This window comes from Neopsephotus bourkii, unplaced genomic scaffold (genome assembly GCF_033783945.1).
Source record: "Neopsephotus bourkii isolate Nb327-2 ecotype Australia unplaced genomic scaffold, CSIRO-AGI_Nbou_v1 NB_1508, whole genome shotgun sequence".
In the NCBI taxonomy this organism is placed as follows: Eukaryota; Metazoa; Chordata; class Aves; order Psittaciformes; family Psittacidae; genus Neopsephotus; species Neopsephotus bourkii.
Window position 1 is genome coordinate 6,065,979 of NW_026901984.1, and position 123,058 is coordinate 6,189,036.

Genomic DNA, 123,058 nt, shown 5'->3' on the forward strand with positions numbered 1-123,058 from the left:
GATAGCTAGCCTTGATTTATGGCTATATTAGCAAGGCAACAGGGTGAGAAAACGACAGATGCTGTGGAAAATAAAAAGGGATGTGGGTCCCTTATAGGATCTCTGACTAAACACGAGTTGCCAAGTCATTACCAAGGCAATGAAATTGATAATAATACACTAAAAACACACAACCCCCCAAGAAATTCAAGTCAAACCAAAGCAAGTCATCAGGTCAACAGAACTGGAGTCAGTGCAGTAAACAGGGATGTTTATAGTTTGTATGTTGTGTAATTGGGAAGATGTAGGGGTGATAAAAGGAAAGAACTTGAGAGAGGACCAACGAATGCATTGCAAAGCAAACAGTATAATGAGGACTGACTGAAATACCCATTTGTCAGCCCTATGTCCAATCACGCAAGTTAGGACCAGGACAGTAAACTCACTGTTTCCATAGTGTTAACGCCTGGGTTCCTTCCACAACCAGGAGGTACTGGTTATTTTTTTCCTTAATGTAGGTGAATACTAGAATTGCCCCAGTTAATATTGTGAAGAGAATACCAGGGTGCCACATAACAAGAACATTCCTTCCTAGCTCCTTAACGTAAGTGACAGCTTAACAAGTGTTTGTTTCACACATGGAAAATTCTGCCTGCTACAGCAGTATACCTGAGACACGTGCTTTGTAGTTAATAAAAAACAAACATCTGTATGCAAGACCAGGGTATTTCCATGTTGGCACCTATAACCACCAACTATCACACCAAAATAAATTCTGAAACTACTTGGGTAAAGTCACAATGAAGTCATGCTCACTAACAAAGACAAAGGGATAAAAAAGTATCATTACAATTGATGTCATAATGCGGAATAATGAGGCAAATGCAAAGCAAGGTAAGTTCAAGCAACTTTTTAATTCCTAATTGTCCTTTAGTCCAACTTTGATTTCACAGTCTTCTATAAAACTTGTAAAAAAATAATTAAGAATTATAAATTAAAATGTTCCTATTTTTGTTTATAACAATTTTCAAACCCAAATAGTTTTCCCTTGACTGTTTTCTTCTCTCAAATTAAGTCACTGATCTTGATGCCTAGTGTTACTTCGTGCTTTTGTCAAACAAACATTTTGATCCAGTCAATCATATCCTTTCTAGCTTCTTCAATATAAGGTTTATCGGCAGGTTTCATATCTTCTGGCTTCAACTGTGCAAAACCATGAACTTGTCCAGGATAAACTTTAATTTTATATTCAACTTTACAGTACTGTTTCAGCTTCTCCTCCAATAAAGTGATCTGTAAAAGAAAGCATTTTTCCATTATGTTGTGTTTTTAAGTTTGCCAAACTTGCATTTCTCACATCTGTACATCTTTGCCTTTTTTCCATTGTCACATTTGAGGCAGGTTCTGTTGCTTAGCAAATGGGAAAACCCCTCTTTGGAATATAAGACTGAAACATTTTTTTGAAAGCAAGGATAGGTCTAAGAATCTCAACATTGCTGCAAAGATGGTTTGGTAAATCTCATTGCTGTAAAGGAATGGGTGCATTTCTATTTGGAGACTTGGGCTTATAACCTAATCTTAAACTCTGATCTTGAAAGAACATATTCCCTAAACCTCAGTGACTCTCAGTGCATGATCTTTTGAGGATAAGTACACTCATGCTTACGGAGTACTAATCATAGGATTATGTACCTATATACATGTGTAGACACATTTTTGTACTTGTTTCCATTAAAAACTCCCTGCAAGCTCAATTAATATTTATTTTTTTTTTTACACAGGAATTTTTCTTACACAATCCACACAGACAGCTCAGAGAGAACACTTCAGGAGAAAAAGTTATGTTTTCAATGTGTAACACATGATGAAAAAAACAAAAGCATTTATGATAATTTTGCCCCTGGGAAAAATACACTTTCACCATAAAAAGGAGACAAGAAGTGAAGGATTTGTTTTCCTGTGCAGAGGAGACACGTTTGAGGTACAGATCAGCATGTGCTGAATAACACAGAAGTAAATATTGATTGGCTTCTGCATTCCCAGAGTACATCACCCATTCCTTACTCTTGCACAACAAACTATGCTAGAGGTGGTATGTTATCCTTGTCACTGATGAAAAAGAGTTTATGCACAGAAGAAGGCACCAGTTTCTTACCCATATATCTATCCAGCATGTATCTCACATATGCTTATGATAGAGTTCATATCAGAATATAGATGACAGGCAAAGGTCAAAACAGGACCTACAAGTTGTCATAATCTTAGTCAAAATTCATGCCCACTCTTCTGACACAGTGTGTTTTGTCTTCATACCACAAGCAATTAGTCATTGGTTGGCTCACATCGTCAGAAAGTTCAGTTACTGACCTGAAATTACTTATTTTCCAGTTCCAAGTTCAGTGCTTTAGCTACCTGGTCTCTCATCTATAGCAGTAGTATCCAAGTTTTTGAGGTGTTTGGCTCATACCAGTTGGATCTCCCTGCCCAGTTTTACACGCTGCTTGTCCAGCCACTCAGAGACCAGTGACTGGTCTTCACTGCATTTCTCACCTCAAAAAGGCAGCTTTGAATAATCTGAGCAAGATATGGGGAAAGTTCAGATATAAGCAAAACAACCCAGTCTGTCCATTTTGTATATGAAAATGGTTTCTAACAAGCTACAGTTTCTGTGTGGGATAAAAGAACTATGGGAAAAGAAAAAGCATTTCCAGTACAACAGCTTACCTGATCATAAGAAATAGTGTGGTCTTTCTCACCAAAAATGAAAAATGTGGGATTTAGTAAATTATATCTTTCTTCAGAGTCCCTAATTATTCCTAGAACGTTTTAGAGAAAAAACCTGTTAGTGAGGTTGTTCTTGCAAGATAAATGGCAAATTAAACCACAAGATTTCTATTCAGGTTTACTCATTATACACATTTTTTAGATCAGGACAGCTTCTATTTGGATAGAGAAAAAAGCATTTGGAAAATATATTTCCCCACTCTCCAAGCACTAAAAAAAAATAATTAGAAAATTACCATGCAAAAGGAAGCAATTTTTTCTAGTTTACAGAATTATTAAATTTTTATAGCAATATAGCATATTGTTGAAATAACCATAATTAAAATCTGCATCTCATCTTTGAGCTGAGTATTTACAGAATTTGTTGCAAAGCAATAACTAGAATTACACACTATGCATAGTCACGTGAGCCCAGATAAGTTTTCATGTGTTCTACACTACCATAGAGGGAAACCCCAGCGGTTAATTGAGGATTTTTCAGCATCAAGTGATGTACTGCCATTCCACCCCAGGAAAACCCAACGATACCAATCTTCTTTGCATCGCATTGTTCCTTTAGATACTTCAAGACAACATCAGCTTCCCTAAGACATATAAACAAAAGCAAACTAAGGAATCTATTGCAGAATCAATACTTTACAATTTAAGAAAAAAATGAAAAGAGATACATGGATTTTTCTGTGTCTGCACCCCCAGTCTTTTAAAACAGGGAATACCTATACAAAACACATTTCAGCCCAGAGCAGTGACTTATGTTCTTAAACAGGAGTTAACACCTCTGGTTCTAGTTTAGGGAAGTACAGGTTTAGGTAATTAAATACTTACCTGAATTGTGACCTGCTCCTTTGTTGCAAAATAAGCAAATATTTAATTGAATCACTTTGTCTAGGACAGGACAACTAAAGACAAGACATATCTGCAAGTAGAACAACATCTTGCATTATGGATTGTAGGAATAGATAAGCTTCACTTTGCTATCTCTACAGAGTCCACCTATGTAGATAAAGATTTATCCTGAGCATGTCATTCCTGTTGCATGAGTTAATACTAAAATATCCTACCAAGCCCACATGCAATAATACTATACTAAAGTAGCAATTACTCAAAACTAAATTGCTGGTATAACTATGTTTAAAAAAAAAAAAAAAACACAAAACAGGCATTGCATGAGGTATAATGCAAAAAATATGAAAATGGAGTTTAATGTAGGCCAGAGTAGGTAGGTTTTTTTTAATTGTTAACTTCTTAGGTCTCAATAGTTTTATCTTTTCCATCATCTACAGAGTTTTAAATTAATTTTAAATGCAGACTGCACATACTAATAACTGTATTTTCAAATATTAGGTATATTAGTATGGTCATCACAATTTTGGTTAGGCTGACAAAAAAAACGGTATGAAAGTGAGATGAGAAGGAGGTTGTGTCCTAGGCTCTTTCAAATTCAGTTTGTTTGGAAGGGTAACTAAGTCAGTCATAGGTATGTTGGATTCCTTGTGCTCTGAAAGAGCAATGGAACTGCCCTTGAGGGCACCTACAAATGAACCCTCAAAAGACGCATGTCCTCAAGGTCTTACTTGTTTAAGACAGTGCCCATAATCTGCTCACTCTTTGGAGTTGGATTTTTTTATAGATGTTAGTGATTCGGTCACAGCTTCTGCAACTATATGGTCAAAAGCATTGCTGAGACATGTTGAAGTTAGGCTGGGACTGCTGAGACCACTCGAAAGGGACAGAATAATATTTGTAGCTAACAAGATGATAGCTGAGTAATAGAGTGGCACTGCCTTACTATCATCTTCCGAAGTTTTACTCCAGATTGGTAGATGCTGAAGAAACAGTAATGCCTCCCATAATTCAGGGAAGCCTTGTTACAGTCACTGCTAGGCTATGTGGGTAGTGGGCCCTCTGTTTCCCATTGAGGAAAACACTATAGTCCATCACGTATCTTAGGTTTTGGGCAGTCTTGCAAATTCTTGCTCAGGAGAATATCGTCTGCACCTATTATTGTCTACAAGGCAGAAAGAAAGATGGGCAAGTGACAACTGGCAGTTGTGGAAAAGTTTTCCTCCTTGTCATGAGGGACTGGAGGTAGAATCAGTACTTGTGGGTGAGAGTGCTGGGTATTTCATAGCCTGAAACACTGGCTGTGAGCCTGTACAGCCAGTATAATAGCTGGAAGGGGGCCCAGGAAAACAAGATGGGAACAAGAAGCTGAGTGATGGACAGAGCAGATGATCCTTTCATCCCAGCCAAGGCAGTGCCCACAGCCACAGAAGAACTGCCCAAAATAAGCAGTTCTGTGCATGCAGCTAGCTTGCCCTGCTGTGAGGTGACACATTTTTTCATACAAACTTCCCCTTATTTGCTGGGTGCTCTTTAAAGCTGAAGTACAAGTGTGTATCTTACTTGTCTACTTTTGTAGGATCATGGTGTTTCATCCAGTCAGCAAAGTCAGCCCAGTGATCAGTAGTTTTCCAGGGGTCTGTCCCTTTGAAGAAGTCTGGGCAGATAGTTCTGTATGAGATATGGAATCAAGTCAACTTTCATACCCAGGCTGGGAGAATTTGTGGATGTCTAAATGTCTCCTGAAGTCTTTTACTCCAGAGTACACATCTACATGGTTACTATCTGAATATTAGTTTACTCACTCTGTTCTGGCAATCAGCAGAGCTAAGAGTATATGTCTTTCTATGGAAAAATCAACCAAACAAACAAACAAAACCCACCACCTCTCACCCTTGGACATATATAAGACTAAAGTAAAGGGATTAAGCAACCCTCCTGATTATAGATACATATATATACGTCTCTCTGCTAGTAAAAACTAAAGCAGCTGTTTAAAAAGTTTGGTTCTGAAGACCTTGTACAAATTAAAGATAGATTTCAGCATTTATAGTCTAATCAGCTATACTGCCATGCAAGCATAAACACTGACACTTCGTGACTCTCCTTGTGTCATTGTGCTCAGGTAGCCATTTTTGATGGGTCAGTTTTATTAGCTTTGGAAACCTCATGGGAACATTTTGTCCCTTCGTGTTTTTATTCACTCAGATTGAAATGGTATGGTTGCCACACACATGCATATAGGAAACATCAAATGCCATGCCTAGCTTTGGTCCTGATGATCTGTCTGTGCATTGAAGAGCAAGATAGGAAAACCAGTTACTTACATGTATCCATGACCTGCAATCAAATCAACTATGTATCTAATGTCTGGGAACATCCATCCAAATATGTCATGAATCACAATCACAGCTTTGTCTGTGAAAAAAGATGGTCTACAGACATATGCCTTAATGTGCTCAATTTGTACTTCATGTCCAAGGCACCCATATCCAGATCTGTCTCCAGTATGATACAGAAAAGGATCAGCCATTTGAAAACCTAACAAAAGATAAAAACAAAAAAGAGAGAGCAATAAGGTAAAAATAATTTATTAACACACTTATTAAGGGCAAATAAAAGGAAATATGATCTTCAGAAAATAGTTCAGTAACTTCTGAAAATAACATTGACATCCTTGTCTTAAAGGAGAAAAGCAGAAAAATAGCAAAAGAAGTGTTCTTGTGCAGAATGGCTCCCAGTCCACTATGTGATATTGAGTTGAGAATGAAGACAAATACCAAAGCAAGGTTATAAAATTAGAAACAACCTGCACATGTAGGTCCTGACTTTCGTGTCACATCTATTTTGCTCCCATACCACTCTGTCAGCACTAGTGTGAGGCATGTCAGTGTCACTCTTTCCCCATGCATGGAGCCATCATGTGTGTCTTCATAGGGAATCCCATGCTGATTTCTCTGAATTATGTGATGGGGTAAGGACCACAGCACTAAACTGCTACTGAAAAGTACAGTGTTTGGTGTTTTTTTCAGTGCTGGTGCCAGCTAGCTAATCTGTGTTTTTGGTAATAGCATCACAGCTGTTCTGGGAGCCAATATATGGGTGCAGTTGGTGAAGGACTGCAGTACAGATTTGTAAATTAGATTCTAATGCCTTAGGCCCATATCCCTTTGAAAGGGATTGCAAGAAAACAAGCAGATATGCAAATCTCATTCAAAATATGTCAGAGTATTCAGTTTTGTCCCTTCTCCCAAAATAGCAATTACAGGCAATGAGTCAGTAGCTGTTCTGAAGATACTAAAGCCAAAGTTGCTCTGTCTGTGTCAGGAGCTTGGAATGGACTCTACAAAAGGTAGAATGTGATCCTGTAATTAAGAGTAGTGCTATAATGCATCTATGCAAGTCTGCAGGGGCAGTGTTAGTAATACCATTTCCTAGCCATGTACTGACTTTGAACCTGTCCTTGGAGATGTAGTACACACACTTGCATATACATGATGACTGTCTCCACTTCATCATTTCTGCATCAGGCTATTATTTCTGTTTGTGCTGTAACATGGACAATCTGGAAGTGTGTCAAATTGTGGTAAAAACATATACCTTCCTCAGCTTTCCATTGACCACAGCAGCAGAGAGCAAGGTTTCACTGAGTAACTGGGAATTTTGCCTAGGCAATACAGACAGGTTTGGTGTCAGACGCATGGTGCAGGCAAGCTGAAGTCAACAGAGTCAATGGCGCGGAGACCACTTATCCCTTACACAACACTTTCCAGCTTGCATCATTAACAGACTCAACGGCATGCAAATCTTATAGGCATTTAGAGTGCCTTATACACAAGGTAATCAGCTTTCTTCCCAATGTATAGTGCAGAGACACTGTTCCTCCTCCTCTCCCAACCCTGGGGCTGCTGTCACCAGATCTGGCAAGGCAGTACTGAGTTTAAGCAAATATGCTTGATTACAACCATAACCCTTGGCTGATAGAGTGTGGTGTAGAAATGCAGGAATGGGGCCAATGTGGCTTTACTGCTAGAATCAAGCTGCTTCAGAAATAGCCATGAAGTGGGTGACCTCACATCATAAGGTCTGTGCTGTAACTGAGAGATGATTACATTTGTTAATTGTTCTCTCACCTGTCTCAACATCTGAATGTCAGGATTGGTGCTAAGAATCATGAAATAGCTTGATTTCAGGACTAGAACCTCTGTTGTTTTGGCATTATATGACAGTGGAAGTTGTAACATGCATGGGAGAGTATTTCCTAGTTTAAGCCCCACATAATAAGCCTGAAAATGACTGAGAGAGATCTGTTCATGCAAAAGTGCTTCCTACCTCTTTTTCTTAAACTAAGATGAATGAGCTTCTCCAAGTGCAAGAGGCTGCCTGGAGAATTCACAGGTGCTCCCAAAGACAGCTAACACCACTGGCTTCTGATATGGCAGCCACAGCTTCACTCTGCTAAGGTCATTTGTTCAGAAGGGCACAACCAATGGTGTCCCCTTCAAGGAAGTAGTGTTGAGGAGGAATTAAACTTTGCAATGGTTGTGAAACAGCCTGCTCCATATCTGTTGGTTCCTTCCCATAAATCATTTCTCTGGCCTATCTTCACTGAGGCCCAGCCAGATGGCTGTCCTCCAGGCACCAGGCTGCGGAGAACGTTAGTAAATAGTCAGCCACACCTGAACTGCTTAGAAGTCTTTGATGGGATCCTGTTCAGTCAGAAGCTTTATTTGTTGCCACCCGCTCTGTCCCACGCAACATGGTGTGGCGAAGCAACAAGCCAGGATATTTCCTGCCTATCCTGCCTCACCTCATTCCCTCTTCCCACCGATTTCAGCCATTACACTTTTCCTTTTCCTGCTTTCCCCATGGCACTGTTCCAAGCAGGCAGCATCCCGCTCCTCATCTCTGAGCTTCAGCATCACTGAGGAGATACAGGGCCTGGGGGGAAGTGAGGAATGGGAACAGAACTGCCTGCTGCTAACAAGAAAAAAAGACTGATATCCGTGAGTCTGCTGTCATCCTCCTGCTTATTAAGGGAAGGCCTCTGGTAGCTTTTCCTTCACACCAGTGGTCCTGCTCTTCCTTGGTTGTCTTGATACCATTCAGGTTTTGTGCAAGTAACATAAAAACTGAGGAGAGTAATTTACTATTATCACAAGGCAATGGTGGGCTCTCCCTTGGGTGGTAGGATAGACCCAGATTACTACATTTTTAGGGAATAGGAAATCACATGGTTAAATCATACCAAGTCTTAATTATTCAATAGCAAAAACCAAATCTCTACTAAGAAGGCAAGGCTAAAAATCTTTAAAAACAATCAGGTAAAACGGGCAAACAGTCCTAAGGATATTCCCTGCATCTCAGAAAGTGAGTATGAGCATGTGATCTCAATGCACTGTGACGTTTGGCAGGATGTTGGGCTAGTGATGCCAAGATGTGACATCTCTGCCCTTTTCCTGGATCCAGTGATAACATTTTAAACTCCTGCAGTAATTTATTTTAATGACAAGTGCTCCAATGGACCTAACAAGAGAAAGAATGGAATTTCATCACCATAAAGGCAAAAGAAATTATTATGGCCCTTTAATGTGATCTTGCTACTGATGAACATAAAATGTTTATCAGTGTCCTCACCACTATTGGTGTACTACAGCTTGCATCAAGGGCTCAAAATGAAGTCCAGCCTTTCCTAAATTTGACACCCTTCATCTTCACCTTATCTGCTCCCTAACACTTGTCTTTGTGCATTACTGAAATGAAAGCCTCTTTTTAAAGGATTTGGTTTTGCTGAATGTTCTGTGCCTTTTCAAAGAGCTATATCTAATTGCCTAGCAGTTTCAGATTTCTCCCTTTTTCACACAGTTAAAAGTAGTTAGCCTTTCTCCGCTGCCAACTCAGTCTTTGTGGACCAGTTCGCCATCACATACCTGGAATACAGGATCCTGCTTTAGCCCAGCTCGCTTCTTCTGCTCAGTGAGATACCAGCTAGATTTCTCTAAACACAAAAAGAAGAAAACCAGTTCTGCTGGCAGTTTTGCTCCTGCTGCTGCCCATCCAGTTTCCAGGTGCTCTTCACCTCTTCTGCAGACTTTGGGATTGGGAGGTGAGGAGGAGAGGCTTAGCACAGGAGTCATCCCAGTCGGAAGGGGTGGGGACGAATCATGCAGAGAGGCAGGGTTCACCTCCACATCAGTTGCTTTATTTATTTATTATTCCAGGAGTTCAGAAAGCAGGATGCACACAAAAACTATCAGGCACTTCTTTTTTTCTTTTTTCTTTTTTGATCTCTCTAAATATGTGTGATTCCTAACAAAACAGTATAGAGAGGCTGAAACAAGACTGCTGAGTCTTATTGCCAGTACATTTCAGTTTTCTGGGAAAATTTCCCTTCCAGGCCTGTACACTACAAAGCAAATGATTTGTGTGTGATGCAGCTATTGAAAATACTGCAGAATCTTTACTCAGTGTTTATATAGCTGAGACATTTATCATCAGTGATGCGTTTGCTGACACATTGTTAAATTCAGAGATACTTTTTTCTTGTAGTATATTCATGCACTTTTATAGTCCATCATAAATGTCTTTAATGGGTTTTGTGCTGAATTAAAATGAATCTGTCCAGGCAAACTTGCAGCATGAAAAAGTGATGGAAGTCTCCCTAGCCCAGAGATTAAACATATTGCAGCCACACCCATAAGTATTCCCAACAAGTCCAAAAGTGTTCCAGGTTATTTTTGATTAGACTTGTTTTCAACAAGTTAGAAAGATTTGAGTATGAGCTGGTTGCTGCTGATGGTGGCTCATTGAAATTTTCCATTTCTATTTCCATAATGGCTTTGTATGCAAGGAACATCAGCTTAGCCCTAAGGCTGATGTCTACTATAGCTTTAACTTTCTCTGTGTGTGCAAGTGGTTTGTGTGTGCACATTGGAGGAGGAGGAATGAGACAGACAGAAGAGCTCAAAGAAAATGACAATTCCATTTCAAGTCAAAGATCAATAAAGAAATTTTGATCCTAAATGTATATGACAGACAAGTCCCACAGTCACTCTGTACATTCTCAGTGGTACTCTGTGTGGTAGTGACCGCTGTGCAGTCTGAAGACTGTGTAAAACAGGTGACGGTTGGATTCAGTTCACCAAACTTCAGACATTTACAATTAGGATGCCTACATGTCAGCAAAGTGTCTACACTTCCACAGTTGTTATCAAGATTTAGGGTTTGATTCATACTCTATAGGTGTCTTCTTTAGAATGAATTGGATCGTCCCCTAGACGCCACCAACTGTGCTGATCTCAGAGTTTAATAGCAGCCTACCCACCCCATGCAGGTGCAGATTGCTGTGCTGAGGGCATCATCACTCAGCCAAGAGGAGTACCACCTCTGTGTGCTACACGCAACTTAAAATTAAGGTTTGTCATGACCACAAAGAGAGGGTGTTTGTCCTGTCATACCAGTCAGTAACTGTGCATCTATAAGAAACCATTAAAAAGATTGCTTGTGTTGCAAGGGAGTGAGTGGGGACACTTCACCGAAAAGATCTAGTTTATACTTTGATATTAATGGCGTCTTCCTTGAGCTTGTCTAACCTCATCTAACTGGGCAGGCTGTATGCAGATCCACAAGACTGAAGTCCAGTTTTCCCAGAACTTACAGAACAGATTAGGCCAGCAGGAGCAGGCATCTGATCCCACATGCATCTCATATGACTGTAAATCCTGTCTTCATGCCCAGCTTCTCTAATTTGGGTGGTTAAGGTGGAAGGAGAGCAAAGGACTTGCTCTGCTGTAATACAAGCCTTTGCCTGCACACTGATTATGTTTGATCTGCAAATCCTAAATCATTTCTATCTCACATACATGAAGAGACTCTCATTCCCCTTCAGATATAATCACCTCTGTAATGGATTTAGGTTTATGGAGTCCATTGCATCCATGCATTTCCTACAGTCTCAAAAAACTTTATAACTCTATTTTTTAAGCCTGCTGTGAATATCTCTACTTTTACAGTTTAAAAAAAGGGGGAAGAAGACAGATGCAGGTTGGAATGAGGACAACAGATTCACTTGATCAAACACACAGTTGTCAGATTTTTCCTTTACCTGAAACACGCAGCTGTTTTTTGTTTGGTTTTATGTCTTTCTCCCTGAAAGTTTCATCAGTACTCCTCCAATTGCTCCTGATTTTATAGAAATTGAATTTTATAGAATAGAAATTTTATAGAAAAAAAAATAGAAATTTTATAGAATGTGGAATAAAACCCCAAATAAATTCTCTATTTGGTTTGTGCGCCAAGGTTTTGGCAGTGGTGGGGCTACAGGGGTGGCTTCTGTGAGAAGCCGCCAGAAGCTTCCCCCATGTCCGATGGAGCCAATGCCAGCTGGCTCCAAGACAGACCCACTGCTGGCCAAGGCAGAGCCCGTCAGTGATGGGGGCAGCACCTCTGGGGTAACATAGTTAATAAGGGGAAAAAGTCACTGCACGGAAAAAACTGCAGCCAGAGATAGGAGTGAGAATATGTGAGAGAAGCAGCTCTGCAGACACCAAGGTCAGCGCAGAAGGAGGGGAGGAGCTCCAGGCACTGGAGCAGAGATTCCGCTGCAGCCCATGGTGCAGATCATGGTGGGTTAGTTGTGCTCCTGCAGCCCATGGAGGACCCCACAGTGGAGCAGAGGAAGAGTGTGAGGAGTTCTCATCCTGAGGAGGAAGGAGCAGCAGAGATGACAGTCCCTATTCCCTGTTTTCCTGTGCCACTAGGAGGGAGGATGTAGAGAAATCAGGAGTAAAGTTGAGCCTGGAAAGAAGGGAGGGGTGAGGGAAGGTATTTTTCAGATGGGTTTTATTTCTCATTATCCTGCTGTGATTTGATTAGTGATAAATTAAACTGATTTCCCCAGATCTAATCTGTTTCACCCATAATAGTAATTACTAAATAATCTCTCACTGACCTTATCCCAACCCACAAGCCTTTTGTTATATTTTCTCTCCCCTGTCCAGCTGAGGAAGACAGTGATAGACCGGCTTTGGTGGGCACCTGGCATCCAGCCAGGGTCAGCTCACCACAATCCTTATGGCTGTCAGCTGTAATTTTAGCTGGATGTTACCATAAAACACAACATCCTAGGACATGCTAGTCTGCTCTCCGGAGGCAAAATATAAGGGTATTCTCTCCCAGACAACTACTGATAGATAAAACCCCCGAAAGGCAAGTACGTTGCTAGCATCTAGTGCAGAAGGGAAAGAGTCCAACAGAGAGACCAATGGACAGGCTCAAACATGTCACATTTACCATCACCTAGTGCAGTATTTGAAGTGCTGCTGGTAGCAACAGACTTCTCAGAGAGCTGAAATCATTACAGATGTTATAATGTTGTGAAAAACCTGTTCAAAGCAACTATGATGAGTGATGCTCTGCTTGCAGCCTAGAAGCTGTAGACAAATGAATCAAGAGGGATGGCAAGGCTCCTCTCCCTTCTTGCACGGATTCTGCTGGCAATAGCAGCCTTGGTAAGGAGTTACCATCAGTAAGGGTACGTGAGAGGAACTGATGGAGAGGCTCTCATGAAGGGTTAGCAGAGAGGCATGGTGAGATGGGGCCAGAACAGCGCAGCTCTGCAGGACCAGCTGTAGCCCAGTGAGGGCTCTGTAGCTAGCTCCCATCCTGAGAACAAGAGGCATCCTTCAGGACTTTGGGTGGCTACAGGAGCACAGCAGCTAGTCCCTCTCACACATTCAGTGAAAAGAAGGCCTTATCAGTAGGCTTGTAACTTGGAGCTGGGTTTGGGGCTCTTGTTTCAGTATAACATATGTTATTCTGATTCCTTTCCCTCCATCCAGTAAAAGGCTGCATATCTAACTTATCTACTAAGGCATTGCTTGGGAGGGAAGAAATATAGTTTAACAAGTCTGATTTCAGGTTTCTGGCCTAGTCAGTGTTTGAATAAAGAGCCTTCGAAATTGAACCAACTCTTGTTACTGCAAATCAAGGCTTGGCAGGAGGTTAACATGTGCTTTCACTGCCACTGGTGAAAACTAGTCTCACAGTTTTGTTCTTTACTGTTTACCTAGTGTGGTACTCGGGAGCTTGTTGCTGCCTTTGCCTGCAGCATTAAAAAAAGTCTCCAGGAATTCTCTGATTTGGCTAGTAGTGAGCCATGTCCCCACTCTTTCCCATGCTTTCTCATGTGCCTAAGAAGAAAGGCTCTGAAGTCTTTCCTCTGTGGGAGTGACCTTATCTGAGTCATCTGTTGCCGCACTGGCAGGCACCGCCATGTTCCCTGAGCAGCGCACCCGTCTTTCCTCACAGGACACCAAGACCCAGGCCAGAGCAATCGCTGCTTCTTTGCTATTAATCTTTGCATCTCTTGCCATGCATTTTTATTTGCTGCTAAAAAATAAAAGACTCAGTCTGTCATCATCTCTCCCCTTTGGCCATCTCCCCATTGCATCCCTGGCTTTCCACTCTACTCCATTTCTGTGAGTTATCTGAAGCCACTGGTGTCAACTTGTTTCCGGTTGTCCCACTTTTATTTTGGGTAAGCTAGGGTCAGCTCTCAGAACACACAACTCCTTTTCTCCCTAAAATCAAAAGTATGGTTCTGATCACAGGGACAGAATATCATCTGCAAAAAATCATATTCAGTAGGCATGTTCCTAACTTGCTTGTTGGCATGTAGAACTGGTTGAGCCAAGAGCTTCTGGGTTTCTCATGCCTGGTTTGGATTAATTTTTACCTAAAATAAATCATGAGTGTTTAGTCTCAAATTTCCTGTTTTTGCTGACAGAGCTTGTGGGATTGCAGGGGGTGTGTTTTGTGTGAACTTTATAGAAAAAGGGTGGAGTGTAACTTCAATTATGCCAAAGCAATAACAGGAACTGTTTTATTCCAGGTGACAGGCAAAGAGGCGTATTAAAATTACCTAACGCTGCTCAGGTGTTTCTAGGTTATTCAGTAGCTCATCACTTTATTAAGAAACACTTTTAATGGAATTTCAGTGCAAGACACACAATTCCAAACAATAATGAATGTTAATAGCAATATATAAGGACAATAGTACATTCTGGAGCAATGGCTCTGAAATAGGTACTCCAGATCAGAGGCAGCATCACTGTTGCACTGAACAGAATAAATAGAAACATGAGCAAGACAACATTAAGATTACATGGATAATTGCATGGTTTAAGGGCTGATTTCCTTATCCAAAATCATGAACATCTGTTATTTGCATTGTTTAAGAATGTCTTATTTTTTCTTAGCAAATATTTTGTCTTCTTCTCTAAAACTACAAAAAGTTGGACTCCAGAAATGACAAAAGTACTTTTCCTTTCAGTTATCCACCAGTCAGACTATGATATTCAAAGCTTAATTCATTCCTCATATCTAGTCATTGAAAGCTGAATTTTGTATGCAGAGTTTTCCCCATAAAATGCACTGTCTCATACAAAAGTCATCTAAAGTTCATCTTATGTTTCTGGAACTTTCTGGGAATAATCAGCAAGAAGGTGGTCATTTTGTTTGCTTGTAATTGAGGCTGTGCTTGTTCTGAGATACAGACACAATCTTTGTTTTCAGTACAAACAAGTTGCCCTGAACAAAAAGCTGTACCTTGCACCAGTAGAATTAGCCACACTTTCCAGAATAGGCAACTTTAATGAGTAGAAACCTGGCTTTTCCTCTGTAAACTTCCAGTGCGCACTTGAACTCTTTGACCAAACCTTCTTCCCATGTTTGCTCGACTTTAAAAGTCATGTTTTGCAAACTTGTCTATGTGTTAGTAATCTTGGACTGGAACCAGTCAGCTTTGGACTGCATCCTACAAAGCCATACAGACGCCCAAGTGCAACATCAAAGCAGCAAGTTTAAGGAAAAGTATATATAGGAGCTTCTAATTATATTACAAGGTAATTACTATACATAAATCAATTCAGAGCAACCAAAGTACTTTATTAAATACATTTGCAGACAGTACCTGTTCCTACCCTTTTTCTAAAGTGAAATAATGAACTTTGGCCTAGCAGAAAGAAATTACATGTGAGTGTAATCCTGCAAATGGTGGAGTCTTGTGCTGGGAGTGAGTCTGTGCCAGTTTGACAAAATCAGTTTCTAAGAGTCCCTCAGCATAAGCTGGAGTAAACACCTAACTGAGGATCTCAGATGAGATAAAGCGAAGGGGCCAGCCCGTCGTGTGTCTCCTGCGTAGTGCTGCCCAGGGCAGGCACAGGCAGGCACATGGGCAACGTGCATTACGTGTGGAAGGGAGCATTTGGACCACAGAGGCTAACCAAACTGCATTCACTGTCCATCTGCATCAGAGAGGAGGTCTGACGTGTGGCATCCAACACCATGATGCGGAAGAGGTTGTCTTCCCCTGCTCACCCAGACATCTGGTCAGTTAAAACTTTGGCAAGGGCTATTTGTGCCAAAGCAGTTGTACTAACAAGGACTGAGCTCTCAGGCTTGCTCTTCCACAGCTTGTTTGCAAACTAGAGAGTTTCAAACTGAAGGTTTCAGCACAAGCTTAAGCAGGAAACTTCAAGGCCTCATCAGATTTTCTCTTCAGGGCTGATTTTAGAGCCTCCAGCCCTGACAATTCACAGCATTCCGACTCCTTCTGGTCTGAAAGAAATGGACCTCAGTTGCCTGGTAGACCCACAATGAGATCTCAGAGAGCTCACAAGCTGTGGGCCATGAGGCACAAAGCTTAGGACTACCATATTCAGACCTTCACAAGTTTCCCTTCTAGGGTGCTTTGATTTTCCCTTTCTTTTTCCCAGGAAGCTATGGAGATGACGGCCTGTCTGTACTTGACACAGCAGCTACCATAAGGCAGGCCCCTTCCAGAGCCTTGCCTTGAGCTGCAGCTCAGACCTCAGGCCAAGCTCGTCTGTTCATTACAGCCTGTTCTCCTGGTTCAGGAGGAAAAGAACAACCCAAACCAGAAACCCTTCCCCATCAAGCTGGAATCAAATCCCCAGTCACCTACCTCTCTTCAAAGAGATCAACAGTCTGAATCACAACTTATCAGCTTCCCCAGATGTCCCAGCTTGCATGTAGGATTGCTCAGGGAGTTGAGATCACCACTTGCTTCTACCAAGTCAGACCCCAGTGGGTTTCCTTTCCTCCTTGTAAAAACATTCTTGTAAGCTCAGATACAAGCAACAAAGTTCTCGAGCATGTGGATGATCTTCCAGCTTGTTCTCTGGATAATGAAGCAGACAGAAGGAAAATTAGCCAACTTCTCCCCAGAAAGAATTCATAGTGTGTCTCTACCATCACAAACTCTAATGAGAGAGTGATAGATTGATACTACTGGAGTAGCATTTGTCTGAAAGTCAATGCAAAAATAAAAATTTGATATAAAGAAGATAGGAATAACACTGTGGGAGGAAGTCTTGGGTAGGCTGGTCCTGAAAGAAGAACCAAGGACTTGCTATCCAGGACATATGACCTTTGTGTGGCCTTGAAGTTTTAACATAAATATGCTGGGTCAGAGATCCACATTCAAGCTACTGCTCCACCATCCTCATTTGTGCAGAGGCTGCCATACCCACATGGCTACTTCTTACCCTCTGTCTTCTCTGTGAGATCCTGCCAGTGTACAGACACTTAAGCTTTCATGTAAGCAGGAACCAGAAGTCTCTGGCTTCCTGCTCTCATTCCAGTCAGATATCAGTATACTATTATTCCAACACTCCCTCTCTGATTTTAAGCAGAAATTACTGCTTGATCTCTTCCCCTGAAATTTCTTCAAAATCAGCATGAAAACTACATTTTTAGACAGATAGATAGATATTTTATATATATTTATCCTAAAAAAAAAAAAATCACAGCAAGCTCATTTCACTTCCTCAGAGTTAAAATCCATGATTTAGCTGAGCACAACCATTTCCGTTGCAATTATGCAACAATTGTGGTAAGTTCTTTTGTGTGAGAAAATACATAAATGCCAATATTTTTAAATGTAAAACTCTGACAGCTAAACAAATTCTTATAGAAAACCTCATGTTATGAGAGCTGAAAGCCAACAGTAAGCATAGCATGACTCAGAAGAACATCAATGAAACTGCACATTCCTCAGTCAACTTGTGAATTATGCAAATAGAAAGCCAGAAATTAAATAACAGGCTTCTGCCTTACTATTTGCAATTAAGGCTCTTCATTACCACATGAGATGCTTTTATAACATAGGTTTATTAAAAGGCCTGGTTTATGTTTTCTGCTTTGATGGGATAAAAAGGTTTTGTGGAGTTTGGGAAACAGCTGGTTTTCCTAAATGTAAACTAGATTCTGCACATTTCACCTGGGTATAGTTCAGAGCAGTTTCTGATGTGTTTATGTTTGTCTATCAGGCAGCTGAACATCTTGCAGGCAGCAGTCATCTTGCTTACTCCTGAAAATCTCCCGGAGGATCTTCAGGCTTCAAAGGCTGTTAGGAATTCTTCGTGCTGTTTGGATAATGTATCTTTTTGAGGAACACTTCTTGCTGTGATCTCCCAACAGCAGCTGAAAGCCAGCTCCTTGTCACACTTGTAACTTTATTTTCTGTTGTAGAAAATGTCTCAATTTATCTTACATGCAAATTCTACAAACAAGAATACACTGGGGTTTTCTTTTTTGTTTGTTTGGTTTTTTGTTTTGTTGGGTTGGTTGGGGTTGGTTTTTGGTTTTGTTTGGGTTTTTTTTTTTTTGCTTTGTTTTTAAATCAAAACAAGAAATAGATGATTTTTTTCCAGTTTGTTGTCTCTGGATTGAAACAAAATGAGCATGACTGAGATGCTGAAGAAGTCAAGCTCAAGCCAGCCTCAAAAGAGCCAAACCAATACAGGTCCCAGTCCTACAATTCACACCACTTTCCCAAGACCCTGTTCACTTGATTCCCTAGGCTCCACGAGGGACTTTGATTCGTCCATGGAGCACAATACTAAATATATATGGCATTTTCATCAGAACAGGTATTCAGGATGGACATCCAGGTGTGTAAAAATTTGTATCTTTCAGCTTCCAACTTTCATTAAAATGTCATATTAAATAACTGAAAATTAATAAGCAAATAATCTTATTAAGAGTCTGTAATTATATATGATACTAAAGTGGGACATTAGTAAATACCTTTAAGAAATTGACAGAGATCAATATAGCAACTGGAATATAGCAGACAGGGAAAGTGTGATGGAAAAATAGATGGAAAACTATTGAACTGTAACTACATTTTAGTAAATCTTTTTTTGGTCTGCATATTATGAATGTGGGTTTTCAAAACCAGTAAGAGCTCTTTAGGGTCTTTCTTCTCATGTGTCTTTCAGTGACAATCTAAATTCAACCCTTTTTTGGTCATGATAGCTGATCTGAAATTGATCCTACATCCAAAACATACCAGCCAATCTGAAGTATAGTGTAGGTCCAAGAACACTTCAGATATAATCATAAAAGATGTATTAACATAAATGCATCAACATATTTAACATAAGCATACATTCTCAAAGCAGTTTTCACCTACAGCTGATAAAATCTAAAGGAGAAAACCAGGCACAAAACTCTCTTTGATGTACAGATTCCAATTCACTTACATTCACAGATCCCCATTGCCCAGACAAACTAGATAGCTTAGGGACCCCTCTCTCTTGACCTACTTAGACTGCAAGATAAAGGCTGCTGGTGAGAACACATCAGTTCACACACGCATGCTGCTCAGCAGGACTGTGCTGACATGCTGCCAGATTAGATCAAATCCTTTATGGCCAGGTTCACACAACAGGCTCCTAACATGAGACCATTCATTGCATCAGTGCTAGAGCTCTCCCACATCCCATCTCTGTCCTCTGCCCCCTTCCCGGTGGGGAGCCAAAGCCTTTCTCCTTCCTCTTGACTTTGGACTGCTTGATGCTACCAACAGGACATTTCAGCAGGTAGCATTTTGCACAGAATTTCCTTTGATTTGAACCAAACCTTCAGTGAATGTCATAATGGTGGCAGTGACCCCTATCTATGCCCTCATCAATAAGGCAAGCTTAGAAACTTATGGCACGTTGTTCCCATATCACCCGAACAGAGGGAAAAGGGGCAGGAGTTGGAACTTTCTGCAGCTGACTGGAGGCAGAGACCTAGATGCTCCAACCACCTCCAGCCCCAGCTGAGCACAGGCAATGACTGACCCAGCTCAAGGGGTTCTGGCAGTCATGGGATGTGATCTAGGGGTTATTCTAGTGACGATACAGCAAGTGAGGCCGTCCTGAGGCAGGACAGCAGGTCCACAGCTCCTGGAGAGTCACTCATTTGGCTGCACCAGTGCTGGCAAGGTGAAGGGCAGCTGTGCAGGGTGCTGTTTCACATGTTGAAGGCTCCAGACAACTAGAAATGCCCTGGGGCTCTTCAGGTAATAGGCTTACTCAGGTGGCAGCATTCGAAGCAGCTGGTTTCCCAACATCGGCAGCTGGGAATTTCATGGCACATCAAATTGCCAGATGGCCACAGCCGGGTGCATACCACCATGGTCCTGGACCGGCTGGCCCAGTGTATGCCCCGGAGGTGCTCCATCCCCTTTGTCACCCTCTTCTCAGCCTCTGCCCACTTCCTGGGGCTGGAGCGGAGGTGCCCTCTTGTGGCACCCACCGGGCTGTGTCCCCTCTTGGATCTGCCCACACTCCTGTCCTTCCTATTCTCCAGGTCTCTGTTGCTTGGAGGCTCTTTCACTACACTTTTCATGCTCTTTCTGTGCAGTGAAATTAGGCTGACTGACCTGTAGTTCCCTGGGTTTTCCTTCTTTGCTTCGAAGATGGCTGTGACACTTGCCTTCTTCCCGTTTTCAAGGACCTCCTCATATTACCACTTCTTGACTTCTAGTCTCTCTCCTAGCCCCTCTCCTCTCAGTCACCCATACACACCCCCTTCCTGACTCTCCACACTCACCTTGGCCATGCTATTCATCATAATTCTTTCCAGCCCACTTGGCATCTGTGCAGCTCCTGGCTGTTCTTCCTGCACTCCTGCATGGTAAGACCCCAGCACAGAGGAGAAACTTTGCCCAGCTTCAGCTTGCCCCCATCAGGTGTGAGGTTGAGTGAGGAAAAGAGTGGTCCATGACCCTTTCTTTTCCTTGAACCTACTGCGAGGTTCAGGCCTCTGAAGAACTCCCTGCCCTTCCATAGGAGCAAGATCAGGAACTGGCTCCCCCTCAAGGAGCGGTAATTTGAAGACCCCTGCTTTTTTTCCTGGTAGAAGATCAGTGAGAGAAGAGGAGAGGAGGAAGGGAACCAAACTTAAGGATTCAGGTTAAAATGTGAAGGTTTGTGACCACAGTTTGTGTTCTCAGGGCCCAGCTGATAATGACTCAGAAAACCAGGCTCTCAGAAGATTCTTCCTTCCAAAGCAAGGATAAACTAGACACTCACTTCTGAAGTAGAGACTTTACCGGATGTTCTCCTTTGAAAAGGACAGATTCCAAACAGGCTTGTTCTCAGGAGCTGAATGGGGACACTGAGCTGTTCAGATACTCTCCAGCCCATGTGAGGACAAGGCCATGAGAAATACCATGTACTGCCATTTCTGTGTGTTATCATTATCCTTGTGAGATGTCTCTTTCTTTATCACCTTTAAGCAGGCAGAGGCCCTGGCAGAGGCTCATGTGCCATCACAACTGCATTAAAAAAAATAGTGCAACAGAATGTTTAATTGATCCACACAGGAGAGTCAAGAAAATGTAGATTTTGAATAGTATATATGTACCATTTTTCATGTCGGTCACCCAACTGAAAATCTACTGCACTGAGCCAAGCATTTTGCTCTTCTCTATAGACATCAAAAACGCTACTAAGTGGTTTCTTCAATGTATTTGCAGACCCTGCACTGAAGGCAGTGCACGCACAGCGAATACATTATTGCTACAGGGAACAAGCAAAAGGTGGGGTTTATGCCCAAATTCTCAGTGTCCAAGCTACAGTGAAGTGAAAGTTACTACAGAAATCAGACAGCAGAGGTCATTTACCCTGATCAACCTGTAGTAACTCTGACCTTTAGACCATAGCTCACTTTTCTCCAGCTGTTTTTTCCTGTTGCTGTAAATGTTTGACAGAAAGTGATAAGCCATTAGAAATCACAGTCCTTCTGTATTTCTTTCCTAGTCAGTGCAGCAGAAGCAGATGCAGTAACATAGGTGTCATTACAAAAAGTATCTGTACTAACTATGTGGATCATTCTGCACAATAGACACGTTCTCTTTCTGGCAACGTTCATGGTTTTAAATTAAGTAGAAATGAACCTTGCCCTGAGGAGTTCAACTTAATTTGGTTGGCAGTCATAACCTCCAATAACACGTGGAAGGTCAACAAAAAGGTTGCTGGCAAAACAAGATTGCTCCTGATAATGCTGAGGATAATCCCTGACTGCTGACATCTGTAAGGATATTTTCACAGATTATTAAATACATGAGAACAAACATGTCCTCGGAAAGACTTAGAAGCAGTCTCTTAACATGTTTCACACCATATTCTCTATTACCAAGAACTATAAATATATATATATACACACACACATAAAATCATTCTAATCTAATGACACAAATATCTAAGTATCCAGGAAGTTCACTTGAAGTTGATGGAAGCATTTCAGGTAAAGAACTGTATGCCTCAAATGATACTACAGTTATTAGGAATGGAATATCCTGGAAGACAAATACAGCCCTTTTTTACTGATTTAAACCCAGAAGTTCTTCACTGAGCAACAGTTGCCACAGCATTTTGAATCCCCAGTAGATTAACAACAGCCGTTGGCTCCACTCACAGCATGACAGTGGGGTCCCAACCAAGTTGATGGGGCCTATGTTTTAAACAGAAAATCCACTGTATCTAATACGTGTGAAAAGGTCCCTGCTTCATTTAAGCAGTATAATTTGATGATGCACAACCTGCAGACCTTGAGAAGAGTTGTGAAGTTCTGAAAATACTTTCTTTCTGTGTGGAAACAGATATGTACCAATCATTCAAGTATTACCTAGCTTGAAATCTAGACATATATAAAAAGACTTGATTTCCTTATTAGTCAAAATTATTAAATGGTGATTTCTCCTGTAATATAATTCCAGACCAGGTTTTTTAAACTCTAGAAAAAACTCATCTCTCACTGAAAATGCCAGTGAGCATAGATTTTTTCTTGGTTGAAGTGTCAATAATTCATAGGCCAAACCCCAGTGAATAGCCAAGCACCTCCTCAGAAATAGTATTTAAAATAAGCAGATCTGGAGTCTATATCATGGCTGTGTATGATGGTGCAGAGTCATTATGTCTGTCCCTAAATTTATGTTTGATGCAGTACTACTACATATTTTACAGCACATAGTAGGTGTGCAAAACAGGAATCACAAGTCACATTTTTATTGAGAAAGTCTGATTCCTCAGGTAGCTGCTGATCATAGCCTAGCTCAGTAAGAAGCAAACACCAGTGGGAAGAAAACACATTGGTCAATACTGAGGCTTCAGCGTCAGCATTTAGCATCAGTGCAACCACCTGGGCCATGCTCCTGGTGCAGCAGTAAACATCATTGTGTATGCAGTACACTCAAGATGACTGCTCCCTGTCTTTGTGCTGGGAATCTACCTGCACAACAGCTACCTGCTGGTTAGGGGCAGCTCTGCCAGATGTAGTGGCAAAATGCCCAGTCACCAGGAAGCATGTCCTTAAAAGGCCCTGCAGTGCATGGGGAAGATCTGGGGTGCCAGTGGCTTTCACTGTATGTTTCTCTAGTCCACAAACCTTTGTGCTTTCTGATTATGCCAGGCTAATTTTCTGGAGGCCATACTTTGTGCTATATACCAGAGTGCCTGCTCTAGCAGTTTTTCTCCTGCCATGAAAGTGCTAGACCTCCCTAGCAGTGGTGAATCAGTTGTTCAAGAATCAGATACATGTTCACCCCAAATACTGCCTTTTTCTTTTCATATAAACTGACATCCATTTGGGTTTTCTTAAGATAGTCTACTGGCTTCCGTATCTCTGTTACTTGCTGTTCATAACCAGATGAACCATTTTTGTGGTGAGTCAGGCAACCAACTGAGGAAAAGAACTAGGACAGCACTGAAAAAAGCCAAACAACTGGGTAAGAAAATAAATGTATTTTGAACTGTTAAGCTAAAAAAGCCCAAGCAACCCTGAAAAGCATTAGCTTTTGCTTTTTCAATGCTCCAAACATTCAAAATAACTCTAAAAATATAAGTGAAACATTTTAATGAAGTCATTTTAAAATGGAAGAAAAGATGGATATGTCATAATACAAAAGCTGGATAGTTTTAATTTTGCAATATATATTTTGTGTTCTTTTAAGAGAGTTTTTGAAAAAAAAAAACTAAGCATTTAAATATTACAAACCCAAAATATTTTACCAAAATAAAACCATGTTTGAAATAATCTTTTACTCCTCCCCCCCACTCTAAATATGCCCTTCCTTTTGCCACAACCTTCTGTGATTCGGGTTACGTCTATTACTGTCTTCAGTTTTCACCTGTAGAACTTCTGTATTTCCTCTGGTATCCAGGTAACTTGTTTGGAGCAGAGATTTTTTGTTCCAGTATCTTTATTCAGTGGCTGTTGGCACTTGACCTTGATGACAGTCAGGAGCTAATTAACAATCTCCTAACATCTTCTGTACCAAAAATTAAGAACTACTTAAGCCATGTGTATTTCTCAGATGAAGAACACCTAACATATCACCAAATATATGAGGATCAATAATACATTCACCAAAAACACCAAGAAGGCTGAGAGAGATTTTATTTCATTTAACTTATAATTTTCCTTTTCTTTTTAAATTATAATGGCCTGCCATCAGCTCATGGCTTACTGGTGAGCTGTTGTGTAGCCCATACTTAAGCACTAAGAACAAAATTTTGGGATTAATTCTCTCTACATGCTGAGAAGAGGGTGTACGTGTAAGACCTGTTATGTAATTTAAATGACTGAATAGATAGATACAGGCAGGAATTGAATTATTCACTGGCAACTTACGGCGACTCATTTCAAAAGGTTTCATCTACTTTAAAAAAGCCTGACTGAATGACTGAAATTGGAGTATTATATACATTAATCCTGCCATGGCTTCTTAAAAGTGAATTTTATGACATTTGATTTACCGCAGCAGAGTACCAACAATGGTTACATGTTTGGGAAATAAAGAGTAGGAATTAGAAATCCACCTGGAAATTGAAGTGCTCCATTTCTTGGGTTATTTAATCATTTTTTTCCTCATTCAGACAAACTGAATATGCTGGAACTTCTCATATCCTCAGCACTGCACTTGCACTTCTTACATGCCAAGATAATTTGTCAAGATGAAAACGAGCTTGATTTTAAATTAAAGTTGATTTTTAAAGTTTTAAGTAGGAGTTTTCTCGCCTTGCCTTTCTGAGAGGGAGAACACGGAAGAGCTGAATGTAATATCATAGCCCACGTTTCATTGCAGCACTTTGCTGTAATTATACAGCTACCCCAAGCCTTCACAATTTCCTGATCTGTTTTTGCTTGCATAGACCAGTATCATTTATCCCAACAGCTTGAAAATGACACTACTGAAGGCAGTGGTATGCTTAAAGTTGAGGGAAAAAGAGTTATAAAAGTGTAACTTGGGCACGTGCCACCTCTGCACTCTGAGTCCAGACTTGAACTACCATTCACTCTGCTGCTGACACAATGGCCAAAGGCTTAATGCAAAGGATTTAATAACTGTTTGGACATTGAGAGATGAAAGTTGCTACAACTCGTTGATCAACTAGATGGGTAAAAATAGGTGCCACAATGGAAAACGAAGTAATACATACATGCACGCACTTCATCAGCATTGAATTTTGCTTTACCCTTAATGAACGAACTTCCATTTTCTTCCTTAATAAGCTTCTTGCCAACTCGCCAGAGACCATCTGATAACTTTCTGTGCCCCTGGCAGAGTACAAAGTTTTAATGCATGCTGCCTCAGATACTGAGGCTGGCAAGACCTGAAAACATAAATTATTAAGCTAAAAGAGGTTGTTGTGTTTTACTGAAGAGTCCTATTTTCCAGTTGGAAATCTCAGGCTGAGGAAGGAGAGGTGGGGTTTGAAGAAGACCACTCACAAGTAACACATTCCGCCTGAAGGGTGGAAGGCTGTTCGCAGGGCCACAAGTTCCGGCGCCCTGCAGCACCCGCCATCCCCAAAGCTTGTCCGACTTCAAGTTGCACGCCGTGTTTGCCCTTGGTTTGAGGTGCAATGTATAACCTGTGTTAGCAGTAGTGTGCCTGACTCCCGCGCTCCGCCCGGTGCAACCGTTGCCCAGGGCACGAACGCGTCCCCCTGCCGCGGCGGGCGCCTCCACGGATACCAACCGCCCCGTTCCCCACGCCCTTGGCAGAGGGCCCCGCCCGCGGCGGCAGGGCCAGGCGCTGCCGGAGGGGGGCAGCCACGCAGCACCGACCATCGGGCTGTCCTGAAGCCCTGCGTGGCCCGGCCCAGCGCCTCACACCGGCCCCTTTCTCCCGGGTCTCCCGGCACCACCAACTCCACCAGGCGGCGCTCGCAGCGAGAGCGGCGCTCTATCCCATCAGCTCAATGGTGCTGTCTCTACGGTGCCCGCACCGCGTACTCGCGCGGCTCCGCCCCCCGCGGTCACACCACCCGCTCGGCCGGCGCTGCGTCAGCCCGGCAAGATGGAGACCGTCGAGGAAGGTAGCGCGCTCGCCTCGCGACCGCCGCCAACCCCCGGGTCCCGGCCGAAGAGGGGCTCTGCACGGGAAGCCTCGAGGGGTGGAGGATGGACATGGGGCGGTGAGGGGGGAACATCACGCGGCCTAGTATTCGCTGTGCTGGCCTGCTGCTGTTTACGCCCGAAGGGGGATACTTAGTGTACCGGGGCGGCAGGTGCCCGGGCCGGCCTCCCCACTACCCCAGAGCCCCTCCTCTACTGGGCCCGGCGTGGGGCGGGGGGAAAGAGGGAGAGAGAGAGGGTGGGCGGTGCGCGCGGGGGCGCCTTACATAACCGCGGCCGTTGGGAGCTGGGCGCTGCGCGGCGGTGGAGGCGGGGAGGGCGGTGTTGTGGTAACACCGCACCCGGCGTGGGGCAGGTCCGGTCGGTCGGTACCCGGTGCGAGGTGCCGCCGGCCGTGCGCTTGTAGGGAGGGGGCTGTGTGAGAGGAAGCCGCTGGAGCCGAGGCGCCCGCCGCGGCGCAGCGTGAGAGGCCGTGAGGGAGGGACTGCCCCGAGCCTGTGTGAAACCCTTGCCAGGTTCCGGCTTCGCTTAGGTGGCAGGCACTGTTGTACCCGGCCCTGTAGCTTAGTGAGTGCAAAATGCACACCTCCAGCTGAGCCGTAAGAGCAGCTTTAGCTGCTGCTTGTTTTGCAGCCTTAACTTTATGCTGAGAAATTGTACTTTGAAAAATAGTGAAATGATGCAGGGGCTGGCATGTTTCACTGTCTTCCACAAGGGACTAACACATAGCAACTTACCTCGGTTTAAAAAGTAGGCTGTCAAAGAGGTCATAGTCATGTTCTTTTAATGCATAGTTAGCGTTTTTAAGGTTACTGCTTTACTTGGGATAGACGCGGGTATGTTTCATCAGCACTTTTGCTCTGCTCAGAGTATGTTGAGGAACTGCATAGTTCAAGCTGATGATGCGGAACTTTGATAAGCAAGTAGTTCATATTGTAGTGTAAACCAAAATAAATAAAGGATACGTATTGTGCCGTGTTTCTTGAAGTATTTGAGCTTTGTTTGTCATCTTAAGCAATAACTACAAATACGTATTGCAGCAGGGAAGCAGTTCCAAAGGAAGTGCTTTGTGTCTTGGCTTTTGTTGCTTTGGCGTAATTCTGAATGTAGTTTTTTATCTAGTGGTGCTGGATTTTCCAGCTTCAGAGAATTAAAACCATTAAACACTGGATGAAGAAAGATGGCACCTGGCTTGTGCTATAGACATCTTTTGTGCTTATACAAAGTAATATTTATCAAAATATTATTGTGTTTAATATTTAACAACTTTTCAGTCTGCTTGCTGCAACCTTGGCCTGCCTCTGTACGCCAACAGTTGCTCACACTGGTGAAATTAACAACCTGAAGCTTTGATTGCTTGGCCTGCAGTTGCCTGAAAAACCTGGACTGTTGCAAACTGTGGATTCTTGGAAATGGCCATCTGAGTTCCCACCACTCCAGTAGTTGGTGAATCCATCTTGGTGGATTTCATTCAGACACCATCTTTGTACCTTGTTACGAGCTGTTATTAACAGTGGTAATGAAGAGAAAGCAGAGAGGGCTATTGTTATCTAAAGGCATTGTCTCGTTTAACTAAACCCTTGTGTTTGGTTGGAATTGGAATTTTGACTTTTCTGTTCTTACATATATATATATGTATATATATACACAAAACCACACAAATGCATATACATGTAGTCTCAGATATCATTTCGTAGCCTTATCAATGTTAACCTTGAAAGCTCTGAATAGTAGCATGAAAGTAAGTAGTCTATATATACACTCACTTTCCATAAATACCACAAGAATGTTACAACTTCTACAGTTTCAAACTTCAGTTCCCACTATTAGAATTTCACAACACTTGCCAGGATGCTGAAGAGGCTTCCCAAGGTTATAAAGCTTTAAACAAGAGTAGCAGAAAAGACTGTGTTTGTGCCTTAAGGAAGAGGAAGTCCCTGCTCTGGTGTTAGCGTGTGCCTGAACTTCTGTCGCGGTGTCAGATGCACTTCCTTAGCTGTTGATAGTCCACTAACGACATTACGTTGTTACGATGGATTTCGTGCTTGACTGAATTGCATTGTGGAGCTAGAAAATGTGACTGGATGGTGAGAGCTCAGATAAGAGAAGCTGTGGAGGGTAATAAAGGCTAGATCAAAGCAGCAGCTTCACCTCAGAATGATTGTGAGTTTATTCTCTAGGACCTGAGAGGGCCAGATACCAGGTTTTGCTGAGAGGTGCTTCTGTTTCTTTCCAGTTAAATCAGCTTGTTGCAAAATAACATTATCTCCACTTTTGAATGCTACAACAATGAACATTCAGTTTAGAGAGGTGATAGAGAATTGCTCTCTGGGGGAACAAAAAAGAACTGTTACCAAGGTCATTCTTTCCAAAACACGTACATGAAGGACAGGGCACAAAGTGTCTGTGCAAGTGGAAAAACAGCATGTATGACGCAGTGGAATTCCCTCTGAATGTGACAGTAGGTCATAAGTAGCTTTACATTTTGGCCCTCGGCAGGGTTTATCGATTTGAAGGTATCAGCTGCTTAAGAGTCCAGACTGTTAAACTCATAATATGTTTATTTGGATTTATAAAACAAGTGGGAATATCTAGAATTTCTCGTATCCTTTGAAAAAATAAAATGTAGGTTTAACTTATTTTAGTAAGCTAGCAGAAGAAAACCTTTTCCAAAGAAAGAATTTATTTGCTTTCAGTAAATTATGTTTTTCTCAGCAGTCTTGAGGATAAGTGAACTGCTGTGGAAGCCAACAGACCATTAATGAGTGGGTTCAGAGATCTTTGGGGCTCTTCCAGATAGCAGTGTGCTCTTAACTTGCTGTCTTTCATGCCAGAGAGTGTTCTTAGAGCAGCGGTTTCACATCCTGTCTCTTGTGGTTCTTTGACCTGTTATGAGGCTTATCCAGTGTACAAAGTTGTCAGCTTGCTATAGTTGAAATAGCTCTGTTGGACGGAATGCTGGAGAAGGGTGGGCATGCTGCAGTTGGTGAGTGGGTCTTGCCTCTCAGATGAAGAGACCTGTCCTGAGCAGCCATTTGGAAGTACTCTCTATGGCAAAAAAATAATCCGTCAGTTGAAGTAGTGGGTCTGGTCGGTCTTGTCCTCAGAGAAACCAGGGGCTCTTGATGTTTGCAGTGATATGTCATTGCCCAGTACGGCTGTGACAGAAGTACTCTTTTATGTCTCTTTGTAGCATCTTTAATGTGGTATTGAATACACGTTTTTGTTAATTCTGGGGGGGTTGGGGTATACAAGTAAATTTATATCTCTTTTCTATAAATAGAAAATTATATTTTTACTTTAGAATCATTTAAATTCTTACACTTTTTGTGTAGAAACTACTCTAATACTGTGCAGACTATGGGTATAGAAGAATATTCACATTTGAATGTTTGGTATCATTTGGAACTTTTTGTAAAAAACATCAACTTCTGGAGGTTTCAACCGAGAACAAAGATAAGTGATTCACACTTGGAACTATGTATTTTCAATATTCTCACATCAGTACTTTAAGCTGGTAATTTTCTAATGAGGTCTCTGATGTGTTACAGTTTCTGTGTGTTACAGTCATGCAGGTTTGCTGAATGGTGGTTGATAGAGAAGTAATTTACAAAAGAGAAATCCTGAACTTAAAATCTTCTATAAAAATAGATGGGTTATGTTTGTTTTCTTAATAGAAGTAAAAGAAGTAGTAAAGGGAAGATACCATTTCTCCATAAGTAATTTACTCAGACAAGCTGTGGATGCCCATCCCTGGAAGTGTTCAAGGCCAGGCTTGGATGAGGCTTTGAGCAGCCTGGTCTGGTGGAAGGTATCCCTACCTGTGGCAGGGGGTGTGAATTAGATGATCTTTAATGTCACTTCCAACCCAAACTTGTGTATGATTCTATGAAATCAAGTGCTTGTTTTCTGTTTATATTTAGTTGTGTATTTAAATGCTCTGGTTAACTGAGGGGTATTAAAATACCATCTGTTCTTTAGAGGGACAGGTTTACACTCACTTTTTTGTCCATAAAACATCTTGCACTCTTAGATGTAAGAAAATGTCAAAAAAAAAAAAAAGAATAAAGAAGGTTTGGGACCTACTGAAATATTGCTGAAATGAAATCGTGAAATAAGAAGTGGAAAACGTCTTTCTTTTTGTGACTAGGCTGTAGATTGCGAAGTGGATGGCCTTATTTAACCTGAGTAAACTTAATACTCACAGAATACCTATTTCTGCTTATTTTGATGGAATATTTTTTTCCTTTAATCAGGAGCACCAAGGACCATCCGTGTTAGGTTCAAGAGTAGCAAGTGGCATGTCTAAGTCATTGTTAGGGTTAGTAAATCTGTTCTGCTCAGTCTTCATTTAAGTTGTCCAAAACGTAAATGTTTTTTTTTTTCCATTTTAAAGTCTCTGCTTGCTGGAAGATTATCCTTAACACTTATGTTTGTTTAGCAATAGCATTTTCAGGCAAAGAGCACTTCTGTGTGGAGTTTTACTGTATTTGTTTCCTAGAAATTGTAAAAATATACTGTTTTGAGGTTTTGTTTGGTTGGTTTTGGTGTGTTGTTTTGTTGTGGTTTTTTTTATAATGCAAACAGGCACATAATATTCTTCTTGCTGTTTTTTGGTGATCTCTTAGACTTCATGTCTTGCTTCAGATGAAATCTGTCTTTCATCCTCTTTCAACATATTCTAGATTGGTTTTGCTACATGGTAAAGCTTCTAGAATTTTAACTGTAGGATTTGTCTTGTAAATTTGAGGGTTTTAAGCAGCAGTGTAATAAGCTTTGTGTCCTTGTCAGCAGATATATGCAGAGTCTGTCGGTCTGAAGGAACTCCTGAGAAACCTCTCTATCATCCATGTGTGTGTACTGGGAGTATTAAATTTATTCATCAGGAATGGTGAGTTCTGTCTTTGCGGGGCTTTTAATTATTTGTTGTTAATAAAACACTTCACGTGTTTCTAAAACCAATACATCCTAAGTCTTCAGGTTAGCTAGTATGAAAATCCAGGTTTTGCCAGAAATGTTAGGGGTTTGATGTCTTTTATGTGGTGGTTCATTACAGTTCACAAAGAATTTATTGATTTTGTGTGAAAAGGCAATACTGACAATTGTTTGTATTTAGGACTACAGTTCTGCTCATATGTCAGCTTTATGAAAACTACACAGAAAAGTCAGTATGCTTGGGCATTTTCTGCCCAATTCTAGTTGTGAATAAAAAGAACAACTAACCTTATAGCAAGAAATAAAAATACCGTAGTACTTTTGGATCATTTTGAGGTGTTTGATCAAGGAAATGCTGAAAACAGTAATTCTGGCCTAAAGCACGCATTCCTTTTGAAGGTATTTTAATAGCCATTCTTTTGCAAATAAAAGAGTTCTAAATCTTAGCTGTGTGCATATATGTGTCATCTCGAAGTATTTATAAGGAATAGTGTCACTTGTGCGTGTCCATGCTGGGATATATGTTTTAGTTTATTAGCCTTTTTAATAACATACTCCAAGAATGTACTTTATCAATAAATAAAGTGATGGACTTGAGGAATTGCTATTTCTCATAGTCATCTTATCTTTATAACTTTGTGAAACTTACTTGATGGCCTAAATGGCATTAATAAGCATGCTGATTGAAGTCCTGCTTGATAGTACAAATAGCCTGATTTATGTTTGAAAACAGAGAATTACTGTGTTTTCCTTAATGGAGGGGTAAAGCAGGAGATGTAATAGCATGTGTTAATATGATCACTTTTTATTGCAGCTTAGTTCAGTGGCTTAAACACAGCAGAAAAGAATACTGTGAATTATGTAAGCACAGATTCGCTTTCACACCAAGTAAGTATGTTTTACTGCTCCTATTTTTTTCAGAATTTCTTTTGATATTTTTTCTTAGTATATATGAAATGATTACTTTTTCACTCAGCATGGTAGATCTAAACTTGCATTTTAACATACATTCTTGTTTGAATTGCAGTTCTTATGCATATTATTGCAGACTGTGAATTGTTTAAATAATGAATAATCTGGTCTTTCATAATCTTACGTGAGCTATAAAAGAAGTGTTGTTCTGTACCTTTTGTGACTGCCTCAGTTGCATTCTTTTATTGCCAACATTACAGCATATGGCATGTTTTCAGCTTCATTGGTAAATTTTGAGTGTTTGAAAGTCTGAATGTTAGGGAAACCACAGCAAAATTTGAATTTGAAAAACAGTTGTTAATTACCTTTGAGCTGTCCATCTGCAACACTACCACCTGACTTCTGTCAGTTTAGATTCAAATGATCTTGACAGATAATGCAAAAAATGCTCCACTTGTATTTCAGTCAAAATATAGTAAATGTCCTGTATTACATCACTTGTTATGTTAGATCCAACTAAATAAGTTAGGCAGCTTATGGTGGACAAGTGTATCTTTATGTAGTTCCCAGAGGATTCTTAATTGCATTCTAAACAATAGTAGTAGAAATAAATGAGGTCATTTGGCTTGGTGGCAGGCTAGGCTCGTTGTTTAGTATTGCCAACTTACTGCGTGTTGAACAGGTAAAGCGGTTCTTGTATACCTGTTTTTCTCATTAAATCTATTTGTGCCAATTTATTCTTTGCAGCTGCTGAGCTCAGTTCTTCATGGTGCAGACATGTATTTAAAAAAAAAAACAACTGCTGAGTATCTGCACTGTTCATGTCTTGAGAAAAAAGAGGACATGAAGTTCTAATTGAAATGCACTTTATATGTGTGTTACTATTTGCACTAGAAAGCTCGTTCACTGTCCTTATCAACAGAAGTGTTCCTGCAGAAGTTTAATCCTTGCCTGACACAGCTGTTGGTAGCACAGCTTGTAATGTACTTGCAGATTATGGACATATGAGAAAACATAATTGAATTACTGTGGTTTTAACAAGTAGCATTTGTCAGAGGAGCCTTGAAATTGTTAGTAAGTTAACCTTTTTCTTCACCATGTAATAAAGTACTTCCTCCACGTTCAACCTCTAGCAAAGGTCTTCTTATCTTCCTGTCACACACTGGCCACTCCCCAGGCTGAGTACCTTCAGCTGATAATGTTTTCTTCTTGGCTTTCACATCGCACATTGCACAGTGTGGTTTGGTTGGTTTGGTTTTGGTTTTTTTTTTTCCTTTTCTGCCAGGCTGCACACAGTAGCATATGTCAGGTATCTAGTACAGATTCCTCCAGCCCTCTCTACCCAGCGCTTCTTGTTTTGTTGTTTCCCTCATACCCAGCACTCATGCAGTTATGGTTTCCTTAGTTTCTCTTATCCTTCTTTATTTGGACTATAATGTGGATGTGCTGTCTGGAAGCTGGGTCTCTTTGTGGGAGCTGGGAAAGAATCACTGGCGCTGGGGAGAGAATGATAAGGCAGAGGCAGGATTGGTGTATGTGCCAGTCATCCAGAGTGAAGGTGGATCTGGTCTATAACCATGTCATGTTTAAATCACTTTCAGATACAATTCTCCACAGGATGTGGTTGCATAAACACGTGTATATAATTAGAATCTGTGCTTCAACAGACACGCAGTAATAGTACAGAGAATAATAGTGCAGTGATAGCAGCACCTCCTCTTTTAGTTTAGCTTGGTTTTCTTGTTAAGGCTGCTGCTGTCATCCTGTCAAAGGCTCCTTTGCTAGCATAACTGTTTGCATATGGAGTATTCATAAAATATTCCTAGGGCATATATTCTTTAAATTTTGTAACATCTTGTGACTTCTTTAGCACCTGAGCTACAAAGTTGGTTACTGTTTGTAGAGGAAGGAAAGGGTAGAAGGTTCAACTTGCGTCTTGGCAGGAGTACAAAGGAACTGATTTTTCTTCTGGATAATAGCACCATTCTCTAAAAATGTTTAGTCATGTAGGCTAATGACTCTATTTTCAAATGCACACTTTGAAGCTAAATTCAGGTTTTAAATACTCATTTTCTGCAGTTCTCCAGTTACAAATTCATACAGCTGTTTTAAAAAGCAATTACTCCTTTTTAACCTGGATGTTTTCTTTCTGAGTTTTTAAAGAGCCAGCTACTGTGTATTCTTTTCCTTCCTACACATGTACTTTCTTTTGTCATGTGCTAGGGTGCACTTTGCTGATGCTACACTAAATGTTCATAAGCACTGACCAGTGAAAGATTGTATTTCCCAAGAGAAGATAGTTTTCAAAACTTCTCTTTTCTGTAGAAGGTAACAGTAACATAAATACTTTTAAAAACACAAATATGGAGGTAGACTAGCCTGGTCTTTGTCTGGGGACTGGCGTTTATTTCTCTGCTTCCTAAGTGGTCATTATGATGTCACAAGCATAGCTAATAGCAAAGATTGTAAACTAGAAGAGGGTACATGGGTAGGCTACTCTTCAGTTTATAAATTATTTTATAATAAGCTTTTGATTTATGCATGCATTGTTACTAGTTCAAGGCTTGCATGTATTTGGACCTAACTGTATTGCTGTAGTCCTGTTTTGTTCCTGTTCTTCCTCTTTCTTGTTATTTGCCACCTTTGTTCACATGTAACAATTAATATGAAAGTTTGTTGGATTGGGAACTGTTTGTTCCTTTGATCATTTGGATTGATTGGGCTCCTAAGCTATCCTATGGCATACTGAGATTCTCCACATCAAATACTTACAGTTGTTGTTTGGGGTTGTTTTGTTTTTTTTATTAAACCATAAGCCTTGATACTTTTATTGATCATCTTTAAAGCCTTTTGGATGTGACTAGCATATCTAGCTTAATATGAATGTTCATGGTTCACAGATTTAAAGGCAAAGAAAAATTAGTAGCTCTCTGACATAATTGTAAATTATTAAATTATATATTTATATTTTTAAGAAACGTGTGCAAAAGCCACCACTTAGTAATTGCATGTTGTTTGTAGGCTTAAGTTCCAAGCGTTTGGATCTTTAATTTTATACAAAATTATCTGTAGGAAGGTATGTAATTATACTAAGTGTCCCATTTTCTTGGGCTTGTCATTTGAAGTAATTAAGATTTTATTGACAGATATAATGGGCTGATTTTTTTTTTTTTTTAACCTGTTCATTTTGACAAACTTTAACACAATAGCCCATAGCTTCAGCATTTCTAGAAACTGTAGTTTGGAAAAACAAACTTTGGAAAGAAAATACTACATGCTGGCACAGAATTCAACATGTCTGCTGCCAGATTCAGGGTGTAGGGTAAACATACAGGTGAGATACATTCGAGTGTCATGTCATATGTTTTGTTAGACCCATTGCTTACATGAGAAGGGGTGTCATTTTTCTCCTTTTACCTTAGCAATCTGCAGCAAAGTCTGTATATGTCTCAGAAGTGTAAAACAGAAACATAGAATGATTTGTGTTGGAAGGGTCTTTTGAAGATCATCTTATCCAACGTAAAGAGTAACTCACAACCCGTGTTTTACCAAACCACTGTTTTAATCCGTCACCTGTAAAACACAAGGTTTTGCTTGTGAGTTACACAGTCTGGAATGGGTTGCCCAGGGAAGCTGTGAATGCTCCATTCCTGGCAGTGTTCAAGGCCAGGTTGGACAGAGCCTTGGGTGACACCTCATTAGTGTGAGGTGTCCCTGCCCATGGCAGGGGGGTTGGAACTAGGTGATCTTAAGGTCATTTCCAACCCTACCTATTCTATGATTCTTATTTCATGATCAGTGCACATGGATGAGGGAGGTGGCATGTAAATGGCTTGCAAGTGTAATAGTGAATAGCAAATTTATGGGTAAGAGGACTCTTAAGTATGGAGATTCTGTGAAGTAGGCTAAATGACTATTTTACCTAATCAAAGAAAGGTGATTTACTTTCTTCCACACTAGGTATGCACCCATTCAGGCTATGAGTAAATAGGTAGTAAATAGGCAGTAAGTAGGTAGACTGGAATGGGAAAAGAGTGAGACATGAAATAGGATGCAGTTGCACTGTGGCAGCTGTGGAGAAAAATAAGACTATTTAAAAAATTTAAAACTTCATAATAAATAGTGGTAGGGGGTTTTATACATGTCAGAAGGCTGTTGCTTTTCTAGTTTCTTTCTGCAGCTCTGTTGCCCTCAGCCCTTAGGAGACAAAGGAAAGTCTTGGGACAGTTGCTTTTGGACCAGTTGCACGTTGTTGATGGTTCATTGCAGAGGTGGGCTTGTACAGGGATTCTACTGCAGGTGTGGGACAGGAAAGAGAAGCAAGAGAATTTCAGAACTGGAAAAAGCCTGGTGTTCTCTCTGTATTGGTAATTTTTTTCTGTTGTGCAGCTGGCATGTGTAACTACAGAAGGTGCAGCCTCCTGGTGTTGCTGCTTCTTTTTTCCTTTTTTTTTTAATGCAAGAAACAGAAGTGAAGTATGAAACTATTCATACTTACTAATATTTATCATTATCATTATGTGTTATATTGTCAGAACAGAACATAGGGGTGTTCAGAAAGCCCCTATTATTGCTCAGATACTGCTCTGATAAGAGTTTGTTTCTGTACTGCCTGTGCCATGACTAAATGCCTCTCATATCTCCTTGCAAGGGAAATTGTGAGAGGTTAAATGGGAAGTTAGTTTTATTTCTTTGTAAGCTTGCTATGAGTTAGAGTATTCAAGTCGAGCAGATTGTCCCTGTTGTGTTTGCTGAAGTACAGTTGTGAAATATTTTTACTGAGTAGCCTCTGAGGAAATGGGAATCATGAGAAAGCTTCCTGTAATAAACTGAAAGGTATCACTTTGGGGACTTTTTTTCCACTTTCCTGTTCTGGATTTTTTTGGTCACCTGAAGTCTGTTTTCACACTGTTTCCTTGAAAACTATGTATCATCATTGTCTGCGTTCTTCCTTATTTTTTTCTAGGAAAAGGAGCATTTCTAAATACAGCCTTGTGGTTTTCCTACCTTATTTATATCAGCATAACAACAGTTTTTTGTCTTAAGCTGTCTGGTTTGGAGAAACAAAATTAATATTTGTGTTTGTGAAAATCTTAGGCTTAATGGGGGGAAAGTTGGGTTGAACAAAAGCCCGCCCCCAGAAAACAACCACCCAAACCTAGTATTCATAAGTAAAATAGCTGTTACACTCTGCAGGTGTGACCCGACTATCTGAAAAGCTTTCTAGTCCATGACCTGGACAGCTAAAGCTATCAAAGCTCACTTATGCTCAACCGAAGTCTGTTTGAATTTCTTGCTATAATAGAAAAAAGCTATTCCTTTAACTGGACTTTAGTAGAGATACTTTTATTTGGACAAACTGTGGTAAATAATACAGGGAATTTTTTTCTCAAACTGAATTAGAAAAGATGAGATGGGAATTAAGGAATGAAGGAAAATAAGAAGAACAAGTGTGTGAAAGAGAATGAAGAGGATGTATATCGTGGTGACAGGTCAAAGTCTCAGGCCTCTCAGTGGTGGTGGAGAGTGGATAAAGAGGTGGAATGTGAAGAAAATGGCAGTAGATGACAGACACAAGTAGGAGGATTAGCTGTGAAAATCACTGGCAGCAAGCTTCAATGCTGCATTATGCTTGCACACTAGGGGTTCCTGTTCTAGGAATTTTTGCATTTCACCCACCAAATGTATGACATAGAAGGGCTTTATCTTATCATCATGGTATAAAGCTTCGAGTGGTAGAAGCTTTATATATTTTGAGCTGTGGCAGAGGAAAATCAGCAGTCTTCCCCTGCCCCACTCTCAACTCCTAAAATCATCAAAAGTCACCAAATTGTTAAAATTTGGGGGATGTAGCCTGTCTTCTCTGAGTAGTAGATGGGATGTAGTTTGTCTTCTCTGAGTAGTAGATGTGCTGTGCATTTATTTGAATGCTCAGTTGGTAATCCTAAAGCCTTTGAAAAGTGAGGATGTAGAGGTGCTAACATTTACAACCACTTCAGTTTTCCTGAGTTGAGATGGGCATCCATTTTCTACAATCCCCTGTGTAAGTGTTGAGTAATTCCTGAAATATGCATTTTTCTAAAAAAGAAAAAAACAACCCCAAAACAAACAAACCCCCCTCCCCCCAAATAAAAAAAACAAACCACGTTAAACCCTCCCAGCTTCTCCCTAACAAATAGATGATTAATGCAAAGTTAATGTTTTCCTTGTAGGCTCTGTTAAAGTTCCAAAGTGTTGACTAAAATGCCTTTTTGTAAAATGAATAAAATAAGCCTCTTGAGTGTCTGCTGAGTACAGTTTTGTTTCAGCTGGCATTTTCTATAAAACTGCCAAATTGTATACTTCTATTTTTGTAATAAGAAAATAGTAACTTGGTAGATAGTGTCAAAACACGTTTCTGGCCTGCTTTCATTTACTGCTTTATGTTCTCACAGCTACACTTCCCTAGAGCTATGTTTGTAGTCCTCTTTTTATAAATTCCAGTTCCTTGCCAGATACCTGACAACTGAGAACCTTTGAAATTTAAAACAAGTTACTGTTTGCCTTATGGTTACTGTTTTGTTGTTAATTTGTGTGAAATATAATCCACATGTTGAAATGCACCAATCTCTCCACATTCTTTGACTACCTTATGCACATTGATACTACTTCTCTGTGTTCTTGAGGGGTTTTTTTTACAATACAGAAACTATGGGAAATGTCCCTGGAGAGAAAAGAGAGGGTTTTTTTTCTCCTACAGAAGCTTCTTCTCTGAGATTAGTAAAAGAATGTTTAGGAGTGTAGGTAAAGATAGTAAAGATGTTCATTAGAGAAAATGAGGGGATGCAAGTGGATTGTATGAAGCAGTATTTCTCAGACTTCAAAGGGTTGTCCATGAGAGGGAAAGAAAACTTTTCTCTAGTCATTCTTATAAAACTTCATTTCTTTATGTAGTTACAAGCATGTGATTTTGTTTTCTTTTTGAAAAGTAGTCCATTAATTAAATGTGTGAAAGTCTTCAAGCTCAGCTGTTTTCAACATAACTTAAATATCCAGGCAGCAATGTCTTTGTGCAACTCCTAACTGTAGTTTACCTTTATTTAAATCTGTGATTGACACTGTGTATAACCACTTCTTGGTGTCCATGTAAGTGTGTGGAAGCTAAAGAAATGTAATGAAATCATTAGAGATAAATGTTTTCTAATTGTTTGCAAAAGAAGAAACTGTCAGTGTTTTTCTTGGCCTTTGAGTAAGGACAGGTTTATGTAATATATAGGTGTTGAATTTAAAAGTTGTAAAAATGTACTGTTATGAAAATGTCTGTAGTGGCTAAGAGATTTGCATTGTGTGCTGTAATAGGAGTAACCGTTAAAGAAGTCTTGCATGATATGAAACAGATAACTATTGAAAGTAAAAGGCATTCTATGTAAATTTCAAGGTCTGTAAATAATCAGTTCCCTTCTGTTTTCCTGTCTGTGAGGTGCTCTCATTTTGCCCCCCCCCCCTTTTTTTTTTTTTTTTGGTTTTGTGCTGTTGGATAGCAAGTGGGAATCTAAGTTCACCTAACACAGATTGTCAGTATACAAAACTGCTAATTGTTCCTTGTACTCTTTCCTTGAACTAAGTTTATGAATAACAGGGATATCTTTGAGGTACTGCTGAGTAGGAGGGCTGCTGAATTTAGAATCTGCTTTTTCTTGCAGGCTTGAGCTTATTTTGAGATGATCAGTTTACAGTTGATAAAGCTATTAAGAAAACTTCTCTAAGTAAAAAACTAGCATGGAGTTTATTAATTTTCTCATTCCACTCAGTACACAATGTAACGAATGTGTCATGTGAAGTTTTTTCTGTTGTTTGTTTGGGGTCATCTCTTGGGAATCTATAAAATGTGCTTATTCTTCTAGTAAGCTTTTGCCAAATACAAGCATTTTGTAGTTGGCAGGAATTTTACAGAAATGCTTCTTTAAAGGAAGAACTGTTTCATAAGTGCCTTTTCTACACAGTTTATTCCCCAGATATGCCTTCACGGCTTCCAATCCAAGACATCTTTGCTGGACTGGTTACAAGTATTGGCACAGCAATACGATACTGGTTTCATTATACACTTGTGGCCTTTGCATGGTTGGGAGTAGTACCTCTTACTGCATGTAAGTAGTAATTTTTGTACTGTAATAGTGTTACAGGCAGGAAAATACACCACTTCATGCAGCAAAGTTTTGTGAGATTATTGTTGGTTTATTACAAAAAATAATAAATCCTAAGTTTGAAGACATTATTTCACTTATGTATTGCTTGAAAGTTCTAGCTGCTTGACTCTTACGCCAGTAGTGCAAGGCAGGAAGGTATTAAGAGATAGAAGAAAATGCATAAAAGGGCTTTTAAACTTCTTACTCCAATAAAATGCCTCTTTTCAATTATCTTATTTCATGGAAGCTTTTATTTTATACCATTTAATAGGATAGAAGAATTGTCCTGGTTTTTCTAACTATCTATAAATCAAAGTGCAATATTTATTTTTACTTTTTAGTATGAAACCCAAAATCCCTTTACAGTCCCTTTACTTGATTAGTAAAGCTCCTCTTAAAAAAAAAAAAAAAACTGAAATAAAGAACTATGAGTACTAAAGGAATTCAGTAGAAAAAGAGCACATGTGTTTAAATTACTGTAGTATTCAGTTTGAAATTTACTTTTCAAAAATAAATGGAAAGAGTACTATTGATGTTTCAACAAGCTAAAAATACAGAGAAGATAAAAAGAGGTAAAAGAGATATAGTGTTAAGTGAAGGAAATGATTGGAAGTGCATCTTTCCAAACAGTAATTAACCCTGTAACAAAATAGCACTGAGGCAGTAAATGCATCTCCCTAGACAGTTTCTCAATATGTTCTGTGCTTTTATTTGTAGCTGGCACTGACTTAGTTTTGGAATAGCACAATACTGGCCGCAGCTATGAAAAAGTGATCCTGTTTCTGCTGCCTCTCCTTCCTGTGCAAGAAAAATAACTTTTCTAGGGCTTGGGAAAACAAGATTTACAAATTGAATTAGCATTAAAAAGATTTGAAAATTCTTCCTTTGGTTTTTAGATGAATCTTGATTTTCTGGCACTTTCTTTCAAAATGCAAATGTTGTGCATTTTTCTTTCTAAAGCTTCTGAAGGACAGCAAAATTATATTCAGTAGCTTAATTAAGGTAGTTATGTCTCATAACTGTCTGAAAACCTGATTCTGGCTCTCCAGTGACACTGAAATGTTACCAGAAGCCACCACCTACATCATTGTTATATAAGAATTGGGGGGGGGGGGGGGGGGGGGGTGTGTGTGTGTTTTGTTTTTGTTCTGTTTGTTTGTTGTTTTTTTTTACAAATGTCATTTTGGGGTTTTAATATTTGTTTAATAAACCAATATAACTTACTTATGATTTTGATTTACAAGTGACCATTTTGTTTTGTGGAGTTTTTTTTTACTTTTTCTTAATTTCTATCTCTAACTTTGGAGTTTATCCATCTGTGTGTACCCTCAGCCTTATCCCAGTAGGTTATGATATGCTGTTGCTGTTGGGTTAACACAAAGTGTATTTACATTAGTGCATGAGAAAGCTGGTTATAAAATAAAAAAAAAATAGCTGTAACCAAAATCTAATTTATACTATGCTTCTGTTTGTACATGCAGGTCGCATCTACAAGTGCTTGTTTACTGGCTCTGTGAGCTCACTACTGACACTGCCATTAGATATTCTATCAACGTAAGTACTTAAACAGTTCAATACAAATAACTTTTCCTGTCAGATTACTGTGAAAATAGTTGCTTTGGAACATCACACCCCTTTCTTCCTGTTGTGCTTATTACGTTCCGTCATCTTATGCGAGCAGCTGTCCGTTACCCTTTGCAAAACAAGATACGTAGCCAAAATATTACAGTAGAAATCATTTTACTTTGAAGTTCTGTTATGCAGGATCTTTGGAGATGGAAAGCTGATTTTATGAAATGGACCCTAGGTAATGAAGATTCATATTTGAAGCCAAGAAAACTTACACTGCAAAATTATACTTAATAATTAACAAAAAATATTTCCTACAGTGTGACTCAGATGTCACATAGTAGGATATTAATATATATTGCTAATAATATTGATACCACATTCTGTTTGCTTTGTTACATTTTTACTTTTATCCACCTGGGTCTCTTATGTGATAGAGATTTTAAAAATTTTTTTTCCTTCTCAATTTCCTTCTACCTGACACTTAGTTTTGAGTGATTCAATCACCATGTGCTATTGAATATTGTCTATCTTTGTCCTTTTATAAATCAGTTTTACTTAATAAATACCAAATAACAAAGTTTCAAACTGGTTCTTACTTTCTTTTATTATCGTGAACATGAGAAACTGAAACTGTTTTGAGTAGAATCTAGTAAATTTTGAGTAAATATCCTGTGCAGTTCAGCTGAGTCGTCTCACTTGGGCTATTTGATTTGAGACATCAGGTGATGTTATGTTTTATTGTTTTTTATTAATAAAGAGAGATGCTAGCTTGAGATTAGTAGCAGTGTTTTTCCTATTATCTCCCAGTAAGTTTAGATTTTTGAGAAGAATCTAAAACAACTGAACCTAGAGCACCTATTCTTGTATTTTTTACAGTCTAGGGAGAAAATAAAGGACTCTAGTGTCAGGTTTTAATGGCGTGAAGCTGTGCTTTGACACGTATTTCTTTGATAGAGTCAGTGACAATAGTGTCTTGCATCATCTTTTCATTTTAGACATCCTGTCCCTGTGGTATTCACTCTGCCGTGCTGGCAAAAGTGTTTGTGTGGCTGCATTGAGAGCTAGACTAACAGTTCTCTAGGGGTGGCAGAATGCTATGGTGGCATATTTTAAAGAACATATAGTAGTTAGTTTCCTAAGCAAATCCACTGCGGTCAAGGAGTAGTGCAAGGGTCAAAACAAGTGGGAGGGAGTACCTGGAATTAGGTATGAGAGCTGATTACGCCAGTTTAAGTACCTTTGCATTGCATGAAACCCTAGTTTCAGTTGACTAAGTGCATTTTATTTTACTGCTGCTTTACAGTTATGTATGTTTTGATAAACGAGGATTTTTAAAGTATAGAGATAATATATGGGGTAAGGACTACCTGAAATAGAGCTGTGGAAGACAAACCCTGCAGTTCCATTCTTTTGGTTAGAGTAGCTCAGCGGGTTAAATGGTTCAGTGAAGTGGATATTGTGCATCTAGCCATTTAAGCAGACCTTTTACTGTAGCATTTACTTAGCAACCATTGTATTTCCTTTGCTTTTCTTGAAGATTTTTTTTTCCTGAACTATTCTTGAAGCTTTTCATATTGAGTCAAATCCTGTTTTGCAGGAGTATTTATGTTTAAAAAGTAATTTCACAAACCAAACCAGAGGGAAATAAAATCTGCTCCAAATCAGTGTTTATCTTGGCATTAAAACCGTTTATATGCAGGTACATACAGCTTTCCTAAAAGAAACTTCCTTCCCACAGATTTCTCAAAATCAATTAAAAATTATGTCTAGATACAGACCAGTCGGTCTCACCTCTGTGCCTGGCAAAATCTTGGAGCAGGTTCTCCTGGAAGGCATGCTAAGGCACATGAAAAACAGCAAGGTGCTTGGTGACAGCCAGCATGGCTTCACTAAGGGGAAATCCTGCTTGACCAATTTGGTGGCCTTCTATGATGGGGCTACAGAACACATGGACAGGGATAGAACAGTTAATGTCATCTACCTGGACTTGTGCAAAGCATTCGACGCTGTCCCATGCGACATCCTTGTCTCTAAACTGGAGAGATATCAATTTGATGGGTGGACGACTTGGTGGATAAAGAACTGGCCGGATGGCCGCACACAAAGAGTTGTGGTTAATGGCTCAGTGTCCGGCTGGAGACCAGTAAGGAGTGGTGTCCCTCAGGGTCGGTGTTGGGAAGGGTCTTGTTCAACATCTTTGTCACTGACATGGACAGTGGGATTGAGTGCGCCCTCAGCAAGTTTGCCGATGACACCAAGCTGTGTGGTTCGGTTGATACGCTGGAGGGAAGGGATGCCATCCAGAGGGACCTTGACACGCTTGTGAGGTGAACTAGTGCCAGCCTTATGAAGTTTAACCATGCCAAGTGCAAGGTCCTACACCTGGGTTGAAGCAATCCCAGGCACAGCTGCAGGTTGGGCAGAGAAGAGATTCAGAGCAGCCCTGTGGAGAAGGACTTGGGGGTGCTGGTCCATGAGAAACTTAACATGAGCTGGCTTCAGTGTGCGCTCGCAGCCCAGAAAGCCAACTGTATCCTGGGCTGCATCAAAAGGAGCGTGACCAGCAGGTCAGAGGTGATCCTGCCCCTCTTCTCCGCTCTCATGAGACCTCACCTAGAGTATTGTGTACAGTTGTGGTGTCCTCAACATGAAAAGGACATGGAATTGTTGTAACAAGTCCAGAGGAGGGCCATGAGGATGATCAGGGGACTGGAGCACCTCCCGTATGAAGATAGGCTGAGAAAGTTGAGACTGTTCAGCCTGGAGAAGAGAAGGCTGTGTGGAGACCTCATAGCAGCCTTCCAGTATCTGAAGGGGGCCTATAGGGATGCTAGGGAGGGAATCTTCATTAGGGACTGTAGTGACAGGACAAGGGGTAATGGGTTAAAACTTAAACAGGGGAAGTTTAGATTGGATATAAGGAAGAAATTCTTTACTGTGAGGGTGGTGAGGCACTGGAATGGGTTGCCCAAGGAAGCTGTGAATGTTTCATCCTTGGCAGTTTCCAAGACCAGGCTGGACAGAGCCTTGGGTGATACCTCACATTAGTGTGAGGTGTCCCTGCCTATGGCATGGAGGTTGGAACTAGATGTTCTTAAGGTCCTTTCCAACCCTAACTATTCTGTGATTCTGTGACATAAATAAATAAAGCTTTTTTGCACAAATACCAATTTATTTGTTGATTTGGACTAGGAGGTTATATTTGTGGTAGTTACAATGACTAAATATACTAAATTAGCAAAATATATTTGTCATTAATGTTTTGGGTTGGGATGTGTTTCTTTCTTTAACAGAGAGAACTTGCTGGCTGACTGTTTGCAGGGCTGTTTCGTGGTAACGTGCACTCTGTGTGCATTCATCAGCCTTGTTTGGTTACGTGAACAGATTGTCCATGGAGGAGCACCACAGTGGTTGGAACAAAATCAGCAGCAGCCACTCAATGGTGTTGGTCAACAAAATGAGGTAAAACTTAACTGCTCATTAGTTAAGTGCTGTTGTGAATAAATACATTCTCAGAATCCAACAGTAATGTTATTTTACTGCAGGGGTCTTTGTACATTAGTAGAAGTTGAACCTGTGTTCCTGTATAAACTTGGTGGTATCACTGTTACGTTTTTGAAATACTGTAAAATTTTAATGGATGTTATAATATGTTTTTGTAATCCAGCTGTAATGTTTTTACATTTTTATGTCTGTATTTTTACACTTTTTAAGATAATTTTGTAAAGCTGAGCTGTCAGCCATAATTAGGGGAGATGCAGCTTGCTTTTAGGTTTTTTTTTTCTTACGTATTTCTGTAGTTCATGAGGTAATGATTCATTGTTTTCAAAGCAGTTGGAGGAGTTGCTGGAACTTCTGAAGTTGAAGCTTCTCTGCCCTCCTCCGATATTCCAACACACATGCAGCATCGCTTTAATGCTTACAGGACCCTCTTGGGCAGCAGCAGAGATAGGCAACATGTGCATAGGGAGGAAATAGGGAGTTTTTTCTTTTGTAATAAATTTCAGGGTTTTTTAAAGATGGATGGAGGTCCTCAGCTTTGATGACTGGCTTGGATTGTCCTTGAATTACCATCTCTCTAGTGTAATGATAGCTTTCCTAGGATAAGAGAGCTCCCCTGTATTGAGGAGGGGTGATACCACATCTGGAGTGCTGTATCTAGTTTTAGGCTCACCCTTGTACAAGAGACATTGGCATAGTGGAGTGCATGCTGTGAAGAGCCAACAAAAGTAGTTGAAGGACTGGAGCATCTGACGTACTGTGAGAGGCTGTGAGAGCTGTAACAGTTCATCCTGGACATGAAATGGGCCAGGGTAGACTTTCCCAGTGTGTATAAATTCCTGATTGAAAGGTGTAAAGAAGACAGAGCCAACATCGTCTTGGTAGAATTGAGTGACAAGACAACAGAGAGTAAGCTCAAATCAAAACACAGGAAATTTCATTTAGACCAAAAAAGCCCTAAGCAAACAAAGAAATAAACAGCCCCCAAGCAAACAAAACCAGCCAACCGGAACAATCTGGATACCGGTTTTGGGGTGGTTTTTTTTGTTGTTTGGGTTTTATTTCTTGATTGGGGTTTTATTGGATTTTGTTCCTTTTTAGTAAGTGTGATCAACTACTGAAACAGGTTGCTGGGGGAGGTTGTAAAGTCTCCATCCCTGGAGATAGTCAGAAGCCAGCTTCAACAGGACCAACCAACCTGCCGATTATTAGTAGTCCCAAATTTAATGTTTGCCTAGAAAAAGACATAAGTAAAATTTTTTTAAAACACTCTTTTTTCTATATGCAGAATAAACGTATGGAGTGAGGTTGATCAATTTAACTGAATACTAAATCCTGTTTCTGCAGGCTCAGGCTGTTGTCAATGGAGGTGTTGAAAATGCTGTGCTAGATCAACCTGCTAACCCAGCTGCTGAGAATGCAGTTGTAGGGGAGAACCCTGAAATTCAAGAAGAACAAGTAGATGAAGAGGAGGAGGATAATGAAGATGAAGAAGATGCTGTAGTTGAAGATGCAGCAGATGCAAACAATGGAGCACAAGGTAACAGGTGACTCAAAACAGTAATGTTCTAGTTCTTTGTAAATACAAGTGAAACCATCGAAAACAGAACTGTCAATTCAAGGAAGCTGTGAAAATTCCCACTTCAGCTTATTATTAACCCTTGTTTTTTGTAAAATTTGTATATTTCTTTTGAGTGCTGAATCATTTGCTTGCAGAAAAGCTGTCAGCAGTTATAAATTGAATGTTTCGCACTTAAGTCTTCTTGTTCATTTAAAACATAGCATGGAGTGGTTGCATCTTATTTTGGGTGAGTCTAACAGGTGCAAAAATGGCCATTGTTTCCTCAGATGACATGAACTGGAATGCTTTGGAATGGGATCGAGCAGCAGAAGAGCTTACTTGGGAGCGAGTGAGTAAGAATCATTTTCTTGAATTGAATAATCAAGACCCATACTTAAAATTATTTGTAGTATTGCTGTGTTAAAATCCATTTGGGGTAAATGTTGATACCATTGTGTAGTGTGAAAACTATCAGCAAGAGGCTTTAGTAATCTAAAACTCACTGTATTTAAAAGCCAAATGTCATTATGCTACTTGTAAACTATCCAGAAGGCGTTTCTTTGATTTGAAATATAGCAGCAGCTTAAAACAAGACTTATTTTAAGCAGACTTTTCTGATGTTTTCAACTTGGTCAGGTTTAGAAATGAATTGCAGCTTTCATTGAGGATGTTAGACCAGATTAGTAGCGCATAGGTATTGTGTTATATGTAGATTAATGCTTAATCTTTGTATTCATGAAAGTATTAAACTAAAGAAATGTACTTTATGTATTTGCAAAAGACAAATGTATTTCTTAAAACGTTATGGAGCACTTTAATATAATGTTGCATCTGTTTTGTTTATGGATCATAAATCCCTTAATTAAAGCATGAAATCATGTACACTGTAATCATAGAGTAGTGTAGAGACTCAAGAACTAGTTTTTTGTAGCTGTTTTAGAGGTAGCCAGTATTTGAGTTCAAAGTTCACCACATGGCAGCAAAATCTACTTGAAGGTAGGTAGAGCAGCTTCATGGGATTTACCAGCATCATTTACTAATGCCTATGGCAAACAGTTGTAAAACTAGTCATTGTGTTTCCAGGCTCTGATACAATTGTTGCCCTGATTGCCGTGTAGTAGAACTAAATGTTTCATCATAAGGGACAGGTCTTCAACTTTGTTTTGTATCTAGTGAAAAACTTTTGTTTTGAAAGTTTTTTAGTGAAAAAGGGCATACATAAATTCAGGTTTACTGAACCACTCTGGTGCAGATCTCAAAATGAAAGTGTTATGTTTCCGAACCCAGTTTATGTGCTGGGAAATGTTGATGTACTCTTAATTCAAAATACTTTGATGCCTCTCCAGGAATATAAATTGGCTTCATAACCATTTCCCATCCTACATGCTGGCATAGGCAATAGGCATCTACTTGGCATGTAGTATCAGAAGTGGGGTAGAGTTTTCTGTTATTTCATCTTGTGAAAATAGTATGCAAGCTTTCTGAATTTTTTAGAATACTTGCATCTTGGTTTATTTTGTGAAATATGTGTAGCGATGCAATTTGATTCCTGTCTTCCCTAGCTGTAGACAACTTCTGCTCTAAATTTAATTAGATAGTGTAGCAACATTAACCTGTTACTAGTAGGTTTAATGTTGTTTAAAAGTGTGTTTAAATAACGGTTCAGTCACTAAAATGTTCTGAACATAGAAAAACTTTGTCAGTCTTCAAATTCCTAGAAATAGCCTATAAATTGATTATCTGTAGGGTCTGCAACATATAAATACACGTGTATTAAAATATTCCACATGTATATCACTGCCTTTGGTCAACTGAGTTTACTGTGTTGAATGAGAACTTACTGTAAGAATTTATGTCTGGGTTCTCTTGGTTGAGCAATTAAAAAAGAAAAAAAAAAAGCTTTTGCCTGTATTGGACATAAAATGTTGGTGTGAAAGAGATTTCTATGAGACTTATTTTAGATGTGTGTTACTTATTTTTCCTGATGAATAAAAAAATCAACTTTCTTATTTTCCCAGATGCTTGGACTTGATGGATCTCTAGTTTTTCTAGTAAGTGAAATCCTGCATTTCAAGAATTTCTATGGAAGGCTTTTTTATATTTTTTAAGTAAAACTAGTTTTTAAAATTACATCATTCTATTTGAAGTCCCTATTTTTATATAATACATATTCAGAATAGAATCATAGAATGGTTTGGGTTGGAAAGGACCTTAAAGATCATCCAGTTCCAACCCCTTTTACGTGGGTGGGGACACCTTCCTCTAGACCAAGTTGCTCAAAGCCCGGTCCAACCTGGCCTTGAACACTGCCAGGGATGTGGCAGCCACAGCTTCTCTGGGCAACCTGTGCCAGTGCCTCACCACCCTCACAGTAAAGAACTTCTTCCTAATATCCAATCTGAATCTACCCTCTTGCAGTTTACAAGTGGAGATTCTTAAAAGACATAGGTAGCTTTGGATCATGTACTCCCTTGTATACACTGAAACTACATATCTGTTCTAGCCTCAAGTTTTGCTTGTTATGTTATGGTTAAAATAGTGTCCTCATTCAGACTTTTGTGATTTGTCCTGATATCACCATAACTACCACTAGTGAATTTTTACCATAAACTAGATTTTAAATTGACTTCATTGGTTTGGGGGTTTTTTATTCCTTCCTAGAATTTTTTCCTTCTTGAATATTATTTTAATTTATATCACTATCAATTTTATTATATTTTTAAAATATGAACATTTTTTCATTTATAAAACAATTACATATATTTCATGTAATTGTTTTTGAGGGTGGAACTATTCATACAGATTTTAAAATAAAAGCTTACTTTAAAAACATAAGAGTATTAAAGCAAATGTAAGTACTTTCATCTAGATAAATGTCCATGAATGTGAACAGATGCTTTTGTAATCTGTCCTGCATATTTTGGTCTTCGTGTTAGAGTGAATTTCTTGGCTCTGACAAGTGATGTGCAATTTCTGGTAATAATAGGCAGTTGAAATAAGTTCAGATACAGAAGTAAAGTTGTGTACTTAAATGACTAATGCTGTCATCTTCCTTCCTTCTTCTCCCATACCCCTTGCAGGAGCATGTTTTTTGGGTGGTATCTTTAAATACATTGTTCATACTTGTGTTTGGTAAGTATCATTTGCTTTTGAGTTTTATAAAGATCCTTCTCTGTAACAATAATGCAGATTAATTTTAAAGCTATTCTTTCAGAATAGATAAAGTTGTGACATCTAAAAATGGAACCACAAACAATCTGGGAATATGAATAATAAGTCTTTGTTGCTTCTGGTTTTGTCATTTTAGTTTCTTTTAGCTAGTAAGTTTAAAATAGGAAATCTACCAAAAGCTTAATGATCTCAACCAACGCATGGAAAATAATATTTGAATGATATTAAATTAAAGGAGGAAACTCCTGGAATTTAATTTAGTGAGCAAGTGAAGTACTTTTAGGAATGGCCAGAATTTATTTTTTTTCTCCTTACAGTTTTTGCTACATATAGTTAAATCCGTTTTTCCATCAAGAATTCATTTTTTGCAGCTCAAACTGGGAGGAAGCAGGGTGTGTAAGAATGTAGCTGACTCTATAGAGCTGTCAAATGTATTTCCATTTTGTGTCAAAATTTACTATGGAACAACTTTCCTTAGTTCATACAAGTGGATTAATTTTAGAAAATAGTAAATTCTAATCAGTTGTGTATTTTACTTTATTTTTCTTTCTCCTTCCCAGAGACACATATATATGTGTGTGTATATAAATCCCCAAACCATAGGTGTATATTTCTCAATCATTTGAACCCTAAAAGGATAGTATATCTGCCTTAGGATAATAGATGTTGTCCATGGCAGTAAGTTCCCCCTTGAAAGTTTCTGGAATTCGTATTTACTGCTGATATGTAGGGTAAATTTGCATTTCCACTCTGATTTTACTGGAGAAAGGGAGGTAACAAATTTAGAAATGCTTTTTTATTGGTACCTTACACCTGTTGAGTAACCCGAGAGAATAACAGCTCTTCCCTGTGCCTCAGTTTTACCTGATCCACAACAGAAGCTTTTGGATTATGGTGCTTGAGCCTTGTTAGTGTTGTTAATTTGACAGAACCATGTGTAGAAGCAATAGCATAGTCACGGCAAGACGGAGTATTTCATACACTGATAATGCTGCACTGTTTTTTTCAGTGGACTTTCTTGGCAGAAGAGTTTGAACTTTAAAAACTGAAGTCATACTGTAGAAAAGAAATAAGCAGAGTAAAGCTCATGTACTGAACCAGTGATTTGAGCATCTAGTTATTTAAATGAATCAGCTGATCAAGAAAATAAAAAAGAATATGTATATTTAATTCACAAGAAACTGTTCTAATTAGAATTGGAAAATACTTGATTTATTTCTGATACTTAGTCTATTTTAATCTGTAGTTCTCACAAGTTAATTGGGTTTTTAGCTACTGAAAAAATTCAGGCTTTTTTAAGAAGTAGATAATATCTATGAAATTTCTAAATTCTTGTTTTAAATTAAATTAGTAACAAGAATAATTAATGAAGTTGTCATATAGATGTGCTTTCAGAAACAATAAGTGTGCTTTAACAAATGGGAAACTAACAGGTAGAGAAGGGGAATGACTTTCCCAAGCAAGAAAGCAGGAATTCTGGAAACTTAATATGTGCCTCTCAACCCTATTTTTAGTATCTTTTCTATTAAGTAATATTGCCTAATTTACAACTGCCAAATCTCTTAATTATGGTCCTGGTGAGTTTAGGTGTTGTAGGAGGTATTTTCTAGAAGATAAGATGGAAGGAAAGTATTTGAAACCTTAATTGCCAGTCCAGAAATTCTCCTGTGGTGTTCTCTTGGACAAGTCAATTAGATTGGACTTAATTTGTATTTTTTGTAGCTCACTTTAGTGCTCAGAGGAGTTTGTACTTCTTCATGCTTTTCATTAAAAGCAGTCTATTAGAAACTCTGATTTAAAGAAAGTTACTTAAAAAACATTATAAGTTGTGCACTATAATCTCATAAAACAGTGTCAAAAAGATAAAATGAGTCCGATGTCTATAGAAGTCTGATTTTTTTTTTTTTATTTTTTCCCCTCATCACTTTTTCTTGTGCTTATGGAGCAGGAAGAGAGCTCAATTCCTCCCTTTATCTTTTATATTTTTGCTGTTCCTGATAACTGTTGATTCCTCTGAAAGGGGCATATATTAACACTTTCTGGAAACTGACTGGGGTGATACATGTCCTCTGAAGTCTTTTCCTAGGGTTTGGGTTGTTTTGGTTTTTCTAAATGTATCAGTCATATGGAAATTAGGAAAATCATCAGGCTTTTCATTTGAGGATATGTTTAGTCTGCAGTAGTGCCTGGAGTTGATTATCATGATACAGTGAAGGCAAGATAGGTGAAAATAAAAACTTGCAGTTACTACAGCCCTTTACTTCATTACTGACTCCTACTCCTGTAGGAAAGCAATGTTGTGTTTTGTAGTCCTCTGTGGCTTGGTTAAAAGACCACAAAGAGAGATGAAAGAACTACTTGATCCTGTTGTAAATACACAGGTGTCCAAAAATGGGGAAAGTGCTGTGTTGGTTTGGTTTTTTTTTATTCATTCCTCCTGAGGCCTCCAGATTGTCAGGAATGAGCTCTCAGGGATGATGACTGTCCTTAGTATGTTAAGTTCACAGTGAAGACTTCTCAGTTGTTCCTCATCCCTTCACTGGAGCATTGTCTTTTTCCCCATCATCTTCTCTTCCTGTTGCAAATTTCTGCAGGGCTTACATGTTTCACAATATTCTTAAGAATTAAAGCACTAAAACTGAAACTTGCTAAATCAAGTCCCACCTGACCCTAAATGGCTACTTAAGGCTTTTAGTGCATGGGAAAGATCAAATATACAGGGCAGGTTCCTACAGCAGTCTCTGAGACCCATACCAGCCTAGTGTATAAGACTGAAAAGTTTAATTAATTTACACACAGCAAGATGAATAAAAACCTAAAAGACTGTTATCTTTTTTTCTGTGTAGTTTTGTATTGTTTATAGTCTTACAGTGTGAATTCTGATCTGATAGTGTTTTCTAAAATTACAGTAATATAATACTTCCAAATATTTGCACAGAAAGTATTTTTTTTCAGTAGTTTTCCCAAAATTGATGAGAAATAGAATAATTGCCATGTTACAATACACAACCTGTAAATAAGGCTCTGTTTCATGGTCTTCTTTTTTCCGCTTTATTTCCGCTTTCTTTCCACTTGTGTTATGCAGCATTTTGTCCATACCATATTGGTCACTTCTCCATTGTTGGCCTGGGCTTTGAGGAATACGTAAGTACTGGTTTATAGTGTCAAAATGGAAAAAAACCTGCCACTATTTAGTCACAATATTTTTACTACAGCATCCTTCCAGTTACATTTGTGATTGCAAAACTCACCTGGAGTGTGTCTCACTTTTTCTCCTCATACATTTTCTAATCTGTGATTAAAAATGTTCTCTCACTCTTTCCCACTTCCTCCATTATACATTCCAAGTGTTGTTTCCTTTTACAAAAAAATGCATATGTTTTGAGGGGGGTTTAAGAGTCTTTTGTTCCCCATGTATATTTTTAATCTGTGCACTGAGTAATTTTCATAGTTGATGATACTAGGTAGTGAACGCTAGTGTCATAAAATGACACTTTTTGTTTCATATATAGAGGTTGTTTCATGTTTGAAGAAAGTAGTTGTCAGGCTTTTCCAGAAAATATAAACATTTTCTATTTTTGGTGATACCAAAACAAGTAGTAGATTATTAAAATGTGTTAAAACTAAAGAAAAATGGCATTCTTCTTGGAAGAGTTGAGATTTGGCATTTATCTTAATTACGTAAGAAGGAGGTGCAATCTCTAAAGAGACTGATAAATGTTCCCTTTTTTTCTCTCCCCTCCAGGTTCAAGCATCTCACTTTGAAGGCCTGATTACAACTATAGTCGGATATGTTCTGCTAGCAGTGACTTTAATTGTTTGCCATGTATCCTTTTGTCACTAGTTACCTGGTTTAGATTTTACATGGAAATAAATTTTCTGGCTGTATGTTGAGGAGGCACAGACATAATATAGATGCAGTCAGTTTACCATTTTGTTCTGCTATTTTGGTGAAATCAGAAGAAAAGATCTCTTCTGTCTGAGAAGGGTAGAATCATTAATTTTTCCTCTCACAATCCTTACACTATTGCTGTGGGCTACATGCTTTCAGCAGAAAGATAAATGGGCTTATGAAAACATATAAGGTATGATGGGAAATTTATTCACATCTTTTTGATCCTATCAGATCCTTAGAGGGCACATTGCTCTAGTTTCTCTTTCATATCTCTGAACCACTGAGAGTTTGCAGCATGGACTTCTTTCAGGTGATATCACAGAGAAAATTAAGCAATGGCAGAATCCTGAAAGCTAGAAGGATTTGATCGTAAGTAAGAAGTCTGCATTTGAGCTGTGTGTTTTTAAAGGGACTACCCCAAAATCAATTAGAAAGAATAAACATTTGTGAGCAGTTTTCTGTTTAAGAAAAGCTAACATCAACTTTAGACCACACTGTACCAATGTCCAGTGCAAATGTGGTAAAACAGTTGATGGCACATCTCTGTTTTACTTCCTAAAAGAAAACAAAACAAGTCCCCTAAATATAATATGCATCCAGCTCTTCTTGGAAAAGGTGTGAATTTGTTTCAGACTGAATAAAAAGGAAAGCTGCCATTTAAGATAGGTCTTCAGTTTTGAAACATCCTTACTCATGGCAGATGTATTCGAAGGCAACTGTATTTCTTGAGAAGACTTGTGGATGTTTAATTTAAGAAGGGTGCTAGTATTTTTATTTTTTTGTTTGCTTTAGGTGCATGTTGAGGGGAGTTATCCAGCACGTCAGATTGTGACTTCCAGAGTCATGGGCAATTTTGAAAATAGAACCCTGTTAAAATATATACTTCCTCTTTCAGAGTTGTCTTTTATAAAATTTTCTGTTTATAAAAGCCACATAATATAGTGTTATTTTCTTGACAAAACTGTTCAGGGTTTGGCAGCTCTTGTTAAGTTCCAGCGATCACGTCGTTTATTAGGAGTTTGCTATATTGTTGTCAAGGTAATCCTGTGTGTGTGTGTGTGTGTGTGTGTGTGTAGCAAAAAATTCTCTCAATTTAAGCTTATATTATAATTGTCTTAGCAATTTGTGTTAAACTAGTGAGATTTTTTTTTCTCTTTTTTTCCTAAAGGTTTCCTTGTTAGTAGTGGTTGAAATTGGTGTGTTTCCTCTCATCTGTGGCTGGTGGCTGGATATATGCTCTTTGGTAAGAATGGCAATAAATGGGATAAAATCTTTTTTAACAGTGTTTATATTTAATGGAAAAATTTTGTTGAGAACAGAGTTGTTAAAGGGTTTGACAACAGTATTCTTTTTTTTTTTTTATGAACATAGTGTTTCCAGCAGGAAAGAGATTTTTAGGTACTGCTTAATGCTAATTTTGTTTTCCTTTATGTTACTAAATACAAATGCAAACTTGTGTACTGAATAAACTTATTTATGTAGCCATCTGATGGGAAATGGTAATGACTTCATATTTTAATAGTTATCCGATCTCATTCTGTTTTGAGCAAGATAGGTGCTATGTTTACTTTGAATTGAGAAGGACAGTTTTTCTGTCATTAATTAGAAATGGAGAAAATGAATTTCAAAATGAAATCTTGTGGTCTTAGCTGAAACAGAATGTTACTTAAGGGAATAAGTATTTGCTTCCACCACAGTGCCACTTTGAACTGGTTTATAACTTACGTAGTATATGTTAGTTTTTGAGTTTACTTCTTTCTGTCAGAAGAAAGAAATTGATCAGAAATCGATCCTTATTTGCTGTTTTTGTTGTAAATTATTCCCTCTTTTTTTTTTCCTAATTAAATGTTATAATTATTTATGTGTTAGAACAAGGCAGACATTTAAATTAAATACCTAGTAGTATACATGAACTAGGGAAAATAAAATGAATAACTGTGGAAGACTGCCAAACTTTATTCATATTAGTTTACTACTTATCTTCTAGGAGATGTTTGATGCCACTTTGAAAGATAGAGAATTGAGCTTTCAGTCTGCCCCAGGTACCACAATGTTTCTGCACTGGTTAGTTGGGATGGTTTACGTCTTTTATTTTGCATCCTTCATCCTTTTATTGAGAGAGGTAAGTCTATAAGAACAAGATTGGTATGGAACACAGAGAACCTTGGATGTTGAACTTTTGGTTAAATATTTCACATATGGGTATTGCTGGTACTGTTTTTTCTGTGTATATTGGATTTCAACATTATGTGAAAAGGGTCACACTGTTACTGTAGTGGGAAATGATCATGAGTGTATTTTATTTACAGGTTTTTAGTAACAAAGAGTCCTTAAACATAGATGTTGACTTTAAATGGATCTAAGTATAGTTCAGTTCTTTTAGATTAATACTTGAGAAATAAGCTTGTAATTGGTTATTGTTTCTTTATGTCTTTCTGATAATGCTTTCTTTGTTCTGTGTACCATTTTGTTGAACATTGTTCAACAAATAGCCTTATTATGTTTAAAACTTATTTACTGCAGCAGTCTTACCCAAAATCAAAAACTAAAAATAGAAAGATAATTTTCTCTTTATACATAATTTTCTGTTTCTTCTTTCAGGTATTGAGACCTGGTGTCTTATGGTTTCTCAGGAATTTGAATGATCCAGACTTTAATCCTGTGCAGGAAATGATTCATTTGCCCATTTATAGACATCTCAGGAGATTTATCTTATCAGTGGTAAGGACTTTCTTCAAAATTTTCTTTATTTCGGAAGAAAATGTCATACATTACCTCCCCTATACACTACCATGATCTGCTTGTTACTGAAAAGTCTTAAAAGATATGTTCTCAGACTGTGTTAGAGCTGATGGTTACTTGAACTTCACCTTTTAATCACAGAATCACAGAATAGTTAGGGTTGGAAAGGATCTTAAGATCATCTAGTTCCAACCCCCGGGACACCTCACACTAAACTGTGTCACCCAAGGCGCTGTCCAGCCTGGCTTTGAATGCCACCAGAGGTGGAGCATTCACAGCTTCCTTCGGCAACCCATTTCAGTGCCTCAGCACCCTCACAGTTTTAATTTACTTAGCTAGTTAATTCAGAACTTTTACCACCTCACACTGGAATGTTTTTCATGGAATTTTTCATATTTATTTATATATTTATTTAATGGTTGTTTTTCATGGAGTTTTTCATATTTATTTAATATATATTTATTTATTTATTTTCTTCATAGTGGCCTGCACTGGGTTAGTAGCTGAAACAATATTGCTAACACACTGCTGCCTTGGCTGTGGCTGAAGGGTGCTTGCAAGGCATCAATGCTTTTTCTCAGCTTTTCCATTCTCTGTTAAACTGTCATTATTTCAGTCCATGAGTCTTCTTGCCGTTCTTCTATTTTCTCCCCATTCAGCTACAGAGGAGAATGAATGAGCAGCTGGGTACATGCTTGGTTGATAGCCAGGGTTAACCCATCACACACAAGCAACATGTCAGAGAGATTGGTTGGGAGCTATGTTTGTTTGTTTCTGCTTTTTGGAGTAACTTCTAACTCCTTTGTTCCAGATTGTCTTTGGATCAATTGTACTGCTCATGCTCTGGCTTCCTATACGCATTATTAAATACCTTCTGCCTAACTTTCTTCCATATAATGTTATGCTTTACAGGTAAGTGTTTCTTTTTTGAAAGATGTTTTTTCAGTCTCCCTATAACTAGAAAAAAAGTATTTGCACTCTTTGAGCTCTAATGTGACACTGGTATGTCACTTTTTTTGTTTTCAATTAATCTAAACTTAATTGTTCTAGAAAATAAAAATATAAAGGATGTGGATAAATCAAAATAAAAAGCCAGCAAGAAAAATAAAAGGCATTTTGTATTACTTCCATGGTGATAGCTGTTAGGCTTTTGTGTGCCCTTAGAACACTTTCCCTTTCAACTTCTCGATAATGAAGTTGCTGTCATGTTTGTTTTCTCGCTCATTCCTGATTATCATTACTTCAAGACTAAAAGAATATCCGTAACTGTTTCTTTTTAATGATACCTGTATCTTTCTGTTTCTAAGCAATAACTGAAACGGCAATGATAAGAGCAAGTAGAAGACCAAATCATATTCTGATATAATCCTTCTCAACATTTTTTTTCTTTCTTAATGCCTAAGCACTCATGAACACTTCACCTCAGAATAGTATATAAAGAAAAATGTCTGCAAAAAACTGAGAATTGTTCCTGCTGGCATCCAGTATATTTTTTTTATTGTGGTGATGTTAATGTGACTCAATGTGAAAGATTACTATCATAATGTTCCTCATGTCTGATTTTATGCTCTTCCTATTGTTTCTAGTGATGCTCCAGTAAGTGAGCTTTCCCTAGAGCTTCTTCTGCTTCAGGTAGTGCTTCCAGCTTTGCTAGAACAAGGACACACAAGACAGTGGTTGAAAGGTCTTGTACGAGCATGGACTGTTACTGCTGGATACTTGTTGTAAGTATAGAAAAACAAAATAACTACAAACATTGTGTCCAGCTTAGCCTTTTACCATATGTTCCAGAGTTCAGGGATTCCGGAACACCGTGAAAGCAGCATGCTTTCCAGAGAGTTACCTAACAAACAAGCTATTTTACAGATAAATCCGTGATATAAAACTTGTATACTTATTTTCTTCTTCTAAGGAGTAGTTGTACCTACTTCTTTACAAGTAATTCTTTTGGTATGCTCTTACAGCATTTGCTTAGTTAAATAAAAAGGAAAAAAATCTGTAATAGTATGACTAACAGCTTGTTAACTTCCTATTATATGGAAAAATTAGAGGTAAGCGTCAGCAGTGCATTTCCATGAGTCATCTTGCATTTCTTACTATAAGAAGATGAAAAAAAAAAGTTTAGAACACTAAACTGAAGAAGTGCATACCTTTTAAATTGGAGATTTTCAAGTTAAAAGTCTCTAAAGAAGGATAAAACTGTATTTGTCAGATAAAATAGATGTTCATACGAAGTGAGGTTCTTTAATTTAGACTGCCAGGCAGAGCTTTAGAACTTGAAATTATTTTTTAGTTCATATGTTGTTTACCACATTAGCCATGAAAAAAATAGGTTGATTTTGTTTCCATAAAGTTTTAGATTTAACTTCAAAGTATATTGTCATTCTCTCATCATGTCTTGTTCATTGTGGGTTTTGCCAATGCAGCACTATTAAAACGAAGATTGATTTTTTTGCTGTGTCTGAGACAGATAAATGAAAGACTTCTGTCTTCCACTGCAATCCAGAATACTTATTTTAGCTTTTCTTAAGGAAACTCTCCCCAGCCTGTTCTCTTAGTTTGCATTTTGGAAACTTAACGGTTTTAATTTGTCCATGTTTTGACAGTGTTCAAGTATGACAGAAGAGATTTTGGAGATGATGATAGAAATAACTTTGCTTTCTCTACTGTTGCAGCTGGTAACAGTTGTGAAATATCTCTTCAGCAATTTTAATTGAGCAAAGATGAAAATCTTTTCCCTTTTCTTAAAAGGCAGACTGCTGTGAAAAATATTTCTGTTGTTTGCCAGCGGAATCATATAATAGTTTGGGTTGGAAAGGACCTTAAGATCATCAAGTTCCAACCCCCCTGCCATGGGCAGGGACACCTCACACCAAACCATTTCACCCAAGGCTTCGTCCAACCTGGCCTTGAACACCACCAGGGATGGAGCATTCACAACCTCCCTGGGCAACCCATTCCAGTGCCTCGCCCACCCTCACAGTAAAGAATTTCTTCCTTATATCCAATCTAAACTTCCCCTGTTTAAGATTTAACCCATTACCCCTTGTCCTGTCACTACAGTCCTTAATGAAGAGTCCCTCCCCAGCATCCCTGTAGTCCCCCTTCAGATACTGGAAGGCTGCCATGAGGTCTCCATGAAGCCTTCTCTTCTCCAGGCTGAACAGTCCCAACTTTCTCAGCCTGTCTTCCTACAGGAGGTGCTCCAGTGCCCTGATCATCCTCATGGCCCTCCTCTGGACTTGTTCCAACAGTTCCGTGTCCTTTTTATGTTGAGGACACCAGAACTGCACAAGGTACTCCAAGTGAGGTGTCTCAAAAGCAGAGTAGAGGAGCAGGATAACCTCGTTCGACATGCTGGTCATGCTCCTTTTGATGCAGCCCATGATACAGTTGGCTTTCTGGGCTGAGAGAATATCTGCGTGCATCTTACTGCTAATAAAAATTCTGCTAAAGCTGAGGAAAATTAGATTCTAAATGTTCATATTGGTTTGGGGCGTTTTTAATCAGACTCAAATATCTGTTTGCTATTGATGTATGCCAGAAATACCAACAGAATACTTCTTAAAGTAGATTGACACTCTTTAGGATGATGTTCTTGGAAAGCTCTGAACAGGTTTTGAGCAATATAGAATCTTCTTGAAAAACTCTACTGTACTGTGGAAAATGTGTCTGTAGCAGTTCAGTACTGTCCTTGTACAGTTTAGGCTTGAAGGCAGTTGTTTCCAGTAGAGCCTAGTAGCAGTAAAATTAAAAGCTGGCAGTTGAACTGCCTGCTTACTTGAACTGAAATATCGATGCAATTTTCCATTTGTATGCACAACTTTAAAACCAGATGTTTTTAAAGCAGTCAAACAGGTAAGTAATTTACTTGTGGCTGTTCTAATCTACATCCACACTCAGATTTTTCTTCTAAATTCTGTGTTTAGGATGACATTGAGGATATTATCAAAAATGGTTTATTTTACTTTATCAAGAATCTGCCTGTATAAATTTTATGCAGCTTGTACACATTCTGGGTTAGCTTCTTTTTCTGTAAGGTCAGATCATATCAAAACAGAACAAAACTGAAACTTTGATTGTTACAGGGATCTCCATTCTTACCTGCTTGGTGACCAGGAAGAGAATGAAAACAATGCGAACCAGCAAGCTAACAACCAGCATGCTCGCAATAATAATGCCATTCCAGTTGTGGGGGAAGGTCTTCATGCAGCCCATCAAGCCATACTTCAACAGGGAGGACCTGTGGGTTTCCAGCCTTATCGTAGGCCTTTAAAATTCCCGCTCAGGGTAGGTATATCTAATGCATTAAGAGAAAAGGAAAAGGCAAAAATTTAGCCCACATGTTATCAGAAATCAAGTGGTGCGTCATGTTGTTTTGTGTCTTGTTCTATTTGTGTATTTCTGCTTTTAGGAAAGTAGAGTTACTCTCGCATACAGCCTTTTTCAGCCTATAACTTAAGACCTTCAATTACCACAATTGTTGTGTATTATCTGTTAGTTCATGTTCTTATTTTTCCTAATTGTTGATAATGAAGAGAAACAGAATAACTCCCCAGCAAACAGGTAGTTCAGGAGGCATGGCTTTCAAGAGGGCATACTTCATAGCCCTCTGTAGCCAAAGTGTATTTTAAACTATTTTGCTTTATTAAAGAATTAAATGGAGAACTTTCATTGCATCTGTATTAAACACAGAAGCGTGTTACAATACTTGAAAGTTCTGGATCCCTGCAGTTTGTTGTTGGCAAATACTTCAATTTCTAGAATAATATAATATATAGATAAATTGTTTTGTTGTTACCAGAACTCTGAGTTAATAAATATGAACTTAAACACAACTCATTTACTATGGTTCCAGGTATAGCTCAAGAGTGGAAGTAATGGTTAAAGTTAGAATAATGCAGTATTGCTTATGAAGTTTTCTTAAAATTCAGAAGCTACCAGAATTCTCATGACAAAGTACAAAATAAAGCTTTTTCTTTCTCACTATACTCTTACCACCTCCCCCTCTCTCCCCTTAAATCTCAACCTAGTAGAACTGCGGGCAAAATTGGAATCATTTTAGGATACTGTTGAGCTTCTGGGTGTTTGAAGCTGGGGCTTTGGGATGAGCCAAGGTGGGAAACAATTCCCTATACCTGATTTTAACCTCTAAAATGACTCTCAAGTAAGGGCTGTGTTAAGCTAGGGACTTGTTAAATACTTTCTAGAAATACCTTTATGTGAGTTATTTTTGTGGATGCTTCTGGATAAGGACATGTGCTAAAATCATCATACTGTAAGCTTTCAGTAATTTGGGTTGCTGACCTGGTGATAATAACTAAGCAGTTTCATATTTGGCTGCCAAAGACTTTTCTGGTCTGCTTACCTTCATTTAGGTATTTTAAGTAATTCTTTTGACAGAGTGTAGAAATTAATAGAAAATCTGATCCATTGTTTTCAAGAGATTTTCAATCACTTGCATAATCTCAGACACGTGGTAGCTCACTGATGCAATTCTATGTCCCTCGTTCCACTTGTTAGAAATACTTAAGTAATGAATCACTCAGCATCACTGTAGGTGCTTCAGCTGTAATTTTTAGTATACTGACCTTGGTTCTACTTTGATAACTTGATCTTAAGTGAAATGTGTTTCCCACACAGACTTCCACTAGTGAACAGTGCTGTAATTACTTTCTCTATTGGGATTTTAAGCATTTGAGAACAACACCCTATCTACACAAATGAATGTATCATTACTTCTCGTGGATTTTGGTATGCTATTTCTGAAATCCCTTTGGCTGTAGTTTTGAATTTCACTTATTGAAGTTCATCCATTTTCTGGTTTGGTTTGGATTGGTTTGATTTATTCACACACACACACACACACACACACACTCACACACAGAGATCTATTCCATCTTCTGGAAGCCATTTTTAGTTTACTGTTTGCTGTGGCAACTTCAGGGAGATTTGCAAGATCTTTGAATATATTGCCATTACTGTCAGTGCTGCATCTCTCGTAAGAGTGACTGGCTGCCTGTGCGTTATTTAGGTCCAAATCAGGAGTTGCTCTTCCTCTTGTATGTTCTCACTGTTCGAAGAAACAGCTGTTTGTAGTGTTCAAAAGCTTCATTCTGGCTTTAGTTCGTCACATGTTGTTTATTCCCACATGGACTGACTTTCCTCTGGCGTTCCCTAAGTAACAAATTGTTTAGATAATACTGGTCCCAAGCAATTCACACCATGTTTTCCTCACCATTGAGGTTTTTTTTTTTTTGTCTGCAGTCCAGTTGTCAGCTACTCTAGTTTTCTTCCTTCCATCATTTGGGATCCCTAACCCTAAAGAGAATATTTTGTGTGAAAAAGGGTACATGGCTGTCACCTGGCAAGTAGCTGGGTATTGTGCAATCATTCCTCTTCACTCAGGCTAATGTTTACAAAATCACATGATATTGTACAAAAAATCGAATCTTTTTTTTTTTTTTTAATCAAATTTACAAAATCAAGATTTTTATTCCTTTAAGCAGTACTGGAGATCCTAATGTAGAGATGTGACTGATCTACATTGTCCCAAAAAGTCCCATCAAGGAAAATGTGTGTTACAGATTTAACTTTCTCAGTAGTCTGTCATGATAAGCTGTTAGTTTCCCCATTGCTTTTTGTGTGGCTTTGATTAGTGAAACAGAATTTCATAGCATGTGCTGCTAGAGACATTCAAATACTTAAAGAGACCAAGTACATGAGAATTCTCTGATAAGATGTAAACCTGACTAACTATCTGCCAGCTTTGCTGTCAGCTGTTGGTCACATAAACCTGAGGGCATCTGGGAGAGCTCTCTTGGCAAGCTTTTTCCTTGTTGTAAAACCACTTTCCTTGTTGTAAAACCACTCTGCACTGGCATGCAGAGAAACCTTTAATTGAAAGTAATGCTGATCAGTGCAGTAGATTATTTTTTAATGTAACACAACAAAACCCTTAAGTCATTCTGGATTCAAATGATAATTTTTACTGTTGAAACAACTGATGCGAATTTTTAAAGTAAGTAACACTAAATGTGCTTTGTATACTATGGGTAGGTTTCTTATTGCTGATTTATTTATACAGTGAAACATGAGTTGGTGTTTGACTGTTCTAATTTAGGTGTGTTTCTAGGATGACACATCTTCTAAGTGTTTTTATTGGCTTTGGTTAAATAACTTCCTTATAAACTGTTTCTCTTTTTTTTCCTCTTTCAGATATTTCTTTTGATTGTTTTCATGTGCATAACATTACTGATTGCTAGTCTTATCTGCCTTACCTTACCAGGTAAGTCCATTATTGTGAAACTACAGTGAAACAACCTCAGCATCTTGCCATGCTCAACAGTGGCAGATGTTTTGGAACTATTGTTTTAAGTTAAAAGGAGAAAGCATGGAAAATGATGTCTTGTTTTTAATGGTCCATCAGCATATTTTAATAATCTAAAATGTAAATGATAAGAGATAATACCTGTATTTAAATGACAGATTGCCATTTCATTTTTTTGCTGTAGAATAATTTTCTTCTAAGGGCGGGCTTCAAATTCTGAGACAATCTCTGTAGTAGTATTGAGAGAAAAAGAGAACTTAAAACTCTTACGCCTGCTTTGCCACTTAGAGAAGGAAAATACATAGGTTGTTATCAGTTCTTCTGTGGTATCTTTTTTAATGAAATATTCTGAAGGTGTCATCGTGACAGGTCACTGGGAGATTTTGAAGTGATATATATGCCATTTCCCAAAATTGTGTGAATAAGTACTCAAACCAAATCAAAAGCACTTTGTAGGGTATTTTTAAAAATAATTTGGAATAAATTAAGACATGTAAACTCATTTGTTTTTTGTAACCTGACTGCCATTGTACCACGAACATTTTTACTTCCTTGTATTAATAATGATATTAGTTTTGTTATGGTTTTTATTATGTAAAATAATTCCAGTATAATATTAGTGAATAGAAACATGATTAAAAAGTGAAATGTAGCAAATGAGTCTCCCATTTTTGTCAGAGAGTTCTGAATAGTGCTTTGTTTTGCTGTAGTTCAGATCACATTGCTTGTGTAATGACCTTTTAGGGGGAAAAAATCCGACGTGTATTTAGCATCATCTGTGTAACTACATTGTGCTTCACACATTTGTGCTGTATGGTTATAGTATTAAAATGCTGCTTTATGTTGAATAATATGTGTGCGTTAGTATTTAACAATAAATTCGATAAGTATTTTTTAAGTGGCATCCTTCCTTAATACATCAAAAAGCATTACTCTATTTAACAGTGTTTGTATTTTCAGTATTTGCTGGCCGATGGTTAATGTCATTTTGGACGGGGACTGCCAAAATCCATGAGCTCTACACAGCTGCGTGTGGTCTTTATGTATGTTGGCTAACTATCCGAGCAGTGACAGTGCTGGTCGCCTGGATGCCGCAGGGGCGTCGAGTGATTTTTCAGAAGGTTAAAGAATGGTCTCTCATGGTGAGTCCAGAGAAAAACATTTCATTTAATTATTAAGAAAGTAACTAATGAAACTTGTTCTCTCAGTTTTGCTTCCGGGTTTTACCCTGTTATGTATATTATGCTTTCCTTTTCAGATTGTTTTGAAACTTTTGCAGCTTGCATTCTCATTGCATGGGCTAACTGTATTTTTGAAAGCCACTTAGCACAATATTAAGCCATCAGTATAAATAAGTATGCATATATACATGGTTTTTTATAGTATGTGCCTGTTTCATTAGATTACCCTGTGTGATGTGTCGTTGAATACATTTACATTTTCACATATACCTGGAGGCTTAACTATTACTCATTTAGCAACTTGACATTATCAAGTAAGAAAAACAACTAGTAAAGCTGACAGATGATGATGAGCAACGTGTCCCTACAAAGCAGCTTGATGCCTGTTTTCAGGAATATCTTTATAATTTGTCAGATTTTTGTGCTGTTCAAATTAATGTTTTTAAATATTTTTTTATTATTGTTATGAGTTCAGATTCTCACCATGGCAACAAATTCATATCCCACTTTTTTATTTTAGTTTTGATTTTGAGAATTTCTGTAGTAAATTTCTTGCCTTAGTACTATTACATATTCAGGCACAATCATTCCTTTTTCTGTAGGGAGTACTGGAGTAGAACCCAGTCTTGAAAACTTGCATCACAAAACTGTACGTAAGAACATTATTTTTAGGGGTATATTAATTAGAGGTCTGTGTATTTTTTTTCCCCTCCAGCTTTCTCTGTATAGTTTAAATTACATTTTGAAATTTAAACAAAAAGAATCCTCTGATGAAGATATTGGTTTGGTTTGTTTTTTTTAGATAATGAAGACATTAATAGTGGCTATACTGCTAGCTGGTGTGGTTCCGCTTTTACTTGGTCTTCTGTTTGAACTAGTTATTGTTGCACCTTTGAGAGTTCCTTTGGATCAAACACCTCTCTTCTATCCTTGGCAGGTCAGTTGCTCCCATTCTTCTGCTGTTGGTATATTTCTTTACTTAGAATTCAGGAGTATGGAAGTTCTTGTTTCATGTTGATTGTGTGCTTCAGAGCATTTTCCACCAGTGTGTTTTTATGTGGCAAAGACATCCAGTCTGGATGTGAGGATTATTTCAACCAAAGGGATATGGTTAGGAATTCAGAGTATGAAAAGCTACATGCTGTGGGATGACATTAAAGGGTCTTTGCATTTTAGTGATTGGATATTTTTTTTTCAGTAGCATAATTGTAAAGATACCTACAGAAGTTAGTATAGTTGTATGCACTTAAACAGATATGTATATACTCTGACCTTTCTGGAAAGCTTTCTGCCTACAGTTATGCTGCAAGTTTTAGCTGAACTTTTTTTCATACAAGGTTTCAATTCAGTGGTGATAGATGCTATGAATGGAATTTTTATATGCTTTAGGATCATCTTAGTTCTTTAAAAATTTGCAATTAAATATACTGGAAGACTTTACGTTCATGTGGCAGAGCTTCCTCAAAACATCAAATTGGTGGGATTTGAGTCTTGTTCTAAATTAACAGGAAGCTATTGAAATAGGGAATAATTCCCATTTTTGACAAAGAAGAATAGTTATACAAAGTGTATATGCTTGAGCAAACACAAAGGAACTTTAACATGGACTTTTTTGTAATAAGTTCTTAATTTTTTTAATGTATCTGGGGTAACAGATGATAATAAAAGCTGTATTTTTAAATAACTGCTTAAAGAAAATATATTTCCCCAGCATTTTAAGAAAGTTAATTAACATATGATGGCTTACCAGTTCTGCAGCTGTTTATTCTCCCTTGTCAGCCTTTGCATTCTAATTCTGGGTGGGTTTTATTGAAGAACTTTTCACAAATATCTGTAACCCAGAAGAGACTGGCACATGACATGCAGGGTTTACTAGAAGCCTGTTGTTAAATTGTGTTCTTTTAATTCTACGCCACAGTAATTGTAAATTACGTAAAAAGCATAAATTCTTCCCTGAATAGTATGACATTCTTTTTTAAGGAACAGTGCCTTGCTTTGTTTAGCTTTTCACACATCTGGTAAGGTTTAAAATTTAAAAGAAGAATTAAAAAAGCCTAGCATGTTCCAGAGAGCTGAGTATTTTATAGATGTCAGTTAAGCTTGAGAGTACCCTCTCTTTCTTGCAGAAGATGTCATGTCTTTTAAACAATATCCCATGTAAAAAGAAAAATAATTATTTTTTCACTTACAAGTAATATTAGCAAGTTTCTCTAAAAGCTTTTGGTTGTCAAACTATTTAAAAAGATGTTAATGCTAACTGTCCACTTTTACAAAATTAGGACTGGGCTCTTGGAGTTTTGCATGCCAAAATAATTGCTGCCATAACACTGATGGGTCCCCAGTGGTGGTTGAAAACTGTTATTGAACAGGTAGGGAAAAATTAACTGTGTATATTGTCTGTATAATACATTTTTAATGTTTTTATGAATGTGTGAGTTGGAAAACAGAGTTACTGTTGTTGTAATGGAGTAATTTGAGTAATCGAGTAAAACGCAACTAGTTTTGTAGAATCCTTTTAAATTGTATAGCCTAATCCATTAAGGTACACTTAAAACAAAAATAAACCTCAGAAATCTGAAATCAAGCAATTGCGGAGTGTATGTATATGCAATTTTATCAGGTTTGTATTAAAGTGATGAGAAACATCATTATTTCGTCAGATGAATTCACATGTGTCTCAAGTACTGGATATTTATGTCTGCCACTCAAGAACAGAATTTCTGCCTTCTCCACAGCTGTAGAGATTAGCTCATTCATAGATGAGTACATATGAAAGATGGTCTTTCCATTCCCCTGTGATTATTAAGACAGAACAGGTTTTGTGAACAGTTCTGAGTCACATGGCCTGTTGCTTTCTTTGGCAGAAGTTTTCTTGATAATAATCTTTAAAGTTCTGTGGTTGCTGTCTCAATGAAGTATCTCAGTTGTTTGTCAGAAAGTAACTTTTCAACCCTGTCTTATATGTAATGGTTATGGTGCTTGTCCTGACCTCTGTACAGGAGGTGGCCTCTCAAATCTAGCATATAGTCCCAGATATTAAACCGTTTACTAATCGCTGTAGGTGTCACACTGGAGAAATTAATCTTAATCCTGTGAGTACCTTTTGATGCATACAACAGCTCTTCCTTCCGTTTTGAGTACTGTCCCTGGTGCTGTTTGTTGTACACACATTCTCCTGAGCCATCCTTAGAAATGGATGCATCCAGGCTGTGGGACAGAGGCCATTGTCTAGCTGTAAGTGGTAGCCATTGGGAGCTGGTGTTTTCCTGTGATTAGTCATGTTGAGACCTTGGCTCCTGACAGTAGCTGCAAAAACTTAAGAATTATGGAGGCCCTTTCTTGAGGCACAGATTCTACATGCAGAGGCTTTGGTCTGCCCAGTCAGCTACAATGTAAGATCCTGTGAACTACAGCGTAAGATCCTATTTTCTGCCTGTGTTACCAGCTTTAATAGATTTGCTCTACTAGCATACACAGGATCCTCTTTTGGCAAGCTAACAACACAAAGCGATCTCAGGTCGTCATCCATAAAACCACCATCCACAGCTATATTTAATGATCTTCCAGCTGGTCTCTTGCACTCCTGCAACTAAATCACGATACTACTCAAGATTAAGTTGCTCTCCTGCACACTGTTTACATGATTTTCTGTAACCCTGATGTAGATTAGTACGGAGTCTTTCATTCTTCGACTGTGGCCATCGTGGTTTTCTTCAAGTTGGGAACACCTGTTTCCTCTCATAAGGAGAATCGTGTAAAACCTTGTAATTGTTAATGTAAGCACAAAGCATGGCTTTTTAATTGATCCTCTCTCCTTCTGACTTCTTGTTCTTAGGTATATGCAAATGGGATTCGTAACATTGATTTACACTTCATAATCCGTAAACTGGCAGCACCCGTAATCTCTGTTCTGTTGCTTTCCCTGTGTGTACCATACATAATAGCCTCTGGTGTTGTACCTTTATTAGGTATGTATATATTCAGAATACTTTTCATTATCTGATGGTTTAGAGCAATGCAAATGTATCTGGAAATAGAACTTCATGCTCTGGGTTATTTAAAAACAATCACACACCACTGTTCTGCCAGCAAATGTAAATCCTTAAGAATTGGTGTGTCATCTTAAAAGTTTGGGTTTTTTTGAGAAATGCAATATATTATTCTGACTGGCTTTTGAAAACTAAGTGCAGAATACATTGAGAGCATGGGACTGCATAATACCTACATTCCTCCTTTTAGATATCTAGCTAGTTTGGGAAGGGACGATTAATTCCTTTCTTGTTTAGACAACCTTTAATCTCTGTTTTAAAAGCTATACTGAGTTGAGGACATCTTTTCTGACTTGTCAGATTCTAAAGGAAACTTAGAACAAGTGAAAATACGGGTTGAGTTTTTCATTCAGTATTAAAATGTAAATTGTTTTGAGTTTGGTTTTTTTTTTTCAGGCTTTTCTGTCTCTTCATAGTTGAGGGAAAAATCTTCTTAGAAGCAGGGCAGGTGTGCTTTTTCATCAACAGTTGTCTCTTGCTAGTTAGTTTTGATGTTACATGGTCAGGAAGTGCCATTTTATTCTTCAGCCTCTCACTTGAATGCAGATTTTAGTGTCACCTTTTTTCTGACACAAGTTATAAAGAAGTCAGTGAGCAAGAAAAGCTAATAAACTGCCCTTTTTTTTTTTTTTTACTGTGTTAATGGAAAACTTCAAGTTTTAATGCTTTGGACGAAAAATATCAGTAGCTGTTATGTTGGATCTGTGAGATAAATGGTTGTGCTATTCATTTCACATCCCTTTTACTGAAGTTACAGTGCAACAGGAAGTGCGGAAGCAGGTAGAGAAGCAGAGATGCATGAGTCACTTTAGCAGTGTTAGATTATGTGGGGATTGTGTCCTGTTTTGCAGGAGTTACTGCTGAAATGCAAAACCTTGTTCAGCGACGAATTTATCCTTTTCTGCTTATGGTGGTGGTTTTGATGGGAATTCTCTCCTTCCAAGTCCGCCAGTTCAAGCGCCTTTATGAACATATTAAAAATGACAAGTGAGTATACAGTGGGGGGTGTGTGTTAATTTTTACACTTTAAATTGTGATAACAACTTCAGATTGAATGCAGGCATTGTAGATACTTAGGGCTAAAGGATTTTGAGAAGCTTTCTGGACTTAACTCTCCAAGGCAGACCTGAACTGTTCTTGGCAAATGTTTTATCTGTAGTTCAGGTAGATAAACACAGGAACAGACTGTCTTTATAAATGGAAGATACTCTTTTATCTATAAGATACTCTTTATAAACGGAAGCCTCTCTTAGTCTTACCCAATACATGTTCTGCATTGTGACAGGTTCTTTTTTTGAGCTGAGAACTTCATTTAGCAGTCATTGGTTTTAGATTAATTGTTCCAGATGTTCAAGTAACGGTGGCTCAAACAAACACTGTGAACATGCTCTTAAAAGTGCCATCCAGCAAAGGGCTGGGTATAAAAATAATGCAAACACATTCCTTATATTTCACATTTTCATTTAGTGTGTATGAGTACCAAAGTTCAGGCTGTAAACACAAACCTGTAATGCCTATATTCCCTTATACCATGATGCCTGAATGTTAAGAAAATAATCAGGATGGTTGATGATGAGAAAAAATGAAAACTATTGGGAGGGGTGGGAGAATCACATGTAGAACAGCTTTTACTAAACTGATAACCTACTCCTGCAGGAAAGGAGATGAAGCGGATTTGTGTTACAGAATTGCATTAACTTGTGTTAATTTCTCACTGTTTTCACTATAATCCCAGGTACCTTGTCGGGCAACGACTTGTGAATTATGAACGGAAGTCTGGTAAACAAGGCACATCAACAACTCCACCTCAGTCTTCACAAGAATAAACAGGTCATAAACATCTTGACCTTCCCTTTGCCTTTACATGTCCTTTTTTTTCATAGACTCTTCTTCAGTCTTTGGATATCTCTTCCAATAATGCTCTCAGCAGTGTTTTGGCTTCTGTTAATGGCATCCAGAAAGCAGTTAAGGCTCTGTTCCTTATCTGCATTTTTGTGATGTTATCAATGCTGTCTGAGGTCTGTATATGTGTAAATAGAAGTATCCTGACACCCTAAAACCTTGGATTAAAAAGAATGTGCATTGTACATCTTTAAAAAAGTATATTAATTTATTAAATCTAGTTGTCACTTTATTTTGGACTGCTGTTCTGTTGACAATGTGCCACAAAGCAATACTGCAAAGAGGCAAGATGTTTTTATAAAATCTGGAGCTTACTTTATGGCGTTCATAACAGTTCTTACTGTAGTAATATAGTGTGAGTTTTCATGAGTGGAAGAGCCACACAGAGAAGTAAGTAACTGTCTTACAGTCAGCAATGAAGTGGCTGTGGTGAGAACATAATGAACTATGTATCTTGCTGTCAAGTCTTTTTTATTATTTTGTATAACACCAAAGCTGTTGTACATTTTTCTATTGCCTGATTGTTTTTCATGTGTCTGAGTTTGTAATATTGTACAGTTGCTGTTAAATCAAGAAAATACTTCCTCTTCTGAGAATTCAGACGTACTTGTTGAGACTCAGCTGGGTGTTTCTGTTGGGGGAGACGGGGTGGGGGGGCACAGGGGGGTGGTATCGGCTTTAGGAATCGGGATTTCCTGAACTGAAACAGTAAGTAATTTACTAAGATTAGGTGATGGAAGCATTTAAAGGTACCAAGGAAAATTAGATAGGTTCATAACTGAAACTGTAGCCAATTTCTTATCAATAATAGAAATTTTCAGGACCTCAGGGGGAGGGATGAACCTTATCTGATGTGTTTGCACAGAAACAACAGAGTGTAAGCGACATTTTGACCTGGTCCTTAACTAAAGAGCCTGAAATCTCTTTTTCTGTAAGTTACCAAAGTTGCAAATTTTAGTATGAATTTTATATTGCAGTTACTTCAAAACAAACCCCCAAACAAACAAACAAACAAAAAAAGACCTACAGCAAGTATCTCTTTTCTTTTGGAATTGGTAACTGTGAATTTTTATGGGAATAATATCGGGGAAGTAATTTACCTTGTACCATTTATGGCCTGTGGGGCAGGGAAACACATATGCTGTTAAACAAGCAAGGAAAAGTTAGCAGATTTCTTTGCAAGGATACAGTCAAACAAGAGCCACCAAATCAAGTCTGTGCTATTTCTATATGTAGATAAGAGTTCTTTTGCAGTAATGTTTGGGGGATTTTTATGTATATATTTTAAAGTAACTACATAACAGTATTGCAAAGCTTTAAATAGCATCAAATCATATGCTTAGATCGGAGTATCTCTTGTAGATTAAATGGGGGAAATGTGAGTATACATTGCAGCAATCAGAAAATCGATGGAACATTAAACTTGCTGCTCAGTACACTGTCCTCCAGTATTCCATACTTGACCATATGTATATATAATTAATACTTGAGAATCGCTTGGCAGGTGCTTTGAGAGCATCATCTCCTTTTATTGATGTTGCATCTCTGATCTGATGTGTTTTGAGTTAATGTGGTCCAGGCTGTGATGGTGGCAGTTCATTTTCCAGTGTCTGTACTTGTGTTCGGAGGCAGTGAGCACAAGCCAAATGCATCTGAATCTAGTGGCAGGAGGATTGTGCTGTCATTATCAGAAGGTCAGAAACTACTATCTCATGGAATCACTGTTGTCCTGATGGTTTTGAACCATAAATATTACCCTTTGGAGTGATTTATTAGGAAACTTCCAATGAACTGAAATCATAGAAAAATAACCAAAATGTTTTTCTCTCATTCACTGACTAAATGCTAAATTGAGTATTCGCCCAATATATTTTTGGTGTGCATAAATACTGCATTTGACTATTTACAGTGGTGTACATTGTGGGACAGATATATTTTCACAATATTAAACTCACTGGTAACATACATGCTTTCTTACACCAAGATTCTGTCTTTGACATATCTTTCATAAACAGTTCCAAAATGGTCTTACCACTCAAAGATCGCTAGCACTTCTGCACATCATGTGGAATTTGCAGCAGTGTGGTTCTTGTAACTTTGTGTTTTTATCCAGATAAACTGGTCTTAACATTAAAATTTATTAAGAAAAAGCCTTTTTGCAATTTCTTATTATGGTTGTTTTGCAAGGCATAACAGAAGAAACTGAACCAGGCATGAACCAGTTATGCAGTGTGAACTGTAGCTATTTTACTGTGGCTTACATTATCTGTATTCACTCTTTGTTAGGGAGAACTGGCTTCAAATCAACAGTTGTGCTTGCTTTTGCACTTCTTTACAGATTCTCCCTATATCCTTATTTTTGCACGTGTTTTGGGAACGAAGATGGAAGTAGTATAGAACAAGAATTAAGTAACATTGCTTTTCTATTGGTTTAAATTTTGATAGTTTGCCTTACTGTGCTGTGTGTACTCTGGCATAGAAACTTGATAGTAAGCATGTACGTTAACTGGCTGTTACTAAGATAGCTGGCAGCTCTATACCAGAACCTTCCATCTCTGCTGGAGTAATACAGCATGCAGTGGTCGTATTACTCTTCAAGCCGGAAAAAATCTCTGTGTGTGCATGTGGTTTTACCACAATGTAACACTGAATCTTGGAGGGGTTGGAGAAGCAACCTGGCCTACTTCGTGTATCTCTTCTGTGGTGTTGAGAATCTACTGCTGTTAGCAGTTCTACAGGCCTTCATCAAAGAACTGGCTCTGTAGCCGTCTTTTGATTATTGAAAAGTTAATTGTGGCACAGCTTTGGTTTTACACAGATTATTTTATATTGATTAAAAATAGTAAAAACTGCATCTTTTCTCTGATTCCCTCTTCTCTGCTGGGTAAAGCCTACGTTATTTGTTCAGTTTCCGAGGGCCCTCTGAGACCCGTAACTATTTTCTGTCAGCCCTTACCTCAGTAAGATACAATCACAGAATGGTTTGTTTTGGAAAGGCCCTTAAGATCATCTAGTTCAAACCCCCCTGCCATGGGCAGGGATGCCTCCCATGAGACCCCCTTACTTGAGGCCCCTTCCAACCCAGCCTTGAACACTGCCAGGGATGGAACATTCACAACTTCCTTTACTCTCACAGTAAAAAGTTTCATCCTTATATCTAACCTTAATCTCCCATTAAATTTTCAGTGATGCCAGCTCCAACACCAGTTACAGTACTCATGTTACTTTTCAGCTGAGTGCATTAATTCCTTGCTTTTTCCTAAGCTCAAGCAAAGGTCTTCATAAAACTGCACAGCAGCCCTGTGGTTCTTTGGAGAACTCCGTAAGAAGCCCTCTGCCTGGTGTGTTGACTCCACTGCCTGACATACTGAGCAGTGCCATTTCATTTCTGTATACTGCACTGTCTGTCTGCTCGTTTATGTCTAGACTGGAAATTCTCCATGGCAGGGTCAGTGTTCTTGTTCTGCTCACCTGTGAAAGGGCAGCATACAGCCTGAGCAGTGAGTGGGGTTCTTGGTAAAAACAGTGTTACAGTAGTAAAAACATCGAGCAGAGAATTGAATCTCAGTAGTATGAAGTTCAGGACACCAAAAAAAGGAAGCCCTCTCCTGAAGCGGATAAGGGAACAGCTTTTACAAAGTGTAACGGTAAGTTAAGAGTTCTCTGATGTTTCAGTTCTTGCATGGATTGGATGGAACTAAAGAATTGCATGGTTAACAGGGATTTTATTAAGTCCGATTATTCCAGACAAGCTCTGCTTCTTAAGCTCTTAGTTTGGAAGTCACCATAAATTGAGAAATAATAGGCTGAAATCAACGTTACTCAATAATAGACATTTCTAGAAGATGGCATTTCCAAAGGTCAGATTCTGTTCCAAACTAACTGGCATATTTGGAATTCAATGTAACACTGAGGCATGGAGCAGTACCAACGTAATTTCACAACACTGCCATCAGTTCTGCAGTTTACACACTCGCGATTACCTCTTGCTTGTTGAGTAGGGGCCAGTGCCAGAGCTGCGTAGCCACTTCTGAGGGGTTTTTACCCCCTGTATAAGGAGAAATCAAACATACCATGAGGTTGGGGCAGGGGCATTGCTCACCCTTCCTTGTCTGATTTATGTTAAACCACTTGGCTTTGAGGAGCACCTCTCTGGCAAATGACGCCACTTTTACCTGGCAAGAAAAGACTTGATTGTTGCTTAACAAAACCAGAGGGCACTGCGGTGCTGGAGCAGCTGGTACGGCCCGTGCTGTGCTTGGTGGGACAGTCCATCGGCAGTATTGCAGTCCTGAACAGCCAGGACTTTGAAGCAGCAGCTGCTATAACGGGAATTTGGGGAGTACATTGGCTGTGTCTGTTTTGCAGCTCACTCAGCCTTTGTTCACATCTCGTTCAAGCCTGGACGTGTTGCCTGTTTGAAAGAGAACTCCCGAAACCCGCTCCAAGTCTGTTTAGAGACGGACACTGCTTACTGCGCACAGGGTGCTCGGTGGTGCATGTCTACGCTTACCTGCTGCCGCGGCCTTTCGGTTCTTCCCAGGCGGCTGAGGGAGGCGGGCGTCGCTCCCGCCTTCAAACAACGCCGGCACAGCCCGCGCCGGCCCCGCCTGCCCCGTTACGCCTCTGGGCCCGCGCCCGGCTCCTCCCTCCGCGTTGCCGGGCAGCCGGGGCCGCGGCCGGGGGCAGCAGAGGCGGCTGCTGCGGGCGGTGCGGTTGGGGCCTGTAGTCTCGGGTCTGGCCGCGGCCCCTAACAGAGAAGAGAGGGTTTGGCCCGCCCTCAGCCCGCGGGCCCGCTTGCCGGCAAACCGGGTAACCGGTGCCACGGCTGAGCCAGCCTGACCTCCGTGCCCTCAGCTGTTGGGTTCAGCTTTGTGCCAGGTACCTGCGGCTGGTTTGGGGTGAGTGAGCAGAAAAGGAGGAGGTAAGAGCGAGGAGGGGTGGCAGAGATGAGGTGACCTCTGTGTTTAGCAAGAGAGTTGAATGGGACAAACCTACCTGTATGAGCAACGTGCAGTGTGTAACTGCAGCACGCTTTTTGTTCATCAAGCTGTAAGGTTTTCATGTAAAGTCTGCAGGAACACAGATTAGTCACTTTTTGCTACATTGTTTGTTTGGCTCGGTTTGTTTTAATACCTAAACATAATATAAACTTGGTAATCTACATGCTGTAGCTCCTGTACAAAAATGACAAGACTCTCCTTGGCGTACAGTGGTGAGTTGTCAACACAGCTAGCTTTCACATGGGCATGGGTGGTGTGACTTGTCTGGACTACCGGCTGTGCAAGTTTACACCGTGGTAGGCTTGAGGAGAAAGATTAAATTAAAACTACCTAAGGACACATATTAAAGCCTTACTCGGAGCTGTGGCTGGTGTCCCAGCGCCAGTGTTCTACTCGGTGTTGACACCAAGGTTGTTTGGAGATGCACAGTGCCCATCTGCTCACCCTTCTCAGTCTGTCAGTTCTCCAGTAGCCCCAGCTGTTGAGTAGGACAGGAGAGGGTTTGGGTACAAGGTGAGCCCCATGTGCACATGCAGGTTTTTATTCATATTGTGTGTCTGTGAACTGCTGTTTTATTACTCCTTTCAGGTCTGTATGACTGAACACAAAGGACCATGCCTCTTCCAGAAACCATGTTTTGTGCTGAGCAGATCAGAATCCCCCCTGAATTACCTAATATTCTGAAGGAATTCACCAAAGCGGCTGTTAGGACTCAACCTCATGATGTTTTGCAGTGGTCAGCTGCGTAAGTAAGGTGCTCACATAACAGTGGAGTGCTATGCGTATGGGCCCACAAAATCTCACTGTCGTTTATTGTACAGTGAAGCTGGCTGTGACTACTAAACCAACCTGTATATCGCCTATGTGCTTCTGGGCCTTTTAAAAATGGTGGGATACTTGATGTATTTTCTGTTTCATTGAGGTTTAGGACTGGCATATTTCTGGCATAGTTTGGTTTCCAGACAGAAAAATGCATCTTAATTCTTTTGTTATTAATTTCTCTGTCCTGAAGACCAAAAATTTTTCTTCTTTTTCTCCTCCTCGCATGTGAGACTTTAATTCTTGTAATTTAAAGGAAACCTAGAAAATAGTTTTCTCATTCTTAAGCTTGCTTAGGTTTCGGGTTTTTTTTTTTTTGTTTCCAGACACAAAATTAAGGAGTGCCCTTAAATGTTACTGAAATAAGGAAAAAATCCTGAAAAGTTGCAACTTACAGGTGATAGTACACATAATAAACCTCTCACTGTAAAGTTGATTTAAGATGCTTGGGGTGATGGATGTGCAGTGAGCTTTCCCCAGCTGAGCAGACAAAAGCAGCAGACACTGAGGAAGGTAGTAGCTTAAGCCTGCAAGGGTATGTGGCTGATGAGAGCAGGGGCAGTGTGGCACTGCCATGGCCATGCCACCAGCCATACCTTGACCTCTGCTTGAAGATTGCACTAGCTCGATGGCAGGAGTCCCTGCAAATGGGTAGGTGGTTGCTGCTGATTGCACATCCGTCTTTGTGGAATATGCTCTGGTGTGAGAGCACCTGTGGCAGAGCAATGTCTGGACCTGCGAGCCATGTGAAGCAGAGCAGAGCTGTGGTTTCACACTCACTGCCAACCATAGAATAGAATCATAGAATAGTTAGGGTTGGAAAGGACCTTAAGATCATCTAGTTCCAGTCCCCCTGCCATGGGCATGGACACCTCACAGCAAATCATTTCACCCAAGGCCTCGTCCTACCTGGTCTTGGACACCGCCAGGGATGGAGCATTCACAACTTCCTTGGGCAACCCATTCCAGTACCTCACCACCCTCACAATAAAGAACTTCTTCCTTAAATCCAATCTAAACTTCCCCTGTTTTAAGATTTAACCCGTTACCCCTTGTCCTGTCACTACAGTCCCTAATGAAGAGTCCCTCTCCAGCATCCTTGCAGGCCCCCTTCAGATACTGGAAGGCTGCTATGAGGTCTCCACACAGCCTTCTCCAGGCTGAACAGCCCCAGCTTTCTCAGCCTGTCTTCATACAGGAGGTGCTCCATTCCCCTGGTCATCCTCGTGGCCCTCCTCTGGACTTGTTCCAACAGATCCATGTCCTTTTCATGTTGAGGACACCAGAACTGTACACAATACTCCAGGTAAGGTCTCACAAGAGCAGAGTAGAGGAGCAGGATCACCTCCTTCAACCTGCTGGTCACGCTCCTTTTGATGCAGCCCAGGATACGGTTGGCTTCCTGGGCTGCGAGTGCACACTGCAGCTGGCTCATGTTCATTTTCTCATGACAAGGACCTTGCACTTGTCATGGTTAAACTTCATGAGGTTGGCATCAGCCCACCTCACAAGCGTGTCAAGGTCCCTCTGGATGGCATCCCTTCCCTCCAGCGTATCAACTGAACCACACAGCTTGGTGCCATCAGCAAACTTGCTGAGGGTGCACTCAATCCCACTGTCCATGTCAGTGACAAAGATGTTAAACAAGACCGGTCCCAACACCGATCCCTGAGGGACACCACTCCTTACTGGTCTCCAGCCGGACACTGAGCCATTAACCACAACTCTTTGGGTGCAGCTATCTCTGTATAGGATGTTACAGTGTTGTAGTGCTTGTCCCTGTGAATAATCAGAAGGAGAAATTAGAACGGCAAATGCTTAGTTCTGCTGTGCTGCTTGCTGTTCATTTCGGCCAGTATTTGGACAACATGGGGTAGCTTGGGCATGGACATGGGTGCCAGGGTAGGTCAAGGAAGATGAACAGAGAAGCCTTTAAATTAGACCTACCACTAACTGAATGAAAACCGAGGTTTCCTTGCATAGTTCAGATTGCTGACCAGCTATGGCAGATATGGTTTCTCTTAAGGCTGTGGTGCCTTTATAAGTGAAAGGATATAAATCTAATTCCCTTTCTGCTCTAGTCTTACAATTTATTTTGGAGTGGACGTGGATAGCAGAAACGCTGATGAGAGTTGCAATAATAGCCAGTTGTGCTTCTTGGGTAGTGTATGAGGGGAATGTTAAGCAAATGAGCCCTCAGGTGCTCATCAGTCACATAGGAAAAACCTGCACTTCAGTTTGCACCTGCACTCTGTTGTTAATAAATCATTGCCTTTCCCAAGAAGGGCTGAGTATGTCATGCACAAAGGAAGTTAAATGCCTGAAGAATTATTAGAACATTTTTAAAAAGGAGTGTGTAAAGCCTAAGTATCATGGTTTCCACTAAAAAGAAAGGTGGTATCTACGGCATGAGAGTTGTGTGCACGGGCGGCTTGCTAAGTGCTGCTGCTCCTGCATGGGAGTGTGTGGATTCATTCACTGGACTGTAACAGCATTTATTTCTGTGCAGCTTGTAATGGCCATACGCATTCAAGTGTGTTCTCTTCCCATTCACTTAGGTATTTTTCAGCGTTGTCAAAAGGTGAGACCCTTCCTGTGAAGGAGAGGCTGGAAATGCCTTTAGCAATAGAGAAAACGGATGCTGTTTTGACCAAAGGACTCCTTAAAGTCTTGCACAAACAGGTATAAACTAGCCTTTATCAAATGCACAATGCTGTTGAGGAATGCTGATGCATTGGGGATGGCTGGGGAGACTGATTGGCAAGTATCTGATATATTTTGGGGAGGGATACTGTTAGTTTCATTCTGGTTTTCAGAGTTCTTACTGTGGTACCACGATTTTGTTTAAAGCTTTCTCCCAAAGGCATAGTGAATGTTGTGGAACTGAAGGAGAAATGGAAGCACTTGTGCTTGCCAGAGGAGCAGCTGGAAGCTATCCTGCAGTTGGACAACTTCGGCAAAGAGGTGGAATGGATGAAGTTTCTGGCACTTGGGTGCAGCGTGCTTGGCAAGGTATGGTAACAGCAACAGGAGCCCTCAAATCCAAATACAAATGGTCGTATATGATCATGTATGAGGTAGACCACAGAACAATTAGGGCAAATGGACTTTGGGGATTGCTTTTGCAGCAGCCAGAAAAGTGGCCTGTGTGTTTACCTTTGTTCCCCATCAGCTTTTGATCAGGAAAGCTTAATCAGAAAGACAGCTAAGTCCTCAGCTTACTGGGAGGGCATTAGAAGAGTAAGCATGTCTGCAGGGAGCTTGGACCATGAGAGAGAGGATCATAGAGGAATGATGCTTATGGCATCAAATTAATGATGCTTATGGCATCAGTATAAATGTCTGTGAGGGAGAACTGGAGGGAGAAATTAAACCATCAATACATAATTGATTGTGCAGTCAATTAAATTTTCACAGAAGCAGTTAACGTTACTGAATCTAAATTTAATTCTTTTAATCTCAGTAATAAAATCTCAGCAGAGCATTTCCACAGAATGAGAGGTTATAAAATGCACTAAGCTGATGATCTTATGAAGTATAACGCTGCTAATGATTTCTGCGGTAGGGAAGAAGGGGTACTAAAAAGAAAGTACATATTGAATAATATTTTGACAATGTTGCAATCTCTGGAAGTCCTGAATGCTGTCCTGGCCTGGTGATAGAATTATGTGTATGTGCGTATACATATATATTCATTTCAACTGTGTATTTCTTGATTCTAATCCCACCCCTCAACATGATTTTGTATTTTGGGCTTTTTTTCTGAGTTAAAAAAAAAAAAAGTAACAGCAACATTACTTATTAAAAAAAAATCAAAACCAGAGTGACAGGAACCTCGTTCTGATGGAGCTAGACAGCCTAAATTTACCTCCATCTATCCATCCTTTCAGATATTAAGTCAATTATTTGATTTCAGCTGTATGTAATGAAATCTAAACTTCAGTTTCCTAAATCAGAGAGGAAGACACACACAAATTTATTTCCTTTGCTGTAAATTATGTTCATAGTTGAATAAGGTCACAGTTAGGATACAAGAGTAGACAAGCCTGAATTTAAGAACACCAGTGATCTGAGGTATCTTTCTGCAAAGCACTGGTGTGTTTTTACAGCCTTGGAGAAATGACCACAGAGGTTAAATTGTCTTTCAAAGATGGCAAAAGCAATGTGAGTAACTTTGCTGTGTTGTGAGAGAGCAGCCGCTTGGAGTGGCAGGAGCAGGAATGGCAGTAGTGGGGTAGCAAACTGCAGGGGGTAGATAAGATTCTGCCATCTATAGGCAGCTACCTCTCCTTTTGCAGAAAGGCCACCCAGGGGAGGAATTGCACTAAATAAACTGTTACAGATTATAAACCGTCACTTCTCTGGCCTGTGTTCTACATACCGAACAGACACTGTATTTATTTTAAATATTGCTGTTCTACTCTTAGGAAATACTTATCTTTTTTTCAAAGGCATCGCTTGCTTGTTAATACAATACAATACAAACCCTTTGAAAAGGTTATAGAAAAATGTTACAACTTGGGTTAAAAAAGGCCTGTGTGGGTTTTTGTTTGTTTGTTTTAATGGCATGCAACCAGTCTTTGACTCAGTGAAGCTCTATGCTGAATTTCCCTGTTTAGCTTAGTACGCATTGGACACTGTGTTATGGCAGTGTACTGGATAAAGGATTCTTTCAAAGTATATTTGGAAGTAATACCTTGAGGCATGTTTGATTTTAAGGGAACCTGGACATTACTGGGCTTTGACTAAACTGGAATATGCTTGAAAGCCTTTTTGCCTCAGTGCTTTTTCCACTAACTACTATAATGGGGCTTGCACACAAATAAAGAATACAGTAAATAGCAGAACTCCTAAAAGTTAATATCATATTACAATGCCATAATAAAAATCAAACCCCTATCAGTTTTCTGGGCTTTGCAGATTTTTCTGTCTTAACTGCTGAGAATTCAGTTAGATCCGTTGAGATAATAAAAACACACACATATCCCTGTCACTAGGTATCGTGATGTTGGAGCTTTTACAGTAGCAGAGCAATTTGGCCATATGAAAACTAGGGCTCAGGCTACACCATGTGATACAGAGGGTACATTTGCTGAAACCTAGGCAACCATGATAAAGCCTTCATTTCATTTACACTATTAGTGGCTTACAGTGTGGATTTTGTCATGATGTGCAAAGGATGTTCATGGCCCTGATACTGTTTCTCTCATTTCTTGACTGAACCTCCCTGCAGTCCTTGCTGAGTTCAGTGAAACATGCCTGTGAAATCTTAACAAAGGACCCAGAAGGTGGAGCAGCTTGCATACCCTTCGAAACATTCTCATTTCTTTACTTGTATTTGGCCAGTATTGATGGAGAGATACCAAAGGAGGAAGTTGAAGTCTTCCTCCACAAAATTAAAGAGGAAGCGTAAGTAAAAATCCATTCATGCAATTTTAATGTATTGAGCACCTCTGGGTTCTCCATAAGCCTTTAATTTCAGGTGAGTAGTCTGTCTTCGCTTTGGCCACAGCCATAATAGGAGTAAAGATTGACTGAGGTTCTGCCACCATCACTGATGGGCTCAGCCTCACAGTGGCAGGTCCGTCTTGTAGCTGGCAGGTATTGGCTCTGTTGGACATGGAGGAAGCTTCTGGCAGCTTCTCACAGAAGCCACCTCATGTAGCCAGCCTTCACCTTTCCCTCTGTCACTACCAAAACCTTGACACACAAACCCAGGTCCACATACATGGGGGCTCAGAAAAGCAGACAATTGCACTGCTTTGTTTTGTATTAATTATCAGATTGACAATTTATTACTAAGAACCAATTTTTAATCACCCTGCTCTGGCTTGAAATTAATATAACCCTCAGTTATCTTGTCCAACACACTAGGACTTACCATGTTCAAATGTTATTCTAAAGCATTTCATTTATTCCTTTCCAGTGACAAGCAATCTGGCATGGTGCTGCTCAGAAACTTTTTGAGCCAGGCCTCAACACTGTTTTGATCAAGCCCACTCTTCATTATTGGGTGACAGAAGAAAAGAAAAAGTAAGAAACAAATGTGCAGAAAAAGAATCTGTGTTTAAAGGACTATTATTTGCACATCACAATAAAAGACCCTCTCCTGGCACTTTCTTTTCTTTATCGCACTCCTGAACTCTTCCTTCAGTGGGCCTCTCAAATATTGATGCTCAGACCTAGGGAGCAATACCTTCTCTCCGTATTTTGGTATGGATCTTCCTACCTATACTTTGCAAGTGTCATAAGAAGTAAACAATAGAATTAGACTGGACAGCTGTACTTGGTGTTATTTCTCATTATGCTTCTGCTAGCATTGACTTTCTGACTCTTACACAAATACAGCTTGTCTTTTGACCACTTTATCTACTCGAACATGCTCTCTTACCAAGCCTTAAGGAAAGTTCATGAGAACCCTGTGACTGAGCTGGTAGAAGAAATAGTAACTCAAGAAAGAACTGCAATGGTCCTTTTTCCCTCTAATTAGGACCTTTCACGTAACTTAAGTAAGCCTCTTTTTCCATTCTTAGATAGACTTGTCTAATTCAGGATCTGCTTTAAAATACATTTTGTTTTCTGACAAGAAAAGCTACTGCTACTGTCACGTAGGTGGCAAATGAGTTCAGTGTTCTTTTGAGCTGAATAGCTGTAGTAGGTACAGAAGTCTAAATCAGAACTAGATTTGTGACATCTAATCACACTTAATTGAAGAAACAATTGAGCTGAGACAGTGTACAGTAAACCTAGAGCGATTTCATTGACAGAAAAGGCCAAAACCAGGAGTATGCGGAGTGCCCTCTCCTGACAACTTGAGCAAGCAGAAGAGTGTTGTAGGAAAGATGAATCTGAAAGCTTGTTCTTTTATAGTTGCTTGCTGTGTTGAGGTAACAAGCTTGGCTGGTGATGTCTGACCTTGCTGTAGCAGATTGTGTGAGGAATTAACTGGGAATTGATATAATAAATATCTCATTGAAGTTAAGTGAATCCTCCTGCATGCCCTTAGTATGTACACTTACCTGCTAGTCTGCAGGATGGGAACTCCTCCTAGTTATTTCTGGAAGTAAATGGGTAGGCACCTGGTGTTTGAGAATGGCATTCAGCAATATTAGAGGTGTCCTTGGTGCCTCCCCACTAGTTTCCGTAGAGAGCTATATTCTTGTCATCTTTGCCACATGACACTGATACTAAATTTCTTTGAGCATGAGCTTAGGAACAGCAACTTTCCTGTTGTGGTCTTTTTACCACTAGCTGCAGTTGAAGACACTTCAGCCTGTTGGGAGAACTCTGAAATGTGCCCTGTCCCCTCTGGTTCATATGGTAACCAGACAGCAAGTGCTGCTGTTCTGGAACCCTGGTCCCAGAGGTGACAGTGTCAGGTGGGAGGGTATGAAGGGAGCTCTCTGCATGCCTTTTCCATTTGTAATTGATCCCAGACTCCAGCGATTAGTACTCTATCCACCATGTATTGGCCAGGAAGGCAAATTAGTACAGCCTCTCTGAGATTTCATTCTTCGGCCTTGTGAGACTAAACTCAGATGAGATCAATGTAATTTATTAAGAGATGCATTAGTGAAAAAATATACACATTTTCGGATGTATACTGCTTCCATCGTGACAAACCTTCACACTTTTGGTCTCCCAGCACAGCTGCAGCACCAATAGTATGTATACAGCATTACTGTCCCTGACACAACAGCAGTAATAACAGTTCTTGTGCAAGTCATTTTTTGAAAAGCTGACAAACAAAATAATCAGGTTCTTGCTTCTACTTTCTTCTTTTATAGTTGTGATACTTTTCTTCATCCCTGAAACAAAACCACAAACATTGTGTGGGCTGTTAGGCTCTGACTGACAAAATCTGAAGGAAAAAAAATACTTGGAAAGCATTCATTAAATGTAATGCATTCTTCTAAGGAAAGGAAGTAAACTACTTTAAGGCAGTTTATTTCCCATGCTTGTTTAATCAAAGCCTTGTCAAGCACTGCCATAGTAGCAATTAGTTTAGGATGAATGGCATCACTGGGAAATGAAGCCAGTTTTGAGATAAGCAATCATCTCCTTCTGTGCAGTTACCTACAGTATTTCTTCCATACACACCAGGAACAATGCAGCATTTCTGCTGGCCAGTAGTTTAAGTCTTCGCTCAAACACATGTCCCACACACCTATGGAGCAAACATGCAGGTGCAAACATGCCCGTGTTGATGGCATTAGAAGTGTGGCCTAGATTTGTTTTCTTTTGCCTAAAATTATATCCAGAAGTACTGAAAAAAACCAACACTGTTTTAAAGCAACTACCTTTGAAACGCTACTCAAGTGATTATGTGTGTATATGTAGTGGTGAAAACAAGTAATATTCCTGATTAAGTCCCAGTGCAAACTAGAGCAGAGATCAGCACGAGACATGACAAGCCCACATCACTGGTTACACAGACAGCATGCTCTCCTGTGCATATATTGATCAAGTAGAATAGCCAGCGACAGTACTGTGCTAATCCTGCAGCTCAAAGCATGACCTTTCAGATGTGAGGGTAAATCCCGAAGTCTGGATCAGAGTTTATGATCTCACAGCATGTTCTGTTTAGTATGAGTAGTCTCATGCCATTGGCTTGTTTCACAGTATAGGAGTTGAGCCCAGCTTTTTAACTGAACTAAGTATTCTAATTCTCTGCACTAATTTCTTACAGACAATGCTACAGCTGCCTGATTCAGAAACAGACCAGCTGTCACCATGTCTGCTCACCTCTCTCTTTTTCTCCGAGAATCTCTGTCTTTGCCTCTTTCACGACTCCTCCTTCGTTTACTTGGACTCCTGCTGCTCTCTCTCCTATGCCTGGTGCCTTCAGTATCTTTGGAGCTTCCTCCAGACTGCCGGGAGTCCACCGAAGCTGACCGCCTGTCTTCCTTCCTAAAACAAAGGTTATTGAGTCTGTTCAATAAAAACTGTTTCACTGTCACTGTTGTTTTCAGCACCACATTTATCATATAATGGCCCAGTAAAGGTTTAAGAACGTATCTTTTATTAAGGCTCTCTATCTCCCTAAGAAACACAATACATCCCAAAAGAGGCCCAAAGTCCATTCTCTTGTATATGCATGTCTCAGCACACTGTTTAATAGTTACTTCTTACAAACACTGCCCCTCAGTCTTACATTCTCTGCTCATGGAACAGGAGGCAGTAGAAGGGGTTCACCCTGTTTTGCTTTCAATCCCTAACTCTTCAACAACCTGCCTTTTAAGCCACTACCTACAGCTGGAGAACCCAGCAAGCCTGATCTCCTGTATGGCCTTTTCATTCACCTTCATTTTAATGCTGGAAACACCTTGAGTATCACCTTTTAATTTGTTTCAATACCATTTTCATCTCAAAGATCTCCTGAAGAAGCACAAATAGGCTACTGCCAGGTCATGATTCCATCTTCATTTCAGTGACAAACGTTTGGAAGAGTGTGTGGTGTTACTTGACACAGGAAGATACATGTATACACAAAACATGCTCCCGGTTAGCACAGCAGCATTCACAGTGATAAGAACTTTAAAGGGTCCCCATGTTTAGTAACTCAGGAAAACCTTTCTTCTGAGGTATTTTATCTCTACCATAGCATTTCCTGTCATGTGGTAGGGAAGGGGAAGAAATTGTATACTTCTATTTTCAAGTACCCTTCTGTCCCCAGCTACCACAGCTACCACATGCATACATATTTGGACACAAGAGGGAGCATTATTAATTCCGCTGCTCCACCAAAACCTACCTGTTCACCTGGATCACTTGTAACTTATTACCTTGCTCCCCTGACAGAAAGCTAATAATTCCTTTTGCCCCCATCCCTCACGTAGGCAGAGCTTCTCAAGCAAGAAATTAACAGCATTAGCAGATTATTAACTGTGCATATGTCTCAGCCAAGGTTGATATGTGCTACTAGAAGAAGGTGGTAAGATACAATTACAGGCCATCAGCCCACTCACATGCCCAAGGAATTTGTCAACTATGGCATACCTTCCTGAAGATTTTGACTTCCCGCCTTCACACATATCTGCATTATCCAACCTATTCTCCTCCTGCCAGTGATGGCCAAGTTCTTCCATATGCACACCAATCACATCACGAATCACCTGGAGATTACAATATATTAAATAGAAGCAAGAAAAGCAGCATGTCACGGTATGGGCCTAAATTTGCAACTAGACAGCAGAAAGTAAATATCCCCCCCAAACCTACAATTGGATGGTTGAATGGAAAGACTGATTTGAAAAAACAGGTATTTCGGCAGAAATTTAAATAGAACCCTTTTACAACAGACAGTCAACTACATCTTGCTGCCACCTTCATGTTCAAAATGTTATAGTCAGAAATGCTCCTGTTATTTGTAACTTGCTGCAATAAAAGACAATTTGAAAGAGTATCACATTGTTTATGCTGATATATAATAAGCACTTCCATGCAAAAAACCGCCTTATTTTCAGATCTCACCTCAGTGTAAGACTTCTTTGTTATATGAACGTTCTTAGCCCTGTATGACTGCCGTCGCCTTTTGTAATCTCGCATTTCAGCCAGAATTTCAAGATGGGACTTGGGACCTTTCTGACTATCATCTAGTGAAAAATTAGAAGTAAAACAGATGGTCATTAGCAGGACATTAGCACCTGCAGGTATGCAAGTCTGGGGCTTTAATAATACAAGTCTGAAACAGAAAATATATTGTGTTCTTTCTGAAGTTTCCCCAGTACTTAGTAACTATTATGAATTCAGCACAAGCTTCCTCTCCAACCTTTTTGCTAGCTGTTTACACAAAACTAAAAAGCCACTGAGCAAATCTCTTATGTGATCTCAGTCTCCTAACAGTGATCTAAATCAACATACGGGCTTGCAATTTGGTCAAACGGCTACAAAGTACAGGCCATGTTTTCATAGCCAGTATTACAATAAGGCACAGAGACTGAGAAAGCCAGATTCCGTAAATAATTTCCCTGTGTAGATCACAAACACTATCTCCTACCTCCATGCAGAGCAGGGCCCACAGGGTAACACTAATGCTTATGTTGCACTTGGTACAGTTACAAACTGGCATGACTCAACAGGGGTGAGAGGCCTCGGTCCAACACTCCTGTTTGTATATTGCTCAAGAGTTCCATCGGATGACTGCCAAACTTTCTTGTTTGTCTTTTACTCTTAAGTGATCTTTAATCTCATCGTCTTAATACTGTTCTCAAGTGCATAGTAAGTTGGCAACATTAAGCAACCTGTCAGTTACAGCACAGACAAAAGATTCATCCACCAACATACACAATATGTGTGCCAGGACCAGAGCACTGAGCCTCTTTCAGATGGAAAACAACATAAAGGATACCAAACTAGTGTTTTCTGATGCCAAGTCTTCACTGAGGCTTTTAAGAAAAGCATGCTTTTCACACACAAAATAGCACAAGCAATTCTGCTTGGCTTGCAACAAAACTCATCTAACTACACAAAATGAGAGATCCAAGACAAAACTCAACAACAGATAGGTCTTCAAACCTTGGGTGATTTTTGCTGCTAAATCCACAAAGAGGTCACTGTCATTTTCTGTTATTTGGGACCTAGACCTCTGTTTCTTTGTTTCCTCAACAACATAATCATAAAGAGCAAGGCGATCAGCTTGAGTCAGGTCACAGGTGAAACGCTTGTGATTTTGCGGAACTTCTACAGGCAGTAATGAGTAAGATCCTACAGGTAGAACAGACAGCTGTTATTAGTAAAATAGCATAATTGTATAGGAAAGCACAGAAGCTCAACAAACAATGAAGGAAATACCCATGCTTTATTCACCCGTCTTAATTTGGAAGGATAAAAATTGCTCAAATTATAAAAGAAAAAAAAAAAGGTCCAAATCCCTCCCCAGCCCCATGCAGGCAGTGTAACCTTTCCTTCTTATACTTTTATTTACAGGTTTTCATATGCTTTGAAGGGATCACACTAGGTTAGTTCAAAAGGACACTCAGCTCTGGGATTACACGAGAGAAGAGGCAGAGCTCCAACCTGTGGGTTTGTCTTACTCCTAAAATTTTCTTTAAAGTACCATCTGCAAAATACCCGCTCCTCTGCCAACAACAATGAAAGCCTCTAGGAGACTAAACAACTGGGCACTGTGCAAATCAGTGTCACTCACACTGTCACTTTCTTTACAGAGCTCTTTATCATAAACTGCCACAGGCATTTCTAGCTAAGGCTACAAAGGCACTTTCAAAATGCTTCAGATTAGTTCAGATAACTAACTTTAATGTTATGGAAACACACACACTGCCTGCATACCCTTCTTTCCCTGAATACTCCCAATTTCCATTCCCTGGTTAAAACATATATCCTCCAAGCAAATAATAAATCCATTCTCAATCCACTGCAACAGTGGCAAAGTGACCTCTCTAAGGATACAGGATGCAGTATTCTAGGATACTGCCTGCAGAAAGGCATTTTACTCGAGAACATTCCAATTCCCAGCAACTATTGACCTGATCTCCATAATCCTGCTCCCCACAATACAACCTTCTCCCTGCAAGGCACAATCATACCCAGATGATATGACACAGACATACCCAGACAGAACAGCCAAAACATAAGGTGGGGTTTATGCAGGAGCCTGCACAACAGCAAAGCTACTGCTTCTCTACATTATTCAGCACCTAACAGAAGCTGGGAAATCTTTCACCTCCTGATTTCACTAAAGACACCAAAGAAGAGGAGCCACAATAACTCTGCAACAAACCCAGAAGACAAGGTTTTGTCATCGCTGTACTTGAAGCCGAAACCAGAACTTTTCCAGTCCAAACTAACAGATTTAAACATGAAAACAAGAATTTCATTTTTAAAAGGCACTGTTTTACAGGGTCACAGTAGCCCATAAAAGTGCCCTGTAATGCACTTGTAATTTTACAAGGCTTTTACAGGTTGTGATTAATACCAGCCTTCCTGTCCTATTACATAGCCAGCTGAAAGAAGACTTTAAATTAAACAAACAATACTAACTCAGTAAATCTTACAAGAGGCCAAGATACCACAATGAGAACTACACCAAGACAGTTTTAGTGTTAGCTTCAGAGAAACCCACACTTGCAGTGGGTAGCAAACACTGGCACCTAGTGGTTCACGGATGTATCTTTGCAATGCACCACTTTAAAGGGTGTATCTGTTTCTTTATTTGCATGTGAGCGAGCAGCTGTGTGGTTCCGAGTTACAGGGGCTGGGCTTAAACCACAACAGCTTAGGACAGTCTTGAAACAATCCAACATAATAATAGACATGTTGCTTGTGTTTTGATTTAAGGAGTAGTGGATAAGCACATACAAGTCATGTCTAGCAATTAATCCTTAAACAAAACATTACATGAAGAACCATCACACAAAGAACAAGGCTGAAGGCAGCATTAGAAGACTTTGAGCCACAAAGCCCAGAAGGAAACACAGGCAGAAAGTAAGGTGTAGGTAGTGGGATGGGAAGTGAAGTACTAGTGTTTTAAGAAACTCCTTAATTTTGCAGTTTTGATCTTCCAGTCCTGCACAGAACCAGAGGTGTGAGCACAACAGACTCGAGTTCTCTTATCAGATTTTCTTTCCAAGCAGACAAAGTAGTTATGCTCCAAAAAATACAAGGGAAGGAATATTAAAAACAAGTAAAAAAGTCTCATAGCAGTTCACAAGTGGAATAAGGAAGCTGCGATAGGAGAGAGAAGAACAGCTCTCCATAAGACCTGATACAGTTGCCTCAGTGTCTGCTTGTTACTTACCTTCACTGTAGCCTGTGCCTTCTCTGGCACTTTGAGCTCTAGCTTGTTTAACAATGTGAAACTGTAGATCTTTATCTGCAGACAGAAAAGACAGAAATATCACAGAACTTTTACGTTGAGTATTTGGGAGAGTGAGTCTTTATTCCCCAACTTCTATTATGGTATGTTACAAAACGCTGTAGTTTTGTTTACACATAAGGGAAGGTCTGAACTAAAAAAATCATTTGAATCTAATCCACATTTGAACTGAGGGGAAAAAAGAAGTTAAAAAAAAAAAAAGGATTTCTGAGTTACAGGGATATGGAAAAAGACACGCATATATATTGCAGCTCTCTTCTGTATTGTTTATATACCCCCAAATTCTAGGGCCAGCTTTTTCACCTTCTAAGCATGTGTTTTAATCTACTTCTTGCACTTGATGCAAGACCATAGGAAGAACCTGGAAAACAATATAAGAGGAAAAAAAAAAAAGTTCCTCCTTGGATTTCAAAGTGAAAAGTGACCTACACAGCAGAAACACACAGCAACAGAAGCATAGCAAGAGTAAAATAAGGCAAACTACAACGGTGAGAAAATAAACCTACTGACAGAAACACCCACGAGTTTTAGGATGCCTGACAAAGCTGACAAGGCATTGGGGTGTGCTACTGCCAAGACCTAGACTCTACCCCATGGGGTCCCCCGTAAACCCCATCCTAAACTTCCCCCAGTGACCTCTCTGCAGTGTTATCCCCTGACCCTCCCTGAGGGTCTCCCCTCAGCCGCTTATCCTCTGTTTCCCCCTGGGCACCTCCCCTCATTCTCCGCGCCTCCCCTAGGGTGTCCCCCGGGCCTCCCTCAGCCCCAGCTGTCCCCACCCCGAGGCCCCCGTTGCCGCTCACCCATGGTGACGGTGGGAACCTTCAGGTTTTCGTAGAAAACGCTGGAGTCGTACATCTCGGCCTGCGGGACCAAGCGCCTCAGTCAAGGTCCGGAAACGCCCCCAGGGACACCAGCTCCGGGCTCTGCCGCCGAGTGACCCCGAGCCAGAGGGGACCCCCTGGTGGCACTGCCGCACAGCACCCCGGCCCCGTGCCCCTTCCCGCGGCCCCCCCTGGCCGCCCACCTCCTCCTCGGCAGAGTAGCCCATCTTGCGGAGCCGGCAGGACGCGGCGTGCCTCTCCAGCGACGCCGAGGGGACGCGATGATGGACATCGTAGGGGCACGGCACCCGTTCCACCTGCAGCGGGACACGGGTCAGAGCAAGCCCCACTGCCCCAGGCAGAGTCCGTCCCCTCCCGCTACCGCCGCCTTACCATATCCCCGAGCCACACCGCAGAGCGCGCCGCCATCGCGGAGCGGCGCACAGGCTCCGTCACCACGGGAGGCAGAACGGGGCGCGCTACCTTACGTCACATCCGGAGAGTCGTGACGGCAACCATGGCCGGAGGGGGTGAGAGAGCGCCGCCTGCCGGCGGAAGGCTGCAACGGCGGTGCGGGAGGACCACCAGTTCCACCGCCTTCCCCGGCTGCCGGGAAGCGGCCGCTCGGAGGGGAGGCCCGAGATCGTGCTGCGCGAACCCGCCCTGTTTCTGGGGGGCAGCGGGGGCGGGAGCCACCCCTCTAAAGCACAGGCCTGTTAGCGACGGGGCAGGGGGACATCAGCTTCGACGCCACCGATCGCCTGCTTCCCTCTTGCAACAGGAGGAAGCAAGGAGGCAGCCGTTCCAGCCACGCGCTGTGTGAGTGGATCCGTAAGGAATACACTACACACTGCGGGGCCAGGATGTGTGATTCCTCCCAGCACCCCTCCCGAGCACAAGCAGCACAGGCGTCAGTGCAGGGGGGGCTGCATGACTGCAGCATGCCCCAGGGACTGCTGCCCGTCACTGGGCCAAGATGGTGAGAACCTTTGCATCAGAACTCAGTAAGAATGTAGCATAGGATGAAGAAACAGCTAGTGTCCTACAGAATAACTGTCTCGTGATTGGCATTTGTGCTTGCCTGTTTTCGCTGTCTATGAGAAAAGCACATATGACTAGAAGGAAGAGTGGGTTTAACAAGGCAGGGTGGGGGAGGCAGCACGACAGATGTTGCTGCCAGGATGACTCTTGTACATCTGCTTTCGTTAGCAGATTACAACCCTTTCTCTCCTGCGCAGTGAATTTGGGACTCAGCTGGAATTTCAGCCCTTTGAGAGATTTGCTGCCTCTAGCTACATTTGCCTGGGGATCTTTGACTTCACATGGTACAGAATACTTAGAGCGGAGACTTCCTTCCCAGCTGCCCTTGCAACTTAACCTGTGCTGTAATAAACGGGAGGCAGGGGGCTCCGGCACCCCGGTGGTGAGACTGATGGCACTCATCTCAGAGCAGCTCTGCTCGTTTACCTTTGTAGTGATGCTGCCTCTCCTCCCTTGTCCTTAGAGCCCACGTGTCAAACTCATTTCCTCCAGGGAAGAAGATGTGGTACCCAAGCTGGTAGCATGGGCGTCACTCAGCAAAAGCTACTGTGAACTAAAGAGAGGTTTTGTAAAGATGAAGCACATAGACACTTGAATTTCATTTTTCTGTCACTGCTGCTATTAACTCCCTGCTGTCTTAGACCTCAGCTAAGATGCTGCATGCAAAATCTGTGGCACAGATTCAGCTGAATCAGCTTCACTGTCTGCAGGGACATGAGGTGAATTTCTGTAGCACACATAAATCAATTCATAGAAATACTCTTGATGACATAGTCAATCCCTAACTCACTTCTGGACCCTTGACCAGAGTTTATTTTCATCATTTGCTCCAAGTTCTAGTTTAATTCCATCTTGTCTCAAAGCACTGGTCTGGAGCAGTACAGGTGCTGATGGCAACCAGGGAAGTCAAGAGACTGCTCAGACTCTGAGGGGAGTGCAGCTGATTTATTCCTTCAGCTGTGTATCACTCAGAGCCTGCTGCAAGTCCTTGGCTCCTGGATCTTTACTCTTTTGTATGTTAGTCCAGTGAACAACTGCAGCCTAAGGTGTATTTTATGAACTGCAGTACAGGGGACAGTTCCAAACTTATATACAGGTGGCAACCCCAGCATCTGTTAATGCCTTATTGATTGCTCTTTCTTTATCTCCACATGATGTCTCATGGATTCAGCAGATTTAGATCAGTTTATCAGGTTGGTATCATCCTTATCTTTAAAGATAAAGCAATTGAAAGCTTGGTGTTGAACCTGCATGACAGATTTCTATGGAAGCTATGTAACCATCTGTGCTTAAACAAGACGTATCGCTGCAGGAATACTGATGGAAAACATTCTCACTTGACAGAACTGGGAATTCACCATTAAACAGGCAGAAATAAACCCGATGTCCTCTTGCACAATGGAATTTTAGTATATGTGGTTTTGAGCTTGCACAGGTCTTTCTGTTTAAGGCCTAGCACCTTCACAGTTGCTGCACTGTGATTCTCAGTCCTTTGCCTGATCCTTCTGCCCTTTCTTTGCTTACCTGTCATTTCCTCCTGGGTTGTTAATGGCCTTGGATAGGCACAGTCTCAGTGTTCATTTATTTAACACCCTCTGTAATGAAGCATAAGCCCTGTGAAGAATGAGAACCTCTTCCACACATTTTGTCACAAATACTGCCAAGGTGGAAACCAGGTAGACCAAAGTGTGGCCAAAGCTGTGTAACTGTGGAGTCTGGTAACTTTTGGCTTGTAACTCAGACCCTGCTTGTCTTTGCTGTACCGGTGCCCTGCATGTCACAGGCACGAAGATCCTCCCAGCATGAGGCTGCTTGTGCTCATTGCCAAGGAAGCACAGAAGAGCCTGGGGTTTTCTTCTAAGAGCACACTATTGATGCCCAATTGATTTGCAGTTGACGTCTGCTTGAAACTGATAGATAAGAATTTACTCTGCTTGCTGTCTCCCTGTGTCAGTCCTCTTAGGGAATGTTTCCAGCTGAGTGCTTGAGGTGAGGTTGTGTAACGTGTTCCAGCCAGGAGCTTGGGTGTTGCCTTAGCTGCTGAGCAGAGCTGTCCCATCAGGAGTTAGCTCCCTGCTAGTGAGAGAGCCCACACTGTGCAGAGCCAAGCATCATGCAGCAAGCTGCAGTGCTTTGTGACCAGGGCTGTAAAAAGCTCCCACCAAGGTCAGCCAGCTGATGCTGACAAAGAAGCAGTCTGACATCAGGAGTAATCCAGTATAAATGCACATCCCTTGTGGCAATACCCACAGGTACTCTGCACTGCACATAGGCTCAGGCTGCAGCCCCAAAAGCATCCTCACGAGGGCAAGGGTACGGGGCCTGGGAGAGGCATGAGGGAGGCTGGATCAGGGCCTCTTTTGTCAATGTTGTATCCAGGATTTTCGATGAAGGTGCTGGGTGTGTTCATCATAGGTGGTCACTTAGCAGTGCTGCTTCTCTGGGAAGGTCTGAGAGCAGGGTCTGAGTGCCCAGTGGGCAGAGGACAGCAGGTAACATGTGGCCACCTCCAAAAATACATGCTTTTATTGCCTCTGCTTCCTTTTCCACAGTAATAGGTCCCCACCCCAGGGCAAAAGCTAATGAATTAAGTGTTTGTTAATTTGTTATGTGGCTGAAAGGTGTTAGCGATATTACACCTTCCTCCCTCTGTGACTGTATCTAAAGCTCAGCAGCAGATGAATGCTGCTTCCTGAGTTGCTGTCCCAGCTTTCTGACAGACCTTTGTCCTTGGGTTGCTGTGGCCCCTGCCTGGTGTGTGTTAATAGGATTGTATTTCCTGAGCACAGGGAACCTGCCCAGCTGATCACCTGCCAAAGATCAGCCAGAGCAGGCCATCTCCTTGGTGCCCATCCATCCCTGTGTCAATGGGACATGTGGATGTGCCTTCCAGGGACAGATGCCATCCCCTCCCTTTGTGCCACCTGCAACCTCTGAAGCACCTCAATGCTTCCATGTGAGCCAGCCAAGTCCCAGCCCTGCATCACTGCACCACAGCCAGCTGGAGCTCTTCCACACTCCAGCAGATGAACTGCAACACAGGGCAAGGCAACAGGGAGCTGAAACAGCACAGACCTTACAGCACGCTCTGCACTTGCACCACTTCTAAGGCTTCAGAGCAACACCAAACTCGTGTGTCAACTGCATGTTTCAGTTGGTGCTGAAGCCCCCTTGCATTTGCCATGTGAGCATGTGCCCCATTGTGTGTTGGTACAGGGAACTTCAGCCCTTCTCCTGGGGACCCTGTGTATGCCCCATGCGTGGGGTCAGCAGTCCATGTCTGGACACATGGATTAAGCCACCTGCTTTTGCTGCATATGCTGTCTTGTGCAGCTTTAGAGGTCACTTTGAGAATGTGGCCTATAATGTTTAGCACTATTAGCACCATGAACAATGGCAGCTATACCTAGCCATTTCTTCTCACAAGGGTGAAAACAGCAGTATTACTTTAACCTGAAGCAACATTTCAAGGGAAGTCCTGGACAGGAAGGAGAAACTTACTCGCCTGAAACGATTTATTTGGAAACAAGAGTCAGCAGACACAACGACAGGCCAGGTTTTATAACAAGCTTAATATTCTGGGTGTGGATTTGCAAGTGCTGCCAACAAGCATCCTTCCTCTTGCAGGAGGATTAGCACAGGAGATTACAGATGCCCTTTGAAGAGTTTGGCGTATGCTCAGATGATCACACCATCTTGGGCTTCCCAAGCACATGGAGAGGAGAGAAAGAGAAAGCAAGCACAGGGGAGAAACAGAGATCCTGCTCAATAGTTGCCAACAGGGAAAGCACAGTGTGGCTTCAGCTCTCACAGGGGCTCATAATTCAAGATCTCTGTGTTTGCTGAGCTCATCAGTGATGGTATTTCATCAGCTCAGCACCAAAAGTGCACCCCAGCGACATCACATTTGGAAGCTCAGCCTCTTGGCTGAGACACAAAACAGAAGTGTTGGTTGCTTGTGGTCAGAAAGGGTTCTCAGGTGTGTGTGTGTGCCTGAATTGCAGCATCAAAATCCATGTCCTGGGCAGTTTCTCTTGACTGTACACATACACTGTGCTGCTACACTTTTACCTCCAAACAAGAAATGTTCCCAGCCAAGCAAAACACCCCATTTTGCTCAGCCCATCGTTCCTTTTGCAGTTCTGAACCACCCTTCTGCACGTCCCCTAGCATACACTTTGTCTCTCACAACAAGGCACTGACTGCAGTGGAAAGGAAAAGCACCCCCGTCACCCACTTCAGCAGTTGTCTTCCATCCCAGCACACACAGCACCCTGGCACACAAGTGTGGATGAAGAATAAGGTTATTTTAACAGTTGTTTATTCCAGACACTGAGGCAGAACTTCTTATGTGCTGTTCTTCATGTCTGTCAAATGCACTGTGCAGTGAAGTGTCTCACCTCAGATATATCTGCCACCCACCACCGCAGAAGGAATATAGAAACACTAATAGGACATATCTTAAGACAACAGCCCTGTTCACATCAGCAAAAGCTGTTAGCAAAGCAAGAGCATGTCAGTAATCAATTCAGGGGCCACCTGGTACATACAGAGTCGTAAGCTGTGTGAAAAGAGCTGCTTTAAGACTACGTCATTTAAGCTGCAAACTCAAACGTAGGAAAAGCCAGATTTGTAGCTGAGGGTGCAGACACCTCTCAGGTCTGCAGTGTGGATGGAGAACAGCAGTGCCTTGGTGGGTGGGAAGCAGATTGCACCCATACATATTGTATGTGGCAGTGCCCTGGCAGAAGGAGCTGAATTAATACGTCATGCACGCGGCTGTGAATTACAGAACTATCTATAAGGCTGCTGGTCAACAGGATTACTTTGGTCTATTCCTGTCTCTGGCAGCAGTCTGGATGGGTACGGCTGTGATTACAAGCAGGATAAGCAACAGCCCACGGCTGGAAGGGTTCCTTCCAGAAGTCTGTGTGGCTGCCTCGGGGGGATTTGGAGCTGTTCTGCAAGCCTGGAAGACTCCCCCTTCTTGCTAAAGAGGAAGGATATATACATGTCTTATAGAAATGGAGATGCAGTCAGGGAAGTCAGGATGTTTTAATTCGGTCTTGCCTTTCCTAGGCTGTAGGGGGCTACATAGGAAACCAGATGAGGAGTCAAGTAGCAAAGCTGATTTAAACCAGATGCTTGTGCAAGGTATAGCAGTGTCATCCCTGCTCTTAAAGTTCCTCACTCGGTATTGGAAAAAAGCAGCTGCTACTGCATACCACTGAAAAACGTGAGGTCCTGCAAACCAGGCTTTGTTTTCTGGTTGCAGACATAAACCTCAGAGCTGAAGATTCAGGATCCCATTCCCTGATACCTGCACTTCCCCCTGGTTCCTCATGGGATTGCTCAGGTGTTATCACCCAGGCAGCAGCTGCAGGGCGAGAGACAAAGAGCTCCTTGGCTACGTCGTCTCCTCACACTGGGATCTGCAGGAGCAGCAGTGCAGCAAGTTGTAAACACACAGTTCCTAAAACAAGCCTTAGCTGTGGCTATTCTTGCCGATGGAAAGCAAGCCTTATTAACAAGGGTCGGTGCGGTTTTCTACCCCAAGAGCCTGTGGTGTAGAACCATGCTTCAGGTTGCACCCGCGGTTTGTTGCTGCTAACAGCCTGCTCATGCTGATAAATGAGAAGGTTACCACCAGTTTCACCCAGTAAGTGATACTTAGCATAGGAGCCAAATGCCAATCGATCCCTTCTTAGAAATACCAGCTGCCCTCTGCAGCTGCAAAGGGCAAGGGGTGGTGGAATTCACCAGGCACCTCAGGAGGCTTTGGCAGAGAAGTGGTTTATGTTATGCACAGAGAGAAGAGCGGAGTGAAGTTTTAGGATGGGAACAGCTCTGGGAATGCTTTCCTTGCCACAGCCCGATACCAGACGGGACTGTGAGAACTACTGTGAAGGCCTGCAGCACCAACTGGTGGCACAGGGTGCACAGAGGTGCTCCCTTTCCTCAAACAAAACACCCATGGCTTTGTCTTGGGACCCCAGCTCTTCTTTGTCCCATCCCTGACTGCTGCAGGCAGCAGGAGATCTATGCCTCACTGTCTGGGAAAAGTATAGCAACATTGATGCAATGATGTCTCAGTAACGGAACAGCTGCACAACCACTTTCCTCAGCGTCTGGAGGGCCCCGGTCTTTACATCACTGGGGTAGCCATCAAACTCCTCCCAGTACAAACCTGGAGCATGTCCTTCACCCTGCTCTTTCCGTTGTATTTGGAGTTTTCTTTGCCAGCCCCATAAGGGACCCTGGAAACCGTCCCTGTCCCATCAACTCTCTTCTCACTCTTCTGCTGTCCCAGGGGCCCTGCAGAGGCTCCAGAAGCAGACAAGGATGGCAGAGGCCATGGCTGCAGCAGGTACCTACAGTCTGGCTGTAAGAGGGTGGCCAGGAGAGACTCAGAAGCTCTTCCAAGGCTTCCCAGCCAGCCTGAGCCATGCAGTGCCCTACTCCTGCCAAAATGGAAGTGCTTCCAGGCTGACCTCATAGCAGCCTTCCAATACCTGTAAGGGGCCTACAAGGACACCAGAGAGGGACTCTTCATCAGGGACTGTAGCAGTAGGACAAGGGATAATGGGTTTAAACTAAAACAGGGGAAGTTCAAGGGGTAATGGGTTTAAACTAAAACAGGGTGGTGAGGCACTGGAATGGGTTTCCCAGGGAAGCTGTGAATGCTCCATCCCTGGAAGCACTCAAGACCAGGTTGGACAGAGCCTTGGGTGACATGGTTTAGTGTGAGGTGTCCCTGCCCATGGCAGGGGGGTTGGAACTAGATTATCTTAAGGCCCTTTCCAACCTAACTATTCTATGACTTAATGACATTTCCATTTTCCTGCTTTTTTTCCCCTCCGTGGCTATGAAAAAGGTACACAAGAAGATTTCAACTGGAGGAGCTTGTGCCAGGCTCAGACTGAACGCACCATGGGACAGACAGAATGGCTGTACTTGGACAAATCCCACAGCAGTAACATGCCATAAGCAATTCTGCAAATACCCTATTTCCTGCAGCCAGTGAGTGGACCTTTTGTGCTTTAAAAGTCTAACATTTCAAGTTAAGATCACTCCTGCGCTTGTTGATGGTTAGGCCTATTGCAACATTATTTCAGACAGCACAGAGGATATTGGAACTTGTCACCTTCTCCCTGATACTTTGTTTTCCTCCTCAGTCTGAAATGTGAATTGTTTAAGCCCAGAGGATTTCACAGGGCTCTTTTCGTTATGACAAAATGACAACAGAAGAAAGGCAAGGTTCCTTCAGCTTGGCATTGCTTTTTGTTTCTGAAGTATTGCTTCTAAAGATCTTCCCCACAGTAGCAATTCCCCAGTCCAACATTCTCTAGCTCTTGCTCAGAGTCTGAGATCATAAAAAAAGTCTCAGAAACAAACCAGGCCCCCAGGTTCATGTGCCTGGAGAGGTTTTTCAAGAGGAATTTTCTAATATCTTTTTGTTTCCCTTATACTTCTCCAGCCTTGCTCATGACCTGTATGAGAAGGAAGCCAGAGCTTCTTAAATTAAAGAGAAAATCTCCAAGGAAATAAGGTTTTTTTTATATATAATATTATTTATGTATGTATTTTAAAGGTGAATACTGTGTATTTATACATATGTATGAACATGTGTGCATATAGGCATAAAAGATCAGCAGTATGAGTAGTCTCAATATTTTCAGCTGTTCTGTCTAGCTGAATAAATACCAGAGGTCACTTAGTAGGATGGCAGTAGAGGCTTGTAATCATTGCAGCCTTCTGCAGGTTTTACAGGCTTACCTGCAGAAGCCTTCCAGCTTTGGAGAAAATCACATGCGCCCCACCTCTTTTCCACAAAGCCTTGTAAATTCAACAATGTTCTTCATCATGGGATGTTTTCAATGTATTAGGGAGGGGGGAACAAGTGCACTTTGATTTTCTGCAAACAACCCTAATTTAAAATGAACTAAAGGGTCTGTGTGAAACCAATCAAGCAAAGAAAAAAAAAAGTGAGGTGGATAACAGATGGTCCCACATTTACAGGAAGCTCTGAAAGGAGTTCAACCAGACTAAGCTATTAGAGGCTTCCAAGCAAATAGGCCAAAATAGCTGCTGCTAAATACTGTAGTCACTGTCAAATATCCAAGTCTGCCTGTAAATTAGGCAATAATCTACTGAAAGCAAGACTGAAAAGTACAATCTCCTTACTCTGCATACTGACCATGAGTGCCTTTATGGAAAGCATGCACTGCTGTTCACTTAAACACCAATCGTGCTTGTCCTGTCAGTCCAGTATAGGTGTGAAACCAAGAAATGCCTGGTTTATCTTTCTTATTAGGAGGTAGAGAAATCTGGTTATTTTTACTTGCATTCCTGTATTCACACCTCATCTGAAGATTAAGGCTCTTGTCCAGCAAAATAAGAAATGCACACTTAGCTTCAAACAGACCTTGCTTTGTAGTTTCAGTAACTTCAAATCAATAGGAAGAGACACACGCTGACAACATGTGCTGCAGCATGTCTGGGCACACCCTGCCAAATTCTGGGTGTTCCTACATCCTTGGGGGACCCTTGGGCTGCATGGGCAGCAGCAGGATTCTACTGTGACTGGCTGCACCAAAGGATGAATTTTGGGATTTTGAACGAAGTTTGTAGTCACTGTTTTTTCGTTCTACAGCAAATGCAGAATGGTCAGTGCAATGTGCCAAATCTTGAATTCTCATTGCATTTTTTACTAGTTTCCTAAGGATATGAGGTTACTGTGATCATGCTCACCACACTCAGTACATCGCTGTTTCAGCTCCTTCCCCATATATACCAGTGGCAGAATTTGAATTTAAAGTTGACAAGTTGGAGAAACAGACTGGAAAAGAAATGAGAATGAAATTTTGTCAAGACAAGTGCAAAGCACAACCTTTGGCAGGAGCAACCAATATCATGAGTACAAACTGGGACCGTATATCTAGGAAGTGTTGGAGAAGAGGGTCTGGGAATTACAGTGCACCATAAACTGAACACAAGCCTGTGGCAGACTGCTGTGCAATAGGTGAGCACTACACAGGACTGTATGAACAGAATACTAGTGAACAAGAGCTATAAGTAATCCTGCAAGTACTTCTTATATTTTATTGAACAGTTGTAAGGCCCCTTCAGAAGGTATATGCTTAGATTGGATGCTGTCCCTAAAAAATGAAAGGGATCTGGAATAAACTCATGTCAAAGAAGCTGTGGAAACCCTAATGCCAGAAGCTTGTAGGTACAGATTAGCTAAATAATAAACTGGCAGTGTTTACTCCCGTGCTCAGGCAGATATCATCCTGGAGTTTGTGTCACCTCTGTGGTGACCAATAATAATACACATGTTAATGGGACAGCGAGGCTTTGTGTGCTCAGGCTATGCATGGAAGCCCTTGCTTTGATCCGGTGGTCAGAGCACAGTATCTTTGTATCTGTGTTTGAACTTTAGAAAACAGCATTATCCAGGTAACTAACATCATTGTTCTCGTATTAAGGGGGTCAGAGAACAGCTAAGTGTGAGAGAAAAATCCCAAAATGGGAAAAATCAGTCACCAAAAATCTTCTCTTATAGAAACCTGGGGACAGCATCAGGGGAGAATCTTATGGAAAGAGAAAGCAATGCTTTGAATCACTTGGGCATGTTTTTTTTTTTCCCCATGGAAAGCCTTAAGACAGTAAAAGCATGCTGTGGCAAGCCCCTGTCAATTCTCCTTTCTCCATTTCACAGTTCGTGATTTGTAGGCAATAAGGAGGATCACAATGTTGCTTCTCTATGCAGGCATTGGTGGCAGGGTTCTTTCTTGTGTCCTCCTGTGACAGGTTTCATTACTCCTCTGAAAAACACTGTACAGGTAAAATGCGAAGGTGCAACAGCACGAATTAGCTAAGGAGATTATGCCTGTGCTTTCCCAAATGGAGAAGGGTCAATGGGAGATCATGGACATTTCTGCCTGACCATGCATTGCTAAAAAGGGACTTCTACAAATCCAGGAAAACAGTTTCTTTACAACGTGCCACCCGAGTCCCTCACAGACAGGCTTGGCTTTACCCTTCTAATCTTGGTAGCAGAAAAGAAAATCTGATTGTGATTAACCTTACTTGACAAATGGAGAGTGGAGACACAGAGACAGCAGGGCATGCTGAAGGCAGCAATGCAGCTGAGCAGCAGAGCTGAGGTAAGAATTAAGTCTGACCTGACTGGGACTCCCCTGAGGGGCGTTGCTTCAGGTGCAGGTACACCACCCCTTGCAGCTGTGATTAAACCCATCATAAATAGCCTTAAGAAATAAAGCAGGCTCTTTCATTTCTTGCTGAACCGCATAATTACCAACAGAGTCAAATATTCTTACCACTTCTGCAAATGAGTCAATTATGGATTCCATACTGTGTTACAGTGCTGCCAACGTTTACCCCATCCCATGCTGCTGCACACAGAGCAGCATCCTGGCTATCTAACACTGAAAAGGAGATATTTTGGTAGCAAAAATGAGACTTGGCAAGGAGTACTGCTATTGTGCACATCAGGCTAGAGTGGGGGTAAGGAGAAAAGCAGATAGAAGGGAAAGTGTAATACTGCACAGTATGAGTAGTACTCTGAGATCTCATCTTCTATATATGCAGTAAATAACTTCTAAGTGCTAGTATGAGAGAAGAAATATTCTTTCATATATATATATATATATGCATAGAGTGAATGAAAACCAACATAGACCATGTAGTACAAAGTGAATTGCAGTAAACACAGATTTTTTTCATAGGAAGCAGTGATTGGTTTTATACCTACACTTTTATTAAAAACACTATGGAAGGACTATTTAACTGTTCATCATGCTGAAAAGAAAATAAATGAAGAGTTAAGCACATAGTTTTAAACTGCTCTATGTACTGCTTTATATGTTTTTCACTGGTCATGGTGGGAAGTTAAGCTTGACCTAGAAGAATTGACTCTTACCTATAAGTGGCACAAAGGCTAATGCACAGCTTTTTGCTCTTTCTAAGCTGTGATATGTATCATATAACATGATTTCTTTTTTCTTAAATTGCTGTTTTAATGGTTTAGCTATTTCAAAACATGTTCAACTATTTTGCTACCTTGTTCTGAAGCTCGTTATTTCCCAGCTGGAAATACAGCAGACTGGGCTGGCAGATGGACAGAAAGGCAGAACTGCCATCCCTCAACAGGCAACACCCACGCTTGCTGGGGAATTGGTTTCCTCAAAGGCAGCCGTTCAGTTTTGAAGAAATCTCATGATACCCAGTGTTAAAGGAAACAGAGTCAAGCACTCTAAGATGTAGCAAAACATCTCACTCGCCTTTGGAGCAGCAAAAAAACCTACAAGACATGATAGATTATCAAAAAGTCCTGTCACAAATGAAGACATTTGCCCTCCTGACACTTCATTTTCTTATATTTTAAGCTACACACATTCAGAATAAATGGAAAAACGCACACAGTTAACTTTCATTTTGGCATGATAGCTGCATCAAATGTTTGACACAATGGAGATACAAGTTACTCCAGTGGGGAAGTGAGGGAAAGGGAGATGTGTGAGATAGTGTCTGGACTAAGAAAAGTAGTAGAGTGGACTTCTAAGTAATTAAACATGGGGATTCCCAAGAGCTATCTTACTTGGTGCTGTCTACAACAACAGCAACAAATAGGGCTTATTCTGATCTTCCTCTTCAGAAACTGTTTGACTACACAACTGGGAAAGTGAGTTTCTTGTACATATGTGCTCTGTATTCCAAAATACACAAGAAAACACTTGCAGTGCATGTGGGACTTGACTGTGAAGTTTTCACACGGGCAGCCAAACGAGGGAGCAGACTGGAGGACCACAGGGCTGGGTCATGAACACTGCTGCTGAACAAGTGCTTTGGGTTTGGCTGCCATTCAGAGCCCTGAAGGGTACCATCCCCTTGCCCCCTCCAAGCGAGCCCTCATTCAGCAGGTGTCAAACTGTGATGACAATCCAAAGAATGGCAATTGCACATTTAAAAATGGACAAATGAACACTGGATCACATACAGCAAAATCCCCCTTCCACTACCACTGACCTGTCAGCATAAAAGCATGAAGACACTACCACTGACCTGTCAGCATAAAAGCATGAAGACTGCTATGCCTTCACCAGCATTAGCCACCATGAACAGAGTTCATGGCTTCTCCAAGGCATTTATCCTGCAGTAAAGTTGGTACTACTAAATTGTGCTAATTATTTATTAATGACAGTTTTTAGGCTACTAGTCAGATCAGTGCTTTAGGGCTTCTGTCTGTCCAGTCAGAAGGCAGGAGCTACAGGCGCTTCAGAGGAGTTGTTCATTTCTCTATGTTGCCAAGCAGTTGCTGGCTGTAAATAACCATTTCCATATTAAAGGAAAGGCAAAATATATCCTGGAGACCTTCTGGGATTTACAGAGGCTCATCACAACGGGATTCACTTGGCAGTCACGGTGGGTTATTGGAGGTGCCCTGCACTGCCTCAACTTTACAAGAAAATAAAGCGTATTAGATTAATTTAATAAATGAGCACTGGGTCCTCCCAGGCAATTTTCAGTTCTGCTCTAGGAAGGCCACAGTCCTGTAGCTGACTGCATTGGCATTTCATGCAGATTAAGAAATGCAGCCATATACTGTGAATTACAGGACTAGAGTCTTAGACTTTAAATCCTTCAGGACAGGAGGCCCCTTCTAGCAGGAATTATATACAGTGAGCAATAAAAGCCCTATGTATGACATAATAATGGCCTACTATGTCTATTCGTTATTATTGATGATAACATTATAGTTTAGTAATGATTTGCTTTATGCCAAAATTTCCCACAAAGCATCTGGCTTGTTGAAGGTGCAAAAAAAGTTTTCCTTTCCTATCCTAATCCGTGGCACAGCTATAGAACACTAAAGCCCTGCAAAAAAAGAGGCAGAACATGGGCACTCTTCATCCTCTTACTAAAAGGCACTTTCTTAGGGGGAAGTTGATTATTAAGAAAGCAATTTAATTCACCCACTTCACTTGGTCTTCTGTGGCTGGCTGCTCCAGGCTGCTGTGTCTGCTCCCAAACTGCCAGCTCCATGTAGCCTTGGTGTTCCCAACTGCTAGAGCTGTGACTGTCACCCACTCAACACAGGCACCAGCCCTGCCACTGTCCAGCAAAACAGCTACATGGTTCCTAGCATGGCACCCAGCCATACAGCTCCCCAGGCACTGCGTGGGTGTGAGTGGAGACTGTCCTGTCTGCATTTAGGCATGTGTTTCAGCTCTCTCTCCTCCCCCAGGCACAGCAGAGGGAAGGCTTGCATCAGCACTACATTCCCCTGAACAACCATTTAAGCAAGCTCCTCTCAGTAGGATTGGAGGAACGGCAATAGGTATGGCTGAGTGTGTCTCGCCTGAATCGGCAGCCCTTGCTGTAATGTCACACAAGGTGGCTCTATGGTCCTTAACAAGAATGGATGGAAATTTTCCCTTTTAGCACTGGCTGATGCAGTCTTGCAGTATTAAAAGAGAGGAGAATAATACCCAGCCAGTGTGGGATTGCATTTGTCCTTGCTAAAATAAAACTCCTCAAGAAAACATGTTTGCATGTAGCAGGAATCTACTTTCAGCCTGAGCCTGGGCTGCCCTTGGGGCAATGCCAGGACACCACATCATACAGCTGACAGTCAACAAAATGGACAGATGAGGCAAGAGTGCAGTGATAGACCCAAGCACATTTCTGGGGTATGGACCCTCTTCATAGAGCTGTAGCTCTACATCTCACCTGCTCACCTCCCTCTCATCTGATCCTTTCAGCAACTGCTCTCAGTTTTAAATAGTGAAAAGGAAATAATCAGTTTTAGTGGGGTTTTTTTTAGCCTTCCCAGACTCTTGCATAAATATTCCTTCAGCAGTCTGAGCAAATTCCTGTATTGTCTTGTGACTCTGCTTAGTGATTCTTCTGCATTTTAGAGCAACTGCATTATCTGTGGAAGAGCACTGGTGGCTCTGTGAGCATTTGTGTTCAAATCCAACACAGAGTAAAATGATGGATTAGCCAAAGGACTGCCTTTCAAAGAGAAACCTGTGGTTTGAAACAGATAAGTACCGAGACCCGCCCCCTAGGAGCAGTTAATACCCAGACTGGACATAACCACATTTTCTAATCCAATGCACTGTATTCTGCTCCTAAGCATGTTGTAAAAATTATAGAAAAGGAAAAAACAGCTTTAAACAGCCATTATAGACTGTTAAGCACACGTTAGCAAGACAGTATTATGCCTAAAAGACAACCAGAGTCCTATGAAAGAACCAGGGGAAAAATAAACAGCACCAGAAAGAAAACTCACTGCTGTGGAAATTAGTCATTAGCAATATGGCATTACTGCAGCAGTTCAGCCAAACAGTCCAATTTGACTGTCAGTCTGCTGATTGTGACCATTTTCAGAATGTGGCTGGTTGTAATAACTCACAGTTCTTTTCTGAACACTGTAGGTTGAATCCTGACCACTCTTAGTATTTGTTAGCAGCAAAAAAAATCATTCTTTAATAGTAAAAATAAACTGCTGCTCATGAAGTTTCTTTAAGATGGACCTATACATTATTTACTTACATTTTCAATAGTATCCTAAATTAAGGCTAAATGTTGTTGACTGCATATGATTAGAACATTTGTTCAAGCTTGGTAAAAAAAAAGTGGGCTTGATTAATAAGTACTTGCTGAAATACTCAATTTAATCAGAAACTTCAGGTCAATTGTTCAAATACATCAAAGACCAGGAGAAACAGATTCACTGATTAGCTTATTAGCAGCATTCAAACCTTATCTGCTTCTGCACTACAAAAACTTTGCTTTGGTAGATTGAAGAATTTCTTGGCTCCTAATCCAGATGTCATTTTCTCAAGGAGCTTTCAGGAAAGGAGGGCTTGCAGCTAGTGGAAAGGTCTCATCTGTATTTCTAAACAGAACACAAATATATTGTGTGACCTGGGGGAACTCATTAAGCTGTTGGTTACTTCACTTCCCTCAAAGAAACTGAATACTTCTTTTATTTACTGTGGGGATTATTTCAGCAATACCTGTAAACAAAAGAAATCTTCAGTGGAAGATAAGACCCAAGTACTATTTCTTTCCTCTTCAGAAAGTCTGTGTAGCATAACTGTATAAAGTTACATTTAAAACACGTTATAAGATTCTAGAATTTTGCTTCTCAGTGAAGTATATTTTCCTGACTTGGCTCTGTTTGCTGATGTTGAGCCCATGTGTGAGCCCCAATTTAAGGTAAACTCACTGTATCATTGACAATATGGCCACATCTATTTTTAGGATGAGTGTGTGCACAGCCAGCATGCTAAGTTAGTCACGCATAATGTAAACCTCCTTTCCAGCTGCTGAATTAAAGTTACATGTGTAACACCATGAGATGGAGTCCATCACTTTTCTGACCAAGGCCAAGCCTCTAGGGCTGATAAGTGCCTGTGCATTTGATGCAATGTGGCCATCTATAGTGCATTACATGGGAGGCTACACCTCTGTGTTAGTCTCTCAGCTTGTGCCATAATCAAAAGGGGCTTTTTAATGCTCTAAGGACTGTTTTTCAGACACACTCTTCTCTGCACAACTAATAAGCTCAGACAGCTCCATCTGTAACGAGCATATTCTCACTCGAGTATTGTCTCAAGGTACCACTCTGCAAATTTACTTTTCTGGTGCAGTCAAAAATTTGAAGTGAAATCAAAGTGTGAAATAACAGAATGATTTTTAGTACATTTCTAGTCTTGCCACCAGAAAGCCCTGTGCAGTAACAGGAAGAATCACAGAAGAGCTGAGGTTGGAAGGGATCTCTGGAGATCACCTGGTCCAATCGCCAGTCAAGACAGGGTCATCTAGAACAGGCTGCTCAGGACCACGTGCAGGCAGCTTCTGAATATCTCAAGGAATGCCACAATCTCTCTGGGCCACCTGTACCAGCACTCAGTCACCCTCACACTAAAAACAGTGTTCCTTGGTGTTCAAAGGAAACCTCCTGTGTTTCAGTCTGCTCCCTCACAGCTTCTTGTGCCCCTCCTCACTGGCAGAGCACGAGAGACTGAAAAGGCCTTGATCAGGGTGAGTGCTACTGAGCAACAACTAAACATCAATGTGTTATCAGCATTGTTCTCAGACTAAAGCCAAAACACAGCACTGCACCAGCTGCTAGGAAGAAAATTAACTCTATCCCAGCTGAAGTCAGGGCACCAGTATGCCTAGGTCTCTCTTGTACTGAGGAGCCCAGAACCAGACAGTGTACGGGTGTGGGCTCACCACTGCTGAGCAGAGATGGGAGATCACCTCCCTTGATTTACTGGTGATGCTTTGCTTAATGCAGCCCAGGATACCACCTGCCTTTTTTGCAGCACAGGCATATTAATAGTTCAGGATCAATCGGGTGTTCCCCAGGATCTTTCCTGCAAAGCCATTTTCCAGCTGGGTGGCCCCTCAGCCTGTACTGATGCATGGGGTTATTCCTCCCTAGCAGGGTGCAGGACTTGCCCTATTGAACTTCAGAGTTCCTGTCATCCCATTTCTCCAGCCTGTCAAGGTCCCTCTGGATGGCAGCGTGACCTTCTGCCTGGCCCTTCAGCCAGTTCTTCAATCCACCTCACTGTCTGGTCATCCAGCCCATACTTCATCAGCTGCGCTATGACAATCTTTCAGCAGACAGCATTGAAAGCCTCACTGAAGTCTAGTCCACCATTCTACCCTCATCTGCTAGGCAAATATTTCATCATAGAAGTTTATTGTTAAGTTGGCCCCATGGTTATAGAACCCAAAATATTGTTACCAGCACCAGCTCTGTAGCGAATTATTGACCTGTACTATCAGTGCCTTTCTTTATACCCTTTTCCCAGCTTGAGAAGGATATTAAACACCACCTTGGCCCCCGTGCCTTTAATTACAGCCTCTAGAGCTTTCTAATCACTCTTGATACCATTCAGGTTTCCCTGGAAGCATCGTTTATGTCCACACAAAATAACAGCAGGGGATAGTAGCTAGAGAGTTGGAGGACCTGCAGCAGTCCTCCGCAGCATCCCCAGTCCTGGCCCCTGGCAGGCAGCACACCTTTCTAGATGACAGGTCAGTTGAACAGGGGGATGCCTCTGTCCCATGCAGCAGGGAGTCACCCGTTTACATGGACTCACCATTCGTCCTGGGTGACCTTACATGATTTAGGGTCAGGTGTACCAGATCCTTTGCTTGAAGGCATGTCTGGCACCTCATCAACTTGGAGGATGGTGAACATACTCTTCAGTTATGAGTCCTTAGGTGGGGCAGGAACCCACCTCTTGGTGCCAGAAGTGACCAGCTTCCATTCTTCCCATTCTCCAGGAGTTCGCTTACCTTAATATTAGGGTGCACACTGCCTGTTTCCCTGCTGCAGTTAAGGTCTGGAGTTTAAGCCACTGTGTCTAAGAGAAGATCTTGTCTATATCCTTCTTCATCCTCTCTGATGCTGCACAGCCTGCTCACTTCCTCCTGTAACTCCCCCACTTTTCAGCACAGCTCCTCCACGATGGCACACATCCTGCAGGACAGCAGGCGTTGGAGAGAAGCCCCAGGTCTTCCCTGCAGCCCAGGGCTTGGAAGGCTGCATCTGCCATCCAGACCCAGTGTGCATCACAGCCTCTGCCCTAGCAGGGACAGCTGCTTGGACAGCTGCTGGGGAGACTGCCCTGTGGCATGCCACCACCATAGCTGAGGCTGTGACAGCAGCACAGATACAATTGAGGCCCCCTTCCTCATGCTCTGCTGCACAGACTGCCACTTCTGAGAGCTGTGGTCTCTGCCATAGCTCTTTCACAGCTCTCTCCTGAGCACCAGCTGAAGGGTGCTTCACCCTCCTTAAGCAGGGACAGCTGCAACAGGGACTCCAGGCACCCTGGGTCAAGGGCAGCTCATCATGCTCATCAGAAGCTGCTAGAGGTTCCTTGGGCCCATGCCCTCCTGGCTCCCTTTTCCTCATCCTCACCTGGCAGCAACAGACACCCTCCAGTTTCTCAGAGGGTTCCCAGTTGTGCCAAATGGTCCTGGGCCTTGTCTACAAAAGGCCCAGAAACTCCCAAAGCAGAATGCAGAGACTGCTGACCGAACAGCTGCCTCTGTTGTTTGCAGCCAAGAATATCTTACTAAACCCTCCAACACTTGTTCCTGTAGACCTTTCTGCACTCTCTGTGTGTATTAACTCAAGTATGCATTTAATTTGTGTGAATGTCTTCAAAGATATTATGTATATGTATGTAAGTGTATTTGTGTACATGTCTAACATACATACATATAGATTTCAGGCCCCATTCATATTGAGATGTAGGCAGTCTACATCACTGTTTGATCTCCTTGGTATGTTTAACTGCCCATCATCAAGGCTGTGGAGAAACAGTTCTGGAGAGTTTTCTTGCACACCCATTATGTTTGGGACCCAAAAGACAGCTGAGTTTAAACATAGTAGCACAAGAAGAGCTGCACTGCATCAGACCAGTGGTCCATCTGAAAGTGTCCTATATCAGATGCCTGTAGGGGAGTATAGTGGCAGGGCAAGCAGGTATGGGTACTTCCTCAGCTTCCAGAGGCCTGTGCAGAAGAGAAGGTCTCCTTAACTCTCTTTATAACTCCCCTGACCAGCCATATGCTCAGGCTGGGATGAGAGGAATTACTCACAATTTCAGCTTCTTTGACCACATGAATCATTCTGAGTTTACTGACATCCATTAAAGCCAAGTGAGCTAAATGTTTTCTCTTTTAGAGCTCTCCTCAGGGTATTTAATTAAAACCAGACTCCTCACCAAAAGAATTCCATCAGATTAGCTCTCATGAAAGCATTACTGTGAAAGAAAGTAATTGCTTGGGAGTTATCCCATAACATGTTCTTGTATTATAAAAGCCATTTCTCTTCGCATTCCAGGTATTCTATCAGGAAACAAAGGACCATAGCTGTGTATATGGTTTATGTCTTTTTTCCTCTGTATAGTGTTTTAAAGATGATTTGACAAAAACATTTGTTTTGTTTCTTCATTAAAGCAGAAATTAAGTTGCAGTTAGGAAAATAAGAAAGAAATTAAGGGTGATGGATTACTGCTCATCTGAGGTCTCCTGCAAATTCCCTGATGTCAGGCTAGTACCACCTCCAGCCCTTCCTCAGAAGACTCTACAGCTGGGACAGAGGAGATCCTGAGAGGGCATGAAGGACGTGAGTATGCTGAGGTCCTCAACTGCTCAAGGTGTGGCACTCACCCTGTAGCAAAGCAGCACAAATGCCAAAGGATTCAGGGAAAGAAGGGGTGAGTGGGGCCATGAGTCACTTATTTAATCTCTTTTTTGGCTGGAACAATTTCTCTCCATCTGCACACACCTGGACTATGGTTAATTAATACTCCTGCAGCATGTTTGAACTGTGCATGCTCTAGAATTGATTACAGTTTTTCTTTACCTAATTACCTAACTGCAGAGAAGGACCACATTGCACCAGCAGTCCAGAGACTGTGTTACTTTTATGTGGGGCACATTTCAAGGTAGATCATCCTCTGTTCCTGCCAAGTGATGTACACCAGGATTCACCTCCTTATTCTGTAGGTTCTGCTATGACAGGTGAGCAGTTTAAGTGAGGGGATGACTTGCTTTTCCTCCAGACTAGTCAAACTGCCATAGAGTTGTTCGACAGTGTATTTAAAACAGAAAATTGGGCAACTAGGTTTAGACAAGAAGGGAAGAGTGTTTTAAAGGAGGAGCAATGAGCACTGTGCTTACCTCTCCACCGGTCCAACCTGTCTGCCTCAGAATCTAAATGCAAACTCACTCCCTTTCTTTGTGTCAGTGTCAGCCTGGTAAAAGTCATGTTTCGCTAACTTCTTCTTTGATAACTTTATTTTGATGAGATAACCCCTCCACCCCTGTTACTCATTTGCCTGAAAATATTAGAAAGGGTGCATCTGTTATAAATCAAACAGCTCCTATATGAAGACTTGTCTCACCACCTTGATTTCAAAAGTAATGTCAGGATTGCTTTCCCATCTCCCCTGACCAACCTCCGTAGCTTTTGCTGTCTCTTCCACTTTCTCTGCCTATGGAAGCTGAGTCACAGGTTATGGTCCCTGGAATAATGAGCTATTTGGTCACCTTTTTTACTGCCTTATTCTCCAACTAAAACTGATGCAGTTTTTCTTAATAGCGAAGGGAATCAGTAACTCAAACAGGGGAGCATTTTAATCTCCTGGAGAACACTCCATTCAGAGACCATATTTTGCCCAAGAAATAATTAACCTCTATGGAGCATGGAAAGCACAGATCCTATGTACTGAAGCCTTTCTTAGATGTCAGATACTTACTTTTATACATCCCTTGGCCCTTGGTGCACTTTATTATTCTGAGTCCTCTAATGATGCTATGCTGAGACCAGTGGAACATCAGTACTAGCACAGCCTTGCCCTAACACAGCCAGTGCAGTGAAGAAACAAGACATGAAGACCTTAGAAGTACGATGTGCCAAAAAACATCACACATTGTGTAACAGCACCAGCATACCCCTCCAGTTAGGCAGAGACTAACCTTTTCAGAAGAAAGAGGGCAATATACATTCAGTGGGAAAAAAAGCAATTAAGGTGGGATATTTAAAAGTACAACAGTGGCCTAAATCACTGCTCACAATCAGAGACATGGCTGAACTGCCCTGGTGGTAGGAAGCCAGGTATCCTGGGTGGAGGTTCACAACACTCTTGTAATGGTCTATGCCCCCAAGTCCTAATGCAAGTCTGATTCATAAGCTATTTAGAAGTTTTGTTAAAACCTCACTCACTCTGTGGGAGCACTTTTGACTCGCTTCCTTTCCCCAAAGCACTGACTACTGATGCCAAAAGCACTCAATCTGCCTGGATGCTGTGATAAAGGCATACAGCTGTTACAGTAAGCACACTCCCCTTGTTCCCCAGAGTGCAGTACAGTAGCTAGTGGTGTTACCAGACCTCCCTCATGTGTAGATCAGTAGCTATGGGTTCAGTTAGGTTATAGTAACCTTGGCTTAATCCATCACTATCACTTGAATAACAGCACAGTTATTATCGAATACTCAGTGTGGTCTTTGTTCTCCTGGAAAGAGGCTTTTACTTTCTTAGCTGGTCCCTTGGCTGATATAATTCTGTAAGAGCCTGTAATAATATGTTCTTCACTAAGTTTGCCATATAATAACATCAACAACATTGCATCAAATCTATGTCCAGTTTCCCTCATTTACCCCCCCCCAAAAAAACCACAACCCAGTGCCTTTGGGTAAACTGTGTCTTTCATCATTCAGCATTTGACAGCAGTAATTTTATCCACCACACTGAGAAGGAAACAGTTTGTTTACTCCGTATAGAACAAATATCCCAGAGAATTATTCCTAGATTAAGCATTAGGAAAGATGGTAATGAAAGACCTTGTTTCACTGGACAACTAATTACACTTGCTGGGGATGGCAGCTTAAAGAGTAATGTAAACAAACACAGTGATTCCCCCCAGGACATGCCATGTGCAGTTCTGTAATGAACAAAGTCAGCTGAGAGCCCTTTGGCTGAAATGTCATTAGTGACATTAAGAAAATGCCAGTGCTTGCTGATATATGCAAAGTCCAGGGACTCATCAGAACTGAGAAAATGTTGCCTGTAAATTTTAAGTCCACCAAAAATGCCATTTCAGATCAGTTTTGCAAGTACTTTTTGTTACTCCCACACTTCAGCCTACAGTAAACAAAAATCCCCTCCTGATTTCTTACTTCAGCCACTGAACTAAGAATACAACTATTTACCCTGGGACAACAGACTTCACACTACAAGGCTGCTAGAAGATGAAAAAAAAAAAAAGCTTTTTAAAACATTTACATTCCTTGTGCCTCTACAGGCAATATCTAGCTGTACTGATCTTCCTTGTTCACTCACCAGTCACATGCATGCTTTTTTAGCACCTTTTCACCCTGCCCTCAGATGAATCCTGAATAGCTCGTGCCAACAGTAGTCTCCAAATAATTTGTACAAGAAATATGTAATCATCCCTCTTTTGTGCCACCGAGACCTGCAGCACCAGCAGAGCTGCCACACTCAGGCTAATGGCTAAAAAGATAGGTAGGATTTTTGTTCCTTAAATTTGAGTGGCCACAGGGCAGTACCTATATCTGGGCCAGGTACAGGATCCACCTAATGCTGCCAGTGGAGAGCAGAGTCACACCTAGTCTCCACTGACCGGTGTGCACACAGCTGTCTCAGGTGCAGGTATAAGTACCTCGTGCCCTTGTGGATGCAGCAGAGCATCCACCTCCCTCCCAGCAGTGTCAGAAGTGTACAGGTATTCTGTGGGCCCTGTGTTTTATCTGACTGCATGTCACCTTATGTAATGTGTAACTCATGTAAGCTTCATGCAACATGAATGGAGGTAGCCTACTGCCATTTAGATCACTGACCTGCTCCTTCCACAGTGTAAAATCGTTTAATGCTGACACAGCTCATGCTGTCTGCTTCCCTAAAGTGAAATAAAAACTATCCCATCTGCTTCTGCCCTGTTGGTCTTACCAGCCATATCTAGGCACAAAGCAATCTGGGAAGATTCTTCACACCTATTGTTGGGGCTGGTTTGTGTGTGCTGTGTAGCAGCAACAGAAATGCTGCAGATACCCAGCCCTCACTATAAACCATGCGTATTTGCAGTCAGAGAAAATTGAACCTCATAGTGGATTCCTAAGTCCAAGTCCCAGTTTAGCAGGATTAACTAGCTCATGCACAGCGCTGTGCTTCTTCAGTGCTGGACTAATCCATCTGTGCACCTCCCAGTTCTGTCAGAGCTCTGGCAGAGGTGTGGGCAAGCCACAGGATGAGTGAGACTGCAGACTCCTATGTTTGCAAGGCTTTGCCACACCAGGGTTGTCAACTCCATTACGGGCAATAAACTGGTCAAAGCTTTCTGTCTATTTTTTAAATACCTATGGCTCCTGATCCAGCACTTTTTTTAGCTTGATATTCACTGTGTTTCTTTCTGGTTTCATGTCATGACTTACTCCTTTCTGTTCCACATCCAGATCATTCAGTTCTTCCCAGACTTCTTTACTTGCCTCTAAACTGACCACTGGATATCTGACCATGCTGCTACCATAGTAGCTCATCACACCGGGGACTTGCTGGAAGATGTCTAAAACCCCATCTGACTTTACACTTTCTAAAAACCCCAAACCAAATGGAACATGGTGCATGGCTTAGCCCCATACTGCAACAGTTGGATCATGCAACCAAACCAAAAGCTTCAAAACACTTCACTTCATGGCACCAGAATGTTTTGCTCCATCAGGCACTAGAGCTGCCCCCTTTTCTGACACAGGCATCCACTTACCGTGCCAGCTGATGCTGGAAGATTGTCTTTTAAGTAGAGATGAGAGAATAGTTGATTGCTTGGATAGACTCCAAAGGCAAATTGTTTTATTCTTATCTATAAACCAGACCTGAATTGTGGATTGTCAAACAGCTTTAAGGCCAATCCCTTCTTCTAGGAATCTCAAGCCAACACTAAGGTCCAGTGCACCAAGAACTGGGTGCAATGGAGTAGCAAGAGTAAATGAACTCCATTTACAGGAGCCTTTCCGAAGGGCACCATTTCTCCAAACAACTTCATAGTATCTAAAAATTACCAAGGCACACATAATAGCAACTCATACACAAGGTAAAATCATTTGGAAGACTAGCACCACCAGCCCATATTTGGCTTCATCTTCTCTGTTCCTGAATAATTTTTCTTCATGTCACAAAATCTGGGATGGCTGAATATCCCTGCAAAAACTGTGACTATTTCAGTAGCTGCTACAGCTTTTCCTTATTTTCAGAAAAATCCCTTTTCTATTTTCAGAGCGAGGTGTCCCTGCCCATGGCAGGGGGGATGGAACTTGATGATCTTAAGGTCCTTTCCAACCCTAACTATTCTATGATTCTATGATTTTCAGCTTCTACAACTTTAAGTGGAGGAACGGTTCTTTTCTTTTTCTATTTTCTTTGAATGTCATTTACCCATTATTTTGTTAGGAATAAAGCATAGTTAAATGATTTCCTTTTGTCTGTGGTTAATTTAAGAAGAATTAACAATTAATCGTAAGCAGAATTAATTGAGATGGGAGTTTTCCAGACCTAACCTACCTTTCAATTTCTTTCAATTACATTTCATTAAAAGTACTCTATGTCATTGGTAACAGTTATGTGGGGTTTATATGACAAGGAGATAAGCCAGCTTCAAATGTCAATTTTCTACCATATCAAAACCATAACATTTCTGCAACTACATTACTGAGCATCTATGTTATTATTAATCAGAAGTGAATTTCTTTATGTTATTCCTGAGTAAATAAATGCATTATTCCCTAACAAAACTCTTGGATGCACAATTTGTTCACCTTGTTTCAGTTTATGATCAATACCCCTCTATGTCTTTCATATTCAAATAAGAGACTGTTTTGGGGACACAGACAGGAATGACACATCGCTTAATTCTGCTCTAATATTTGAATAATTTAGGGGAGTAGTCATTTTGACAAAAACTATGCAAATCTGATCCAGTCGTGGTGAGAGGATCTCCTTTCCAGAGATGTCAAAGTCATCAGAAAGTGTGTAATTAGCAGCATTGGTAATCATTGGGGTATTTTTTGTTGCTTACAGTTTTATAAATATCTTCATAACAGCTCCCCTTAGCCTGTCAACAAGAGTTTAAGGCAGTAAGATTATATGAATGCAAGATGAGTGTTCATTCTATTGTTTTCTCTGGTTTTATCACCTGAACCATATTTCCTCCCAACCTGGTGATTTTCTAGGCTTGTTAACTGCTACCGTAAATTTTCTCTTTGAATTGCTTCCTCTTTACATGGCACAAAGACATCACTGAAAAGCTCAATACAGAGGAGGTTTGCAAGCTATTCTAAGAAGAAAAACCCAGAAGATGATGCAAAATCCAGCGAAGACTGTGAAAAACCTTGCTCCCCATATCCTTGGAAAGCTTCCCAGATGAGGTGCTGTGGTTTTGTACCAGACTTTCTCCCCCAAAAGCAAGCAACAGTGACCTGGGTCCAGCTTTTGTTCCTTGCACAAAGCACCAGAGAAGAGAGGTACACCTCAGCTTATCACTTAAACAGCCCAGACTATGAGCCTCAGCGCATTTATTCAGGAGCATACATGAGGGCTTATATGCCAGCTCTGGTCTTGGAGACTCTCACTGTAGGAAAATGAGAAAATAAACTACTTAACTGTGCAAGTAATTTCAGCTGGAGCCTGTTATCCATCTGCTAATATAGTGCAGCCTGAAAGCTTTGCCAGTGACAGATTAAGGTCAAACAAATGATCATTCCTATGAGATACACTCCTCTTCCTAAATGTATTTTTCTTTCATTACGTTGTAAAATGAAGATCAAAGAGCCTATAATAATATTACATTAGTATAAATTTCTTGTAGTGAAGCTACAACAAGTTTCTGGCATAACACTGGTCCAGACAGTATGTTTAAGACAGCATCTCAGGTCTCAAGAGCTTACAGGCCAAAAAGGAAAAACACAGGAAAAACTGCAGAAAGAAAGTCCTGACTTGTTTTTGTAGAACCACTTTTTCTAAAGGTTTTTAAAGATCAGCTTGAGACAGCTTTGAAAATCCCAGCCTCCACAGCAGTGCACACACACACACAAACCACATGCATCAAAAGACAACGTCTTTGTATGAAAAGTGTTAAGCAAACGAAGTTACAGGGACTGCTACTTCTGCAGCCCAAAATATAAGACTTCAGAGGCAGAGAGGTAATTCGTAGTATTAAATTTTATGACTGGAAGGTTACACAAAGGTAATTCGGGCATGTTTCAGATTCAGACACAGGTCTTAAGTACTAAATAGTTAAGCTTCATTTGCTCAGGCACATTGCTGAAGTGTTTTAAATCTTTGCACAAGCCATCTTTTCTCTCACCACTGCTCTAACCATGAGAAAATGCTCTTTCCTCAAGGCCAGACACAGAACTGAGGATGATAACACTGACCTCTTTTCTGTGTAGAGCACTTTAATACCTAGTGATGAGAAATACTGCCTGGAAGCTGGGTACCGTTACATAAACTGAGCATCCTCATGCCAGTAATCCACAGATGTCTCACAGATTCTTGTGTAACAGACTGGCAGACATAGTGTGTACATTGCCTCTTCTCAAAGAAGCTGCTTTGCACAGAGGATAAGAGCCCACTTAGCCTGTCCCACAGTAGCTCAGCTCTGACAGTGCCCCACCTGTGCCACTCACAGCACAGGTAGGAAGAACAATAGCATGTCACTGCCTAATGAGGGACCGCAGTGCAATGCCAGACACATGAGGAATCACAGTTAACAATGTTTTGAGCTACACTTTTGATGGGGAAGAGGGGCTGGTAAAAACGAGTTTGGTGGAAGCAAAGGCAGTCTGTTAGAAATTCAATATTTTAAGGTTGTTCAGAAACTACTTTAGTTCCTCTCTCTCCTTAACTCTCATATGTCCTGGTAAAAAAGGAGAAAAAAAGAATAATAGGAGAAAAGAAGTCTGGCTTTTTAAAGAGAATTATTAACTGTGAAACAATTTTTATCACACACTAGAAAAGCTTTTTCAAAGGAGATGAAGCATGAAGAGATGGGGGTCATGAGTGTTACACACTGCTGTAGGTGCTTAAAATCTGGATTTCGTCAGTGCAAATAAGGCAAACAAATGTATTGAGATACCTAACACACAAGCCTAATTATCTCACCATTCCCCTAAGGGTTTTGCAGGATGCTCTCTCTCTACAACATCGGTATGCTTTAGTTGCAGTAGAGAATGGTCAATGTGGTTGAAAAAAAGCAATGAAGGACTTTAGACAGAAGGAATCGAGACCCTCTGAAAAACAAGAGTACACAGCTGGTGCCCACTCTATAATTTATGGAAAGTCTGTTTTGAAAGAGGACACCTGAGGATTTTAACATGCCAGAACAGCACACTTGTCCTTTCTTTACTTCCATTCTTGAAAGTAGCAAACCAAATTAGGGTAAAAAAAATCCCACCAAAGTCATAAAAGCCACCTTCCTAAAACCTGAGGAATTTTGGCTGATCATTTAAAACCTGATGAAATTGTAAGGAACAGAGCAGGGTTCCTTATAATGGAAAATTGTTAAGCTGTCTTAATTCCATCAGGACCCAACAGGCTGCATCTCTGTTACAGAAGGCTCATGATCATGAACTGCAAAACTTTCCTCTTAAAGTCCAGCTAATGAAACCTGTTCCCCAGTAATGAAAAGCTGGTCACATGAAATAGTTGATTATGTCCTTGGGCCACACGTGAAAAGTTTGCAGTACAGAAACTGAAATTCAGGGTAGATGTGTAGAAGCAGCTGAGAACTTGGTGGGTTATAGATGCTGGACTGCATATTATTGCTAAAAGATTATTCCGCTTATCTAACAGAATAATGCCTCAGTACATTGTGGCAGTGCCTGCTGTGCTGCTAAGCCATAAATGTATGCTCCCCACCAGAACCATTGCCAGGTATACTTCCTAATCACTGATTCCTAACTGCTAAATTTTAAATTATGTGGGATTTTTCCTAATTATTAACTAACTTACGAAGTCATTGGAATACTGTCATACTGTAGGAATCAGCAAGCATTGTGAAAGTGTGATCTGTATCCCAGATTGCAGCAGAATTAGCTCAGATAGGCGATGAATTTGGGCATTACTCCCAGTTTGGGCACTGTTCTTTAAGAAATGCATCACAGTGGATTCACAGATTTCAAGGACTGCCACACTCAAGCTTTCAAAGATCCTTTACCCAACAACATAAATCACCATACTACCTTCAAAACCATCAGGTATTTAATATAGCAGCCTTCTTATTCCTGTTACTCACCTCTCTAGTTTAAATATGTGATTTCCATATAAGCAGGTGATTTCGGGATCTCTGACTTTCAGCAAAAAATGGAAGTATCATGAGACCAAGACAGGGACCATATCTCACTTCCCAACTGGACCAGAGGAGCCCCATCAGAGAAATGTGCCCCTGCTCCACATTTCTAATTAGCTCAGACACTCTAAATTAGAAAGCTCATACCTGTTGACTTAATGAATGATTAAAACTCATTTTCTCTCAACCCCCTGCTGACAGGCCAGGCATACCCTGCTGAGTAGCCACTGCCAATAGGCCACGCATACCTTCCTGAGTAGCCCATGCCTGGTGTGGTTTTGACCAGTGGTGCTGGGATGGGGAGGTCTCCTTACTCACCCCATCCCACCCACTCTTCCTCCACCCCTGGAGGAAGCAAACACACCTGCTGCACGAAGCCAGGTGATTCATTGACGGGGGTTTGCACCATCTGTGCTGATTTGCACAGCACTGGTGCCGACGCACTTGGCACACAGAACCCGAAATGACTCACTCCAAAACGTCTAAATGGGGAAATGATGTGTGAATTGAGCTTGGCTCTCACAGCCCTCAGCTCTGCGTTTCTTGCAACTCTGAAGTGGTTTAAAGTGTTATTAATGCATTTGTCTTAGTTGCTAAGGGAGTTACTAGGTGGTGGTAAACACAACTGGGGTGAAGAGCATGGTGGACATAGCTGGCAGTAACCCTGAACAGCTACAGCTGTCACTCTGGGAGAGAAGGAGGACGTAACCTGCTCATGGGCCAGCCAGGTGGCATTTTTCTCCACGATGGCACACAATGTATTTGCCTCCTTGCAGTTCTCCTCACCCAGGTGCAGAGGAACTGTGCTGGCCTTGCTCTTCTTTGTGAGATCACCTGGAAAGCTCACTCACTCTGTTCACTTTATGAGTGCCAGGAGCCTTCTCACCACACTATTCAAGTATTTAGGAATGCCTTGTGCAGTGTAGAACCAGTGACACCTGCTGAAAACATGCATATGATCCAAGATATATCCATGATATGGGCTCTGCCCATTTTACACCATTGCGTCTTGTTGCAGGAGGTGTCCCGATGGCATCAGCAAAGGACTGTGCAGAAAGGCAGTGGTGATTCATGCACATAAATACTATTGGATCTCACCAAGATTGCTGTAGCAAGTCCTCATTTAAAATATAATATTTGTTAGCTATTTAAAGGGCACTTCATTATCTTTCACAACTATAATTTTAAAATTCCATTTTTCTTTTCTTTTTTGTTAAAAGAAACACAGGGAATGCTTTTGGTTCTCACATAAGGAAGGTTCATAGTAGCACAGATCCAGAGTTAGTTTTAGTAAAGGTAAGCAAAAGGCAAATTTGTAGAACTAAGTATTAGATGTCTATTTTTTTTTTCCCCATTATTGGAAAAGGTAAATCTAATTTAGCTAAGAACAAAAGAGAGGTGCAGCAGAAGGGGTTTAAATGAAAGGCCACATTGCTATTTTTGACTGGCAAAAACTCTTGTGATTTGACTTCAGAGCATGCCATACAGGAAAGCACAATGCAAAATCTAGCAGCAGTGCTGACAGCTTTGTTTTAGCTAGAATGGGTTTCCCTCTCAGTAGCCTTGTTTGGAGATATTTACATTTACAACAAAAATTATCAACAATCTTTCTTTTTTAAATATGTTTTATCCTATTATTCCCAAAACAACATTTTCAGCGGTGTTTGCAATCAAACACAGCTCAATGTACAAGTCCCTGCTGGTAAATCTCATTGCTGGTGATAAGTAAGCTGCCATTTTTATAAACACATCAGCAAAAAAAAAAAAAAAAGAAAAAAACAACAATCAGCTTGATAGCAAGTTCTCGATTCTCTCTTACTATTCTGTAAATAAAATCCCTCCTGGAAATTTACAGGAAATGTCAAGGTTCATTTTTCCTGTTTGCATTCTGAAATGGCATTATTTTCAGATCAGTTAGTTCACACTGAGCCCTTGGACCAATTATGTTTCATTATGTTGTTTGTAATGCTAGTATACTAACTGGTGTAATGAAACTTTTACAAGTGATACAACAAACTGTGTTCACAATTAAGGCAGAGCACGCACCTTTCCTGGGCTGCCAAAATACTGTCTCCAGGCTTCCAACGGGAGAGTTATCATCTGTCTCAGCAGCAGCCCCCCAGCTTGTGTTCCCCCTTATCAACCAGCCACGTGTGAGGCAGAACATGATCAGGATGCTCAGTGCCTCCAGGCAGGACATGCCACATCCAGGCAGTAAGAAGAAAGGAGATACCTCACTTGACTCACATCTCTGCCAGGGAAAGAGAAATATATAGCACAAGGGAGAGTCATATCATGTGAACGCAGAGCTAAGATAAAGGAAGCACCTGTCCTCTTCCACCACTATTAACTTAGGCAGC

At 40.8% G+C, this 123,058-nt stretch overlaps 4 protein-coding genes and 4 long non-coding RNA genes across 16 annotated transcripts; 3 read left to right on the forward strand and 5 right to left on the reverse strand.

The window, feature by feature from the left end:
• Positions 1-283: 283 nt before the first annotated feature.
• On the reverse strand, positions 284-7,320 carry LOC133221070 (carboxymethylenebutenolidase homolog). Its single transcript, XM_061369675.1, has 5 exons — positions 5,934-7,320; positions 5,170-5,277; positions 3,205-3,347; positions 2,704-2,795; positions 284-1,272 (listed from the first exon to the last, which is right to left on the reverse strand). The coding sequence occupies exons 1-5, from the start codon at positions 6,137-6,139 to the stop codon at positions 1,093-1,095; spliced, it is 729 nt and encodes a 242-aa protein (XP_061225659.1). The 5' UTR covers positions 6,140-7,320; the 3' UTR covers positions 284-1,092.
• Positions 7,321-23,539: 16,219 nt separating this feature from the next.
• LOC133221077 (uncharacterized) lies at positions 23,540-25,837 on the reverse strand. Its single transcript, XR_009727882.1, has 2 exons — positions 25,708-25,837; positions 23,540-23,688 (listed from the first exon to the last, which is right to left on the reverse strand). It is a non-coding gene; the product is annotated as an uncharacterized LOC133221077 (long non-coding RNA).
• A 277-nt stretch (positions 25,838-26,114) lies between these two features.
• MARCHF6 (membrane associated ring-CH-type finger 6) lies at positions 26,115-73,394 on the forward strand. 8 transcript variants are annotated; one of them, XM_061369681.1, is made up of 26 exons: positions 26,115-26,288; positions 31,120-31,219; positions 32,078-32,151; positions 40,158-40,301; positions 41,822-41,894; positions 45,206-45,374; positions 46,761-46,953; positions 47,262-47,323; positions 48,993-49,025; positions 50,055-50,106; positions 53,231-53,289; positions 53,891-53,971; positions 55,010-55,078; positions 55,209-55,283; positions 56,028-56,162; positions 56,642-56,761; positions 57,594-57,694; positions 58,369-58,506; positions 60,871-61,072; positions 64,001-64,070; positions 65,058-65,254; positions 66,096-66,230; positions 67,573-67,662; positions 69,129-69,261; positions 70,194-70,329; positions 71,078-73,394. In XM_061369681.1, exons 1-26 carry the CDS (start codon positions 26,270-26,272, stop codon positions 71,166-71,168), a joined length of 2,751 nt encoding a protein of 916 aa, XP_061225665.1. In that variant the 5' UTR covers positions 26,115-26,269; the 3' UTR covers positions 71,169-73,394. The 8 variants fall into 8 exon arrangements, with proteins under 8 accessions (XP_061225665.1, XP_061225668.1, XP_061225666.1 ...); XM_061369684.1 differs by having other exon boundaries at positions 65,073-65,254; XM_061369682.1 differs by having other exon boundaries at positions 31,123-31,219.
• LOC133221078 (uncharacterized) lies at positions 62,643-64,888 on the reverse strand. The gene is made up of 2 exons (XR_009727883.1): positions 64,254-64,888; positions 62,643-63,103 (listed from the first exon to the last, which is right to left on the reverse strand). It is a non-coding gene; the product is annotated as an uncharacterized LOC133221078 (long non-coding RNA).
• Positions 73,395-76,365: 2,971 nt separating the features above from the next.
• Positions 76,366-83,066, reverse strand: LOC133221081 (uncharacterized). The gene is made up of 2 exons (XR_009727884.1): positions 82,948-83,066; positions 76,366-76,725 (listed from the first exon to the last, which is right to left on the reverse strand). It is a non-coding gene; the product is annotated as an uncharacterized LOC133221081 (long non-coding RNA).
• ROPN1L (rhophilin associated tail protein 1 like) lies at positions 76,836-83,186 on the forward strand. Its single transcript, XM_061369696.1, has 5 exons — positions 76,836-76,992; positions 79,625-79,748; positions 79,917-80,078; positions 82,300-82,475; positions 82,993-83,186. The coding sequence occupies exons 1-5, from the start codon at positions 76,862-76,864 to the stop codon at positions 83,054-83,056; spliced, it is 657 nt and encodes a 218-aa protein (XP_061225680.1). The 5' UTR covers positions 76,836-76,861; the 3' UTR covers positions 83,057-83,186.
• Positions 83,187-84,605: 1,419 nt separating this feature from the next.
• SNRNP48 (small nuclear ribonucleoprotein U11/U12 subunit 48) lies at positions 84,606-92,246 on the reverse strand. 2 transcript variants are annotated; one of them, XM_061369695.1, is made up of 9 exons: positions 92,121-92,246; positions 91,931-92,044; positions 91,707-91,767; positions 90,826-90,900; positions 88,584-88,772; positions 87,540-87,661; positions 87,066-87,181; positions 85,812-85,976; positions 84,606-84,874 (listed from the first exon to the last, which is right to left on the reverse strand). In XM_061369695.1, exons 1-9 carry the CDS (start codon positions 92,154-92,156, stop codon positions 84,835-84,837), a joined length of 918 nt encoding a protein of 305 aa, XP_061225679.1. In that variant the 5' UTR covers positions 92,157-92,246; the 3' UTR covers positions 84,606-84,834. The 2 variants fall into 2 exon arrangements, with proteins under 2 accessions (XP_061225679.1, XP_061225678.1); XM_061369694.1 differs by having other exon boundaries at positions 84,606-84,927.
• Positions 92,247-93,703: 1,457 nt separating this feature from the next.
• LOC133221032 (uncharacterized) lies at positions 93,704-106,570 on the forward strand. Its single transcript, XR_009727869.1, has 4 exons — positions 93,704-93,785; positions 93,987-94,153; positions 99,652-99,792; positions 106,048-106,570. It is a non-coding gene; the product is annotated as an uncharacterized LOC133221032 (long non-coding RNA).
• The last annotated feature ends 16,488 nt before the right edge of the window (positions 106,571-123,058 follow it).

Bases quoted from the DNA above. Each gene is read 5' to 3' on its own strand.
- LOC133221070 (XM_061369675.1), bottom strand. From the start codon at position 6,139: ATGGCTGATCCTTTTCTGTATCATACTGGAGACAGATCTGGATATGGG. The intron at 3,348-5,169 runs GTAAGATACACA...TATATGTCTTAG, and splicing joins GATCCTACAAAAGTAGACAA to GGAAGCTGATGTTGTCTTGA. The intron at 2,796-3,204 runs GTAGTGTAGAAC...AAAACGTTCTAG, and splicing joins CGCTGGGGTTTCCCTCTATG to GAATAATTAGGGACTCTGAA.
- MARCHF6 (XM_061369681.1), top strand. The intron at 49,026-50,054 runs GTAAGTGAAATC...TACCCCTTGCAG, and splicing joins ATGGATCTCTAGTTTTTCTA to GAGCATGTTTTTTGGGTGGT. The intron at 66,231-67,572 runs GTCAGTTGCTCC...TTACAAAATTAG, and splicing joins CTCTCTTCTATCCTTGGCAG to GACTGGGCTCTTGGAGTTTT.
- ROPN1L (XM_061369696.1), top strand. From the start codon at position 76,862: ATGCCTCTTCCAGAAACCATGTTTTGTGCTGAGCAGATCAGAATCCCC. The intron at 79,749-79,916 runs GTATAAACTAGC...TTTTGTTTAAAG, and splicing joins TTAAAGTCTTGCACAAACAG to CTTTCTCCCAAAGGCATAGT. The intron at 80,079-82,299 runs GTATGGTAACAG...ACCTCCCTGCAG, and splicing joins GGTGCAGCGTGCTTGGCAAG to TCCTTGCTGAGTTCAGTGAA.
- SNRNP48 (XM_061369694.1), bottom strand. From the start codon at position 92,156: ATGGCGGCGCGCTCTGCGGTGTGGCTCGGGGATATG. The intron at 85,977-87,065 runs GTATGCCATAGT...CCTTTGTTTTAG, and splicing joins AAGTCAAAATCTTCAGGAAG to GAAGGAAGACAGGCGGTCAG. The intron at 84,928-85,811 runs GTGAGCAGACAT...TTTTTCCTTCAG, and splicing joins TCTCGGAGAAAAAGAGAGAG to ATTTTGTCAGTCAGAGCCTA.